The 104,642-nt window shown below is 32.7% G+C and overlaps 5 protein-coding genes across 6 annotated transcripts; 3 read left to right on the forward strand and 2 right to left on the reverse strand.

Moving 5' to 3' along the window:
* The first annotated feature begins 22,435 nt into the window (after nucleotides 1–22,435).
* LOC134715362 (interferon alpha-inducible protein 27-like protein 2) lies at nucleotides 22,436–42,112 on the forward strand. Of its 2 annotated transcripts, none has more exons than XM_063577501.1 (3): nucleotides 22,436–22,526; nucleotides 39,594–39,655; nucleotides 41,571–42,112. In XM_063577501.1, the coding sequence occupies exons 2-3, from the start codon at nucleotides 39,595–39,597 to the stop codon at nucleotides 41,846–41,848; spliced, it is 339 nt and encodes a 112-aa protein (XP_063433571.1). In that variant the 5' UTR covers nucleotides 22,436–22,526; nucleotide 39,594; the 3' UTR covers nucleotides 41,849–42,112. The 2 variants fall into 2 exon arrangements, with proteins under 2 accessions (XP_063433571.1, XP_063433570.1); XM_063577500.1 differs by lacking the exon at nucleotides 22,436–22,526 and adding an exon at nucleotides 34,763–34,924.
* Nucleotides 42,113–51,694: 9,582 nt separating this feature from the next.
* Nucleotides 51,695–66,521, forward strand: LOC134715358 (organic cation transporter protein-like). Its single transcript, XM_063577493.1, has 10 exons — nucleotides 51,695–51,830; nucleotides 54,245–54,456; nucleotides 55,493–55,723; nucleotides 57,083–57,285; nucleotides 60,516–60,800; nucleotides 61,427–61,561; nucleotides 62,607–62,692; nucleotides 63,413–63,533; nucleotides 64,052–64,124; nucleotides 65,629–66,521. Exons 1-10 carry the CDS (start codon nucleotides 51,695–51,697, stop codon nucleotides 65,812–65,814), a joined length of 1,668 nt encoding a protein of 555 aa, XP_063433563.1. The 3' UTR covers nucleotides 65,815–66,521.
* Nucleotides 66,522–68,881: 2,360 nt separating this feature from the next.
* On the reverse strand, nucleotides 68,882–78,909 carry LOC134716646 (uncharacterized). The gene is made up of 5 exons (XM_063579656.1): nucleotides 78,809–78,909; nucleotides 77,599–77,776; nucleotides 73,969–74,117; nucleotides 71,919–72,039; nucleotides 68,882–69,081 (listed from the first exon to the last, which is right to left on the reverse strand). Exons 1-5 carry the CDS (start codon nucleotides 78,846–78,848, stop codon nucleotides 68,913–68,915), a joined length of 657 nt encoding a protein of 218 aa, XP_063435726.1. The 5' UTR covers nucleotides 78,849–78,909; the 3' UTR covers nucleotides 68,882–68,912.
* Nucleotides 78,910–90,509: 11,600 nt separating this feature from the next.
* Nucleotides 90,510–93,175, reverse strand: LOC134716647 (uncharacterized). The gene is made up of 4 exons (XM_063579657.1): nucleotides 93,157–93,175; nucleotides 92,216–92,408; nucleotides 91,610–91,667; nucleotides 90,510–91,126 (listed from the first exon to the last, which is right to left on the reverse strand). Exons 1-4 carry the CDS (start codon nucleotides 93,173–93,175, stop codon nucleotides 90,653–90,655), a joined length of 744 nt encoding a protein of 247 aa, XP_063435727.1. The 3' UTR covers nucleotides 90,510–90,652.
* A 417-nt stretch (nucleotides 93,176–93,592) lies between these two features.
* Nucleotides 93,593–98,245, forward strand: LOC134716648 (uncharacterized). The gene has a single exon (XM_063579658.1). The coding sequence runs from the start codon at nucleotides 93,593–93,595 to the stop codon at nucleotides 98,243–98,245; it is 4,653 nt and encodes a 1,550-aa protein (XP_063435728.1).
* Nucleotides 98,246–104,642: the final 6,397 nt, after the last annotated feature.

Raw genomic sequence — 104,642 nt, forward strand, 5'->3', positions numbered from 1 at the left:
AATTGTAAACAAAATACAAGTACTATAAATCAATACATTTTACATGTCCAATCAAAGTTCATACAAAATTTTCTTATTTTAAACAAAATTCTTTTAATTAAGTTTGTTCTAATTAGATAAATTTTAGCATGTCTGATTAATCTTTTATCTTATATTTTGTCCTACAGCTATACTCAATTGGAAATTGCAATAAAAACAAATCTTAATTGGTTTCCTACCTGTCAATTCAGAGTTGACAAAAATCACAATATTAACAAAATATTATAATTCAGGGTTAAAGAAAAGTATAATATTACTTTAATATAATATTTTTTTTTATCAAATATATATATATTGTGAAAATATGTACCATATCTTTTACTATGGCCAGATACTTGAAATTGTATTATATGTCTCTTCTAAGGCTAATGTTGACTTTTCAATACTGCAACAGTTTATTTTTTTATTGAAGTATACAAATCAATTAACATGCTTTTTAAAGTAAACCTAACTATCTTAACTTGTTAAATATTCATTAAATAAGAATAACAAAAAGGTTCTTTTATTGACCATAAACACAGTTCAAGATTTTTTCATTGTAATCAGAATGTTATCATAAAGTAATCAGGATTACAGGGCATTTTGAAAAGTAATTGATTAAATTAAATAACATGTAATCAGATTTTAGGCTGATTAATGATTACAATGATTACTTGAAAAAATGTGATCAATTACAGCTGATTAACGATTACAATTACAATTACCCCAAGTCTGATTGCCATAGCTACCAGTGTAAATTTTGATTCAATTATCATAAATGCATATAACAATTTTTCCAGATATGGAAAGAATGGAGATACATTCTACTGATTAAATGTTGTTTAAATAATCATATTTACATTCAATGTCATGAAAATACTGTTACGGTCTATTTACATACATTTTGGTGATTTTACTTTTTAAGTTATTAAGTGTACGAATACGTCACCAAAATACCAAAATTGAAAGATGAAAACATAACAAGTTTATAAATTGCATATTCAAAAGTTAAAAAATATAAGTAGACGCCAAAAGAAATGAGAAATAACAAGCACATGAAATTCAAATGGTCACACCATCTTCATTTTTTATTTTTTTTTGTTCTTACCAATGAAGCGAATAAATGATATTTGTATACTGAAATGTTGTGATACAATTCAATATAGTAACAAAAAGTTAAATTAAAAAAAAATGAACTCCGAAGAAAATCCAAAACGGAAATTCCCTTATCAAATCTCTAAACGATACTCGCAGTATAATTGTTTGAACCAGTGCGTCCATCCGTAACCACTTTGTTGTCGCCATGCTACGACCTTCGCTATTTTTCGGATACTAGTACTCTTCAAATAGAGACGAAGGAGTCACCGATTAGAACCATAGATGAGTGAGATAAGGTACACATAGGGGAAAATAATAAAATTGACATTCATAATTTTAACCACCCTCTCTCTTCTGCTTTATTACAAACACAATAACAATCAAAACCAAGGAGAAAACAAAGACTTACAAAACCAAAGGACATTTACATAAAAAGTTATAAATAATATATAAGAAACAACACAAATTCCACTGAAAATCGGGAGTAAAAATAAGATGCTCTGGAAGGGTAAGCATTTCCTGCACCGTATATGGCACCGGTCGTGTTATTTCTTTGTTCAGTTCGGTAATGATGGAGGGCTATAATGACTGAGGAAGAACAAAAATCAATGTACATTGACCTAGATCGAGAGTAACGTATTAATTGAGACACATATACTCCATATGTTTGTGCCGCTAGGATGTTGCTACACAGAAATGGAAAGTTGACTATCGGAAAATTATAACCATCGCGTTTGTCATAAATTTCGTTATTTCAGTAGTCATTTTGAGAAGAAAAAAAGGTCTAAATATGAAGCAGATTAATCTGTGTCGGTAGTATCGGTAATTTCAAATTCGGTTGGATTTATTAAATGTAACATGTGTAAGTGATCACTGAATCTGTTATTATTAAGAGACAGTACATCATCAAATATACCGAAAGGTGAAATAAAAAGATTGTGCTTATTTCTTTTCTCCTTTCTGTTCAAGCGCTGGGATGAATTCTGCTTCAAAGGAATACAAAAACAAATTTGCAAGTAGAGGAGCACAATTCGTACCCATTGGGATATCTTTGTCTAGATATGTAAAACGTCTAAATAAATAGAGACTCGTATTTGTGTTATGTATACGTATGTACACGGACGTATATGTATGGAAACAGAATCTCCAATAGATTTTGTATTTCTAAGATTTGTTCGGGCCTGGATTGTTCGTATTGAAGGTTCAGAGAAGCGCTTCGAACTCATAGAAACCATTTCATTTTCAATATATAGATATAGGAAGATGTGGTGTGAGTGCCATTGAGACAACTCCACATCCAAATAACAATTTATAAAAGTAAACCATTAAAAGAGAGGGTAAGAATTATTAACTGCAACAGAAATAGATGTACAGCTTACAAATAAAGTCAACAATGTCTTAAGATTGTATTAACACTTAGCATAAATACTAGGAGATATGATACACAAAATCAAGGTAAAAAAAAAGAACAATCACAAGAATACTGAACTCCGAGAAATATAAAAAAAAACGGAAAGTCCCTAATCAAAAGGCAAATAAAAAGCTTGAACACATCTAACGGATGGAAACAAACTGTCATATTCCCGACTTGGAACAGGCATTTTTGAGGTATGAGCCTGGTTTTATAGTTAGCAAAACGTCTCACTTGTATAACAGTCGCATCAAATTCCATTATATTGACAACCATGCGTGAACAAAACAAACAGACAGAATATGGAAAAATGCAAAGAATAAGTACAGCAGGCAACATTGTGTTATAATTTTAATCACTATAAAAACAAAGAAGCACAAAAAGGCATTAGACCTTTCTATGATTCGTTTATTTTCATTGTTTTTTTATTAAACGATTGACTGATGTTCAACACGTCACATTCTAAATCTTGTTAAACCTATCAAAAAAAGCACTCAACGATTCGCCTTCAATATGTTTAGAAAAAAATGGATTTCGTAATCAAATTGATAGTTGCCCTTCCAGACGCTTTGAATTGCGTGCCTCTTGTGAATCTTATGTTGGCAAAACGAGTGTTTTCCGTATTGAGCTAGTCTCATTATCTGTGATAAGACATGTAAGTTAGTTTAAGTGAGCGGGTCCATGTCAATAGTTGAAGAGGTATGATTAAATCCATCATTTGAGAAGTAACCTAAAATTACAAAACATGGTAAAATTCCTTAACCGTTTAGAACTGTGATTTTTTTTAGACTTATCAATAATAAAGTTGCCAAATTTACGTGTTACATTTGATGCGCTATGATCATACTTTGAGTCTGCGATAAGTTTGAAAATACTGAATGTCCCTGTCTAAATGGAAATACATTTTTTTTTTATAGAATATGAATATTAAGAATTATATATACCCTAATCATATTGCTGCTTGTCAAAAATATAATAACTCTAAAGATATAAGAAGATGTGGTATGAGAGCCAATGAGACAACTCTCCATCCAAGTAACAATTTATGAAATAAACCATAATAAGTCAATGTATGGTCTTTAACACAGAGCCTTGGCTCACACCAAACAACACGATAAAAAGGGCCTCACACATTAGAAGTGTAAAATCATTCAAACGGGAAGACCAACGGTCTAGTCTATATTAATACCTATATTCAAATGCCAATGTAAACCCGACTACATTTAAGAATTGTTTTTTCTATTTTTCTATGTTTCTCAATTATTAATCAAGATCATGATTATGCTATTTTTCTATTTTCTAGTGATTATTTCTGATTGGGCTACCAGTCTCTAAATTTACAGTTTGGCAGATATCACCGAATACGTAGAAATTTACAATGTTTTCTATCAATAACAAAACAGTTACCTTCCCTATCCTCTGAATGTCTTTCATTGAATACTCCACAAACCACTACTTTCGTAATTGAAATAACGGAAATACTAGCTGATATATTTCACTGATAGTATCGCTGCCGGGTCTCGAAATTTTCATAAGTGGGGGCTTACTAACTGCCTAAGAGTAGGCCCGCTCCAATCATGTTTTAGTGATTCCCTATATAAGCAACCATTTTTTTCCGAGAAAATGGGGGGGGGGGGGAAGGGCGGATGCTCTAGATCCGCCTCTGAGTATATTCCATTTATATTTCAATAGGTTTACTGAATGCTTGATCATTCGGGATGGTTTCAAAGTACTTTTGTAAATGCCAAGTTTAGTAGACAAACAGTTGCAATGCAATAATGTAAGATATTTGTTTGATTCAAACATGCTTTTCGCTTTTACTTTCATATAAACACATTCATACTCGAGATTAATTAATTTAATATGTTAAAGGTATTATAGTTAAAGACAGACGATCCCATTCTGTAGTAGCATGCATGCGAGGTTAGTTGTAGAGTAAGAAATCAACATCAGAACAAATAAAGTTGTGCTTACACAGAATTTGTTTTGTTTACTTTTAGAAAAAAAAGTAAAATCACAAAAATACTGAACTCCGAGAAAAATTCAAAACGGAAAGTCCCTAATCAAATTGTGCATTTATTTTCTTCCTTCTTTTACATTGCAAATGATCCCTTTCAGAACGAAATACATTATATATGATAAACGCATTTCACGAACAATACTATACCAGTCTATATATTTGTTTAAGATTTTAGGTATCCATTTCAGAGATCCAGTAGACTAAGAAATTTCTGCACCAGACATGGCAAAATAAAAGCTACCTTGGTTGATTGGTTAATTGTTATATAGGAAACGTTACCATTGCTATCATTTAATTTTAAAAGATAAAAAAAAATATCTCCGTATAACTTGTGTTAATCACCGAAACTTTGTACAAAATATAACATAAGAATATATTTTGGTTAGAGCAATTTCAGGAATCCAAAGTTGGAACTTGATACTTTTTAGTTTTTAAATTTATCATAGCCAGAAAATAATCCTTTATATTATATAGCAATATAATATTTCCCACAGATAGTAACCAAAAGTTAGCGTGCAATAAAGTCTAATATTGCATTAGTGCAATAAATCTTCAAAATTCATGACGTCATCAACGACAAAATCTTAGTTTAAATCAATTTTTACTCTCAAATATTATATTGCTATACAACAAGTGTGGACACAGATGAGTGTGGATAGTATGTTTGGATGTTTGACAGTGTCTTATGACAATAAAGTTCTATGTTTTTCCTATATGGTGTTAATAACTGTGTTGCACGGTGACAACCGATCTGAGCATTAGAAGTGTTTTTTTTTATTTGATATTTTTTTTATGTTCAATACAGACATGGGGAGACAGTAATTACATTAGTTACCAAATGATTATGATAGAACATGTTCTACATCTTTGGTTTTGGATACATTTTGTAGCTGGGAGAGCAATTGTTAATTTCTGTGTCGATTTGGTCTCTTGTGGAGAATTGTCTCATTGGCAATCATAGCTCATCTTTTTTATATGTATTTGCTTACTATTGGTATGGTTCTATTTACATTACTTTGTGGTGGATCGTCAGTATCATTAGTATTTTTTTTTGTTAAAATGTCGAATTTCTTCCTCAGATTAGAATACATTTATTGGTTTTAAGTAATGACAATGGCTTATGTCTGACATGATTATTGGGGCTAAATGAGATAGGAAGTAAACCTCTGTGCTGATTTATTTCAATTCTTTATATCTCCTCCAAAGCTGGTCGAAGCAAAGACAAGTTTTGACCAATATAAAAATGATTTCACCAAAACAACCTTTGTGAGCATGCTTCAAAGACTCATAACTGCTCCAAAAGTAATCCGATCGAATTTGAAGCATGTCAAGCAGATATCATCAACATCTACTTAATAAGTCTTAATATGTCCAAATACCTACAAAACTATTTAGTACTCAAAAGGTATTGCAAAATTATTCCTTTTCATTTTTTGTTTTGTAATATGGATACAAATATAAGTGATACATGTACCAATACAGTATTTGTTGTGGTATGCAAGTGTAGTAATTAACATTTACTGTAACAATGTTAATTCACACAAATTAAGAAATAACAAATGAATGGAACAGATACTCCGCAGGGTGCTGTTTTATACGACTGCAGAGGTGGAAACCTGAACAGTTGGGGCTAGTATGGACACAACATTCAAGCTGGATACAGCTCTGAATTTGGATTGTGGTTAAATAGTTGACACAACATAGGTTTCTGACACATATTGAATGTGGTCTATTAGAACTTCAACTTAAAAAATTTAAATTGGACATTTACCTATTTTGGTCCAATATCCAAAATCTAAATACATGGTTAAATTCAGAATATCATAGAACCCGAAGAATTCAATTTTTGATGAAATCAAATAATGTTTAATTTTAGACCCTTTAGACCTCCCCTCCATGTGGACCAATTTGATAACCGGTCCCAAATATTAAAAATCTAAATACACGATTAGATTCGGCAAATTGAAGAACCCCATATATTCAATGTTTGTTGAAAAGAAACAAAGTTCAATTTTTGACCCTTTGGATCTTAATGTAGACCAATTTGAAAACGGGACAATACTGTGCAATTGAATATTCCTGGCTATTGGCAATACTGTGCAATTGAAAATTTCTTGCTATTGGGCAATATTTTGCAATTAGATATTTCTTGCTATTGTGCAATTCAGTGCAATTACAAATTTCTTGCTATTGCACAATACTGTGCAATTGGAGATTTCATGCTATTGTGCAATACTGTGCGCAATTGAAAATTTCTTGCTATTGCACAAAACTTACTATTAGTATAATAATTTTTGAACCCGATTGGGACCAACTTGAAAACTGGGCCCATCATCAAAAATCTAAGTACATTTTAAGACTCACCATATCAAAGAACCTCAAAATTTAATTTTTTGTTAAAATCAAGCTAATTTTAATTTTGGACCCTTTGGACCTTAATGTAGATCAATTTAAAAACAGGACCAAAAATTAAGAATCTTAACATGGTTAGATTTGGCATATCAAAGAAGCACAATAATTCATTTTTTTAATGAAAGCAAACAAAGTTTAATTTTGGCCCCTTATTCCTTGGGACCAAAACTCCCAAAAATAATCCAAACCTTCCTTTTGTGGTCATAAACCTTAATGGATTTCTATTAACTTATGCTAAAGGTATTGTTCAAAAAACCAAGAAAAATGCTTATTTGGGACCTGTTTTTGGTTCCTAAATCCTACACTGTTGGGACTAAAACTACCAAAATCTATTCCAACCCTCCTTGTGTGGCCATAGACCTTATGTTAAAATATCATAGATTTCTGTTTACTAATACTTGAGTTATAGAGCAAAAACCAAGAACAATGCTTATTTGGGCCCTTATTCCTAAACTGTCAGTTTAAAACTGTTGAGACCAAAATACCCAAAATCAATCCCAGCCTTCCTTTCATGGTCATAAACCTTGTGTCTAAATTTCATATATTTCTATTGACTTTTACTTAAGTTAGAGTGCGAAAACCAAATGTCTTTGGATGAAGACGATGACGCCAACGTGATACCAATGTACAACCAAAAAGTTTTCAATTTTTGCGGTTGTATAAAATGATCTCAAATCAAATTTCTAATGGAGTTTGCAACAATAATTATTCAACTACTCATTTTAATAAAACATAAAGTATTAAAATATAAATGTCATACAGTCATGGTGATGATGCCCCCGCTAACATATAACGTTAAAAAGGTACATAAAGTGAAGCTGCCAAAAATTGAACTTAAACTGAGTTAAGAGGTAATAAGCATTATATACACATTTCACTAAATTTAGTTGAGACAAACTTGAGGAATTTTTCCATTTGTGAAAGGGCATAACCCTAGAATGATAATCAAAGTGCTTGTAATCACTGAATGGCTATTAAAGACTGCTTAAATTTATCAGTTGGTAGTAAAGTGAATTTTGCATTGTATATTGTATATACATGTATAGCATTATTTTAAGTTGATGCAACTACTATTCTGGACAGAGAAATCTAAACTCCAATTTTTAAAGAAGATTTCATAAAGCATTGGTTTTAGGTAGTTCAACAACCATTCTGGTCAAAGAAATAACTCCAATTTATTGTCTGGAATCTACAAAAATGTTTGTTTTTGGCCCTTAATTCCTAGACTGTTTGCCCCATAACCCACGAAATAGACCTCAACCTTCAACTTATGGTATTCAATATTATGGTACAATTTCAGAACAATTGAAATACTTATACACGACTTTGTGTACGGACACTAGATTAATGTATGTTTTGGTCACCTTTGGAACCCTTATTCCTAAACCTTAGGGACTATATATATACCCCCCCCCCCCCAAAAAAAAACAATTCCAAGCTTCCTTTTATGATTATAAATATTACTGTGGATTCATTATTATTCTTTGGATACCAATTTTCGAGGCTTTCGTGGGTAGAGCCTATCCACGAAATTAAATGTTCAACGATTAACAAATTTTCTATACCGGCTTGTATGCAGACTTCAGCAAAACCACGAAATTTAATATCCACGAAAATGCAAATTTTCTTTAATCCACGAAAATAAATGAATCCACAGTATGTTATAATTTTAAGGCTTCCTTTTTACCTACTGTGGATTCTTTAAATTCGTGGGTACCAATTTTCGGGGTTTGAGGAAAATTGACATATATTCGTGGATATTTAATTTCATGGTTTTGGCAAAGTCTACACTCATTCCTTTAGAAAATTTGTTTTTCGTTGAACATTTAAATTCGTGGTTCTCCTGTACCCACGAAATCCACGAAAATTGGTATCCAACGAATATTAATGAATCCACAGTATACTGAATTTATTATCTGGAAACCATCCGTCTTGGGAGGACGACGACAGGATACCTACATGTATTTCAACTGCAAAAATTTCTGTGGTTGTTTAAAAATTTCAAACATGTACAATGAAATATTGTTTTAGAAATTGATAAGCCTAGATATGCCTTATAATTTCCCCCCGCATAGTTGAAGGACCATTTACACTCAGAACCGAGTCAACAGTAGGCAGCTAGTACAGATGTATTAAAACAACCTAGCATCATATTGCTAGTAGTGGTAGTAGCATTTTCGGGTAAATTTGTTCTTTTTTTTTATAATATGTTTGGTTCAAATCAAAATAGAATGCTTTTATCTCCCTAATACTTACATTGTACGTAAACAGAGGTGATACTACTTTGACAAATCCTTGTACATGAGAGTTTTCTGTCAAATCTTTATTTCACAAAGAATGATTTGCATAACAATGAACTGAGCTCAAAGCAAAGTATTCAATAATACACTTAGACAAAGAGCTAAATTCAGTGATATACTTTGTACTACAGGTCCTTCATTAACATCCATCGACCAAAACCAAAAACATTCCATACTACATGGTTGGTTCAGAAGTTCTGAAAAAGACATGATTTTTTTTATCATATTTTAAGTATATATACGGTTTTTTTCTAAAGTGAACATTGATTGGTTAAATATTTCTCAGTGTGTTTGAATTTATTTGATAGCCTTTTGGTCATGACTGTGTGTCTCTAATATTTAATTAACTGTGCATTTGTATTCAGATATCGCAGATCAAATTTATTCGTTCTTTGTGTAATCATACGTTTTTTGATTGAGTTAAGTCTGCTAATTGATATTTTATCGTATGTTTTTATATGTTGTGATGTTATGCTATTGTTTCAGAAAAAGGGAGAAGGTTTGGGCCCATTAAAACGTTTAATCCCGCTGCAAATGTTTGCACCTGTCCTAAGTCAGGAATCTGATGTACAGTAGTTGTCGTTTGTTTATGTAATATATACGTGTTTCTCGTTTCTCGTTTTGTTTATATAGATTAGACCGTTGGTTTTCCCGTTTGAATGGTTTTACACTAGTAATTTTGGGGCCCTTTATAGCTTGTTGTTCGGTGTGAGCCAAGGCTCCGTGTTGAAGGCCGTACTTTAACCTATAATGGTTTAATTTTTAAATTGTTATTTGGATGGAGAGTTGTCTCATTGGCACTCACACCACATCTTCCTATATCTATACAAAGGTTAAAACTTTCTTGTGGTACAATCATTCCCTATCTACATGTAGCAACTATCAATTTGTTTCATGCACATATTGATATGTGTTGAGTTAACCTCTGTTGGAAATAAGAACACACAAACCTCCACCTAATTTTAGTCAACGGACAAAACATTCAAAACTATAAAATATTATCTAAGACTTGTCAGTGTCTATTTACCATTGCCACTGAATCAGTGATATATGTACATGCAAGACTAAAATTATAAAGTACATATATAAGACTAAAACTGACATTCAGTCTTTATGATATCTTCATTCCCAATCTGACTTCATGGTAAAATAAGATTCCATATCTACAACCAATGAAAAGGAAATATCCCTCTAATAGACTAGCATTTAAATCACAGTTTTCGAAAATGGAAGCTAGGTCACCGTGGAACCTAGAACTAAAAAAATCGAAACAATATATCTTAAATATTTCAAATGCATGTACATGAAATAATATTAATCTCTAAAATTCACCATATTGTTCCCTTTTTTATCTTCTGTTCGATACTGTATATCCAGTGGCGGATCCAGAAATTTTCTAAAGTGGGGGCCCACTGACTGACCTAAGAGAGGGCTCGCTCCAGTCACGATTCAGTGATTCCCTATAGAAGCAACCAATTTTTTTCTCAAAAAGCAGGGCCAACCCCCCCCCCCCCCCCAAATCCACCTCTGATATCAACCTTCAGATGTCTTTCATTTACATTCAGTTTAGTGTGGGTTGATGTTTGATTGTTGTACATTTTACAATGAGCAAAGCCCATACGGCAGTCAGCTATGAAAGGCCCTGATAAGACAATGTAAAACAATGCAAACGAGAAAACTAACATGTCTTTTTAAGGTTACATCATCAAAATATGTAGGGTCGTATAATCTTTTTATTATTTTGTCCATTTTATTTTTTGCGCCATGATTTTGAATTGTGTGGTCCGTCTTGCATGGTCTGAGTTGTCCATGGGGCGAGAGTTCCCCTATTTATAATGATTGGATTATTTCTTACGACGGCAATAAAATGGCTTAGGCTGGGTGCTCAAAATAGGATCGGTCAGGTACCCGTAAACAAACATATTTTTTTTTTGCCTTACCGAGAGCACCATTGAAATATATACAAATCACAGATCGGATACGCATCAACTATGTAAGACCTAATTTCAACACCCCTAAACAGTGAATATTTTTATCGCAACAGTAGAATTTTATTACATAATCTGAAAGATGAAACCTTGAACTTCACAGGAAAAATACTCCCATAGCTGGGAAAAATCATTTAAAAAAGTATCAGTTCAATATGTAAAGCCATTATTATAGCATTTTTTCAACTAAAATAGAATTTTCATGCAGCTAAATGATAGCATCAAAGGCATACACCTTGCTTCTTAATAGTAGCAAAAAGTGTTTTTTTTTTGTTTTTTTTTAAATGTACATGTACTAAATAAAAGATATCATTTAAATCTATTTGTTTTAAGTTTTGAAAAACTACAAAATCCCTATTTGTGACTAAACCTTGCAAATTGAATTTTCTATAAGTAAGTCCCCTGCACGACTGAACATGGCAATTTAAGAGCTGCCATTTTATCACACCAAAACAGACAGATAAACAAAAAAAATGGCAATTGTAGGATACGTTTCTGTAAAATATGATAAAATCATGTTTTTAAATAAATGAATAATACCAAATAGATACACCAAAATTTAAAGCACATTTACAGGAGGGATATATACACAATCATTGCTAAACTATACATTTCATACTCTATGCATTTAATATAAATAAATATTGGTTTAAAAAAAGAAATATTGATGTGTATGACAGTATGACTATCATGCTTATTCCAAATTGATGGTAAATTCCATGTCAGCATTGTATTTTGGGAATTCCCAGGTAAATGCCATGTCTAAATACAGCTGAGGCCATTATAATTTTTTTCTTTGACGCCTTACATCGACGATGTAAAAAAAATTATAATAGCTAGCCTTTGACGCCTTGCATCCACGATGTAAAAAAAATTGTAATAGCCTTTGAAGACCTCATAATTATTTGGACTAAGGCAATTAGTTACCCAGCTGAGTACGGTGTATAAAAATACACTGATAATCCTCCACCAGTATTTACATGCGCACAGTAAATCCGTTAAAGAGTAAAACCCTCCTATCCCCCCTCATTAAATGCACCAAGAATTTTCAGGGCTGTAATGTAGGTCATTTATACACACCATATTTGTACAAACAACTTATGTCATGTTCTGTATACCAAATTATCATGAAATTAAGCTGTTTCCTTCAACATATACAAATATGTAGAAATAATGTACATCGTTTTCATTAAGATACCAGATACGACTAAACATGTAAACAACCCCTGAACTACAATGTTATTTGGAATCGTCCATAATGTAAACCCCTTATTTACAATGTTGTATGAAATCGTTCATCATGTTCATAGCAGGCGAAAAACAAATTCGCGAATACACGGTTTCCGCTGTTAATGCCAGTGTTATCATGACTGACATTAGGGGATGAAATGCATATAGATGTCTATAAACAGCTGATAAAGTCTATTCAATAGTAACTTTTTTGTTCGTTGAAATGTGTGGGATTGTGCAGCACGTGTCATCATGACATGTGTCCCTTCGCGGCCTTCAGTTTAGATTATAGACTAGAGAAGAGACTACATGCGTACAAACCTGATGTCAAATGAAGATATACGGAATTTAAATAACGTTGATCCTTTAAATGTACGAAACACAAACACATATGACAACTGTTCACATAAAATAGATAGTAAAATTTTCCAAATGAACGTCCATTAAAATTAAGTCTCTGATGAATATTTCCCGCGCAAATGTCATGGAATAGACCAAAACGAATTTTAGGTGTGTGTTGTCATTAAAACATTCGGGTCAATGAACACAGTTAGATTAAATATATAAATATGTTAACTATATTTATATTGGTTTATCAGAAAGTGACTTTACCAGTTTTTTTTGTGGCAAACAACGGTAAATAGCATATATCATCTTGACATGACATATGAAAACCCCTTAAGCATAATGGTGTGTGTATTGGAATAGTCCATGGAATTGTCCAAACCGATACAGGTGAAATACGTAGAATAATATTGCTGTGTCTATTGTGGACACAGCAATAAAATCAGATTTAGGATCCTTATGAGCCCGTAGTAAAGTAAAAAAAAACTGTAAAAAGCCTTATTTAATAAAATTTGCTCGATTAACCTTGAAGTGAAGACTAATAACAATATGCGTGTATAGTGAACCCCCTAAATAAAATAATACTGTGTTCTAGACCACTTCCCCTTTCGGTGAACTACAGAAATGATTTTTTACTATATAGTATGTTAATAAAAGGGTTATTGCATGAATATTAGATCTCAGGATGGCGACCTGAACATTTCTTGAGTGATGACATTAATTTGATTGATTCATAGCCCTGTCTTAGAAATTTTTGAGAAAGCAGCATTCCTCGTTCAACAAAATCAACGTACTTTGAGCTAGCTCTAGTGTAACGTATCAATTGACCGTTATGGAATAACCGTTTCACAAATGATATCGGATATGTTCCTTACGTCGTAACTACAATCCCCTTCCCTTTCATGAATTTTACCTACCGAATTAGACTTTTTACCGTATTTGTAATCACATAAGCAACACGACGGGTGCCGCATGTGGAGCAGGATCTGCTTACCCTTCCGGAGCACCTGAGATCACCCCTAGTTTATGGTGGGGTTCGTGTTGTTTATTCTTTAGTTTTCTATGTTGTGTCATGTGTACTATTGTTTTTCTGTTTGTCTTTTTCATTTTTAGCCATGGCATTGTCAGTTTGTTTTAGATTTACGAGTTTGACTGTCCCTTTGGTATCTTTCGTCCCTCTTTTTGAGACACATATACTCCATAAGTTTGTGCCGCTAGGATGATGCTACACAGAAATGGAAAGTTGACTATCGGAAAATTAAAACCATCGCGTTTGTCATAAATTTTGGTATTTAACCTACCATCAGTAGTCATTTTGAGAAAAAAGGTCTAGATGTGAAGCAGATTTATCTGTGTCGGTAGTATCTTTAATTTCAAGTTCACTTGGATATATTAAATGTAAGTGATCACTGAATCTATTATTATTAAGAGACAGTACATCATCAATATACCGTTAGGTGAAATTAAAAGACTGTGCTAATTTCTTTTCTCCTTTCTGTACAAGCCCTTGGGTGAATTCTGCTTCAAAGGAATACAAACTTTAACAAAAATGTTGTAAATTAAAAAGTCCAGCATGGCAGTGATATCTTCGTCTAGATATGTAAAACGTCTTAATAAATAGAGTCTCATGTTTGTGTATTGTATACGTACGTACACGGACGTATATGTATGGAAACAGAATCTCCAATAGATTTTGTATTTCTAAGATTTGTTCGGGCCTGGATTATTCGTATTGAAGGTTCAGAGAAGCGCTTCGAACTCATAGAAACCATTTCAATTTCAATATATAGATATAGAAAGATGTGGTGTGAGTGCCAATGAGACAACTCCCCATCAGGCATAGATGACCTTAGCTGTATTTGGCAAAACTGTTATGAATTTTGGTCCTCAATGCTCTTCAACTTCGTACTTTATTTGGCCTTTTAACTTTTTTGAATTCGAGCTTCACTGATGAGTCTTTTGTAGACGAAACGTGCGTCTGGCGTATATACTAAATTTAGTCCTGGCATCTATGTTGAGTTTATTTATATCGAAATAACAATTTATAAAAGTAAACCATTAAAAGAGAGGATGAGAATTATCAACTGCAACAGAAGAAGATGTACAACTTACAAATAAGTCAACAATGTCTTAAGATTGTATTAACACTTAGCATAAATACTAGGAGATATGATACACAAAATCAAGGTAAAAAAAAAGAACAATCACAAGAATACTGAACTACGAGAAATAAATAAAAACGGAAAGTCCCTAATCAAAAGGCAAATAAAAAGCTTGAACACATCTAACGGATGGTAAACAAACTGTCATATCCCCGACTTGGAACAGGCATTTTCTGATGTATGAACCTGGTTTAATAGTTAGCTAAACCTCTCACTTGTATGACAGTCGCATCAAATTCCATTATATTGACAACAATGCATAAAAAAACCAGACAGATTATGGAAAAATGCCAAGAATAAGAGTACAGCAGTCACCATTGTGTTGTAATCTTAATCACTATAAAAACAAATAGGCACAAAAAGGCATACGACCTTACTATGATTAGTCTATTTTCATTGCTTTTTTATTAAACGATTGACTGATGCTCAACACGTCAAATCCTAAATCTTATTAAACCTATCAAAAAAGCACTCAACGATTTGCCTTAAATATATTAAGAAAAAAACGGATTTCGTAATCAAATTGATAGTTGCCCTTCTAGACGCTTTGAACTGCGTGCTGTAAATCTTATGTTGGCAAAACGAGTGTTTTCCGTATTGAGCTAGTCTCATTATCTGTGATGCGCTATTATCATACTTTGAGTCTGCGATAAGTTTGAAAATACTGTAAGCCCCTGTCTGAATGGAAATAGATTTTTTTTTTGACAGAATATGAATATTAAGAATTATATACACCCTAATCATATTGCTGCTTGTCAAAAATATAATAACTCTAATTTTCATAAGTGGGGGCTCACTAACTGCCTAAGAGTAGGCCCGCTCCAATCATGTTTTAGTGATTCCCTTTATTAGCAACCAAATTTTTCCGAGAAAATGGGGGACGGGCGCTCTAGATCCGCCTCCAAGTATATTCCATTTATATTTCAATAGATTTACTGAATGCTTGATCATTCAGAATGATTTTAAAATATTTTTGTAAATGCCAAAGTTAGTAGACAAACAGTTGCAATGCAATAATGTAAGACATTTTTTTCATAACTTTGATTAAAACATGCTTTTCGGTTTTACTTTCATATAATCCCATTCATGCTCGAGATTCAGGAATTTGATATGGTAAAGGTATTATAGTTAAAGACAGACGATCCCATTCTGTAGTAGCATGCATGCGAGGTTTATAGTAAGACAGACGATCCCATTCTGTAGTAGCATGCATGCGAGGTTAGTTGTAGAGTAAGAAATCAACATCAGAACAAATAAAGTTGTGCTTACACAGAATTTGTTTTGTTTACTTTTAGAAAAAAAAGTAAAATCACAAAAATACTGAACTCCGAGAAAAATTCAAAACGGAAAGTCCCTAATCAAATTGTGCATTTATTTTCTTCCTTCTTTTACATTGCAAATGATCCCTTTCAGAACGAAATACATTATATATGATAAACGCATTTCACGAACAATACTATACCAGTGTATATATTTATCTAAGATTTTAGATATTCATTTCAGAGATCCAGTAGACTAAGAAATTTCTGCACCAGAAATGGCAAAAAAAGCGTCCTTGGTTGATAGGTTAATTGTAATATAGGAAACGTTACCATTGCTATCATTTAATTTTAAAGAGATAAAAAATAATATCACCGTATAACTTGTGTTAATCACCGAAACTTTGTACAAATATAACATTAGAATATATTTTGGTTATAGCAATTTCAGGAATCCAAAGTTGGAACTTGATACTTTTTAGTTTTTAAATTTATCATATTTCTGGCATTGAAACAATAAGACAACAATTACAGTTTGTAAGTGTTATTCTAATCAGGAGGAAAACATAGGAAATAAACAGCAAGAAAATAATCCTTTATGTTCCCGCTTATAAGATATGTCTGACGCAACGTCAGACATTGCTACCATTTAGTGACCTTCGTTGATTTTCAGTTTCAAGAAAACGCAACATCTGTTTCAAAAAGCTTGCAAAATTACCAAATCAATTATTTCAAAAAAGACTACAGTAACTGTTATCAATAATAAAATTTAAATAAAATCATCGTAACTCGCTTACTCATTTCATGAACATATCAATAGCACAACTATGAAATTTAAATTCTTTCGATTGATCACAACAGTTACACGGAACATTATCCAACATAATGTATTCAGAAATAATCCATACTCTCTCGGGGTATAGTTGTTGTGAAGAAGTTATCATTTGGTACAAATTATAATGTGTACAAAAAAAAATACAATTTGTACAAAATTTGGCTAATATTCACTTATAACTTGTACAATAATTAACAGTATAGATCTTTTTATAAAAAAAAATTGCTACACACCAAAGAAGGTGTTTCTGGACTACACAATAAACCTTATTTACAAAATACAAAAATAGTTCTGTATTATATGTTTGAGCTGGGACTACTATTTACTAGCGTTAGTATAATAGTCTCAGGTTTGAGCAAGTAAGGGGAATCGGGCATTGGGAATTGCACAATATCTTTTGCTCTTTACATTTTCCCCCTTCTTTTGCGTTTACAGAAAAGACAGTTCAATCCACCAGTTTTCTCGTAGCGAAAGTTTAAGCTCAGAAACCGTTGCACTGCCAAAAACGATGTGCAAATAAGTCCAAGCGCATTTTTTTTTCTTACCCTGATTTTGGGGAATTGATTAATTCTACTATGATCGTCTTTTTTCACATTTAAAGTGAAGCAAGCACGAATATAATCACTTGTCTAACACCCCATATATAATAAGGCGGAAAATATTACTTGTTGTTATAGACAAATTAGTAACAACTGTTTCAAAATGATTCAATGTTATCAGAGTTTGGATTCTTAAAACAGCCGATATGCGTTAATTAAAAATAATTAGGCCAACAAAAACAGATAAATCAATAGTCGAAAATGATAATTCCATGTCAGAAGACTGTAATTCAGTGGAAGTTGCTGGATTGTTTTAGTGCTTTATTATAAATTAACATATACCATTGTTATTAAACATATTAAGAATAAATCACAATAAGTAGTCCGAAAATTATACCATGATGATGGACGTGTTTAATGACATTGACTGGCTTTTCAACCCTCGCACGGTCGGCAAAATTATACCATAGCAAACTATGGTATACTTTAGTTTTGCAAATGCTTATTTTAGTTACTGTGCTATATAAAATTGACTTTGACCACAAGTATATCATAGTTTTTTTATGGCACAAAAATCTAGATTCTTTTTGAAATATCTTTTTGACCCTTTTCTAACTCATGATCGGCTTTATCTTCTGTTTCGGTGTTGGCAAGATTTGATTTCTTTATGACGACTTCTCCCGACATTCTTCTTTCCTGCTCTACACATTTGCGTACATCGATTCTTGTCAATTGTCAACTTTCAACATCTTTTGTGTCTTTCCTTTTCTATAAACGAGACTTCTAGCATGGAAAAAAAATATTTTAAAGGCTTATTTAATCTATTTATTATTAGGCCTCATAACAAAGTTTTTAAAATTTAAATGTAGACTAGAAATAAATAAGATAAGACTGCAGCTCAAAACTCGACATTTTTTTTAATCTTCTTAAAAAGGTCATTGGTTCGAATCTTGGCGAGGGAAGAACAAAAAGTTTGCGAAAGCAAATTTACAGATCTAACATTGTTGGGTTGATGTTTAGACGAGTTGTATATACATAATGTACACAGCCATGTATCACTATCATTGCTGGTGATCCGATGGATAAATCTGTGGTAGAGTTGTCACTGACTCAGACGTAGTATATATATATTTGATAAGAGTTGCCGTAAACCCCATTGTTCAGCTATCGAGACAGACGAATCCATACCCTTTCCGTTCCTTGCGCTATTCCGACAATTAACACACAAATGCAGACATTTTGAAATATAATTTTGTAAGTATCTCCTATTAACGTGTAGAAGAAAATTGGCAATTATTGATATTAACTACATTATTTTAGGATCTTTGCCAAAAAGATATATTATTTTCAAAAAATAACCGGGGGATCGATATTTTTCCTAATTCTAAAATTGTTTCTTCATAAACATGATAAAAGTATGTCGGATATGTGGTGGTCTGTTCTGAATTAGCAAAGCGCAAGCCTAGAAAAGATAGAATGTTTCGCCCAAAAAAAAAGGCTTTTAAAAATCAAGTGTTTCAATTTCATCGTCAAACACGAAGAACACTATAATAGTGTTACTCTTCACATTGGATGAATTCGTTGGTTAACAGTTAATATCTATAGAATTTCTGTTGTTTTGTAATTAAGATATGGGTTAATTCACTTTCCAGGTAAAACTATTTAGGCACTATGGGGAATGATAAATTATAAGTTAGCTGCATTCAGAGTAGGCATAGTCTTCAAACAAGGACAAATAAGCTCTAGTTAGTTGTTAACCGACATTATAAAATACCATAAAGAAATAAAACAAACTACTTACTACATCGATGAACAAGTGATCAGTATTTGTCAATATTCTTATCGAATTAGGAGCAAGAACTCCGGCATGTTCTCGGAATGTCGTGGGAATCAACATAACACCTCTCCTGACAGATACTTTTCTTATTTTCATATGATAGTAAGTTCCTGTAGATATTTGTAATATAACAAAAGGGAAGCTAGATTATTTGATTTCAAGTACAGGTAAATTTGATTTTATTCTTCCTTTAAAAATTCCGATTTTTTATTTTATCCCATGTTAAAGAAACCATCATTTCTAGATATTTGCCTCAAACAGCAGTCATCTTAGTACCAGAATCTATGACAAACCAGACGATTTCCATTTTTCAAATTATTAATTTTCTTCACCTTAGCTGCGATATATACCAACGTCAGCCTCGTATTGAGCTGTTACTCAGACTTTGTAAAACGTCATCTATGATCCAGTATTTTGTCATAGAACTTCTCGTCTCATTCGAAAGTACCAAGTCTCAATAAATAAACATTCATTGTATACTTCATAAATAATATAAGAGTGCTTGCGTTAAAGGTTGTAGATGTTAGGTGAAAGTGTATCTTTTATTCTACGTTATTTTCCTAGTAGTTGGCTTCGTTCTATATATTTTCTTTTGTTCGGATGACTTTTGACATAACTCAGAATTTATACATCTCGCCATCGGGTTTATTACTTTACGCATTCCTAATGCCGGAGGGTCGGAAGTTGTGATCGTAGACAAATGGTATTAACATATTTTCTATGTTGCGTTTTGTGTACTATTGTCTGTCTGTCTGTCTGGTTTTTTTTAGCAATGGAGTTGTCAGCTTATTTTCGATTTGTTATTTTGAATGTCCATCTCGTAACTTTGCCATTCTTTTTTAAAACTTCACCTTCATTGTTTGGGTCTTTGCTAGATTAATTTAAATGGTTGCTGGATTTTTTTAATTTATATATGTTGTATATATGTGATGCATGTTTACACAGGATCCTGGATCCAAATTATTGTAACATTTACCTAGTACTATGTCTGCTTGGTTTGTTCATCCGACTCTATCAAAATGAAAATAAAAAACTATGAACAATTGTCATGCAAGTGGGATGTTTGGCTAACTACAATTTTTTTTAAATACACGTACCAAGTCAGGAACATGGCAGCTGTTTTCCTTTTGTTCTATTGATTGGTAGCGTTTAATTTATGTCAGTTTGTATGGCTTTCCACCCTTTTGGGTTCGGTCTTTTTGTTATACTCTTTTACTTTAGCTGAACTAATTATGGAATGAAAACAAATTGTATCTTCATCTGTTTACAGTTTAATTCTAAACTAGATGTGTCAAAGCGACACGAAAGGCCCCGTCCCAAAAAGATGAAAAATCTACAATTTCAATATAAACACATGTGGACACAAACATGATGGCAGTCTCATATATCAAACATCAGCTCTGGAGGCGTATAGAAAAAAATCTGTATAACTGTTATCTTCAATAATTTATCAAAATCCAAAGCCCGTAATTTCAGCAAAAAATAGCGGAGCAGAACTAAACTTAAACTTGACCTGTAACTCATCATGGTTAACTCACATATTAGCTTAATATCTGAAGGCGGTTAGAAAAAAAGTCTGTATTACTGTGATTTTCTACAAATTCTCTAAGTCTAAAGCCCGTAATTTCAGCATTAATTAATGGAGCGGAACAAAACTTCAACTTGATTTGTAACTCATCATGGTTATCTTACATACCAAAAATCAGCCCAATATCTGAAGGCATTTAGAAAAAAAAGTCTGTATAACTGTGATTTTCAACAATTTCTCAAAGTCCAAAGCTCGTAATTTCGGCAAAAGTTAGTGGAGCGGATCCAAACTTAAACTTGATCTGTAATTCATCATGGTTAACTCACATATAAAAAATCAGCCTAAAATCTGAAGGCGTTTAGAATAAAAGTCCGTATAACTGTGATTTTCCACGATTTTCAACAAATTCTCAAAGTCCAAAGCCTTTAATTTCCGCAAAAATTAGTGGAGCGGAACGAAACATAAACTTGATCTGTAACTCATCATGGTTAACTCACATATTAAAAATCGGCGCAATATCTGAAGGCGTTTAGAAAAAAACTCCGTATAATGGTTTGTTGCGGAATTACAAAATGACGGAATTTCAGAATTACGGAATTTCAGAATTACGGAAATTTCGGAAATACGGATTTCGGACAAGGGTTAAACTATATGGCACCGACAACTTCGTTGCGAGGCCATAAAAAAACATTATTGTTCTGTATATGAAATTTACACACACAAGGGTAATATCTCACACAGTCACTTTTTCGTCAACATAATAATAAATGTCTGGCCTTTGTTAGTCTTGTATTATTTCTAATTTTAGTTCCTTGTGTACAATTTGGAGTAAGGTATATAAATGTGTTTAGGGGCCAGCAGAAGGACGCCTCCGGGTGCGGGAATTTCACGCCGCATTGAAGACCTGTTGGTGAGCTTCTGGTGTTGTTTGTTCTATGGTTGGGTTGTTGCCTCGTTTTCATTTTCAATTTTATAAATATTTTTCTAAGTTTTTCTCTCTCCATGGTTTTATTGCACTTTATACAATGATTTTCAACTAAATGACATATCGTATAGATTAGATAAAACATTATTATGATTATTCGTTTGTAGATCGTATTCGAAAGAAATACAAATAGACTGATTGAATACATTCTCAACAACAAAAAAATCTTACGAAATCCTTCAGGTTATACAGATTTTATAAACAATATGCACCGTTAGTTTCAATTCTTCAATTAACCTTTAAATCATTTTAATTAAACAAATAACGCTGGAATGTTCTTGGTTTATAATTTGAACAATTAAATTGTCACTCAATGACTTTATTTTTTAAATTTAACTTAAAGACATTTACAAATAAACATTACCAAAAATTATAAATACAAAAATCAACCGAGGTTATGTTTTGTCAATGGTGAATATAATGAGTCTTAGCGTGTTTGCTTTTCATTGGACGCTTAACTACTATATAGTATAGACATTCATTTTTATCGTTCATTGTATGTATTACAGGTGGTGAGACTCTAACAATATTGAATCGGAATCTTCAAAACATATCAAAGGTAAGTTTTGCTTTCGTCATAAAAGAAAACTGGCAGCTTTCTCTAAACATAAATAAAACAAAAAGTATGGTCTTTTCAACAACAAAGCAAAAGCCTGAAACATCTATACTTGTATATACAAACAAAAAAATAGAGAATGTTTCAGAATATCCTTACTTGGGTCTGCTGATTAAATCAAATGGTAATCTCAGTCATAGTACAGCTGAATTAACAAAAAAGGCAAAAAAGGTTTTGTTCTCTATTAAAACATATACTAATTCTCTTGGCAGCCTTCCTTAGTGAGACCTATATTGACTTATAATTCTGAAATAACATATTTGGACTCATATATAACATATTTCAAAGCTAAAAAAAGAGCTTTGGTTTCTGGAAAAATTGTGGACCCATTTAATTTTATTGACAAGACTTCAATAGAAAACTTGCATCTTGGTTATTGCAAGTTTACCCTTGGCACTAACAAGAGTGCCTCAAATTTTGGTACAAGGAACGAATTTGGAAGACAGCCTATTGAATGTCATATAAAAACCCAAACTATTATGTATTTAGCAAGGCTTTTCACCTCAAATTTGAATCCCTTATTACATGAATCTTTTCAAGTAACTAAAACTTTGGATTCTAGTGGCACCTATTCATGGTTCACTTTTGCAAAAGATATTCTTTCTGAATCTAACATTGATATAGATAGACTAAAAACCTGTGATAATTTAAAACAATTAAAAAATATTAAAAGCTATATTAAACCCCAAATAAACTCATACTACAACAACCTGTTGATAAATAAGTTAAAATCTATTGATGATAAAAGTAAATTAAATTTTTATAAAGCACTTGAGTCAAATCTATTGATCAAACCTTACCTCTCTAACCCAAACTTTGAATTTAGAAAATTAATTACAAAACTTAGAATCAGTGACCATTCATTATTAATTGAAAAAGGGAGGCATTTTAAAATTCCTCGCGAAGAGAGACTTTGCAAAAAATGTAAATTACTAGATGATGAGAAACATTTCCTAATAAATTGTTCTCATAATTCAAATATTAGATTAACATATTTTGATTGCATTAATAGAGAAAGTAATTTATTTGCTAATCTCACTGACAATGACAAAGTTATATATATACTTAACCCATCAACACCAACACAAGTGAATAAACTAGGATCCTTTATAAAAAAGTCAATGGAACTGAGGACAGGGGACCCTTTAATATTTACCTGAATTTGTGTATATATATTGAGTCACTTAGTTATTGTCTTTATTGGTTTTTGTTGTTGTTATATGTCACAAACTGTAAAGTTTATATGGCAATAAAACTTTGAATTGAATTGAATTGAATTGAATTAATCTTTTGTTGTCATTCCCGATGTTATCACAAACCACTGAAACCAGTAATAATCTGATTTATAGAGATTTGGTTTGCAATGTTTGGTGTAAATCATATTCATAAATAGTCAGTATCTACGAAATACTTTATAGACCGTGCTTTATATAGATATCGATGAAATGAACATCCCAAGAGTACCAACAAAAATATCTAAGAATAGATGCCACCTCATACGCAATTAATATCCATACTTTAATATTGAAAATTCATTTCATTTACCCTACGCGCTTTATTTGATGATTTTGAAAATCAATATTTTTTTATTTATTGGGTCATTGTGTTACATTTTATCTCTTTTCAAGAGAAATATGATCAAATATAGGCGAGATAAAGGTCCACTTTACCTAAAATTACATTTTGCAGCTTTCTTATACATGTTAAGTACTTTCGAATAAACACAAAAGTCAAACATTTGTAGCTTATATACACCAGATCTGTAAACAGTGATACATGCCTACTAATAAGTTTATGTGCAATTTTACATTTTCGATGTTTGATGATTTTTAATAATTAATCGATAATGATATGATTGAAAAATTTAACCCTAGTACTATGTCTTTTTGGGTTGTTCATCCCATTCTGTCAATATAAAAAAAAAAAATAAACAAATGTCATACAAGTGGGAGGTTTAGCTAACTTCAAAACTAGAAACACAGAAAGACACATTATAAAATATCAATTGAAATGGCTTTACTCAATCAAAAGACATAATATTACAAGTGAACATACACTGAACGAATAGATTTGATATATGACACAATGTAAATAAAAAATCAATAAATTAAGGGATCTATAATTTAAGTATTAAATAGTATTATACCGCTGTGAAATGTTAAACAACTTCAGAAAACAACACCAATAAACCGCCATTGCAATAATATTTTACACAGGTACATGTAAATTAAAAAAACTTTGTTGTTAGGTATACAGTTTATCGGGAGAAAGGAAATATTTTTACAAAAAGCATAATATTGAAAGAATATGTTACTAAATTAAAGTTAGCATGCTTAGGTCGTATGCTATTGATAAATATGCAGCAGGTAAATATATAACTGTTTAAATAATCTTTCAGGTTCATTATTTTCAGAATGGCAAATAAAATTCCCATGTGTGTGTGTATCTTGCTGTTTACTACTCCAGTTTGTCATGGTATGTTTAATAAGATTTTTGATAAAGAAGGCATTGGTATAAAAATGATCGTCATGCAAAGTATTTTTGGTCAAAACTGATTAAACCGTATATAACTCCCTTTCGATTTTACTATCAATTTCCGGCTAGTCGTTGCAGATCTTTGAGTTCAGATATTTAAACGTCATAATTTAGGCAATTCTTATTTTGCGCTCACACGTTTGATTTTGTCATTAGGAAAGGTCCTTAGGGGACTTTCCGTTTTGAATTTTTCCTTTGAGTTTGATATTTTTGTTATTTTTTCTTTTTCACCCAATTATGCCAAGACCGATTACTTGAAAGTTGACAATGTTTTTTAATATGTAGAAGGCCTGTCAGTCTTGTGCAGCTATACTTTAATTTTATTATTATTAGTTTTGAAATCTATTTCATTATATAATATTTTTTGGAATAACTCAAAATGCGGTATATGGATTTGTGAATTTCACGGCCTATTAAGCTCATAAATGGAGATACATGTATACAATTGGATGATGAAATATAAAACCGAATTTCAGATAAAGTATTTTCAGTATAACCTTCAGCAGATAATATCGAGACTAAAATTATGGAAAGCTTGATCATCAACGTTTGAAGGCATAAAAAGAACAGCCGGAACTTATCACAATACAATTGCATTAATATTTGGTCTTCGGTCGAAATGTTATTTTTTGTTACAATAAGCCTAAATACATTTACTGTAAACCAACTTATTTTCGCGGATACTTTATTTCGCGTTTACCCCTTATGATACCATTTGCGATTTTTGTTTGTTTGAAGTCGTTAAAAAGGAAAGGTCCACGTTTTAAATAATTTTATTCGCGACGATATATATAAATTTGCATAATTTTTCTGATAGTTGGTTGACAGTATATCAAATTTAAAAGACGATGTTTGTAAAAAATTATGTCACATTTAGCAAAGACGTATGTTCTATACACCGATGTATCAGGGTGTGTCTGTTCCCCATATAAACAACTCAAACAGTTATATAAATGTAACTACTACTCACACTAAAAAAAGATTTGTCAGATTTTAAACTTGTTCAATCACTTCTTTTTCCAAATTAATTTGTAGGATACTCACTAAGAAAACAATAACAACATGATGATATCATTTTTTACATTGTAGCTTTGACCTTTGGAGAATTTCTAGCAGGAGCGGCTGGTGTTGTAGCTGCACCGTTGGGAGCAGCTCCGATGTCAGCCTCTGCACCTGTCGCTACCGGGAGCGTTGTTGCAATTGGGGCTATTGGATTTACAAGGAAGGCCTTCGGTGGTGCGGAAGGTTACACTGTCTATTGTTATATATCTGTATGTTGAATCCGTACTTTCCGGAACCGTTGTATTGCCTTAATCATGATTGTTGTGATGATTACATGTATCAGCCTCTTTTGGCGTTTGAATCCAAAGTAAAAGGATCATAATTTGAAAGTTTTTCTTTTTATTTACAATCTATATACTTCGTCTTTAGTCCCCCAAACCTAAGTCAGGTATATCACATGGTGGAGGAACCTAAAATCGAACAATTGGTACCATATATATATACAAAATGAACATATGAATATTAAAAAATGAAGATATTGTCAACAGTGCAAAATACGTGGTTTGACTCGCAAGGGCAGACAATGGCTGTATATTTGAATAAAACTGTTTATTTATTTATGTGAGATTTATCTCATTACATTTGAATTTTCTATGACAAGAAGCGTTACTCGTGAACCGATATGATATGCCACGAAATTACGAATCTGAAGATGCCGAATTCAACGAATTGCTATCTTTAATTCCTTAAATAAACATTCCCAATACTTCTGTGTCATTGGCAAATCAACAAGGTAGTTTCATTTGAGATTCAGATGCAATAATGGAAAAATAGGCTGCTTGTCGCAAATTTGGGGGGGGGGGGGGGTATCCCCACGAAAATGCGTCGGTGTTTATGAAAGAATTTACTTTATTTGCAACTCTTCACAAAAGTGACAATGTCGATGATCAGAGAATGATTGCCGCTTTTCACCTTAATTTAACAGGACCTGCATTAACATGGTTTAATTCACTAGATTCGGGAAGCAAACGTACATGGAGTCCGACTGTGTTCCTTGAGAGCAAACATTTTCAAAATATGAAATTAAGTAGGGGTCAAATTTTGGAAGATTTTTATGGACAGATTGTTGAGAAAGCTCAAATTTTGAAAAAGAAGGACCATGGAATTCTCTCTCATTTCATCAAGGGTTTACCGGAACAGCTTGCGTTTTTTGTTAGGGCTGGTACACATAAAGACAGTGTTAGTGCGTTGTCCGCAGCTAAAATGGGCGAAGCCTATGGGTATAGGAAGGACGATGTAGTTTGTGTTGCAGCTGCTAGTCCAATAGTTGCTAATGATAATAATCCGGTTCAAGAGTTACAAAACCAAGTTAAAGAGCCCACAAAAGCATTATCAGAATTAAAACCACAAAGTACCGATATCAAACCAGAAATGCCTCCAAAATATCAAAAACCTCGTTACAACAACCCTCGTTACAACAATAACGTTTCAAGTTTGGTAGGAAATAACCGACCAAAACATGCTTTAATTGTCAGGCTCCTGGTCATTATCGAGCATATTGCAACTGGAATGGTCACGGTGAAATAAGTCAAACTATGCAGTGTCAACTTTGTCAGCAATTCGGTCATGGTGCTTTTCAGTGTTACCATTATAGTAATAAGGGCAACCAGTCGAACCCGGGGGTCATAGGGCACGCTCCCATGAGCGTTCATCCATAGGTGCCAGAAAAATGAGTCCGCCTCAAAGTCGTCAACGTGAATAAAATAAACTATGCTAATTATTGCACTGATACTGAAGACTGCGAATTTACTGATGAAAATTTAACTAGTTTCAAATCTCAATTTATTCATATGCCCGTCAAGGTTAATCACATTTCTTTTGCTGCACTTGTAGAGTCTGGAAAGTCAATAAATATTATTTCTAAAAGTTTTTATGATTCTTTGCCGGACACTTGTAAAACGTCAATATGTTCAGTATCAGAGAAAATAGATTCACTGAAAATTTTCAGAAATTTTGATTTCAGTCCGAAAAGCTTAAAACAGTTACAAGTTAATGACCCGCAATTTGGCAATATTTTCCGATATTTAGAAAATTGTGATTTACCACAATCACAAAAACTAGCTCGTAAAGTTCTACTTGAATCAGGAGATTTTTCTTTATTCGATGACTTGCTTTTTCACACTAGAGTCGCAAGATCTAAACGAACACAACAATTTTGTCAGTATCAGCTTGCATTACCTGAAATAGCCGAAAAAACAATTATTTCGCTTTACCACGATTCACCAATTGGAGGCCATGGCGGGATTCAGCATACAGTAGATTTGATAAGGGAACATTATTTTTTTTCAAATTTAGCAGGAAAAGTGTCCGACTTCATAAAATCGTGTCATGCTTGCCAGTGTCATAAGATGACTACCAGAAAGACTAAAGCCGGCATTGTTGCTTTTCAAACTCCACTTCGTCCTTTCCAAGTTTGGGAAATTGACCTCTTTGGTCCTGTTCCAGTGTCTAAGTCAGGCAACAGTTACGTGTGTACTGCAGTCGATATGTTTAGCAAGTTTATTTTTGCAGAGCCTTTACCAAATTCCGACCAAATTACTGGTTCGCATGCACTTTTAGATATCAAACAACAATTAACACCAAGTTTTACACATCACTGTTTGGGAACTTGCGAACGCTCACATAGAACCTTAGCAGAGCGAATTACACCGTATTTGTTGAACAATACAAATTGGGAGGATTTTTATTCCAAGCATCGTCTTTTCTATGAACAACTCCGTGAATGAAGGAACAAAATATTCACCATTTGAGATTATCTATGGACAAAGGCCATTATTTCCCTTATCGTGTGTATCAAAAACCGCATTTTCAGAAATTCCCAAAGATTATCACAATGATATTCGAGAGTTTCCTGACAAACTTGAATTCATTCGAAAACAAGTGCGTGAAAATTCAGAAAAATCTAAAATATCAATGATTGAACGGGCTAATCAGAAAGCTCATAATTTGTCTCTAGAAAAAAGGGATTATGTGTACTTAGGAAAAGATCCCAGAGGGGCTGGTCAGAAATTTAAGCTAAAACATGCATGACCGTATTTCATTCATCAAATAGATAGTCCTCATCTTTATTCATTAATGGACCTAAAAAAAAAAAATATTTCACATTAACTGTTTAAAGCCAGCATATATTCGTGTACCAAATCCATGTGAGTATTTTATGGATCGTGTCATAAGCAAACAAGATACTATAGCTACTGCGACAACAAGGAGTGATAATTCTATAAGTGACAAACCTAGGACAAACACCGACGAAGCGCCAAAAGTGCCAAATCTCCGGAGATGACAGAGACAAAAACCTATTCGCTTCAGAGACGATAATTTTGTTACATCAGGTACCGAAACAAGCTCTGCGTCAGACGGGACATTATTAAAAGTGAAAAGATTTTTAGCAAAGAAAAATCACGTTGGAAATACTCGTTACCTTGCACATTTAATAGGGGAACCGGTGCAAAACGCAATCTGGATCGAAGACAATCAGTTAGGACCAAAGGCGCGTGCCTTATTGAAGTCGAGACCACCTCCGATTATTCCGTAAACGCATGTCTGTGAGATTTATTTCATGACAACGCAATCAGAAGGCTGAATATGACATATTTTGCTGTGAGATTTATCTCATGCATATCGAAAGTTACAGAACAAGATACAATTTACTTGAACTGTTTTGAAGATACATTTTATTGATACATTTTCTTTGTATACACTTTTATGATTAGTATATACCATTTATTGCAAACATATGTTGAAAGATGATTTTTTTTGTCACAGAACTGTTACTTTTTTTTCTTCTTATTCGAATATTACGACATACAAAGTTTTGAGAAAAGCATTTTCTTTTAAAAAAAAATCCATTTGAAAAGACTCATGTTTTGGCTCACTTAAGACAGTTAATTGTTTTATTGTTAAAAGATTTAAATGGATCAGTTAATTGGTTTTTTAAATACACTGAGTGCGAAAATACCGTCAAAGTTCACTGTGTTGAATGATTTTTGTTTTTGTTGGTCCAAATGTACATATGTTGATTAGACTAGATAGGCCAGCTATCTTATTGGATTTATTGTTGTATTTTTGAGTAGTTAATTGCTAATGGTTAGTTTTTGTTTATATACCTCAACCTGTGAAATATTTAAAAAGTCATAGAGGTATAACATGTAGAAGTTTTGAAAAGAAGTACTGAGATACTTAAATTTACTTGTTAGTAAAGATAAAGGCAGACTTGATTTTGGTATTATAACGAACATTATGTATGACTGATTTGATGGAAATCCTAGCATTTAAATTTTTAATCTGTCTGTGCACAGTAAGAAAAGAAAATCTGATTTGTGTGTTAGTGGTGCATTAGAGATGACTCAGAAATAAACCCTGGTTGATAGTTTTGTTCTGGTGAAATCTATTTGTATTACTTTATTGTTTTATTTAATCGCGAGAATGTGTGTATGATAGGGATGATCATAAAAGTTGGCACAATAGTAGATTATTATTTTTTTAAATTTTTTCTCATAGTGTAACCTATAAATTTTATTCATTATAAGGTGTATCTAACCATTAGCAGGAGTAGGGACTCCACTGAATCTAATCTCGTACTGTATATCAATCACCTTTAAGCAAACACACTAAATTCAGTAAATAATAATATGCTATATTTTATAAGATTTCGCCGCATCATATTTATGTTGAAGTTAAAGAGTAACTAGCATTTGGTCATATGTATGTGTATATTACTGTGTATTTACATGTCTGTGAAACATGAGAAATTAATAGATGATGAAGTTTAAAGGTGCCTGTTATTTTGTATTTTGTATTGATATATATTAATGAAAATTTTGAATCTTTTTCTTTTTGGAGTACGAATTCAACATTTTCGAAAAACATGGGAATTTTTCATTTTGGGGTGGGGATGTTATATATCTGTATGTTGAATTCGTACTTTCCGGAACCGTTGTATTGTCTTTACCATGATTGTTGTGATGATTACATGTATCAGCCTCTTTTGGCGTTTGAATCCAAAGTAAAAGGATCATAATTTGAAAGTTCTTCTTTTTATTTACAATCTATATACTTCGTCTTTAGTCCCCCAAACCTAAGTCAGGTATATCACACTATCGCTCCACAAAGGATCGTGATGAACTTTTATTATACTTTCCAATGAACCAATTTATATTATTGATTTGTATATAAAGTGTAGTTATCACTCTTTCGATCAGTGTTATTGTGAAGGATTTATGAAGTAACTTTTACGGCTGATTTTTTTTTTATGTTTGTAATTCATTTATTTGGTAACTTGAATTTCTTCTGTCACTGATTTGTATCGGTGTAGTTGAGTAGCATATATAGTGACCGTTGATTCAGATTGAATGGTTGTGGTTGATTTGTATACGTAGCTTCCACTGAATCAGTCTACAAATAACAGAATTGAAAAATCTGTTTACCTATTAATAAACGAAAGCATTTTTTTTTTCATTCTTTGTTATCATTATAATTGTTCATCCTCTTGATTTTTTTTTTCAAAACGCCATCTGATTTGTGGTTGCCTATATATAGCTACCAGTGTATAGTAAATTTTGATTCAGTTTCATGAAAATACCGTAACGGTCTAGTTAAATTCAGTTATGTAGTGTACGAATGCGTCACTTCAATCAGATTTGTATATTGAGCATACCAAAATTAACAGATGAAAACATACCAAGTTTATAAATTGCATATTCAAAAGTTAAAAAATATTAGTAAACAACAAAAGGAATGAGAAATAACAAGCACATGAATTTCAAATAGGCACACCATCTTCAATTTTTTTATTATATTGAATATGTACTAAATGGCCTATCTCTGTTATTCATTATATCTGTAGTTTTGATACAATTGAGGTTTGAAAAATTCGTTCAAAAATGGCTACAGAAGGGTACATAAACCTTAACGTTTACAATGCTCCGTATAAATAGGGACTCTGTTGGAACGTCATGTTAGAAAAAAGACTATATCTGCCGCAATGTATCTTTTGTGATTGCAAATAAAACAAATTTTTCCTCACTGTTTAAAAAAATTAGCTTGAAAACCTACAGTGTTTGCGCTTTTAATTTCAGTAATAATCTTATATTTAAACACAGGCAACAGTAGTATACCGCTGTTCAAAATGCATAAATCGATTGAGAAAACAAAAACAAATCCGGGGTACAAACTAACACTGAGAGAAACGCATCAAATATAAGAGGATATTTACCGTAACGACACAACATAAACACAACATTAAAATGTAACACACACAGAAACAAACTATAATATAACAATGGCCATTTTCTCGACTTGGTACAGGACATTTTAGGAAAAACATGGTGCGTTGAACCTGGTTTTGTAACATACCAAACCTCATAATCTAATGACAAACGAGACGATGCCCATTTTTCAAATTATAAATTTTCCTCACCTTAGCTGCGATATATACCAACTTCAGCCTCGTATTGAGCTGTTACTCAGACTTAGTAAAACATCATCGGTGATTTAGGATTTTGTCAACTAACGTCTCGTCTTAAAAAGTTCACCCGAAAGTGCCAAGACACAATCATTAAACTTTCAGTGCATGTATACTTCATAAAAAATATTAGAGTGTTTGCGTTAAAGGTTGTAGATGTCAGGTTAAAGTGTGTATCTTTTATTCTATGTTAGTTATCTAGAGGTTGTCTTCGTTCTATATATTTCTTTTGTTCGGATGACTTTTTACATAACTCAGAATTTATACACCTCGCTATTGGATGTATAACTTTACGCATTCCTGGTGCCGGAGGGTCGGAAGTTGCAATCGTACACAAATGATATATAGTATTGTTTCTTTCGTGTCACTTTAGCTTTTATATATACTTATTATTTTACTTTATTGAGATAGATACACATTACATACGGAATGTACTTTCAACAGAAAAACCTTTTTTGTTGACGTCATTGTTTAATTTTAAACATGGTATTTGCAATCTCGAATTTGTTGCCCCCTTTTTTAAAACTTCACCTTCATTGTTTGAGTCTTTGTTAGATGAATTTAAAAGTTTGCTGGAATTGTTTTTAGCTATATATGGGATGCATGTTTACACAGTTTTGGATGCTGCATCCCAATTATTGCAACATTTACCAAGTACTATATATGTTTGGGTTATTCATCCAATTCTGTTAATTTAAAAAAAAAATTATCAATTGTCATGCAAGTGGGAAGTTTAGCTAACAACAAAACTAGGTTTATTCTCACAATGTCTTTACACAAATACACGAACCAAGTCAGGATCATGGCAGTTGTTCTCCTTTTTATATATATAGAAGTGTTTATTTACAACCTTGACTGGCTTTTCAGTCCTCGCACTGTCGGCTCGGTGCCGGAAGGCGTTGTGAGCTTTAACAAATTTTGATGCCGTGGGTCAGGAACAAGTAGTGGAGGAAACCATATGTTGGCCGCCGTCTTGGTTTTGGTGATTAGATTTTGGTTTGTTGAATATTTTGTTGTTATTTCTTCACTAACGGCTGCTTTCAGCGCAAGTTTGGTCAGCTTGGCAGCCCGCTAACCTCGACGATGGAGTATTGGTAGATGAGTCTCAGACGAAGTATTATAGATGACAGGAAGTGTCATCAGGACCAAAGTCGTGAGGCAGTGAAATGTAGGTCAGTCACCGTACATCTAGGATACAGCCCTCGGAGTCCGACGTTAATCGGCATAACCTCCCCATGATACAATGGTTTTGGAGTGCATGTTAACGCGGGTACGCCAACTACTACGTCTACTGTACGACTTGGATTGGTTGCTGTCATCTAAAGTAGTAAGTCGTTGATCATCTAACTGTAAACCATCATCGAAGATAGCGGGTAAAGGAGAGCTGGCCCAGCACGCCCGTTCAGCTGTAATGACCGAGACGTGACTGGATTCCTTTGTTCCATTGATTGATAACGTTTTATTTCGTCAGTTTTTATGGCATTTTGTTGTTGCCATTATTTATAGCTTTCTACTTTTTGAGTTTGCCTTTGAGTTCGGTTGTTCTGTTTTACTTTTTTACGTAAGCTGAATCTAATAATGAAATTTAAAAAAATATAATAATATCTGTTTCCAGTTTAATTCAAAAAACATTGTTCTGTTATGCAACTTACACACCAAAGGGCAATATCTCACACAGCCATTTTAACGTCAAAATAATAATACATATTATAATTATCTTTCTCTCTCCATTGTTTTATTGCAAACTAAATAACATATCGTATAGATAAGATATAAAATTATTATGATTTTTCGTTTGTAGACCGTAGTAGGAAGAAATAAAAATGGATTGATTGAATACATTCTCAACCAAAAAAAATCTTATGAATTCATTTAGATATTGCAGGTTTTAAAAACAATATGTACCGTTTTTAAATTCTTTAATTTACTTTTTAAAACATTTTTATTAAAAAAATACGCTGGAATGTTCTTTGTTTATTATGTTTGAAACAATTAAATTGTCACTCACTGGGTTCATATTTAATTTAACTGAAAGACATTTATAAATAAACATTACCACACAATATAAATACAAATATCAACCGAGGTTATGTTTTGTCAATTTTAAATATAATGAGTCTTAACGTGTTTGCTTTTCATTGGTCGCTTAACTGCTATATAGTCTTTACTGGCCTTTCTCTGATTGATACTTCGACATACACATAGATAAGAGCGGAACAACTACAGGTGCCCAGTAAACTCAATAGTGTGATACTTCATTTTGTACATTCAAACATCAAAGGTAAGTTTTGATATCTTCATCTAAATTTTGTTATCATTCCCGAATCTAATTTGTAGGGATTTGGTATACAATGCTATCCATAAAGATTCGGTATCTACGAAATACATTATATTAATATTAACCGTGTTTTGTATAGATATTGATGACAACATCTTTAAAATCGAATATGTACAATTGATCATAAAAACATACGTTTATATTTATATACAATTTGCCGTAATAGTCTCTTACGGTTTCTCTCTGCTAAAGTGAAAGTAGATTTCCAGAAAATTCTCTCATCGTTTTTATAGAAAGTTGACTAAGTGAATCAACAGCTGACGGGACTTTCCTTTAGGTCGTAGGTCGTTTTCGTCTTCTTCAAATCAAACAATTGCCATGTGTAAGAAGGTTTAGTTTTTCTTAAAACCATAAAAACCTTAACACTAAATTATAAAGACATCAGGACAGCTAAAATCCGACTGATATTGCAGGTATGAGAATAAATCTGAGAATAATTTTAAAGTTCTTATATATAAGGAAGTGTTTAACGACCTTGACTGGCTTTTTAGTCCTCGCACGGTCGGCTCGATGCCGGAAGGCGTTTGGTGAGCTTTAACATATTTTGATGCCATGGGTCAGGAACAAGTATTGGAGGACGAAATATGTAGGCCTCCATCTTGTTGAATATTTTGTTGTTAATTCTCCACTAACGGCTTCTAATGTTCGTTTCGTCAACCTTCTATTTATAATTACCGGTCAATGGATCGACCAATCCAAACGTTTGTTATGTTCACAGGCAATCTCGTGTTTAAGGCCACCAATACACAAATAATTAGAGCTCCTTTTGTAAATAAACTATGGCACATCTACATCTACATCTATACTACTGATCTGCAGTGGAAATTCATAACGCAGATACTGCTGTGCAAACGTCAAGTTGCGTTATCAGTATTTACACGTGCAATTAAAATTGGATAAAATCAGGTGGTTTCTGTTTACAGCTGTAGTCTCCGAATCTGTCCTTGAAGCATTTCAGAGATGTAGCTAGGAAGGGGTCAGGAGGCAGACTGTTCCAGTCGGTGATGGTGCGTGGTATAAATCTGTATTTGTAGGCATCTGTGGAGGTCCTGATCTGAGAATTTTTTTTCTGGATGGTATTGTCTAGTTGATGTAGATGGTCTTCTCACGTATGATGGTATGTTGACTGCCGCCTTTCCGTGTGTGGCTTTGTAGAACATGCTCAGTCTACTAGATTTCCGTCTAGATTCTAGCGTTTGCCATTCTAGGGTTGTCATGTCGCAAATCTGGCAGCTCTTTTTTGGACCATTTCTAGTGAGTCTAGTGAGTTTCAATGTGGTGTTTTCGATATGGGTCCCAACCTGTGGAGGCGTACTCATGATGTGGGCGCACTAGCGATGTATAGGCCTGCGCTTTGATGTCTTGTGGACACTTCCAGATGTTGCGTCTTAGGAATCCTAGTTCTCGGTTGGATTTTGTGGTGACTTTTTTTATGTGAGGATCCCAATTGAGATCTTCTGATAATTCGACTCCGAGGTATAGATATTGGTGGACTGTGGAAAGTTGATGTCCCATCATTCCATACTCTTCTATTGTTGGGTTTTTCTTTCTCGATACTCTAAGTGTGTAGCATTTAGCTGGATGAAATGTCATCTGCCATCTCTCCGCCCATTTGGTTAGTTCGGTCAGATAGTGTTGAAGTTGTAAACTGTCCTCACTACCCTGGATGGATCTATATAGTAGTAAGTCGTCAGCGAATAGACGTAGGGTTGATTTTGATGAAATTGTTTCTCCCATATCGTTTATATATATAAGGAAACAGAGTGGTCCCAATACTGTACCCTGTAGAACTCCTGATCGTACTGGTTTGTTCTCACTGGCTCCTCCATCTAGACATACTCTCTGATGTCGCTGAGTGAGCCATGCCGAAATCCATAGAAAGGTGTTGGATGTTATCCCATAGTGTGACATTTTTATTAGGAGTCTTTGGTGAGGAACTGTATCAAACGTTTTCGAGAAATCAAGGATTAGCATGTCTATTTGTCCTCGAATGTCCAGTTCTCTTGCAACTGTTTCGATGGTGTTGATAAGATGTGTTTCACAAGATCGATTACATCTGAATCGGTGTTGGATGTCGGATAAGATTTGATCTTCTTCAAGATGTTCCAGGATATGCTTATAGATTATGTGTTTCATGACTTTGCAACATATTGTGGTTAACGATACAAGGCGATAGTTCACTGCTTGACTTCTGTCCCCCTTTTTGTAGATGGATGTGATATTTGCTTGACGCCAATCTTCTGGAACTTCTCCTCTGTTATAGGACTGTTCATAGATTTTTGTGAGGAACGGCGCAATCTCGCAGTGTGCTTCTTTCAGGATTCTTGTTGGTATTTCATCTGGACCGTTTGCTTTTGTTGGGTCTAGGATTTTCACCTGTTTCTCAACCCCTTCCCACCTGATATGCAACTTCTTGATGTTTGGAGTTGTACTGGTTCCCATATTTGGCATATTTTTGGTATCCTCTGTCGTAAATACTATCGTATTGAGTGTTTATTATTTCTGATTTTCCTTTGCTGTCGATAACATGTTTTCGGAGGTTGTTCTGGAGTGGTGATATTCCCATCATGTCTTTTTTCCTTGATTTTATGTATTTCCAGAATTTTTTGCCATGGTTTGGTTTAGTGTTTTCTTCGTCCTCTTGATTTAGGATTTCTTGAACGTAGTTGTCGTGGGCCTCGTTCATTGTCTTCTTTACAAGGTCTCTCATCTGTTTATATTTGTTCCAATTTTTCTTAGTGTTGTGTTTTTTTAGCAGCATTGTATCTTCGCTGTCTGCGTCGTATCAGTCTTTTGATATGTGTGGATATCCATGGCACATGTTGTTTACTACCTATGGTTTTCTGTGGGATGAATTCTTTAGTTGCTTGTAGTATGTTGTTTTTGAAGTATGTCCAGTTTTCTTCTGCAGTGTTTTCTTCCATGTTGTTCATTCTGTTTTCAAAGTTGTTTCGGATGTTTTATTTGAGTCCATTCATATCGCCCTTTTTAAAGAGGTGTACCATTTTTGGTTTCTTTTTTGATGTTTTGGCTTTCATATCTATATGTGCTATGACTACCTGGTGGTCACTCATTCCAGGATGTACTTCGAATTTACTTACAAGTCTTGGATTGGTTGTCATGAGTAGGTCTATAGATATAGGAAGATGTGGTGTGAGTGCCAATGAGACAACTCTCCATCCAAATAACAATTCAAAAAGTAAACCATTATAGGTTAAAGTACGGCCTTCAACACAGAGCCTTGGCTCACACCGAACAACAAGCTATAAAGGGCCCCAAAATTACTAGTGTAAAACCATTTAAACGGGAAAACCAACGGTCTAATCTATATAAACAAAACTAGAAACACGTATATATTACATAAACAAACGACAACTACTGTACATCAGGTTCCTGACTTAGGACAGGTGCAAACATTTGCAGTGGGATTAAACGTTTTAATGGATCCAAACCTTCTCCCTTTTTCTGAAACAATAGCATAACATCACAACATAGAAAAACATACGATAAAATATCAATTGGCAGACTTAATTCAATCAAAAAACGTATGATTACTAGTATGTTTTGTCTTCTAGTTGGTTCATTTACCATTTGGTTCATGTCGTTGTTATTCGAGATTTCATATAGCTCCATACTGTGGGTTAGGATTTACAGTGGTTGGCACTGCTGGGATTTAGATGATTACGGCTAAAAAACAAGTTATTACATTAAAAAAATAAATAAGCTAATAAGGTAAACACATTACCACATCATGAATCATAAAAATATATGCCAACCAACCGTGAATATTCTGTACGAGGTGACATTCCATCGTAAAAATAGCGTTGCAAAAACGTAAACAAAAACAGCTGACTCGTAAAATTACTACTGTTCCATTAATTTGATAATACGATCACTAAATCGTAACAGTACTTTCAAATAAACACAAAAGTCAAACATTTGTAGCTTATAAACTAGTACACCAGATCTGTAAACAGTGATACATGCCTACTAATCACTCTATGTGCATTTCTATATCTTTCGATGATTGATGATTTTCAATAATTAATCGATAATGTTATAATTGAAAAAAATAACCTATTACTGTGTCTGTTTGGTTTGTTCATCCCATTCAGTCAAAATCGAAAAAAATAATGATCAACTGTCATACAAGTTAGAGGTTAAGCTTACTACAAAACTAGAAACACAGAAAGTCACACTATAAAATATCAATTGAAATGGCTTTACTCAATCAAATAACATATTATTACAAGTGAACATACACTGAACGAATAGATTTGATATATGACACAATCTAAATAAAAAACACAATAAATTAAGGAATGAATAATTTAAGTATTGGTATTATACCGCTGTGAAATGTTAAACAATTTCAGAAAAAAAAACAATAAACCGTCATTGCAATAATATTTTTCACAGGTACATTCAAATGAAAATATTTTTGGTGTTAGGTAGACAGTTTATCAGGAGAAAGGAAATATTTTTACAAAAATAATGATATTGAAAGAATATGTTACTGAAAGTTATCTTGCATAGGTTGTACGCACTTGATAAATATGCAGAAGGTAAATATATAACTGCTTAAATAATCTTTCATGTTCTTTATTTTTAGAATGGAAAAGAAAATTACCATGTTTGTGTGCATCTTGCTGTTAACTACTCCAATTTGTCATGGTATATTAAATTAGATTTTTTGAAAAGAAAGCTTTGGGAATATGAATGATCGTCATAAAAAGTATTCTTGGTCAAATCTGATTAAACCTGTATATGATGTTTGAATTGATCAAAGAAAACTCCTTTTCGATTTTACTATCAGTTTTCCGGCTTGCAGTTACAATGTAAAACAATTCAAAAAGAAACCTAACGGCCTTATTTATATATAAAAAATGAACGAAAAACAAATATGTAACACATAAACAAACAACAACCACTAAATTTCAGGCTCCTGACTTGAGACAGGCACTTATTAATTTCATTATTTAAAAAAATTATGATTTTTAAAAATGAATATAATATCAAAAACTAAACTTAATTATAATAGATAATAATAGAAAATAAGGTTACATAATGATGAATTTACTCCAGTCGAGTATGAAGATGCTGCTTCTCATTTCTTGCACATTGATTATTCTCTTATATGTTATAATTATGTGAGTGTTATAAATAAATTAAAATCTAAATCAAAATATAAATTTAGTATACTTTTGGTGCTTTGTTAACTGTAACTGAACATGATATTATTTACTTGTATATATTATTGTAAATAATTGGATTTACTTGTGTATGCAATTATAGCTATGAATTCATATTGTGCATTTGAATATTATTTACATAAACTGTGCCGTTGAAATTATTAAATGAAATATAAGATTGTGATATAAATTATTCTTTTTCTTTATTTACTACAAGAATTACCTGCATTTACCTTGATTCATTAGATCTCATTAGTTTAATGTTGTTACAATAAAATCCTACATAATCCCATTGTTTACACAAGATTCTGGGAACTCCTACATAACATTTTACTATTTTACCTATAAATTTCAAAATGTATGAATAGCCAGAATGAACCATTAAAAGTCAGGTTTCAGGCAATTCTTATTTTCCGCACTCACGTTGGATTTTGTCATTAGGAAGGGGACTTTCCATTTAGAATTTCCTTGAGTTCGGTATTGTTGTTATTTTACGTTTATTATGCCAAGATCGATTACTTGAAAGTTGACCTTGTTTTTTTATATGTAGAAGGTCTGTCAGTCTTGTGCAGCTCTCCCCCTTTTTTTTTTTTTTTTTTTTATTATTGATAGTTTTTAATTCGATTTAATTATAATATAACATCTTTTGGAATAACTCAAAACACGGTATATGGGTTGTGAATTTAATGCCCATTATGGACAAACTCATAAATTAAGATATACAATTGGATGATGAAATATAAAACCCGATTTTCAGAAGAAGATTTTTAGTATAACCTTCAGAAGATACTATCGAGACCAAAATTATTGAAGGCTTCATCAACATTTTTGATAGCTCAAAAACAAACAGCCGAAATTATTCAATGTTAATTTGCTTTAGTCAGAAGCAACCTTTTCACAGTACAGTTATAATATTCTTTGATCGATTTTTTTTCTGTCGCAATAAGCATGAATATATTTACTGTAAACCAACTTATTTTCGCGGATACCTTATTTTGCGTTTACCCCTTATGAGTCCATTTTACATTTTTTTGTTCGGTGTAGATCAAAAGGAAAAGTCTACTTTTTACATAATTTTTGTCGCGACTATATATAAGTTTGCGTTATTTTTCTGATAAAATGATCGCCAAATTTGGGTTGTTTGCAGTATATTAAATTTGAAAGAAGCTATTAATAAAAAAATGATGTCACATTAAGCAAAGACGTATTTTCTATACACCAATATATGTGAGTTTGTCTGTTCCCGATAGAAACAACACTAATAGTAATACCACTACTTTCACTATTATAAAGGGATTTGTCAGATTTTAAACTTGTCCAGTCGCATCTTTTCAAAAATTAGTGTGTAGGATACTCATTGATAAAAACAATATGATAATATAATTTTTACATTGTAGCTTTGACCTTTGGAGAATTTTTAGCAGGAGCGGTTGGTGTGGCAGCTGCACCGTTTGTTATACCAGCGGCACTTGGAGCAGCAGGTTTTACTGCTGGAGGAATTGTAGCGGGTTCATTGGGAGCAGCTGCGATGTCAGCCTCTGCACCGGTCGCTGCCGGGAGCATTGTTGCAATGGCTCAGTCCATAGGGGCAACGGGGGCTATAGGAATGGCAGGAAAGGCCATCGGTGGTGGGGTAGGTTACGCTGCATATCGCGCAACAAAGGATGATGATTAACTTTAATATACTTCATTATCACTCAATTGTTCAGTGTTATTGTGAATGATTTATGAGGAAACTTTTACGACTGAAATTTTTTTTTGTGTTTGTAATTCATTTATTTTGTAACTTCTGCATCAGCGAGGTTGATAATCGTAGTGACCGTTTATTCAGATTGTAATGTTTTGGTTGATTTGTTACGCAGTTTCCATTGATTCAGTCGACAAAAAAACAGAATTGAAAAATATATTAATCTATTAATAAACGAAAACAAAATTTTCATTTTTTGTTATCATTATTATGGTTCATCCTCTTGATTTTTTTCAAAACGCATCTGGTTTAAGGTTGCATTGCCATAGCTACCAGTGTAAATTTTGATTCAATTATCATAAATGCATATGACAATTTTTCCAGATATGGAAAGAATGGAGTTACATTCTACTTATTAAATGTTGTTTAAATAATCATATTTATATCCAATGTCATGAAAATACTGTAACGGTCTAGTTACATACATTTTGGTGATTTTACTTTTTTTTAAGTTATTAAGTGTACGAATACGTCACCAAAATACCAAAATTGAAAGATGAAAACATAACAAGTTTATAAATTGCATATTCAAAAGTTAAAAAATATAAGTAGACGCCAAAAGAAATGAGAAATAACATGAAATTCAAATGGTCACACCATCTTCATTTTTTTTTGTCCTTACCAATGAAGCGAATAAATGATATATGTATACTGAAATGTTGTGATACAATTCAATATAGTAACAAAAAGTAAAATAAAAAAATACTGAACTCCAAAACGGAAATTCCCTTATCAAATCTCTAAATGATACTCGCAGTATAAATGTTTGAACCAATGCGTCCATCCGTAACCACTTTGTTGTCGCCATGCTAGGACCTTCGCTAATTTTCGGATACTAGTACTCTTCAAATAGAGACGAAGGAGTCACCGATTAGAACTAGGATGAGTTAGATAAGGTACACATAGGGGAAAAAATAAAATTGACATTCAGAATTTTAACCACCCTCTCTCTTTTGCTTTCTTACAAAAACAATAACAATCAAAACCAAGGAGTAAACAAAGACTTACAAAACCAAAGGACATTTACATAAACAGTTATAAATAATATAACAGAAACAACACCACTGAAAACCGGGAGTAAAATAAGATGCTCTGGAAGGGTAAGCATTTCCTGCACCGTATACGGCACCCGTCGTGTTATTTCTTTGTTCAGTTCGGTAATAATGGAAGGTTATAATGAATGAGGAAGAATATCAGATATGATTTCTGACAATCTAATTAAAATATTGATCTCTGATTACGTTATACTGCATATGCAGTATAACGTAATCAGAGATCAATATTTTGATTAGATTGGATTTCTGACACACTTTTGTCAAAATGGCCAATCAGCTCATGATGGCGACTGTTAAATTTCTTGAGTGATGACATTAATTTGATTGATTCATAGCCTGGTCTTGGCAATTTTTGGGAAAGCAGTATTTCTCGTTCAACAAAATTCACGTACTTTGAGCTAGCTCTAGAGTAACGTATCAATTGAGACACATATACTTCATATGTTTGTGCCGCTAGGATGTTGCTACAAAGAAATGGAAAGTCGAATATCGGAAAATTAAAACCATCGCGTTTGTCATAAATTTTGGTATTTAACCTACCATTTGTAATCATTTCGAAAATAAGGTCTAAATATGAAGCAGATTTATCTGTGTCGGTAGAATCTTTAATTTCAAGTTCACTTGGATATATTAAATGTAAGTGATCACTGAATCTATTATTATTAAGAGACAGTACATCATCAATATACCGAAAGGTGAAATTAAAAGACTTTTTTAATTTCTTTTCTCGTTTCTGTACAAGCCCTTGTGTGAATTCTGCTTCAAAGGAATACAAAAACAAATCTGCTAGTAGAGGATCACAATTGTTACTCATTGGGATTCCAATAGTATGTTGAAAGACAAAACCTCCAACTTTAACAAATATGTTGTAAATTAAAAAGTCCAGCATGGCAGTAATATCTTCGTCTAGATATGTAAAACGTCTAAATAAATTAGGTCTCGTGTTTGTGTTATGTATACGTATGTACACGGACGTATATGTATGGAAACAGAATCTTCAATAGATTTTGTATTTCTACGATTTGTTCGGCCTGGATTGTTCGTATTGAAGGTTCAGAGAAGTGCTTCGAACTCATAGAAACCATTTCATTTTCAATATATAGATATAGGAAGATGTGGTATGAGTGCCAATGAGACAAATCTAAATCCAAATAAGAAGTAACCTAAAAATACAAAACATAGTGAAATTCCTTAACCGTTTAGAACTGTGGTTTATTTTTAGACCTATCATTGATAAGTTGCAAAATGTACGCGTTACATTTGATGCGCTATTATAATACTTTGAGTCTGCAATAAGTTTGAAAATACTGTAAGCCCCTTTCTGAATTGAAGAAATTTTCTTTTTACAGAATATGAATATTAAGAATTATATATACCCTAATCATATTGCTGCTTGTAAAAAATATAATAACTCTAAAGATATAGGAAGATGTGGTATGAGAGCCAATGACACAACTCTCCATCCAAGTAACAATTTATAAATGTAAACCATTATATGTAATGTAATTATGGTCTTTAACACAGCACGGCCGACACTCGGCTAACCGAGAGATAGGTCTGTTAATCTATATTGAGTATGCGGCTATATCGGCGGTGGGTCTGTTAATCGGGTTGGCTAAAGTCTGTTAATCGGGTGTTATCGTGAAAATCAGTGCAAGGTCATTATGTTTCATTGTATAACTTTTTAATTATATTTATATCATAAAAACTATTCATGTCTGACAAAATGATTTGGAGTACTGAACCCAGTGGTGTAATTCTATTTTTTCTAGCTTCAATAAACGATCTATAAAATGAAAAGGCGAGTTACTCATCAGTAAATTTATACACATTTTACACACACAAAATGTAAAAAAAAATGACAAGTTGGTTGAGTTTACTTGCATGCAATCTTTTGAACATCGAAAAAAGACTGGCATTATGTTTGTTTACCATATTAACATCAATATGTGAAAAATCTACACGAAAAACTGTATTTTCGTGACATAAATCAATTTTTGATAAAAATATGTTCTGTTAATGGGTCGGATGTATAAAACTCGGTCTGTTAATTGGTCTGTTAAGAGTTATGAATGACATTACAAGTATAATTTAATTGCTATATGGGGTTTTATCTGAATAAAGAGATAGGCTCAGGTTAGTGGCTAGAATAAATGGTAACAAAACATGAACAATGAAACATAAGTTTAGACAATGGAATCTGAAAATTTGTCATTTACATAGTAAAAATTAAAACATTAATCAGAGAAAAACTTCGTAATGTTTAGATTTTTTTATCAAATGAACTGAAATAGGTTTATAATGCAAACAAATATAGACAAACCTTTCAACATCAACCTTTCTCTACACCACCTTGAATGTCACGCAATAGAAAAACAAGCACGTTTGCGGACTGCGAGTCGGCTAAATGACTTACGATATCATAGGAATACATCATTACTCGAAAAATAAAATTCATGTTATACATTTATTGTGATTTACAGGAATATAAAATTGTCTTGTTGTTACACATTAAATCAGCACCCAACACTAATATAAAAAAAATACTAATGTCTATTTCTTGTTTAGAACCACGGTTTTGAACTTGATTGGTACAGACATTTCCTTAGGCGGCAGAAAATGAGAATGATGACTCGGTACAAAGGAAAATACATACCGGAAATAAACTCCTCATAGATACCAGGATTGAAATTTGATATTTGCGCCTTATATTTACGCCAGACACGCGTTTCGTCTACGAAAAACTCATCTGTGACGCTCGAAAAAAAAAGTGTAAAAGACCAAAAACTAAGTTGAAAGACATTGAGGAAATGCAACTAATACCTGCGTCACACATCAGCCGTATAGCTCCGGCGTGTTAAAACTCATTTACGCAGCCAATATGCTTTAAGTATGTGTTGGGCGTACTAGAAGCGTACCTAAGGCTAAGCGTTTCTCCGGCGTTCAAAAAACGTATGTTGGCGTATGTTGTATGCTTTTTATGCTGCATAAAAATTTCCTCGGGTTGTAGCGTTCATCAAGCGTATTTACTTTCCTTCAGTGGCTAGAGGTTTAGGGGGAGGGTTGATATCTCATACACATGTTTATCCCCTCCGCAATTTTGCGCCTGTCCCAAGTCAGGAGCCTCTGGCCTTTGTTAGTCTTATATGATTTTTAATTTTAGTTTCTTGTATATAATTCGGAGTTTATTATGACGTCCATTACCACTGTACTAGTATACATATTTTTTAAGGGGCCAGCTGAAGGACGCCTACGGGTGCGGGAGTTTTTCTCAACATTGAAGACCCATAAGTGGCCTTTGTCTGTTGCCTGTTCTATGGTCGGGTTGTTGTCGCTTTGACACATTCCCCATTTCCTTTCTCAATTTTACCTTTGTATTTCGACGTACTTCAAACTTATGCAGTGCGCTTTGAACGATTGCTAAGCGTTCTTATGGCGTTCAACTAACGTATGCCGACTTTGTCAGTTTTCTCTGTACGTTTGGTGCACGCCGGTCTATCCGCCAATGTGTGACGCCGGCATAAGGTAATCTATCCCTGATGTAGAAAAGCTTTAGTATTCCAAAGAAAACGCATGGAATTTAACCAGCTGCATTGCAACACACAAAAAAATAAGGCTGATTGATAACTTGGCGTAAATAATTAAATTCATGCGAATTCGAGCGGTCAATCAGTCCATATAACGCTAATTTAAAGTGACACACCCTTTTAATGAATTGCAGAGAAAAAAAATAAAATAAAAGTGCTCTTTCTATAAAGATACTGTTGCGCCGTATTGTATTTTTTTCGTCACAAGTACATCTCATTTTTTCAATGTGAAAATATAAACTCAAGGTAGTAAGACTATTGTCGTGGCTAAATAACTCTTAACTGACACGATTTAAATTGTCCAACCCATTAACAGACTGTATTCCCCTAATATTCATTAAAATGTGGTATAACTCAACTTATATAACAATTATGAAATATTTATCAACGACAATTGATTTTTTAGAACCAAAGTACTATTTTGTGTCCTTTTAATCATATCGAAAAATGGTTTTTGGCCTTTTATCTAAAATATTGCTATGCGTACAAGCATAAAAACCACATACTTGCGCGACGTCTTTTCGTTTTACTTAAAATTGCGCAGGCTATTCATTTTTTTTAATGGTGGAAAATGTTCTATGATAGATATTATTTTGTCAGACACTTTTCTTTTTTTGATATGATTCTCATAATATGCCAAAAAAATCTGTATATTTAACAGAGTTTAATATTAAAATGTGAGTTTTACTCTTAACAGACGTATAACCAACCCGATTAACAGACCCACCGCCGATATAGCCGCATACTCAATATAGATTAACCGACCTATCTCTCGGTTAGCCGAGTGTCGGCCGTGCACAGAGCCTTGGCTCATACCAAACAACAAGATGAAAAGGGCCCCACAAATTACAAGTGAAAAACCATTCACCCGGGGAAACCAACGGTCTAATATATATGAAAGCCTATATTCAAATGACAATGTAAACCCGTCTAGATTTAAGCTGAAGCTAATGTTCAAGAATTGTCTTTCTATTTTTCTATGTTTCTCAATTATTAATCAAGATCATGATTATGCTATTTTTCTATTTCCTAGTGATTATTTCTGATTGGGCTACCAGTCTCTAAATTGACAGATTGGCAGATATCACCGAATACGTTGAAGTTTACAATGTTTTCTATCAATAACAAAACAGTTACCTTCCCTGTCCTCTGAATGTCTTCCATTGAATACTTCACACACCACTACTTTCGTAATTGAAATAATGGAAATACTAGCTGATATATTTCACTTTTAGTATCACTGACGGATCCATAAATTCTCAGAAGTGGGAGCCCACTAACTGACTAATAAAGTAGGCCCGTTCGAGTCATGTTTCAGTGATTACCTCTATAAGCAACCAAGTTTTTCCGAGAAAATGGGAGGGGGCGGCCCCCTGACTCCTTTTGATCCAACTGTGCGTATATTCCATTTATATTTCAATTGGTTAACTGAATGCTTGTGATACATTGTTGAATGAAACACATTCGTAAATCCCTTCATATTTATACAGGGGAGAGTTGATGTGGATACTAAAACTATATCATTGAAAAAAATCCTTTCATTGTAGGAAAACAAAAAGGTTATTAGATGATTATTAACGTAAATGCAGTAGACTCATCTCATCTAAAAATCACTTAAGGGCCACTTAGATAAATTTTCGCTCGTGAAAAATTGCTTAACATTATGTAAAGTTGCACTGATTTTTAGAACAAATACACACAATAGATACAAAGATACATTCATAATTATTGATTGTTAATTGACAACATATCTGTCTTTTTTGTTGGTTTAGTATTGGCTTGAATATTTATTGTGCGCCCCTAAGAGCAAACTTTGTAATCACATGAAATTAAACACAGTTCCGATGATACGAAACATCTCAAAGATAAAATGAATTAAATGATTCATCAATAAAAGGGGAGTAAAACTTTTACGTAAGTTTTCTTTATTGTTTTACTTTTTAACAAGTCATCTCTTAAAAGATAATTATGTTTTACTGTAGGAATTTGTTGAAATTTAAGATTTCTATATGAGTTTTTAAATTATCATAATGCTTCCTGAAAAACTCAGGTAAGTACAAATACCCTTCTGTTAGTCAAGTACGCTGTTCACCAACTTCTCAATCCATATTTCTTCTGAATTGCTCCATGAAGTAATTATGTTTTCTCTTTTTCACTTCTACTAACTACTGCTTCTGTGTCAATAGATATAAAAAGTTGTGCTATGAGCGCCTATGAGACAACTCTCCGTCTAATTCACAATTCATATTTTATAAATTTTGTATAGTAATCTATTCATAACATGGAATGGTAGAAATTAAAAATGAATTCATTTGATACATAAAAAAAAAGAAAAAGAAAAAGATGTCCGTTCGTAAGTACTTGACGTTAATTTTTTCGAAAAACTAAGGATTTTCTTATCCAAGGCATAGATTACCTTAGCCGTGTTTCGCACAATTTTTTGGAATTTTGTATCCTCAATGCTCTTCAACTTTGTACTTGTTTAGCTTTATAAATAATTTGATATGAGCGTCACTGATGAGTCTGGTGTAGGAAAACGCGCGTCGGGCGCACTAAATTATAATCCGGGTACCTCTAATAACTATCAACCAACTGGTGAAAGCGTCCGTAAAATTTACGAAGGGATGATTTCAACTTCACCATTTGGAACTCTTGGTTTAATAGCTTCCATGTGATCAGTAACCCTCTGTCAAGGAAATCATTATAGAAAACACAAGCTCGGGAATATCATACCAATAGGGAGATATATACTCCATATGCAGGCACTGCTGGAAATACACTCATCATAGATACCAGGACTAAATCTAGTATATACACCAGACGCGCGTTTCGTCTACAAAAGACTCATCAGTGCAGTCGAATCCAAAAAAAGTTAAAAAGGCCAAATAAAGTACGAAGTTGAAGAGCCTTGAGGACCAAAATTCATAAAAGTTTTGCCAAATACAGCTAAGGTAATCTATGCCTGAGGTAGAAAATCCTTAGTATTTCAAAAAATTCAAAAATTTGTAAATAGTAAATTTATAAATATAACCATATCAATGACAATTCATGTCAGCACAAAAAGTGCTGACTACTTGGCTTGTGAATGTTGCTCTATAGAAACGAAAAGTTCACAATTGAAACCATCTCTTTTGTTCTAAAGTTTTGTTTTCAACCGAACCTCATTGTCAATTTCTAGATGAAAGTCAAGATATGAGGCAGAATTTACTGTAACTGTATCTGGTGTATTCTTTATCTCTAGTTCAATGGGATAGATGCGTTCAACATAGTCACCAAATTTTTAATTATTTAGTTAGAGAACATCTTTATAGCGGAAAGTAAAGATAAAGGATATTGCTAACTTCTTATATAGCAACATTAGAAGTTCCTGTATGACGCCAGCCTTATAATAATAAAGAAACAAGTCGGCAATGAGAGGGGCACAACTGGTTTAGATAGGAATGCCAACAGTCTGTTGAAAACACGTCCTCCAAACGAAACAAATATGTTGTCAATCAAGAAATCAAGCCTTTTTCTATTGTCTGTTTCAGAGAATTTTTTGTTTGAATCAGAGTGATCCTATACATAGTACGATTTATTCCTCCCTAAGACAAGATACTTGTACCTACGTTGACATTATTTTTACTGACTCAAAGCAATACCAACTCTTTCCACTTGTCTTTAAGTTTGAAATGAGGAATACTAGTGTAAAGGTTAGACAACTCAAATGTTTTGATACTATTGCTCTATAAAGAAGTCTTAGATTGTATGTGCTAGTATCTACAATAACTTTGAAAACCGAATTTGATTGCTGATAGATTAGATGTTAATAATCCAGAAAGAGAGTTCGTGGAGAACTTGGAAGACCCAGCAGTATACCGTTGTTCGTAAGGACACTGGTGTATTTTAGGCATCTAATACAGTGATGGAAGATCCAGTTCGTCATATTTGGCTGACATTCCAAGATTAAGGGAACATATAACAGACGTATGATTATCAGGGTTTCCTCTTTAGTAAGTGTCGTGAGAGTATATGTTGAGTTTCCAAGTGAGTTGTCAATACTTTATTCATTATTAAGTAGTTTATGTTATGAGTTTTACATACAACAACGATGTTGTTTGGGGCTTTAATAACGTGGACAACAGCATATTTTTCATGGATGTATGGCAATGTTTTGCAACATTTGGGTCTTCAAAGATTGGCGTAGCATGGGTATTGATAGACCCATTTAGTTTCTTAATTATGATTTGACAGCCTTAATCCATTCGGAAAGAGTGTCTACGTCTTCTTTCTCGTGCTTAGCCCATTTCCTAGCATAATCCTTGATTGAATCCATCAATATTTTGAAGTTGTAGTTTCAATTGATGGATTAAGGCTCACGGTATTTCGGACCTTTGGATAACACCATTCGCAGGGAATTGTTATTGACAATGCTGATGTCATCGGTAATAATGTGACCAGCCAGATTATATGTGAATTGGTAACTTGCACAAGTGCAATCAGGAGGTTTACACTTGAAGTCGTCAATATTGAGATCTTGCAAAACGTGTTTGTAATTGATTCTTAGTTGCAATTAGATTGATATAGGTATAGGAAATGATTGGCACAGGCTGATCTTTGAAATAAGAAGGTATTTTCGACTGAACTAATTTATGATAAAAAAAAATATTGGCTAAGTTGACGCCATCGAGACCTTTGTTGGCAGAGGAAAGTTAAAGAAAATTTCTTTTCTCTTTTTCATCTTTTCCAATATAAACGGATTTGAAAAGTCGGTGACTTGCAATATCAAAAAGGATAACTGTAATTTGTATTTATTAGTTTGAATGAGGTTTGTAACAGTGGTTTTCAAATATATATTGAACATATTTTCCGCGGCGACATCCAGATTATGCGCCGAGATATATATGTTTTTGTGTCTTTAACCACTGAATTAATCATAACATGTGATAATCAAATCACTTTATTTACTACTTTAATGAGGCCGCATCACAACGCATAAAATGAACAGTTTGAGAACGGAGGAATATTTTAAAATGATAATGAAAGCTCACGCTATAAGTAATTCATAATTTAGTTATTCACATACGTGACATTTCATATACACAAGATAATGAATTGAAAGTTATGTAAGGGACATATAAGATAAACAAAAAATGGACCCTGGAGTTCAGGTTGATAAAGTGTTATATGCTCTAGGAAGTTCGGGAAAATATCAAAGAATCCAATTAGCATTATGTTTTCTTTTTACTTTGGAAAACTCATTTCATCTTATTGCAGCTGTTTATATTGGTGAGTGAAACCGAATTTTCGTTTAAAGATGATAATAAGTATTAATAATATAAAGATGGGAGTTTCTTCTTAGTAAATGAGTAAGTACAGAGGATAGAATATACAAAGCCAATAATGATGACATAACCAGATGACTACCAACCAAACAAAAATATGCCAATTAGTAAAACAATTAAGACTAAACTCATGAGAAAACTATCATAATCAAAGTACTAAAGTACTGTACATCGGATGAACGCAAGTACTTGTGGATGGTTAAAAGCACAAGTCACAGAAAAGATCACATCTGACACTGAAACTGAGGTTAACCAGTCGGAAACCAGGTTGAAATAGAACAAAAGAATCGAAGCTCTTTGTTAGAGAAGGCGATAGTTTACTGTATTGTTTACTATAGTTACAAAAGTTTTAAAAGTTAATAGAAACAAACAAAATTGCATATTTCTTCTCAATAACGATGTGTTTTATTTTAAAAACACCATTTGCATAAATTTTCAATTTATCTACTACATAGTTCATTAGATATCAAGTCGACGACATGGGTACCTTTCAAGTTGGATGAAGAAAATGCATATCCTCCGATTTCTTTGAAAAAATTACCACGGACGGAAAACATATCAATCCATTAGTTCAGTAATTTTCGAGTCTGCCCTTCAATTATGTGACTGAGGAAAAAATTCCAAAAAATGAGTAACAATTGTATCGAAAAGGGAAAATCGAGTGCACCTTTTAATGTTAGGGGGTGTTTGAGTTGAGTATTTTGTCTTGATATCGTACAAAGTAAGAATATTTCATACATCGTCTCGCTTCAGATTCTATCATTTTTATATATAAAAGTCACAGGTTGACTTTATAACACAAAAACAATCACAGTACTAAAAGATGAAATATATAGGTTAAGTGAAATCTATGAGTCACGAAAACTGAGAAGGTGTGTTCGAATAGCTTTTTTTTTTACTGAAAGTACTTCACGACAGTCTTTCAGGTTGGATGATGAAAATGCATATCTTCGAAAAATTCAAATTTTTTGTGTGTGATAACTAGGCTTTATAGTCTTCATACACTAAAAATAATCTAGTCTGCTCTTCCACGAAATATTTAATTAGAATTTTTTTAAATGTATATGAACTTTCGAAAATTCCACCTGACAACCGAACAGACAATAGCAATGCAGACATGATTATTAACTGATGCTCATTAGCTAGTTGATACATTTGTCTTTAAAAATACAACTGACATATAAGGATCGTAATAGTGCAATGTGGATAAATTAATCGGTTTCCAAGAGCAAAATTGATAGCGCGTCATCCCTACAATGGCTTCCGTTTCTACGATTGTGAAAATGAACTGGCGTAATGGGGAGATAATTTTGGCGAAGTAGGATCCTGACTGTAACGTACAGAGATATGTATTAATTTGTGTTTAAAAATTATTTTTTTAGGAGTATCAATTGAAAAAATGAATATAAAACAAGCGATTAGTAATATTATTTTGCCCTAGATAATGTCCGCGGATCTATAATTTGTATAAATCGGTTGAAAACCCAAAACTAATTTGCATAATAGAAATTTGGGCGATAGCAAAACATCGGAATGACCTCACGGTCATCTCGTTGTAAAAATCAAAAGCTCGAACATATTAAGTAAATGGAAAACAAATGTTATATTCCTGACTTAGTACAAATACATAACTTTTACTTTGAAATTTACTGGATCGACTATGGCACAGTTGATCTGTACCCGTTCATAATTGTGTCAATCAAACTTTTGTATAAATGACTCCAATTATTTCACGAATAAAGGCAACAGTAGTATATCGCTGTTCGAAATTTATGAATCGATTGAGAGAAAACAAATCAATGTTACAAACTACAACTGAGGGAAACACATCAAATATAATGATAAACAGGTTATTTTAGAAAACAACACTCTATTTTATCATAAAGTTTATTCTCATCCTATTTTCAAGTCGTGTAAAAAGGTTTTATGACATCCTAATTTGCAAAACTAAAACGATATTTTTATCTATGTATATCGGTTGTACAACAAAAGAGTATCAGAAGATCAAAACAAACAAGCAAACAAATTGATGAATAGTGTTTTTTTTTTTTTATTAAGGAATAAAAGTACTTTAATTTTAATTTGAAATAAAATAAAAGTCCGCGAAACTTTAAAACTTTAAAACTTAGGGTTATTGCGCTTTACTTGGATAAAATAACATCAAAACGGCGGTAGTCGTCATTTCTTTTCGATAATATTGTAGTAATCGAATATCAAAATTGCGAGTCCCTAATTAGTTACGACACGTCAACTTTTTGATTTGATGGTAACTTTTAGCCATTGAAAATAAAACTGCTACATACAATTTCATTAGAATATTCTTTCATGTTAAACAGTTGCATCCTTATTTAAATTCAGGATATAGACCATCATACCAATGTCAAGACATCAATACCACAGCATATTTACAGAGATATGACCATAACAACATTTCGGATATAAACGTCCAGTATGATAAATGTAATATCAATATTTTTGTTAATTCATCGGACTATGAATACCAATACACCGAGGGTTGTCTTAATGGCTACAGCTACAATATTCCCGAGGATCGATCCACAGTAACAGAAGTAGGTACTTCATAACGGACTTTATACAGTAATCCCCGATTATAGCTCCAAATATTAATAGTTATCAAAGGTACCGGGATTATAATTCAATACGTCAGACGCGCGTTTCGTCTACATACGACTCATCAATAACGCTCAGATCAAAATTGCTATAAAGTCAAACAAGTACAGTGTAAGAGAGCATTGAGTACCAAAAATGTTGTGCCAAATACGGCTAAGGTAATCTATTCCTGGGATAAGAAAATCCGATTTTTTTCCGAAAAATTCAAAGTTTTGTAACGGAAAATTAATAAAGATGCCGATATAATTGACATTCATGTTAACACAGAAGTGCTAACTACTGGGCTGGTACCCTCGGTACGAAACGTCCACCAGCAGAAGCAACGACCAAATGGTGTAAGTAGTTGTCAAAGGATAAGAGGTTTATAATTTAAAACGCCAATCGCGCATTTCGTCTACATAAGACTCAGTAAACAAGTATCATTTGTTATAGTTAATATAGTCAATTTGAGATAACAACTAGATATTTTAGCATATAATTATGAATAATACAAATAATGAATACACGGATTGGCTTAGCTAACTTATATGATGAAGTAAAAAACCTAGTAACATCCGAAAATCAAATAAAAAAATACTTACACCAAGACAAAAATAAAAGGTCATATAACCAGCACAAAACCAATCTTAAACCGTGGTTTAATACATGTGTTTCAATTGATAACAAGAACGAGTGGTTGATTATGACGGAACAAAAAGAAAAATCTTATAATTTATCAAACGTAATGTTTTACTTTATAACTTGATGGCTAAGACAATACACTCACATAATGTAGAAATATTTTTCTTCAATTTTTGCTTTCAACTAACAAATGGAAGTTTTTAGCGACATTGACTAGCTATACAACTCTTGCATGGTCGGTACAGTTCCAATTAAAATTGTACAGGTTCAGTACATTTTTATCAATTAAGTATGATTTCACTTTTGTTTTCAAATAATGATCACTTCTATAATTTAAAATGTTATTTGTTTTAGTGGAATCTTGTTTGTTCTGGAGCAGAGAGATCTGAACTTGCTAAAACAATGATCATGCTTGGACAAGCTGTCGGTGCCGTTATTTTTTCACCTATAGCAGACAGGTTTGGTAGAAAAACTGGAAGTGTCATATCAAGAATTCTTTACTTCTTAACAGCTTTAGCAACAGTTTTCACACCCAACATTGAAGTGTTCTTACTATTCAGGTTTTTGCAGGGGACATTTCAAGGGGTATGTATAGTCAAGACATAAATTCATGGTAAACAAAGGCAACAGTAGTATACCACTGTTCGAAATTAATAATTCGATAGAGAAAAAAACAAATCCAATTTACAAACCGAAACCGATGGAACGCATCAAGTATAAGAGAACTACAACACACCAGAAACACAACATTAAAATGTAACGCACACAGAAACTAACGATAATATAACAATGGCCATTTCCCTGACTTGGTACAGGGCATTTTAAGATAAAAATGGTGGGTTGAACCTGGTTGAACCTGGTTTTGTGGCATGCCAAACCTCCCGGTTTTAAAATGTGTCCGGGTGGACACAAATCGCTAGTATAAAAAGTCCATGGTTACATGGTTTACTGCTATTTTTATTCTAATGTCGGTAATTTAGGTTCACATATTAATTGTCCATGGTATTCATGTCCATGTTCTTGACATCCCTATTTAAAAATCATTGTCTTATATTTATCTAAAACCTTAGATGGATTTTACTATTTTCTTATGTTTTTTTGGTCACATAGCTATCCGACTGTTTTGATTCTTATACATCATTGATAGTATAGTACTGGTAGTCGTTAAATATACAAATAACGCAAATTTTAAAACAAGTATTACAATAAACGTATGAAGATTTGTAAAACGATCTTATAAAATAAACTCATCATAGATCGATATCAAGACTAAATTTTGTATATACGCCAGACGCGCGTTTCGTCTACAAAAGATTCATCAGTAACGCTCGAATAAAAAAAAAATTGAAAAGACTAAATGTATATATTCGACGACAATACAATTATATCGTTTATGAGCGTCCCTGATGAGTCTTATGTAGACGAAACGCGCGTCTGGCGTACTAAATTATAATCCTGGTACCTTTGATAACTATTATGAAAACAAATATTTCGCCACAACGAATGACGTCAGTGTCAATTTTTTTTTTATCAAAACAAAATAATACATTATTTGTTTAGTACTCAAACATGTATACATACCAGGCAGAAGAGCATCTCTACTGAATGATCATAGCGATAACATATTATTTGTAAACGATGTTTTCCTGTTCTAATTTCAGGCACCCGCAGTTTACAATGACCACAAAAAATATAATTCGGTTTTTACAGATCTGATTCAAGTCTCTTTAGTGATTTCATTATATTTAGAAAATTTACATTTTGTCAAGTAGGTGGTTGCCTAATCTAAAATGTGTAAGGTTAGATAAAGTATACTCTGTGCATACCCGCTCAAAAATATTTTAAGTTTGTAATTTTCAAATTTCTTAATCAGTTTTTGTCTATGTGTTTCGAATGCAAGAAAAAGTTGAAACATCACTATTTTTTATCAATGTTTCTTTCCAGGGAAGTGTTATGACGAATACGATAATGTATATTGAAATTATGCCAAAGGAGTTACGCCATCGCTCAGAAGGTCTTATGTTAACTGCATGGACAACAGGTCTTGTTCTCACAACTATGATTGGATACTTATGTAGGAATATGTCATGGCGTTATATGCAGTTGATCTTGTCACTTCTAACATGTCATACACTTTTTAATTGGCTGTAAGTATAACATAATAAACATCCATTATCCAAAAAAAAATCATACCATTAATGGTGCAGAATAAGTATTTAAAAAAGCAGAAAGGTTGAAAAAATGATTTACGAATGTTATCAGTTCCAATGACAATTTCTTCCTACAACATAATGGACACGAACTGTGGTTCACAATAAATGACAAGTTATATCAACATTGATCCATATGGGGAGTGTTACAGCCTTTTGTTTTATTCAAAGCGTTGGAAGTGCTTGGGCAGTTATGTAAGTAATGTCTAAGAATATTTATATATATATATATATATAAACGAGTCTAAATTGAAAACTACGTTCAAACCTATGACTGCGTTGGATAAAAACCGCAATTTTTATACGTGTGCATGTCAAACAAATTTCGTTGTAGAAGGGTCTAAAAACAGCACAAACAACATTTTCCAAAAGACCAAAAGCGTGAAAAAGTATATTTAAACAAAACGCATTTGACTAACAGGTCGAACAACTGATGTTCTTTAACCCTGCTGACTGCCATTGACGATTGCCAAATAAAATTGATCACAAGATGTTAATATAAATTTAATACGTCACAGAAAAAAAAAAAAAAAAAATTGTTAACTTGTGGACAGGATGATGTGCCACAAACATTCGGTGTCAATATTTCTTTAGTACACCATATCCGGATTTCGACAATAAATGTCTCTTCAGTGATGTTAGGGATCGAAACGGTATTTGGAAGGCCATATAAAAAGTACCCTCATTTTTTTAGAGAAAGTACCCTCATTTTTAGATTAACTCTTGAATTTTAAGAGTCAATATATAGGATGAACGGATCATATAAACCGGAGGGAAAATATGATACATGCCCAAACAAAAAATATAAACGAGTCTAAATTGAAAACTACGTTCAAACCTATGACTGCGTTGGATAAAAACCGCAATTTTTATACGTGTGCATGTCAAACAAATTTCGTTGTAGAAGGGTCTAAAAACAGCACAAACAACATTTTCCAAAAGACCAAAAGCGTGAAAAAGTATATTTAAACAAAACGCATTTGACTAACAGGTCGAACAACTGATGTTCTTTAACCCTGCTGACTGCCATTGACGATTGCCAAATAAAATTGATCACAAGATGTTAATATAAATTTAATACGTCACAGAAAAAAAAAAAAAAAAAAATTGTTAACTTGTGGACAGGATGATGTGCCACAAACATTCGGTGTCAATATTTCTTTAGTACACCATATCCGGATTTCGACAATAAATGTCTCTTCAGTGATGTTAGGGATCGAAACGGTATTTGGAAGGCCATATAAAAAGTACCCTCATTTTTTTAGAGAAAGTACCCTCATTTTTAGATTAACTCTTGAATTTTAAGAGTCAATATATAGGATGAACGGATCATATAAACCGGAGGGAAAATATGATACATGCCCAAACAAAAAATATAAACGAGTCTAAATTGAAAACTACGTTCAAACCTATGACTGCGTTGGATAAAAACCGCAATTTTTATACGTGTGCATGTCAAACAAATTTCGTTGTAGAAGGGTCTAAAAACAGCACAAACAACATTTTCCAAAAGACCAAAAGCGTGAAAAAGTATATTTAAACAAAACGCATTTGACTAACAGGTCGAACAACTGATGTTCTTTAACCCTGCTGACTGCCATTGACGATTGCCAAATAAAATTGATCACAAGATGTTAATATAAATTTAATACGTCACAGAAAAAAAAAAAAATTGTTAACTTGTGGACAGGATGATGTGCCACAAACATTCGGTGTCAATATTTCTTTAGTACACCATATCCGGATTTCGACAATAAATGTCTCTTCAGTGATGTTAGGGATCGAAACGGTATTTGGAAGGCCATATAAAAAGTACCCTCATTTTTTTAGAGAAAGTACCCTCATTTTTAGATTAACTCTTGAATTTTAAGAGTCAATATATAGGATGAACGGATCATATAAACCGGAGGGAAAATATGATACATGCCCAAACAAAAAATATAAACGAGTCTAAATTGAAAACTACGTTCAAACCTATGACTGCGTTGGATAAAAACCGCAATTTTTATACGTGTGCATGTCAAACAAATTTCGTTGTAGAAGGGTCTAAAAACAGCACAAACAACATTTTCCAAAAGACCAAAAGCGTGAAAAAGTATATTTAAACAAAACGCATTTGACTAACAGGTCGAACAACTGATGTTCTTTAACCCTGCTGACTGCCATTGACGATTGCCAAATAAAATTGATCACAAGATGTTAATATAAATTTAATACGTCACAGAAAAAAAAAAATTGTTAACTTGTGGACAGGATGATGTGCCACAAACATTCGGTGTCAATATTTCTTTAGTACACCATATCCGGATTTCGACAATAAATGTCTCTTCAGTGATGTTAGGGATCGAAACGGTATTTGGAAGGCCATATAAAAAGTACCCTCATTTTTTTAGAGAAAGTACCCTCATTTTTAGATTAACTCTTGAATTTTAAGAGTCAATATATAGGATGAACGGATCATATAAACCGGAGGGAAAATATGATACATGCCCAAACAAAAAATATAAACGAGTCTAAATTGAAAACTACGTTCAAACCTATGACTGCGTTGGATAAAAACCGCAATTTTTTATATATATATATATATATGCATTCTGATATGTGTCGGATAGACAAATGTGTTGTGTTATTTCATAGATTGATATCACTTTTTAGATTTGAATTAAAGGAACTCAAATTTTTAATGATTGGTTTCCTTTAAAATATCATAAAGTACTGACAAAAAATGCCTACACCAGGTCAGGAATGAGACAGTTGTTTTCCATTCGTTCCATTGGTCAATAGAAGTCAAATAATATCCGCTTTGCCTGATGAGCTACTTTTTGAATTGCCTTGGCCCCAAAAAGACTTTTATGACACAGTCATACAAGCGAGAGGTAAAGATAGCTATGATATCAGGTTTCATTCATTATTTTCTACATAACGAAGTACCTGTACCAAGTCAGGAATATGAACGTTGTTTTCTATTCATTTGATGTATATGTGAGCTTTTGCTTTTGCTATTTGATATGAATTGTTCTTGAAGCTGGTATTTTTTTGTTATTTTACTTCTTGTTACATAAAGTACGAATATTCACTATTTTCGGCGAATTCCTTTATCTTATAAGCAGAAATTGTAATGCCAATAACACAGTTTAATAGCATTATAATTTACATACTTTCCTCAGTTTTTTAGATGAATCACTCAGATGGCTTATAGCAAACGGGAAAAGAGACCAAACCGAAAAAGTATTGAAGAAAGCATGCAGAATGAACAATGTTTCTTACGAAAGTGTAACAGAAAACGTTCTTTTATCGAAGGAAACTAACATTATTGCTCTTGAGGAGACACACGAACTGAACCATGGAAAAGGGAATGGATTAAAAAAGGAAAAAGTCGAGAGATATACAGTTTTTACACTCTTAAAACATAAAAGAATCCTTCTCGGATCCGTAGTATTATGGATAGCATGGTAAGTCATCTCATTCCTCTACTAGTCAGAAGGATTGTCATTCTTTTTTTAATCGTGTTTTTGTGTCATATTGATCTAGTGGTATTCTTTTAATCATATTTTGAGATTATTCGTAATATGATTTATAGTAATATCTTTTAAATTCGTTCATAACTATTGAATTATATCATTTGTTATCATCAATTAGAAAATTAGGCATTACATATGTGCATTTTTTTTTAATTCTTCATTATATATAGCGGCCATCCTTCTGGTAGCTCTTCTTTGGTAGTTTTTTTTGTGTTTTAGTTTGACTACATATGGGAGGTGAACGTAAACCGGTTTTAAGTTTCCCATTCTTTGTCTCTGCACCAAGCAGTGCACTCGTCCCGTAGAAATTCGAAACATTAGACTAACTTTTAGATATGTCCATTCCATATCATATTGTTCGTTGGTTAACATAGTTTAGATATAATATGATTTTGTCAGTTATTGTGAAATTCTCCGTTTAAGATATGCCAAGGATTTCTGTATTTTCCCCTACTTTTTTCATATGTAAAGTATTTGATTGTTCTTCATTTGTTTTCAAAGAATATTTTTAATCATGCAGATTATTCAAATCTATTATTTATGATCTTTTCTTGCAGGATAACGAATACACTTACTTACTATGGTTTAATGCTGACAACATCAAAACTTTCTGGAGATAGATTTTTGAACAATGTTATATCAAGTCTAGCAGAGTATCCTGCTGTTATATTACAGCAGATTCTTATTAACCGGTATGTTTTGTAGAAATAAAAATTGATTTCTGTACCTATTTTAACCCACTAGCACATAGTAAAATTTAAAAAAGGACACTTACAAATAGTTAGTTCCATGTCATTATTTCAGTCCCAATACCCAACGCGTTTGTTTATAACATTGGAATGTGGACTAGTTGGATTGAGTGCCATAGGCCTTCTACCTCAGGCATATATTACCTTAGCTGTTTTTGGCAAAACTTTTAGGAATTTTGGTCCTCAATGCTCTCCAACTTCGTACTTTATTTGGCCTTTGTAATTGTTTTTTTATTCGAGCGTCACTGACGAGTCTTTTGAATACGAAACGCGCGTCTGGCGTATATACACAATTTGGTCCTGGTATCTCTGATGAGTTTATTAATCATTGATAATCATGTTGCTGTAAATTTATTATTTATAATAAATTGGATTATAAACATATGCTAATCTTCAACATATAGGTGTCCTAGGAAGATTTGACACAACTTTCCGCAATTTTAAGTTTACAACTACCTATTTAGTTTGTTTTTTATTCTAGCGAAATTGATCAATTTTTGTTCTCGTTTGGCACTAAATAACCAGCCGGATTTCTTTTGGGATGATGTTCTAAATATCAAAAAGGACATTGGTAACCGTAAAAGGAAGAAAGACTAAAACTAGAACATCGACAAAAATTGACAAAAGACAGGACGAATTTATTCATTTGCAATCAAATGTTAAAAAAAAAAGTAGGGTTAAGAAACATTTTGCGTTATTTTATTAATGGACGAATAGGAATACTGTGTAGCTAATTATTCCAGATCAAACACGATTAAGCCATCAGTATAAATAAAAGTCTGACAAAAATATATTACTTCAGACTAAATCCATTTATGTAGTCCTATACTATACATGATATATTGCATGCATGATGTGAGCCCAAATTAAATTTGTTTTTTTTAAAGAGGAACAATTATTCACAATGCAAGTTATTTGTTTTATTTAATCTAGTGATCGCCCAAATGTTTTATGGCGATAAAAATAAAAAATGCCAAACTGTTTTCAGGATTGGACGAAAATCTACATTAGTTATTTTTCATGGAATTGCTGGTGTATCCTTAGTGCTAGCCACCGTTTGCACAACGTACGGAAGTGAGTAATTAAGGCAACAGTTGAAGTTCAAATCTTATAAAACGATTAGTAAAAAACAAATTAAGGTAGCAAACAGAAAGTAAGGGAATTTCATATTCGATAAATATGCCATCGAAATAGGAAAGTTAGATTGTGCACGTTGTTCCTGCACTGCTGTTATTACACCCACTTCAATCATCACTATAAAATTATTTTTTTCATTTTTGAAAATTATCAAAAGACATGCGATAGTATACAACACACAACATAGAAAAATGTAAAAACTGACATGAATTCAGTTGCTTCGGAAGGGTAAACAGATAATTCTCTACATGACGGACTGAGTTTCAATATATACTCTGGTATTCTTAAAGCTTCACATCTAAAGTCGCGTTCGTACTTCATATAAAAACATAGACGAAAGAATTTTTTTTAGAATATGTGTGAAGGGATCTCTTCCTTGTTCCCTATACAAATTACCAATTTCTTTCAAAATCAAGGTGATGAAGGCATTTCCTTTTAGGTCGGTGATTTCTTCGTAGTTAAGATATCCGAAACAATAGTAGATGGTAAAATGAAGAGTGATCTGATCCTTTGAAGACCATTATTCTAAATAGGAGATTCGCATCAGATTTATTGTATGAGTGGGATTTTTTTTCCAAATCATACATCGATTTGGCATTTTGAATCATTGACGTTTAAAGTATTGTTAATATTTAATTGTGATTTCCGACATTGCAGGTGAATACTCGTGGCTTCCAATACTAGGTACTGTATTCTCCTTTGTCGGGAGATTTGCTATCACTGGATCTTTTAGTACAGTATTTCTATATACACCTGAATTGTATCCAACAAATTTAAGGTATTTAACAAAGTAATTTGAGTTTGGGAAAAGGGAGTAAAATATATCATTTGATTTTCCTAGATACTACGCAATTTTCTGGAAAAACACTCAAGCAGTTTGGAAAAGAAAAAAAAATGGGCATGAACACAACAAATAAACCGTATGTGTTGTCTATTGTCAAATCTCTCTGAGTTGAAACCGTAGCTCTAAACGTTTACATGTGCATGTGATTAGGCAAATTTCTTTCAAAGTTTCAATATCAAAATACTGGCAGTAAAATCTTTTTCGGTTTAAGCAATTATGTCTCTGATTTATTTCTTTGATATGTACATATAATCATGATATGTCACCGCCAACACTGACCCTTATATTAGCAAAAATTACATTAATGAGTCATGTTATCATGTATACTCTCATGTATGTCCAGTCATAAAGCCAGTGTGAGGATTCGTTTTGGATTATATCATTTTCAATACTATAGTATCATTTCGAATTTCAAAACATCACTTGAAGAAACAATTGACCATATGTTGTAGAAATGTTGGATTGGGTATGGCTTCAACTGTTGCTAGAGCTGGATCAATGATGTCACCCTTTGCTATAACATTGGTAAGTATTTACAACATGAATAGAACGAAATGCCTAGTATACGTTAATGCGATAACAAACCAATAATTAATAAACACAAATAAAAGACATTAAGAGGGTAACATAGTCTTTATCTGTTAGAATAGAACTTGAATATCAAGCATTCGGCAATCCTTAGTAGAATCTGGTCCTCTCCTTCTATCCACTTAGATGAGGGTAAAGAATCAACCGAGTTGTGACGAAAGGAATATCAAGCTCTAGATCGTCCTGAAAATTTTGCATAAATCTCATTGTTGCTGATGGGATGCAAATGGGATGACACCTGCATACTTATATGAGTTAGTCCAGCCATATCTTCTCAGACAAACCCCTTATACTTTGAGGAATGAAAATAACGCTTTTTATCCGCCTCTTGCTAGAACTAGCTCTTATTTTAATAGTTTCATTCCTTCCACTATAAGACTTTGGAATGGTCTTCCTTTGAGTTTACAACAATCCCCAAGTTTGGGCATATGTAGAAGTGGACTTGAAAAGTTTTATAGGACTGTTGATATATTTAAACCTTTCAACTATGGGATAAGGAAACTTGATATAAGTCATTGTCAACTCAGAAATAATGCTAGCAACCTAAAATCTCATCTGTTTAATCAGTTCTTATCAGAGAACACTGTTTGTGTAAACTGTAATCACCCTGTTGAGGATAACAGACATTTCTTTTTCATTTGCCCTAAGTACAATGATGTAAGACAGATCCTTCTTGATTCCATTAACTCCATTGCTGACAATGTTGATATACATATTGAATTATTACTTTTTGAAAACAGATTATTTTCATATGATATGAATATTGCTATTTTTAAATCTGTTCATAAATATATCAATGACACTCATCGTTTTGTTTAAAACTTACTTATTTTTTGCTTCATTTAGTTTTATTTTTATTTCTTCTCCACTTGAACATTAATTCATGTTATCCACTAAGCAAGCTTAGTGTCTCTTTCAAGCCATATATATATATATATATATATTTCTAATGACTTATAAAGGATATTTGCATGTTTCAAGGTTCTTGAATATATGATGAGTAATTGCCTATATATACTTAAATATACTTTACATTTAGTAAGTAACACTGTAAACATTTATTTTCTCGTGTGTGCTCATAAGTAGCATGCATGTTCCACTATATTGCATTTTTTTAAATACAGTTGTTATAATTGAATTATACCTTGAACATGTAATATGGAGAGAGCTTTTACAGGCTGTGCCTGTTGAACTTGTTGCTCAATCCGTTTCATATCCTAATGAATAAAATATGTTTAAAATCAAAAATCTCATTGTTGTTTGTAATGTAAACTTTATATAACTTTTTTTTTTACTCAAATGCAAGTTTCACAGATAACCATGCATGCAAAATGGTCATAATGTACTTTTTTTTCAAAAACAAGTGAAATCCGTTCCAGACAGTACATATGGATAGGTAAAATGAGAACACAAATATTTTATTATAAGTTTTATGTTTTAGGCAGAATATGTATCTTGGGGACCAGCTGCAGTGTTCGCTACAATGAATGTTATTGTAACCGTTTCTTTACTGACATTACCAGAGACAATGGGTCGAGAACTTCCCACAACTATAACTGAACTGAAAGATTGGTATAAAGACAAGGGTGGCCATGGAACCAAATCCAAACAAACACTGACATCTTAAATGATCTCAATTTAACTGATAAAAAATTGTAATCAGAAGTGCGCGTCATATTTTGCACAGAGAGAGAGTTTTGTATGTGTGTCCTTATGTACAGTATTAATTCAAAAGGATTCTACAGCTTTCAAATTGCTACTCTAATGTTTAAATTTCAGATCAGTGACAAACTGGCTTCTAGCCTACTAATCATCTATATGAATATTTATTACATTGGTTGCAATTAAATTACATTGATTTCCCAGTTAAATAAAAACCGATAATTTCACATGTGAAATAATTGTGGTTATTTCACTCTCTGACGTCATACAATTAAAGTCGTTGTCAAGACGTCGATAACGTCGTATCAAAACAAATTGTAAATGCGTAGGACAAACATAATAATTATAGTCCCTTACATTTTCTACATTAATATCAGAAAAAAAAGCCATTTGATAATGTAATAAAAAGGATAACTAATCGCCTTATTTGATTGGCAGAAATAAGACAACTTGTGACCGAACGCCGCTATGGATTAAACTCCCTTTGTTAATTGTGAATTATCTCCCTTTAGATAAATTTTCATATGTATAATGTTTGAATGAGTTTCCAATGGGTACATAAAGGTAGGCTAGCTAAAAATGTACAATGGCACTCGTTCAAACCATGCGTCATTCGGTAACGCGTTGTCTTATTTTTTTATAATCAAATAAGGCGATTAGTTATACTATAAATAATTGGGTCTTGCACATTCATGGAATGATTAAACCTTTTATTAAAAGTTTAACGCTTCTACTCTCTTTATATTTTCTTTCAATTCACCATATCTGTTAGTTTGTATATTTTATGTTCTTTAAGAGAGGCGAAAAATATTTAAGGGAAAACTCACAAGTCGAAACTAAACGGACAACGCCATTACAACAAATAAATTCTAAGACAAACAACAAAACACATAACACAACACACAATACAAAAGAGTGAACAATTTAGGAATGGACATTTGAACAAATGATCAATTAACAGATTGGTTACCTTTATCAAATGTTTCTACTATGGCCGGTCACTTGGTTAATAATTAAAAAAAACATTAAAAAAATGAGGGATTTTTATTGGCCATCCGTCTGTTGGCATTATAATCTTATGTTAATCTCGGTGTTATTAATATGGTACAGTTGTGTCGTTCCACGTGGCAACTTGTTGTAATCCGATAACATCTTTTGCATTTGTTTCTGACTTTTTATGGATCGTCACAACACTGTGTTCCCCTTTCAAATGAGATTTGCTACTGAGGTTGTGTTAATTCATAATATTTAGTATATGTCCTTTTTGTATAATTGCATCGCAGTTTTGTTGTTGTTTCTATTCTTTTCTTGAAATGGCCTAACTATTTAATGTTTGAGAAGAATGGATGTGAGTTTATACACCTGCCGAAAATATTACATCTTGTTATTTATCATCATCCGAAGTATTAATTGGAACAAAACGTTTAAACAAACTTATTCACTAGGGATATAGTTAAGAGACTGTTTTCAAGCCGTTAAATAAGGCAATTTGATTCACTCATAGGATCTTTGCATCGGAACACATTTAATAACTAGTATATGTTTCGGAGTATCGTGTCCCGTCCATTTCGCTGAACTAGCATACATGATATTTTTTAGTGCCAACTGTCAGCGCCAGTGTGTGGGGATTTCTCGCTTCTTAATAAGCCATTTTTGGCCTTTGGCTGTCTTCTTCTCTTTGGTTGGTAAGACATTTAAATTACGGCATGTAAAAATCCAGCTAGAAATAAATATCGTTTTTAAAGAAGTGTCATGTTACCTATCATATTATTAAGACGAGTGGCATTGTGTCACTCAGAAATCATCGCCCTCATTTGAAACAAGCATTCATAGATATCTTATGTTGCTAGAGGTCGACTCAAGGGAAAAAACAGAAACCTGATTGGGAGTCAGTCTGAAATAAACTGTCGTCTATGAACAGAACTGACATTAAAACAGTAAGTTACTATTCAACTGTCATGTTAAGAAGCAAACATTTAATGTCTATGTATTTGTTTTAGTTCATAACTGCATTTGTACATTATCTTTAATGGAGTTTAAGTTAATAGACTTGTGTTTCATTTTTTAGCTTTACCAATATGAGTGACGTAATATTCTGTGACGTAATTAAGTCTTTTACAGAAATTCAAACGAAGCAAGCTGCATATTGTAAATTGTTAGCGGAAAATTTGTAAAAAAGCTATCTTTAATTCTGAAGTAGGGTTAGTAAGGTATTGTTTGACTTGTTTCATGCATCCAATATCGTTAAGCATTCTGTTTTTTTACCAATTTTGGATATTCCAAAGTATCGCCAAGTGGCGAACACATGCGACTAAAGCATGATATAAATCTATTCTTCGTCTTACATTGTTGTTTTAGCAATAGAACTTACGAGTCATGATATTGTTTAAAGTTTTCAGATGAATAATAATAATATCGTCCTTATTTCATAGTTATTTAAATTAGATTTCATGTAGTTAGACTGGCATGGTACCGTGTGAACGTGTTATACATTTTTGACGATGAGTTAACACTATTGTTTTTAAATTATGTTTAGCTTATAAAGAACGGCTGTGTGATTTAATACGCTGTCACAGATCAGATGAAAAGAGTGTCCGAAGATTAAAAAGAGATATCTCATCAACTGACAATGTCATAGCAAACCATGATAAACGAACAAAAGACAAACAATAATCTCAAAAACACCTCATGGAAAACTTTAGACCTGAACACCACCAAAACATGGGCGAAATTTGTATTCAAAATAAAAGTACAAAACGAAATAAAAATGTTTAAGTGTCATGCATTTGTTTTTGGTATGTTCAAAGATATGCATTTTAATCACTTTATGAAAAGTCTTGGTTTTGGTTTCGACTTATGGCGAAAGTCTATTAAAAAGCAAAACATTATTCCCCAAATTCTGGCACGCAAACTCTTCGTTCCTCAGGATAATATTCCTCCAAACATATATTACTTGTTCTGTTTCAACTCGGACAAGGAACCGGTTAAAAAATTAGAGAGAGAATAGAGACAGAACATGTTGTTGACTGGAACCAATCTGATTAAATCCGAGATTGTGATACGCTACTCTCCCAGTACCGCATTTTTAACAATTACACATGCGTCATCTAGATGACCTGTAACCATTTCTTTTATAGACTTTGTACTTTCTGGTGCGCACGAATCAAACTGACAACTACATGACTTTATACTGTTGACTACGGTTGTGAACCAGGTTTTAGGATCGTCTTCTCTGCAAAAAATAAAACACACAACAAACATATTTATTAATCTAGTTTAAATATCAGACAATTTCAACTTTCTCATATATGTGTATAGTCGCCGTCACGTAAAATTGGCACCATGATTTTTGTCAAAATTTTCTTAAATATCGATCGTGTTTACTCGAGATTATGTTTTTCAATTAGCGGAATAAAAATCCAATCCAAATATATACTACTGTCCTACCTTTTATTGTGTTTGCAGTGTATAATCCTGACCTTCACAAAATCCAGGATTATTTTGTATGGTGGAATCCTACATTGTTATTACCGGAAGTGTTGCCGTGGAGTCCACGTGCTCTCAATTTTCTTGTGTCACTCGGAGCTGTGCGTCATCTTTATGTAAAAAGCGCGGGAAATCGTATCATCAATGACAATGATATTACCGGAGAGTAACGAATGTTATGTAGTAAGGGATCCTCATAGAAACCAAGATGGCGGTTTTACAATGAAAACAATCTTGAAAAATGTGAAGGTCAGGATTATACAGTGCAAACACAATAAAAGGTAGGACAGTAGTATATATTTGGATTGGATTTTTATTCCGCTAATTGAAAAACATAATCTCGAGTAAACGCGATCGATATTAAAGAAAATTTTGACAAAAATCATGGTGCCAATTTTACGTGACGGCGAGTACTATTTTCTCATTGCAGTGTTTGCTTTTTCATTTCTTTCTTCTCACAAATATAACGGGAACAGTCGGAAAACTCTTTTAGACTCTTTATTTATTTTTTTAAAACTGGCATAAACAATATACTTTGACATGCCTTTTTTGTTGCATTACTTTTCACTTAGAAATTCAAGTTCTATAGACAGACGCTGTTACATCTGCAAAGTCCCACATCAAGTATTAGTCAAATAGAAAAGCTTAAATTGCGTTTACTGTTTATTGTTTTACTAGACTGATTATTTAAATTTTACACAAATTTATGTAGTATGAACAAATGTTGATTCGTTGAAGTAGCGTACATGTTTTCTGTATAACAAAAAACCTTATCGTTCGAATTCAAAGTTACATTTGCTTTGATATTTTGGCGTATTAATAGTTATCAAAGGTACCAGGATAATAATTGAGTACGCCAGACGCGCGTTTCGTCTACATAAGACTCATCAGTGACGCTCATATCGAAATATTCATAAAGCCACACAAGAACAAAGTTGAAGAATTAAGCAATGATTTTTTTTATGCACAAAAGAATACTTATATATAAATCTTAGTACCAATTTAAGTGATACCTAAATACAATAAATTCATTTCCCTTATCAATCTTATCATTATCCAAAGATTGATAAGATAGACAGCATCATTTAAAATTGATAATTCACAATCTCAAAATATGACAGCCAGAAGAAAGTTAAGTGGTGGGGACGGGATGGTATCCCGACAAGTTGAACATAAGTCGCAGTCATATTTGACATAGATATAGATATTCAAAAAAGTCAATAAAACCATGAATGCGTCCTTATAACTTTCGACTATCTTAACGAACTATAGATTAAAAAAAAGTCAACAAAACCATGAAGGCGTCCTTATAACTTTCGACTATCTTAACGAACTATAGATTAAAAAAAGTCAACAAATCCATGAAGGCGTCCTTATAACTTTCGACTATCTTAACGAACTATAGATTAAAAAAAGTCAACAAAACAATGAAGGCGTCCTTATAACTTTCGACTATCTTAACGAACTATAGATTAAAAAAAGTCAACAAAACAATGAAGGCGTCCTTATAACTTTCGACTATCTTAACGAATTATAGATTAAAAAAAGTCAACAAAACAATGAAGGCGTCCTTATAACTTTCGACTATCTTAACGAACTATAGATTAAAAAAAGTCAACAAAACAATGAAGGCGTCCTTATAACTTTCGACTATCTTAACGAATTATAGATTAAAAAAAGTCAACAAAACAATGAAGGCGTCCTTATAACTTTCGACTATATTAACGAACTATAGATTAAAAAAAGTCAACAAAACAATGAAGGCGTCCTTATAACTTTCGACTATCTTAACGAACTATAGATTAAAAAAAGTCAACAAAACAATGAAGGCGTCCTTATAACTGTCGACTATCTTAACGAACTATAGATTAAAAATAGTCAACAAAACAATGAAGGCGTCCTTATAACTTTCGACTATCTTAACGAACTATAGATTAAAAAAGTCAACAAAACCATGAAGGCGTCCTTATAACTTTCGAATATATTAACGAATTATAGATTAAAAAATTCAACAAAACCATGAAGGCGTCTTTATAACTTTCGAATATATTAACAAACTATAGATTCAAAATTGAAAAGATAAATACATAATTCATATTAATATTAAATAACCGAAATGCCGAACTCAAAGTTTCTCGTCAAATGTCAAAAGCAGAACCTCAAAAACATCAATATATCAAATGAATGGATAACAATAATTATTGTCTTATTCTTGACTGGGTACTGTCATTTTCTTATCAAGAATTGGTGGATTAAAGCAGGATTGATAGTTAGCTAAACCTCAAATTTGTATGACGGTTGCATAAAGTCCTATTGCATTGACAACAATGTGTTCACAAACAGACATAGTATACACCAGTCAATATTGTGTTTTCTCTTTCAAGAATGTGTACACATGAAGCTGGAAATAAGTAGATTATTAAAGTTAGACATATTATGTCATTACTTTCCGCAGTTGTGGAAATAGTTTATCTGGATTTTTACAAGCAGCAATTCGTGTTTGTTCAATTGATTAAAATCCATTCCTTGTGTTTGGTGGAGATCTGATTATATACTTCAATTAGAAATGACAAAAATACTTACGCACAACTGGGCGAATCAGGTCTACTATAAACTAAACCACGTACAGCACCTTGAATACAACCTGCAAATCCTTGCTGTGCTATAAGGTTGTTATTAGAACATGTCAGAAGGGCTTTTATATCTGAAATGCATACACAAGAATGAAGGATATTTATTTGTTTCACATGAATCAGTACAGGTGCTAGATCATTGATAAATCGTATAAATAGTAACTGTTATCATTGGTGTAAATGGGAAACAGTTATACCATGTTATAATTCTAATATATCTTTTCTACCTTAAATGTGATAAAAAAAATCCATAAAAGGATTTCAAAATATTAATCTTCAAAAAGAAGTTATCTAAGTCAGCATTTACTGTTGTCAATGGCCATTTGAAAATAAAAGTCATATTTTTTTTTCGAGGTTATGTCAATTTACCAAAGTTATGAAGACTAAATTTAAACAAACATACGAGATATCATGTGTCATAATAAATTAATATTTCGGCAAGCAATTTAAAACTATCAAAGAGTTTTTATAAAGATTTCTTAAACAACTTTGGTTATCTCGCACGGATATGTCCAATATTCTTAAACATGACAAAAGTTTGGGAAAAGTGTATATAAACTGACAGAGACTTGTGTTAAACGTAAAAAGAAGTATGGGAAGCAATGTTTATATAAACGGAAAGAGACTTCTTGTGTTAAGGTGGTATGGGAGTCTAAAATAAAAATGATAGAATTTGTTCATACTTTGCCAAAACATAGTATCTATCGATTATGTTGAAAAATATAATAAAAATGATAGGTCACCGCGCATTTTCTCGAGCTTCAGGACGTGACAAAATGACACATTTTGTATGGATTAAACAGGAAAAAAACCATTTTGGGATTAGAAACTAAACAAAATGATAGAATTGTAAAATACTTAAGGAAAAGATAGCTTTCAGACAATGCTTTGAGAATATCAAAAGAAAAGATAGGGTCACTGTACGTTTTTTCCGGCTAAAATACAAAATAGAAAAATTTCATGACGATTCCTTCAGAAAATGCACTGTTTAAGAGTTACTCCCCCTTAAAATGCCAATTTAAAAAAATTTAAAAACAACTAAAATTAATCAACATTTGCAAAAATATTAATACTTTTAAGTTATTTTTTACAATCCAAGATGGAGGAAGACACCCATACCACCTTAAACGTAAAAAAAGGATGGGAAGCAACCTTCATATAAATGGAAAGATACTTATGTTAGACGTGAAAAAAAATTGGGAAGCAACGTTTATATAAACTGAAAGAAGCTTGTGTTAAACCTTGAAAAGTATGGGAAGTACTGTATATATAAACGTATAAAGGCTTGTGTTAAACGTAAAAAAGAATGGGAAGCAACGTTTATATAAACGGATAGAAGCTTGTGTTAAACCTGAAAAGTATGGAAAGCAACGTTTATATAAACGGAAAGAGACTTGTGTTAAACGTCAACAAAGAACCAAATGATTAATGTTGCAGATATTTGACTAAAAAGTGTTTCTTTTATGAGTCTCGGCTATGAAAATCAAATTCATCGTTTTAACTATGTATAAGTATGAAAACCAATCTGCGCGCACTAAAACCAGTTTACCGTTCCTGTAATTCGAAGAAGAATTATTGTTCAATAAAACTAAAGACAAAAACAAAAAGCGTGCACTTTTGGAGTGACACAATTGATTCTGTATAACAACATAAGACTCATTGCTCCACTGACAGCTATCTCAGTAACAGAACTGGTGCATTACATATCAAATATGTATCTCAATATACAATCCTCAAATAAAACATGTTGATCCCTTTAAAATAATGGTTAATCTGTAACCATCGATTGAGAAAAACAACAATTATGCAGTCGATCGTCAGTTACTTGAAACGTAAACAGCTAGGTTCATTTCCTCTAACATCGTTCACAATAATTTAGTTCTAATTCCTATTGTTTACAGTTATTACAAAAATAGAATCTATTTAGCGTAAAATATTGTGATTTCTTCTCTCAATCCATTGAAAATAATTAACATTTTTTTATTTAGTCGTTACGTTACCTTGCATTTTCTCGTCTTCACAAAATGACATGGCAACGTTCTTTATATGCGCCATTACATCTAAATAACGTCTTGGTTGTCCAGTGTTACACAAAATTCTCAAAGCTGCAATGTTGTTTTCGTAAAATGGAACAATCCTGCGAAACAAGCTAAACAGAAAAACTTAAAATTGTAGTAAATGTCCAGTAATTTACAAGAGTGCACACGTTGAATGTCTCGCCTTCTTTACTAATCATTGACATCATTTTGATAATCCTAAATATTAAGCTTCCATTCAACTATCACATTAACTTAACATGATTCAAGAAAATGAAGTCAAGGTCATATAAACAAAACAAAAAATACTTGTACACCTTTCAATCATTCAATACACAAAGTATAGTTGACCTATTGCTTATAGTTAAGAAACAAACTTAAACAAGAAAACTAAACACTAACTAATGAAACATGAAATTAGAATCAGGTCAAATGAACCATGCTAAGCAGACAGGAGCAACTTACCACTCTTCCATGCAATAAATATTGTTTACCTTTTGCTTATAGTTTAAAAAAAAACCAGGCCAAAACACAGTTGCTTAACGCTGACCAATGTGCCGTAAGAATGAGGTCAAGGTGAAATAAAACCTGCCAGACTGACATGTACAAAAAACAAAAACTTAACTATAACCACTGAACCATGAAAATGAGGTCAAGTCAGATGACACCTACCAGTTGAACATGTACACCTTACAATCATTCCATGCACCGAATATACTAGACCTATTTCTTATGGCATGTGAGATATGACTTGACCACCAAAAAATATCCTTGTACATAGATAAAATGAAATGAGTTTGAGGTCAAGTGAAAACTTTCTTGCAACTGACGGACATAAGGACCTTTCAAGCTACACGTTTACCAAATATAATTATCCTATTATTCCTTTACTTTTTTTCAAGTTTTATTACTGGAAATGAGGTTAAGGACAATGCGCATGTGACAGACGGAAACCTCGTATCATGAGTTATCTATATATAAAGTATGAAGCATCCAGGTTTTTCACTTTCTAAAATTTTAAGCTATAAAGCAATTATCTAACGCAATCGCCATCGTTGCCGCCGCCGGACCACTACCCTACGTCGAGTTTTCTGCGACAACATTCGCAGGCTCGACAATAAACGACGTTGTAATTTAACTTCTAAAAAGTGAATTTCGTGATATGGAAGTGTAATATGCCTTAATCAACAAGATATGACTATCTGATAAATTCAGCTGAAATGAGTAAAATAAATATAGGTGCAAGATAAATACATTGGCACCAGGTTAACAATTAATTGATTTTTTTCTCTTTGAATTCAGTTTGTCTTTTTTTAAAATTGCCTCACAAACAGACAAATTCCCTTTCTTTTAATCAACTTTAACATTTCTTTCAAATGCATATTTAAACGTTCGAAAATAGACGATCAAATGTTTGTTTAAGGTCAATAGTGGAAGACAAAATGACAATTCCTTAGTCGACGAAAATACAAACAAGAGTCCACAAAACCTACATGTTAAACAACATATAAACAAAAATGAGTGATCTTGATTGACAATCATATCCTAAGCGGCACACGTCGAAAAGGAACAATTTTGATCAGGAATATTTATGCCTAGGTCATATTATTAATCGTAAAACAATCTTTCTTCTTACAAGCCTGAAGGCACTTATAACAGTAACTGAAAGGTGAAGTGTGAGGTGATTTGTTTTTCTAGAGCTTTACGGACGTTATAATTTATTTTGTTGACTGGTTACCGTTCTTTATTACAGATATCGGCGAGTAATTTGTTGTGGACTCGGTTAATTATAGAGACAATTCAAAAACAAAAATTTAAACCCAGAAAGGAACCAGCCTAGTTGCTGCAACAGAGTAACCCTTTCCTACTATGCATGCATCAACTGACATGCGAATTCACGCCTCAGTTAAAATGTCAAAATTGAGAATAGGAAGCATTCGTAAAATAACCGATCAGACGACTGTTAAAGATCAAGGACATGAAAACATTTCTCTAGTGATAATGAAGTTAAAACCAATCAATTGAAAGCAATCCAACAACTCATCGTCTACCCAAAACACTAATTGCATATAGATTGACCGAGTTGGTAAGTTACTTAACTATAAAACAACAAAATGGGCTCGAATTCTGTTGATGACATCATAAAAAGTTGCTCCTGCTAACATTGCTGGGACACAGTATATGCAATTTTGGATCCGCAATGCTTTTTAATAAAATTAACGGTACAAATTGTCTTGCATCAGATGCGCATTTACTTGTTTGGCTTTATAAATATTTTCATATGAGCGCCACTGATGAGTCTTATGTAGACGAAACGCGCGTCTAGCGTACTGAATTATAATCCTAGTACCTTTGATAACAATTAGTGAATTCAGTACTGTGTAACATAATGTATGCGATTTAGAACGTCTGTCGTATATACGATTATCTATTGTCATATTGAAGTGCGATTGTGGTATTGTGATGCTATCTTCTAGACCGAAGTAGGATGGTAGTAATGCTGCAGTGCGATAGACTAAACAATCTATTTTTTCTATACTTTTCATTTTATTTCCAGTCCTATTTGTAACATATAGTGTTACTTTAAACATATTCTATTTCAAAAAATCATGTACATGACATACACATATAAATACAGTGATAACATATTACAAAAGGATTCGGAAACAAGGTTTCCCTTATATTAATCCGTCTCCCTGTAAAAAAAATAGATAAAGGGAAATATTTTTTTCCTATATATATATATATATATGTACCGGCAGCGGAGTGTGTTTACAGGACTTTGTCAAGACTGTATCGCCCAATTACGATCCTTATCATGCACGAAGGACGCTATTAGCCAAAACGATTCGAGTCTACCAAAAATTGTTGCACTTGTTTAAACACGAGTACATTTTCCTCTTGATTGAGGTTATTGCAGCCAAATAGGAGTGTTTCTATATTGTATGGGAAGGGAATTTTTTCTATCGTGAGTTTTCGGACATATAGTGTTGATAGTAAATAGCTTAGAAAAAAAAAGCTATCATTCGTACGATCCTTCAGAAATTATAGAAGCTCCATACGAAGGTTATTTTCCTACACAATCTTAGCAATGACTGAAAAACATTTAAGATGTTTGAAATGCAACTATTTTTTAATAACTCAGAGTGAAACAAAATAAGGGCCACATCTAAACGGCTGCTGTGAATGAGAACAAGACATTAGATAGATCATCTGGAGATGGGGTTTTTGCTGTAGCTGGAGAAAATATTGAATGTTTGGTAATTATACATACTTACTTTAAAATTTGTTTAACTCTCATAATAATTGGACATCTGTAGATTTTAAACTAGGAATCGAATAACGCGTCATATAGGCCATCGTAAATTAGCGAAAAGACCATTGCACTTCGGCACATATTATTGCATTTTAGCGACCATATGTTAAGAACAGAAGTTTTCGTATGTACGTTATACGAATTTGTACTATGCATGCATTTTTAAATCGATTTGTGACGTCAAAATGCATTCGAAACAGCACGAACATTTATGAGACGAGGCTGTATTCTGAAAATATTTGACAATTACAGAATACTTAATTCTAGTAAATTCTCACCCACAATAATCATCTACCATTCTTGGATCAAAATTAAGCCCTCTCGTCAATCTGTCTTCTTGTACATAACTTTCAAAATCTGGTATTGTCTCTTGTAAAGTGAATTCTTCTACTAAATCATCAAGTCTATCTGTACATTTTTGTGAAGGAATGGGTGGCGGTACTGCTTGTGCAAAACCTAAAATGAGAATGACATACAGGGGTAGACGTCATCCAATAACTTTATAAATAAAAAGAGTAACACCTCAATTTAATAAACGTTATCAAACTTACCAAACAAATTCAGTAACATGCTTAACCTATAGTTGTTAATGTTTGTGTCATTTTGGTATGTTGTGGATAGTTGTCTCATTGGCAAGCATACCACATCTTCTTTTTTATATTAACTTGCTTTCATTTCATACTCTTTTTATAATATCAAGTTTACTGACAAGTACTCACTGCATTGGGGGTTATTTAATGGCAGGTTACCATCAATATATATGAAAGTGCAATTAAAAAACTTTGCAAAATATTTTTGTCTTATCTTTGTATGAATTCTGACTCATATGAGTACACATACAAGACGTTAAATAGGGATGTACAATTAGTACCCATTGAAATAATAATTTGTGTTACAAAACAATCGATAAAATAGCATTATGAGAGAAAAGTCTTCAATGTATTTGTTATTTGATGCCACTTTCAGCTCTAATTGCGGCCCGACGGTATCAACAGCCCAGTAGTCAGCTCTTCGGTTTTGACATGAATATCAATTATTTTGTCATTTAATTTTTATTTTTTAATTTCCGTTTACAAAACTTTTATTTTTCAAAAAAAACTAATAATTTTCTTATCCAAGGAATGGATAACCCTAGCAGTATTTGGTTCAATTTGTTGGAACTTTGTGTTTTCATGTCTCTTCAACTTTGTAATTGTTTGGCTTGATAACCATTTTGATCTGAGCGTCACTGATGAGTCTTGTGTAGACAAACGTGCGTCTTACGTATTAATGTATAATCCTGGTATCTTTGATAACTATTGATAGCTGAATTTAAACAAAAGGATGAAATTCAGCTACCACATAACAAATAAGAGTTTTAGTAAGATTAAGTAAGACTTCTTTAACTCAAATGAACAATAAACGTATATATTATGCCTTTTAATTCAAATAAAGAAACATAAATAAAAACAAACAACAATAAAAAAAAATCAAATTGAAATAACTTACATGCTAACATCAAAATCAAGATTTTAACAAAATACGTCATCTTTGAACAGTCTAATGCCTATCTTTTTTAGGATCCTCTTCTAAGAGGGTGTATATATACTATTAACCATAATAATAAACTCCAATTAAAAACGACATAAAGTAGGTTTTTAAATATAATAGCACTTATAATAATCATAATAATTGTGAAATGTCTGTGACATTTGAAAATAGTTTATTGTCCTCCAGTTTTAATATTGATAATATTTTGTTGTTATTTAGGATAAAATGTGTGTCATCTGAAACAACATTCCACGTATGCTGTATCGATATAAATTTAAAAGTTTGCAAAAGTATGAAATATTCGAAATACTAAAGATTTTCATATTCCAGGCAAAAATAACCTAAGCCGTATTTGGCATCACTTTTCGGAATTTTGGGACATCAATGCTCTTCAACTTTGTACTTTTTTGGCTTTCTTACTACTTTGATCTAAGCGTCACTGACGAGTCTTATGCAGACGTAACGGCGTCTGGCGTATTAAATTATAAGCCGCGTACATTTTGATAACTATTTACAAATGATTTGTTTACAATCTTAACCATTATTCAGAAAAAACTCGGAAGTTATGATATATAACCTACATAAAATCATTTAACTGCAGGCGACTTAGCCTGATAAAAAAAGAAAACTATGAAAAAATAACAAAAGAAATTATGAGTTGTGATCATAATATTCAGAATGTAAAACAAGAATTAGATCATAATTGCAATCTATTGCAAAAGTATAACAATGATCTATACATCAGGAGATCATATTCTTAATGCCTAAAAATGAAAGAAAAATGAGAACATTCAAGAATTATTTTGTTATTAAGTAAATAAGTAAGATAATCTTCAAATTAAAAAAAAATTTATTTCAGAATAGAAAACTCATTTGTAAAGAGCAAATTGGATTTAAACGTGGATGCTGTACATCTGATCATATACTTGAAATAAATACTCTCATACAAAAAGGCATAAGAAATAAGTCCCAACAATTAGATGCAAGTTTTGTAGATTTTAAACGTATATTTTGGCTCCTGTACCAAGTCAGGAAAATGGCCATTGTTACATTATAGTTCGTTTCTGTGTTTGTTACATTTCGGTGTTGTGTCTCTGTTGTGTCGTAGTTCTCTTATATTTGATACGTTTTCATCAGTTTTAGTTGGTGACCCGGATTTGTTTTTTTCTCTGTCGATTTATTAATTTTGAACATCGGTATACTACTGTTGCCTATATTTATCAATATTCAAAATTGTATAATGTACTTAAGTCAATGTTTAAAAAAAAGTAAAATCACAAAAATATGAAATCCGAGGAAAATTCAAAACAACAAGTCCCTTATTAATGGCAAAATCAAAAGCATAAACACATCAAACGAATGGATAACAACTTTCATATTCCTGATTTGGTTCAAACACTGAATTATGAGTTTTTCAAGTCCAATATTTGTATGAGAAAAGGAGAAAGCTCACACATTTATCTAATTTGTAATGAATTGATTTATCAATTTATTTTGATTCTACGTGTAACCCTGAACGCAAAGTCCATCAATTTCCATATGTGTTGTTAACAAAGCAGGTCAATTAAAGAATATATGAATAATTTATTTAATGTTTTAAAAAATACACATATTTACTTAAGGGGTAATATTTAGTGCATTAGGTACATTTTCCTATTTCAAAATTATGTGCCCTTGTGTTGATGCAATGCTAAATATATGGAAATTTTACAGATAATCCACAGACTTTCCCTTTGTACTCTCATATTTGAAACATCAGTGCTTAGTATGTAGAGGATTGATTCTTGCATACATTGCTCGGAATGATTTCCTTTTTACAAGGTAATAAGTTTAGATTTTGGTTAAAATAAATATAAATATTGATCAATTCGAGTAACCCTCCTAGAGTGCGCTCGACTTTATTGACTCAGTACGAGGTTTTTGGAAATTTCGGGGTTATTTAGGACCCTTTTGTAAACAATAAACGCTAGCACATCATAGAAAAACACGTGAGTATTAAATCTATGTTTAAAAACGGGATAAACTCTGTTCAGTAGTTCTCTCTTTATGTTGCTATAGACACGAGTTCTGTCATTGATATTGCCTTTGATTGAAACTATTGTCTGCAGATCTCTGGTACAGCCCTGGTAACGGGATTTATAGAGGATACAATGAATTAACAAGTTGAAATTGAATTTGATACAGCTTTTGTACCTTAAATCGGATTGTAGGCGATTCTAATCCCAATACCTTTGAAAACTACTGAAACCACTGTTTCATTATTTTCAACAAATGTAATTTAGAGAAGTTTTATAATCTGATAAACACATTAAATCCATGGATTAAGCTTACCATCAAGCAAAGATAGGTTGCCATTTCTGAATAATTGAATATCAAAGAATGGAACAACCTTAACCACAGATATATATCATACTCTAATGCTTAGTTCGTTTCTGTGTGTGTTACATTTTTATGGTGTGTCGTTGTTCTCCTCTTATATTTAATGCGTTTGCCTCAGTTTTAGTTCGTCACCAGGATTTGTTTTTGTCTATCGATTTATGAGTTTCAAACAGCGGTATACTACTGTTGCCTTTATTTATAAGAAGACAGGCTCATATTAATACACGAATCTTCATTCATATGATCACACACGATCCACAGGACCACAGCACATATTAAACATGAAAAGAAATAGGTGTAGGTCCGTTTAGGGTCGATTTAGGCCTCAAATGTGAGGTTCATCTAACGAAAGATGTTGAATACCTTTCAAACACTTAAGCATCTATTTCAGTTGATTCAATTAGTTTATGTGAAAGATTTAAAATTATTTGCTTATTAAAAACGCTCCGTTTCAAGCTCAAATATATCAAAAATATCACTTTTCAGATTTTTGTTGGTCAAAAATGAAAGTGGCCGCATCCGTGTTCATTCTCAACATTTATATATGTTGTGTATTATCATCAAGTACAACTTACATTTCAATATCAAAAATGAACACAATTGCGACCACTTTCAGTTAAGACGGAAACCGTCTAGAAATACTAAAATGCTGAAATTTTGAAGATTTCAGTATTTTAGCATGACTGAATGATGCTAGTACCCGATATATGTGAATTGTATTGTCAAAAGCGGTCATTAGGTATGCAGCAGAAGCATTCTACTTTCCAAAAAATTACTAAAACTTTACATTTCAAAAAATTTGTAAAACCGCTATATTTTGGAGTCAAAAAGGGCATATTCCATTTCCCGGTTTTGCAAAAAAACAAAAATATTAAAAATCTTTTCTCTGCAGATATTCCTGGAAAGGAAAAGACAGCCCCGAAATCCATTTTTTTTTTTACCAAGGGCTATTATTGTCGTTCATGTAATGTTTCTATAATTGTATTATGAGTACTGTTAATAAGTAGAAATATCACGGTTCAGGTCACTAAATATAAGTAAATCCAGATTCTCTAGATTTGAAAATTGGTATATAGTTAAATCATGACAAGTTACAATTCGAGTTTGATTTTTGTTCCCGTCTGATGATTTTGTGAGAAGATGTGGTATGATTGCCAATGAAACAAATCTCCACAAGAGACCAAATGACACAGATATTAAAATTTAAAGGTCACCTTACGGCCTTCAACAATGATCACATACCTCACTTTCAGCTATAAAAGGCCCAGAAATGACAATGTATATCAATGTTTATTTAGGAACGCATACATTAGATGCGAGTTTATTTTGTATCTGTATAAAATGCTCCACTGTGAGATGAGGAACATCGTTGAACATCAATGTTATATTAACAAGATTGTTGTTCCTTTTCTTTTTTTGTTGATTTTTTGGCTCCACATTTACTCGTTTGTGTAATGTATTGATACATCATATCATTTCTTTTCTATTATTCATGTACTTGTTTTAATGTAATTTGTAGCATTCTCTCAACATGCGGTTGTTAATATCTGCAGAATAGAACGCGCAATGTCCAGAACTTGTTTTACCACGTGATTCATATTTACAAATACTTAGTCGATACTTCTCGGCGTTGTTTTCCAACTACAGAATTCATAGGAAGTCAAACTCGATCATATTGCGTTTGTCAAAAAAACATTGCCTAAAATATTTCCAATGTTTAGGATGAGCTATAAGTCATACAAATCATATATTTTTACAACCTTTTAATCGCCTATTTTAATATACATAAAAAAAAATATGTGGGTAATTTTAGTCGGATGCAACATCACAATTTAGTATAATCTTCAGGACAAAAAATAGAATATGACCGACTTACTACAGCAGTTTAATTTTAAATTGTTAAATTATCAAAGAAGGTGGTGAACATTTATTTCTAATGTCATCAATTACTCATATCCGTTCAGTAAACTCTCATAAGCATCCATTATATGGTAGTAACCTATGTCACAAATTTTGTAAAATGTTGTCAAGAACAGATATATGCCAACTTCAAAATAGGTCTTTAATACTAGAATTATATAACAAGTTATGACATTTCTCTCACATGAATGTCTTCCAAAGAAAACATGTGCTAATAATGTAGGGAGAGGTAATAATATTAGTGGCCGTATGGAACAATATGTAGTGCTTTAGTTGTGTAAAAGAAATGATTTTGGGAATAAAATCTATTAAAAAGATAGGGAGATGAAAAGATTTAAACTTCCCTTTTTGATAGCCCTGATGAAAGAACTGGTAGTTTTGACAGCTTTATAACATAAACAATGAAAACAGGACAGAAAACGCAAGTCCTTAACAAATCTTGAAAAAAATAACAAATGCCGGTGCTACAGGAATGGAATGCCTCTAAATGAAAAAGACGGACCATTGGAAAGTTAAAGTCATCTCTTTTATCTGAAAGTTTGATTCTTAATTTGATATAAAAACACACACACACACACATTTCATCAACTCAGATCTTAAAACACCTTGTTCTACTTTCTGATCTTGTTATTAAGGAGGAAATACAGAAAGCAGCATGGAAGCATGTAATGCTTTATAGGGGATTTCCATATTTAAGGTTTTGTGACTCTTGATCAAATTTATTCCATTAAAATTTAGATAAGAGATACCATAATCACATTTATAAATATGTTATACTAGTAGATATTAATTTCAGGATATGTAGTTTCTGCGTTACCTTAAATGACCAAGACAATGTCCTATATATTGATTGGTTGTTGGTTGCTTAACGTCCAGTGGCAAATAGTTCATGCATGTTCAGGACGAATGTTTAGGATGAATGTCCTAGGCTACATTAACATATAGTTTTTGTCTAAAATATAATAATAAGTTCAGATGGAAAATGTTTATGCCCGCGTCACACTGTCCCGATTTTTATATACGATGGACACCCGAATGCGAAAATTGTAAGTTCGTACGAAGTTGGTCCCGATCTCGTTAAAATACCAAAAAAGTGACCGAAGCAAGTACGATGAATAACGAAGTCTATACGATGGTGCCGAAAATATATACGATAGCAAAAGATGGACATACGAAGGTTAACCGAAGACGGGTATTTAAGCTTCATATCTCAGCCGAAGCTTACACGTTGGATCACGAAGGCTACATGATGGATAACGATGATAGCGCGAAGGCCATACGATGTCTAACAGACGTCGTGTACAGCATGTTTTGGTTGATTTCTAAAAAAATAGTTTATGAATCAAATATGCATATTCAATTTACCATTTTCTGCATGTGTCATATACAAATATAGTGTCCATATTTGTCCCCAATATGTTACATAGGAGGGGATGCAACGCTCGGCATTGCCTTGTTTGAACTGTAAAAGGTGTGCACTAGTCTGAATAATCCCCCATAATTATGCCCATGTTTACTGATCTTTCTTAAAGGTAAGGTAATGGGTTCGTTGATCCCTTTTATTAAAAAAAGAGCTCTTTCCAGGAGAATATCATAATAATATAGACAAAATGAAGGATGTTGGGAAAGCAACAAATGTGGCAAAATATGACATATAGAAAACAAAATGGCTATGGAGTAAACATTCGTGTGACAACAACTCAGACGATACATAAAAAATCAGAATAATGAAGAAAAAGTTGGTTTCCCTATATACGTGTTTCTCTAGTGTTGGTGTACGAGGCGCGTTTATAATTTTCGTTATGTTACTAGATATGAAAAATTTTAAAAAAAATATTTTACTTGTAAAAGTAAATCCTGAGCCTGTAATATATAGCTGCTCTTCTTGTTTCATTTGAATTAATAGAAACAACGCTGTCGCCTTTCTTATTCTCATAGAATTATTTGATATGAGCTCCATGTTTTGTGAACGTCTTTCTTAACTGTCGTATTAGACTGACCAGTGCATATCGCGCATGACACTTAATGTATTTTAACGCGAAAATTAACTTACATTTAGCTGGATTTATTGCCGTCGTAGTTCCATCTTGTCGCCTTCGTACTTTTATTCGATGCCAATACAACGGGATTACGAGGTCTTTACGAAGTTGTGTTACCATCGTAAGACGTTCGGGTAGCTGCATGATTCATTCGTGTAGACATCGTAATGTTAAAACTGCCCGATGGAAACGATGGAAACACGAATGCAATACGATGTTCAAAGATGCATTCCCGGTGATATTACGATGGTGAGGATGGTGATACGAACTCAATACGAACCCTCAACATCGGACGCACCTTCAGGGATTTTATAACATGTTAAAAAATTAAGAACCCTTCCCGAAGTTGTCCCCGAAGGCTAGAAAAAGTGGCCGATGGTTCTACGATGGTCAAAGATGGCACTACGAATAGCCCGATCTGGAAACGATCAGTCCAGATTTTGAAAATTTCCATAATCGTGTTGCCATCGGCGTAAAAATCGGGACAGTGTGACGCGGGCACTAGGGAATGATCGTTTTAATAAATTTCGTCACCGTATGACATTTTTTTTAAATCGCGAGTTAAGTACCGTGTGTTATATAAAGGTATCATATACTAGGGGAAAAACATCTGAGACGAGTGCCTGTGATTTCACAGTACATTGTTATATAATTATCATTATTCGTTAATATAAAATCTGAATAATAGCCGTTTACAACGACAAAAAATACAAAATTTTGAAAAGAATGATGAATTTTTAAAATTAGACGCATTGTTTTGAAGAACTCCCAGTTGTAAAGAAAGTCACTGACTCACATAAATTATGATATGAAAGCTTTATATAATATTTTACTATGTCATAAATCGATTGAGAGAAAATAAATCCAGGTTACAAACTAAAACTGAGGGAATCACATGAAATATAAGAGGAAAACAACAAAACAACAGAAACACTGAAGTGCAACAAAAACAAACGGCAATGCAACACACACAGAAACTAACAGATACTAACTAGTATCAGATAACAATTGCCATTTTCATGATTTGGTACAGGACATTTAAAGAAAAAAAAATAGTGGGTTGAACCTGGTTGTTTGGCTAGCCAAACCTTCCGCTTCTATTGCAACATATGTAAACTCGGATATATGTATGTTTGCTTGTTTCGAAACTGAGCCATAAAACCAGGTGATCGTTCTATATACAATAACCAGGCAATATATGCATTCCAGTTTTTCATGGAAAATGACAAAATCAGATCTGATGTGATAAATTTTCGGAGAAAGAAGTAATACATATTGTTTCACAAAATTGGAAACCTAGAAAGGCCTATGATGTTATCAGTAAAGCAGTTTGAGCTGAGTTTTTTTTTTAAATGTGTTCTATGTTCCAATGAACGAACAAGGAATTCAAACAAAGCTAGACTAACCGCTTCAAAATGTACAGAAAAAAACAGAAATTAATCGTGAAAATGGAGATCCTTAAATTAAAAGGGTATTTTTTTTATGAAAAACTGGAAATATTGCCTAATTTATTTTCTCTCAATCGATTTAAGACACGAAAACAGCGGTATACTATTGTTGCCTTTATTTTACAATATGTCAGAAGAATGTCCCGTACCTGAAATGCATGAATTGCTTGTATTGACCCATGTGCACGTCGAAACTACCAATCAATCGAAAATGTTGGTATTATTTCTTTTAATTTTAAACACCTTTTTTCGTTTATAAGTTAGATACCATATCACTGGGGAAACTGTTCATTTAATATTTAATAAATGAACAGGGAATGTTCCTTAAAATATAAAAAAGAAAGATGATTTATATATTACTGCCAATGCCGATAAACATTTGTGAATAACAATGTCGAAAATAAAGAGAAAACGTCATGGCTAAACAAAATCAAGTAACATACAATAGTACACAAAACAGAAAATAGAAAACTAAGACTGAGCAACACTAACCCAAACAAAAGCAGGGGGTTATCTGGATGGATAGTTCATCAGTGTTCAACACGTGGCATCCGCCGAAGGATCGGTCGATTCTCTCTAATCACAACGGTTCCTTCAACAATCCGGAAAAACTATGAGTAACCGCCACAACTATGATCACTATGCAGTAATAGTGAAATCGGAGTTAAACATCAACCAATCAATTAATCAAACAATCAATCCATCAATTACTCATACAATCGTTTACAATTGGTTGTAATTAAACAAATGAGTGATAAATTATAGTTAATTATAATAAATTTTAAGACATACTAAACATAAACAATTTATAAATTAACATATATATCAAGAGCCACTCTTAAAAAAGATTTATGAACTACTACGGATATTTTAAACAATATTTGAGAAAAACAAAATTTAATGAATCAATATATTAATATAGATTATATATCCGCGTCAAACGAGACGACGTGGGAGCCCCATCATGCGTGACCGTATATTTAACTATAAAAGGTTCCACATGACAAAATGATCCAAAATGCGAACTTTCCAACGGAAAAAACAACGACGAACAAACAAAAAACACAACTTACAAAGACAAAGGACTCAAAATTGAAAATTATATTATAGTGGGTTTCCTTACATCATGTTTCCTATGTTGTTATTTTGTAACAAGATGTCTTTGTTTCCGAGACGAAGACGCTGCATTTCTTCCGTATACTTGTAATTTATGCAAGTTTTACGAATAAAATATTGTTTAAACTAAAAGACACAAAGTACCAAGAGCACTCACAGTTACCGAAAGCTAGTTTGAATCACATACTAACTATCAAATAAATGTTCTCCCATGCATTTTTTCATTTGCGCCGATTTTATATTTTTCCTAATTGGATTTACAGGTATGTTAAAGGTAAGTTCATACTTTTACATTGGCTGAGCAGAGAGTATAAAGACAAAGCAAGTGACATTGCAATTGGTAAATGGCTATCCCAATGTTTCGGGTTACCATTCCTTTCCCTAAATGAAATCGATGACTGCTTCACGTTTGACATTGCCTGACGCTCCGCTCCTTCTGATGACAAATGTCATACATTCTTAGACAACGTACAAGTACACATTCGGAATGAACGGTCAACCAATTCGTAATGGCGTCCATAAAATTAACGAAGGGATGAATTCAACTTCACCATTTGGAACTCTTGGTTTAATAGTTTCCTTGTGAGAAAATGCGATCTCTAGAAATGCCCCCCACCAGTACATGTACGTATGTCAGACAAAGAAAAGGTGGCCTTCGTTATCGACAATGACGCCAAATTAGAAGAGACGAAATCATAAGAAAGATGTGTTGCCTATGAATACTCGAAAAGAACAGATATATGATTTGAATGTATTCCGTTTTTATGGATTTGAATGCTGTACATATATTTTTAATTCGTCATTTTAGTATGAATAGTATGAAACAAAGTGCTTTTATCTTAGGTTTTTACTTCTTGATTTTAAGCAGGAGACAACAGTTATATACATGTTATGATTGACAATTCATAACATATTTACAACTGGCTAACGGAATAGGTCTTTAATGATAAATGAAAAAAGCATTTCTGGGATGGAGAGTTGTCTCATTGGCACTCATACCACATCTTCTTATAAAATTTCACCTGTAATTTACCTGTTATTTACCTGTAAAACAATCGGCGCAAATGAAAAAAAAATCGGCGCAAATGCAAAACGGCGCATTTTTCATATCGCATGTATTATCAGCCCTAGGTTTACTATCAGCCCAAGAGCCGCATGGCTCGAGGGCTGATATTGACCGAGGGCTGATAATACATGCGATATGAAAAATGACATGTTATGATCTTTTTATCATATGCTTCAACAGTAAAGAAAAATAACAGATTAATGTATTGATTCTTTTACGTGGTTCCCGAAGTTTAAAGAGTTAAATCGTTCACGGACGTCGGACCCAAAATTTGATGCATTCAATATTAATTTTTTTCTATCATATGCCTCACACACAACAGAGAGAAAAAAAACCCAACAGTTTAATATAAACGAATCGAAAAAAAAATAATTCAACGATATACATAATTATCAACATTGTTTGGAAAAGTCTTTTTTTTAAAGAAACTTTCTAAATTATGTTTCAGAAAAAATCAAAAAATGCATTTATTTAATAATGTGTTTGTTTTTTATTATTTTTATCATTTTACACGATAAACTATCCATTATAATTGTTTTGTACACTACTTTGTAATGTTTTTCACTGAAAACGTAACATTGGAGTGTATTTTCCGGAATTGGCCGAGTATCACCGGAATGCCATGTGATAACGTTACGGAAAGGCATGTGATAACAATCGAAGCATGTGATAAACTACTCATATATCAGCCCGCTAAGCACCAATTCGAAAAATATGAAATTAACGTCAATTTAATGCTATTATCATACGGTAAAATTTATATGTTATTTAGTCTAAGTATATGATAATATTTAATATGTCATAAATGTACATGGTCTGAGATATAACATTATCTTGTGCAATGTCAAATTAAAAATATATGACAGAATGCAGGAACATAAGTTTACATAACTGTATAGCAATTTGTTTTAATCAATGATTAATGAAAACAGTCCTTTCTGCTATTCTTCTATTATCTCAACACTTTTATCTAGCCTCTAACTTGTACGTCCTTCTGTCCATTAATTTTAGTTTTAACAGAGTTGATCATTTCACAAACGGTGTTCCAATTTATATTTGCCTTAAAAAGTTCTGATTGACCCAAACGTGACATTTAAGAGGACATTAAAACCAAGGTTAAATCCATCATGTTCTACATGCATGAATGCCTTTACCAAGTCAGAAATATGCCAGTTGTTATCCATTCGTTTAATGTTTTACAGCTTTTTTTTCTAAATTTGGAATTTTTTGAATGGTTGGTTATAGATTCCATCTCATTTCATCTTAACTTAACCAAATATCAAAATCAGAACTTTCCGTATATTATTTACGCACTGATGTCATATGAAATGAAAAAGTTCCCATTACAAAACTTAGTTTCATCATTCAATCTCGATTCTAATCATCAACAAGCATTATAAAAAAATAATTATTTCTTGAAGACTAAGCAAAGGATATTTCTATTGTTGTCTCGACAGAGCAAGTATTTAAAAAAAAAAGCAATCAATGATGGTCGGGATTTTAAATTCATTCTACAATAAAACATTTTTCAAATACTTCAAGTCTAGGTATACATAAAAAAAAATGAGATGATGGCCTAAACTCCAAACTCAGTTGGACTTGGTGCCGATTAAAGCATCTCATATAAAACATTCGTTGTTTTTCACAGATTCACCCGTTATAAACGCAAAAGATTTATATGTCTTTTTTATTAAACAAAAATCTCATATGAAATACAAATTCATAAATAAATAAAGGCAGGAAATAAATTTTCATAAATAAACAAACACACACAGAGAAACTACGAATGCAACTGTTCAACAAACTTGATCGGAGCAGGGTTTGACTTCAGGTTTTAATGTCTGTTCCGAATACATCCAACAAGGCTTCTGACAAAATCCATCAGCTTAGGTGTTTTCTGCTTAGATTCGCTAACCTCCGATTGATGTTTTTTCTGTGATGATTTAAATTCTTCTTTTCTTTTCTGTGTTTCTCCCTTTGCTATACATTTTTCATATTTCTTCTGGTTCTCAGCTTTCTTTTTATCAATCTTTCTTTTCTTCTTAATTTTTTTTTCTTCTCGTGCTTTTTTCTCCTTAGATTCCTGAGCCTCCATTTTCCTTTCAATCTCCCGGGCCTCCATTTTTCCTTTCTTTTTTGATTCGTTTTCTTTCAGTTTTCTTTTCTTCTCAGATTCCTTTGCTTCCATTTTTTCCCTTTTCTTTGCTGCTTTGAAGAGTTCTTTGATTCCAACCTTGTAATCATTGATCTTTTCAGCAGATACTTTTTTGTTATCCGTTTCATTTATTTCAAGTTTGTCTTCTGTCATCTGAAATTAAAAAAGGTATAAAAAGGTATAAGGCTTCAATCACTGATTTGTTGCCAACTTAATGCATACAGTATCAAGCATAAAGCATACTGCCGTAACATGCATAAAGCATACCGCAGTATCAAGCATAAGGCATACTGCAAAACCAAGCATAAATTAATAAGCATAATTTTCTTTAGCTTGAGTACATATACTGGACACTTCTACGGTATTTTGTGTGTTTTGGACAAGTCTTTGGTGGTCTGTTTAGATTTTTTATTGAAAATTTCCCTCCATACGTTGCTTCTTTTAAAAGAACAAGGAGATGTAGCATGATTGCATATGAGACAACTATCCATCAGTTACAAGAGAGCAAAGTTGCTAACAATCATGAGGCACTGTATTGCCTTCAGTAATGAGCAACCTATTAGTTTGTTTTATACTGTTTTGGGTTTGATGCCTCATTCACCTATGGAACTTATCTTTTACCAACATAGTACGTACCTGTAAAGCTCTCAGTTCATTGTCATCTTCGTTTTCAAATGAATTCAGGGATTCACCTCTTAAAAAAATATATAAGAAAGATGCTACTAGAACTACATGGATTTTGTTTTATTTTGGTTCGATCTTTTAGATATTTCAGTATCGATAACACAATGGAAAAGGGTGAAGCGGTAAGATTGCCAAGTTAACAACTACTAGTTTCCATCAGCGACAATCAAAACTTTGACGTTACCAACTACAGGCCCAAGGCGTAAGACGTTTTTAAACTACAAACATTAAAATATTTTCTGAAACAACACATTACAGTTGCTGTATCTTAAGATATTAAAGTCAAATCCATGATTAAATGTGAACAAATAAAAAAGGGTAAACAAACAATATGCTAAAAGATGAACAAATCAAATATGGCAAACGGAGAAAATATCAAGATGCATATGGAAAAATTAACAGTTAAAATTATCACTTGAAATCATGACATTGTTTTACATTGAGATAGAATGGTGTTCACGCGCTCTACAAATTGTTTTGATAATGTTTGTTATACCTGATATTAACTCTGTAAGAATCACATACATTGTTACTGGGTTTTTTTTTCTCAATAACTTACTAGTAGCGTTATGATTGAAGTCATGCTCCATGCCATCATTTTGGAATATAAAATCCTTTTTATGTACAGGTGTATCATCCCCTGCTCCATGTTCCTTCTTAGGTATGTGGAATGTAACTGTATGTTCTTTTTTTAAACCCTTTTCTTCGTCTGCATTTTCTCCAGCAGCTGACTTCTTTTGAGTTATTTCTTCTTATATATATATAAAAAAAAAGTATGTGAAATTATTGTAATCATAAAACACAAAAAAACCTGTTCATCAGTAATAGTATAGTTATTTGTAGACTAACTCTCCGTAGTTTTGTTATTTTTTAAATGGTTTTGTTGGATTGTCATTCAATTAAATGAATTCGTGTTGTCACTGTTCGTTTCTTCAGACTCATATTTAAGAATAAACAAGACTTTTTAGTGATGGAAGAAAATCGTTTAAAAAAAAAAAAAAAAAAAAAAAAAAAAAAATTAAACAGACCAACATTTTAAAAAACGACATTGTATATGACAATACACCTCAACTGGTCATTCATTCAAGCCTCTCCATGCATGTACTGTACATTTGTCGGAAAATACGCGAAGTACTAACATTACGTTATGGTAACGTTGTAGATAAGGTACCAGATACAGCTTCAGATAATGGTATGTATAAAATTATTCATTAAGAGTAATGTATGTGCGAGTTATGTTAACAAAAATATTTAAAATTTTCAGAGGAAGAGCGGCAATAATGGCGTTTTGTTTATGCTTTTAATATGTACATGTAGTAATTTTGTGTCCTGAATTTATACATCATATCTCTTCTTTTCGATAATGTTGTTGAATAATCTAAGTAAATCGTGCGTTGTGTTTTCTATACGTTTAATCGTTGTGATAGCTAATGCATATAATATAACGTCACACAGTATAGCGTTATGGTAACAACGTTACCATAACGTAATGTTAGTACTTCGCGTATTTTCCGACATTCTGGGGGCCGACAAAAGTGAAATTTTTATATGAAAATATTAAAAAATGTAAATTCACAATATAGATAAATAAATATTTAAAATTAATGTCCATCTCAAATAAAATAATCTACTTCCTTAACCTTAAATAAACACAATTAAAGTTTATTTCTTGGTCCATTCGTGGATGTTTCTCCTGGCACACACGGCGGCTTCACGAAACGGTAATCGTCTTTGTATGTTACTAGTTCCCGGTTGTTGAGTTTCACGTGTTTCCTTTGGGTGGATATTGTCACATATCTCTAAGGGATATAATTTGACGATGTAACAGTAGAGGGATTCGCTTTGACAAATGGTAACTACGAAACCGCAGTCAACCTTCTCAGAGATCGGTTCGGACAACCTAGCAAACTGATACATGCTTACATGAAAGCACTCATGAATTTACCCGCACCGACGAATGATGCTTTTAGTTTAAGGTCTTACGGAGACAGATTAGAATCATACGTACGAGGATTAGAGTCACTTGGTCAAACATCAGAGATGTATGGTTCGCTTTTGGTACCTGTAGTTTTGGACAAGTTACCGATTGACGTAAGAAAATCTATTGCAAGAGAACACGGGAGAGATAATTTGATGTTGCAAAATCTACGAAAATCAATAACTAAAGAGATTGAAATACTTGAGGCAGGACAGGGAGTCATGGAACCGGACAAATTGCACACCACAGCATTTTTCACAGGTACACAACCAAGATCACACAATAAAGGTAAATTAACTGACACACGGAAGAAGGTAAATACGCATACATGTATTTTTTGTTCAGGTCAGCACTATCCAACGGAGTGCTCTGAAGTAACAGACGCAAACGCTAGAAATCAAATAGTAAAACAGAAACAACTATGTTTTAACTGTTTAGGGTCACACCGGGTGGCCGCATGTAAGTCTACAAAACGGTGTAAAAATTGTAATGGAATGCATCATACAAGCATATGTAAAGGGAAAGAGGTCATTACAGATACGAAGCAGGAGCCGAAAATACAGCAGACAGCTATCAACGTGGTTGAAACATCAGACACAACTAGTGTATTGCATGCATCACAAGTAAGTCCCGACATTCTCCTAAAAACAGCAACTGCACCAGTTATATATAATGACGTAAAAACAGAATGTAACATCTTATTTGACGAAGGAGCGCAACGTTCCTTTATCACTCAGAAATTAGCCGATAAACTTGAAATTAAAACAACGGGGAAAGTCAGCATTCAACTGTCTGCGTTCGGAGATTTATCTCAGAAAGTTCGTAACTTGGAAACTGCAACAATACAATTACAGACCGACACGGGAGAAAATGTGCGTATAAACACACTCATTGTGCCGGAAATTGCCGTCCCGATTCATAACAGTATTTCACATACTACAAAGAGCTTGCCACATTTGAGAGGACTTAAACTTGCAAATTCTGTACACAGTGGAGAGCGTTTTGAGATCGACCTACTAATAGGCGCGGATTATTACTGGGAAATTATTGAGGACAAAATCATAAGAGGAAAAGGACCCACCGCTGTACAGTCAAAGATAGGATATCTGTTATCAGGACCAACTATTGGAAATATCAGCCAGCATTCAAGATCTACAGTTCTTTTAAACGTCATTTCATCCCATCAATTGGAGGAGACAGAGATTGAAAAGTTTTGGACACTTGAGTCAATAGGAATCAATACATGTGAAAACAAGGAGAACAACAACTATTTACAGACATACCAGAACACAGCTATTGATTACGAGAATGGAAAATACACAGCAAAGTTGCCTTGGAAAGTTGACCACCCAGATTTGCCTTCAAATATGGCCATTGCTAAAGGTAGGACCGATAATATAATTAGACGTCTAAACCGGGAACCGGACTTGCTACAAAAATACAGTGAAATAATCAATGAACAAGAAAAGAGAGGATTTATAGAGAGGGTTCCAGATATGGAAGATGATAACAACAATCATATGATTCACTACATTCCTCACCATCCTGTTAAAAAAGATTCCGAGACTACCCCTATTCGTATAGTGTACGACTGTAGTTGTAAACCACAGCAAGATTTAGCAAGCTTAAATGATTGCTTAATGTCAACACCACCAAATCTAAATGACTTGACGAAAATATTAATGCGATTCAGAATCGGAAAATATGGTATCAGTACAGATATTGAAAAGGCATTTTTACAGATAGGACTTGACAAGAAGGATCGTGACGCTACACGTTTCTTTTGGCTAGCTGACCCCGACGACCCACGTAGCAATCTTACAACTTACAGGTTTAAATCGATATTGTTTGGCGCAACATGCTCACCATTTATTTTAAATGCCACTCTACTTAAGCACTTGGACGAAAATGAAAATAGTATAACACAAACGATGAAAAGGGACTTATATGTAGACAATATTCTGTCAAGCGTTGAGACTTATGACGAAGCCATTGCATATTTCAAGGATGCGAGAAATGTCATGTCAAAGGGAGGATTCAATTTGCGATCTTGGAGCTCAAACTGCAGTGATTTAACTGAAATTGCAAAAAACGAAAATTTAGCCGAAAAGAACATAACGGTAAAAATACTAGGAATGATATGGAACACTGAAAAAGATACAATTTCTTTTCATAAAGTTAATGTAACGGATATTAAGGAACCAAACATAACAAAACGTGAAATACTGAGTCAATCATCTCGAATCTACGATCCTATGGGATTACTTTCGCCAGTGTCCGTTAGGGCCAAAATCTTAATGCAAGACCTCTGGAAAGACAAACTTGAGTGGGATGAACCACTACCGTTAAACGTACAACAACAGTGGATGGAATTAGCTAGAGACTTAGAATTTTCAACAAACACAGAGTTACCGAGACAGATTTTAACTAAGAGTACAGATGAACCAAAACAGTTACATGTTTTCGTTGATGCCAGCCAGAAAGCCTACGGATCAGCTGTTTATATTACAAATGGACAGCAGTCAACATTAGTATTTGCTAAGAGCCGTGTTGCACCTATAAAGACGTTGACATTACCACAATTAGAACTAATGGCCGCTGTGATAGGAGCTAGAATTGCAACACACGTAAAATCAGCTTTATCAATAAACAAAGTCACGTATTGGTCGGACAGTCAAATAGTTTTACACTGGTTAACAACGACTAAACATTTGAAAAAATTCCTTCACAACAGAATTACAGAAATTAAATCTTTAACACAGGATTCAGAGTGGAAATATTGTCCAACGAATGACAACCCTGCAGACCTATTGACAAGAGGAATCAGCGCTTCACAACTAGCAGATGCTAAACTGTGGTTTAATGGACCGGAATGGATCAATTGTTCAAAATCTTGGCCGCAGTGGACACCTAACACATGCATTCTTTTAACGAATATAGATCAAGAGGAGAACGTTACAAATACAATTGAAGGGAATAATACACATGGCATTCATTGCATACTGGATATTATGAGATACAGTACATTAACAAAGATACTACGTGTTAGTTCGTGGATTTACCGATTCATAGCGAATTGCCGCAAATCACGCTCACAGAGAATACAGAGCAAATTCATCACATGCGAGGAACTACAAGCTGCAACAGAAAAATGGATAATAAGTGCTCAGAGGATTTCATTTGATAAAGAAATCAGGACTTTGAAGTCGCAATCGAACACACCCAATACTTTAATTCGACAATTACGACTATATATAGACGAGAAAGAAATTATTCGTTGCCGCGGGAGAATTCATAATGCTCCAATTAGTGAAAATTCAAGATTTCCGTGTTTATTACCAAATAATTATCATTTCACTGAATTGCTTATATCGGAAGTTCATAAGAATTTAAAACATTCAGGAGTATTAGCCACAGTCACCGAGATTCGCCAAAATTATTGGATACCTAAAATACGTCAACAAGTGAAAAAAGTTCTTCGTAAATGCGTCACTTGTCGTAAAGTAACCGGAAAACCGTACAGTGCGCCAGATCCTCCACCTCTACCAAAGACAAGATTAATGGAAGCACCACCGTTTACCGTCACAGGTGTTGATTTTACTGGAGCGTTATATGTTAAAGACAATAACGGACAAGGGAGCAAAGTATTCATATGCTTATTTACATGTGCGTCAACGCGCGCAGTGCATTTAGAGGTCGTCACAGATCTTAAAGAAAGATCTTTTTTACAAGCGTTCAGAAGATTTACGAGCCGCAAGTCTTTGCCGAGAGTGATGATATCTGACAATGCGTCAACATACATGGCCGCATCCGAGACTTTAGAGAGACTAACCAAATCTGAAACCTTAAATGATGCGTTATCCGTCTGTGGAACGACTTGGAAATTCATAATAAAACGAGCTCCCTGGTATGGTGGTTGGTGGGAGCGCTTAATAGGACTAACAAAAATGTGCTTACGAAAAGTTCTTGGAAGATCGTACATTACATTGGAGGATTTACAAACAATAGTCACCGAAATTGAAGCCGTGTTGAACGATCGGCCTTTAACGTATGTGTCCACCGACATCGAGGATCAGGAACCTTTGACACCATCGCACCTGCTTTATGGGAGAAGGATTACAACTACACCGTATCCACGACAAGACATCGACGAAAATACAAGTTTCATAGAAAGAAGCGACATTTCTAAACGTGCTGAACTACAAAATTTCGTAATTGACCAATTTTGGTCACGATGGAAATCAGAATATCTTACGTCGCTACGTGAATACCACACCAGAACAGGAGATAACGACCAGACAATTAAAGTGGGAGATGTTGTTCAAATCCATGAAGACAAGTATCCAAGAAACAAATGGACAATTGGAGTCGTTGATTCTTTAATAACTGGAAATGATGGACTTACAAGAGCAGCCGAAGTGAGAACAAAATCCGGACGCTTTTCACGACCGATCGTCAAATTATATCCCTTAGAGATATGTGACAATATCCACCCAAAGGAAACACGTGAAACTCAACAACCGGGAACTAGTAACATACAAAGACGATTACCGTTTCGTGAAGCCGCCGTGTGTGCCAGGAGAAACATCCACGAATGGACCAAGAAATAAACTTTAATTGTGTTTATTTAAGGTTAAGGAAGTAGATTATTTTATTTGAGATGGACATTAATTTTAAATATTTATTTATCTATATTGTGAATTTACATTTTTTAATATTTTCATATAAAAATTTCACTTTTGTCGGCCCCCAGAATGTCGGAAAATACGCGAAGTACTAACATTACGTTATGGTAACGTTGTTACCATAACGCTATACTGTGTGACGTTATATTATATGCATTAGCTATCACAACGATTAAACGTATAGAAAACACAACGCACGATTTACTTAGATTATTCAACAACATTATCGAAAAGAAGAGATATGATGTATAAATTCAGGACACAAAATTACTACATGTACATATTAAAAGCATAAACAAAACGCCATTATTGCCGCTCTTCCTCTGAAAATTTTAAATATTTTTGTTAACATAACTCGCACATACATTACTCTTAATGAATAATTTTATACATACCATTATCTGAAGCTGTATCTGGTACCTTATCATCTGTTTTCTTGTCTTTATTCAGATTCTCTCCTTCGTCTGTTGAAATTTTTAATATTACAATAAAAAGTTTATTTAATACCTACTTATCTGTGCGTCTAGATGAATATTAGTTTCATTTAAAAAAAAAAACTATATTATAATTTAAAAACAAAAGATGGAAATACAAATAGTTCTGGTACAAGCATGACTAAACAGACGAGTACGCCTTTAATTTTGTAGTTAACGGTTGTAAATTGCCCGGTTTTTTTTTTTATTTCATTCATGAAGATAATATGAAAATTTTTAAAAAAAGTGGTATAATTATCCTTATCCTTCAAAGACTTTTAAAAAAACGTATGCTCATTAACAAAGACCTCTCCTCCATGTACTATTGTGTATTTACTCACCTGTCGTATCTCCAAATGAACTATCCTCTTGTAAATGTGTATAATTATCTCTTACAATTTCCATTCTTGTCCAAAATTCTAATTCTTGAGCGGACTTTGCATTTTCCTTAAATTCAATGATAAGCTGCTTTTTTGCAGCCTCTAACTGCTGGAACCGAGGCTGGAACGGATTATCTATGTCATCCATATCTAAAATAAAGGTTTAACATGTGTGAATTAAATAAAAGGAGGTGATGAAAAATATATAGACAACTGGAACAGGATTCCTACCTTTTACACTATTGTTTTTAAGTTCCGTATTGGTTATTGTGTTGGGAATCGTGTAAAGGCTTTATACAACGAATGCGCACGCTGCATGGATAACGTATTATAAAGCGCAATGCACAACGCTGAAATCAATTCGTGTGATTTCCCCGACTGTTTAACAATTATTGCTTTCATGGCTTTACTTTCTTATAATGCAATTAAATATTGACTAATTTTGCGTTAAAAAAGATCTATTAATCTTGTACGGACAACACTAAAATGTTGACAGTACAAATACACTAAAATATTAACAGAACAAAAAAACAACAACTATAAGCTCAATCTTTTTGTGCAGTTTACTTTAAGCACACAATTTGTTTTCAAAGTAAAATCATATTAAAATCAGAATTTCGTAAATTCTCCTTTCCGTCGCATTTATACAGAACCATGAGAATGCTTAATGTGATGAAAATATTTTTTTCAAGAATAAATTAATATCCATAAACTTTAACTTATTTACATATTTCATACAGTAAAATCGAGAGAGAAAATAATTTTCATTTGTTTTCTTACCTTACCGTCGGATAATTTCTCTCTCTTTAATTCTATTTTATAAACAAGAATGAACGCTTCTTCGATTGTCTAAAAAATAGCTGTGTATCGATGAGATTTTTTCCTCAACGACGATCTGTAGTTAGCGATCCTAACTGTGACGTCTTCATCAGCGATACCTTGACTTCCGTTTTATATTCCAAATAACGAATAACTGCGCGCCATGGACAGTTATAATAAGGGATAAAAAAAAAACCTGTTTAATACCTAGATGTATTTCAAAATGTAAAAATTAATAAATAAAGATGCAGAGTAAACGACAGTGAGACAGCATCTCAACAACAAAAATACCCCTAACACACCGAAAACCTACAATAAGCAAATGTCTATACATTTCATTTTACAAATACAGTTAATATATATATTTTTTGTAAAAATTATTCTAAACAAAAAGGGACGTTATTTCAAACGTATTTGGCGATGTACAAAAAAAAACACGACAAAGCCATACCAGGCTTATAATTGTGTATGCCGCGCGTTTCGTCTTCATAAGACTCATCAGTGATTCTCATTTAAAATCAGTAGGTAAAGTTGTGTAATATTGAACTGAGGAGGTATGGTATGGTTGTCAATAATACAACAATCTTCAAAAGATTTAGGAAAGCATATGTTAACCAATTTAGGAAAGTGTATTGCCTCAACAGTAAGGAAGAAATAGATATAGGAAGATGTGGTGTGAGTGCCAATGAGACAACTCTCCATCCAAATAACAATTTAAAAATTAAACCATTATAGGTTAAAATACACACATGTAGTAAGCAATGAAAAAACAGTACGACAAAATGTGAAACAATTCTCTAAAGAGAGAAATTAAAAAAAAAATAAAGACACACAACAACAAACGACAACCACTGACTACAGACTAGAGACAAGAGTATGCATAATGTAGTGGTTTAACATGTGTGTTAGCGCATGGAACAGTGGTGTAAAAGGGCGACAGAAGAACAACAATAAATATATAATTACCCAGACGAGGCACCCTCTTTATCAATACAAGATTAAAATATATATATATATATATATCTTTATTCTGACAAACCTTCGTAAATACAATGGTATACAGAAGTTACATGATTGTAATAAATAACACAGTTATAAATTAATAACACAGTTATAAATTAGAGAAAACATAATATGTACACTATTTACAAATACATGTATAAGTTGAGTTTAGCCAGGAGAACACACACATGAATTAATATGCCTTATAAATGTACATAGCTTTTTTAAATATGATTGTTTTTTCATATTCATTATTTCCTTAAATTTAATTATATTTGGATAATCAATATACTTTTTAGCGATATACTTTTGTCTTTCTATAGCCATAAATTTACACTTCATTACATAGTGGAATTCATCTCCAAGATCTTTTAAGTCACATAGTTCGCATATTCTTTTATCTCTCTGAATTTTTTTCCATCTTCCACTTTCAATAGGTAATCTGTGGTTAATGAGTCTAAATTGACACAAAGTATAAATATCACGGGGTTCCAAAATGTCTAAATACTTTTCGAATCCGAAAAGTTCCTTAAAAAGGCGATAATTTAATGTTTTTGAGCTCGTTTGAATATCTGGGTACCATGTTTGTTTAAATTAGAGATGTTCTTACAACAGTCTTTAACCAAATTTCATTTACACAAGTTTGAGATAACCATACATAAGATAAACCAGTTTCATTAAGGATAAATTCTATACATTTCATCCAATAAAGTTTAACATTATTTCCATGATATAAACTAAACATTAATTTGTATGCAATTGCTGATAATTTACTGGGTTTGCTAAAAATCAGTTTCGCCCAGTATGAAATCATGCGAACCTTGATATCTAAACTAATAGGATAACGTCCTAATTCTCCATATATAACACAATTCGGGGTAGAAGATTTAAGATGTAGTAGAAGTTTACAAAATTTCAAATGAACCCTTTCTAATATATCATTATTTCCAAATCCCAAAAATTCACAGCCATAAAGTAAAACAGGTTTTACCAATTTATCAAATAAATCTAATTGACAGCTTATGGATAAGCCATGCTTTCTCCCCTTTTTGATAACTTCATACATGGCTCTCGTCGCCTTTTCTGCGAGATGCTTCTTGTTTGCTTTAAATGAGCCATTTTTTGAAAAATAAATCCCAAGATAATTAAACTCATTTACAATTTCTAAATCAGTATTACCATAATTAAATTTAAGATCAGCAGGTTGTCTACCATTGCAAAAAAATCATGATTTTAGTCTTATCTACATTGACTTTCATTTTCCAAACATCACAATATGATTCGAATTTTTCTAATAACAAATTAAGTTCTGTGGCTGATTCAGCCATTAATACAGTATCGTCTGCGTAAAGAATTGCAAACAGTTTAACATATTGTAACGGCCGCGGCCTGTCCCGTGGGGAGATTCAAGTTTAGGAGGGATATTTTTATTTTAAAATATTTTCATTATCAAGTACAAAAATACTGAATGTGATCACCGGTGAAATGGCACAGGACCCACCACTTCTTTTTCACGTTATTACAGTTATAAACATATTGAATTATTATTAAATGTGCTTCTTACCTTTACTCAATACTAGTTGGCATTTTCGTGGTAGTTTAACATATATTTTTAGGGGTTTATAAGGTATTGTGCAGCGTTAATGTTGCACGACACAGTCTGTTATGTTATATTGTCGTCAGCCATTATTGTTGACGTTATTGTATTGCATCTTGGGACAGCGCAGGTGGCATGACGTCACAGACGTTACCATGCTATTGGCGTTATGTCTTTAATGAACTTTGTGTCGCACCGTGTCGTACTCATTATAAATACGGAAGTTCGCATCTCTCGGGTTCAGTCTTGTCTTTTCTGGGCACCATATCCAAATAATATAAAGTCACCATTTGCACAATAATATTGTCGTATTGTCGTTAAGGTGGGCACAATTAACATTAGTGTCGAAAGTAATTTCGATTCATTTTATCTATAACAATTCATTTATCCTCCTAAAGAAAACAGTTAGCTTTTATTAAAGATAATATATTGTTTTAACTGTGTCTCGACACGACACGGTCCCGACACTGCTAGAGTATAATTTCTAGGAAATAGATGAAATCCCTTTGAGAAGAATAGTAAAGATACACGAAATTTATTATCGAGTTACACAATTGAAATTAAGTCTCAACTACAAGATAATATTTATTATCATTTATTGAAGGCCAACGGGGTTTTTCATTGACACATATAGAATCAATTCAAAGTACGACACGCTAGTGACACAATTTAGAGCTATCATTTTGAATATTTATTACTGAATCAGTATAAAGTAGATTGACACTCACAGAGACAATAAACTGTTAATTATACGAACAATCATAATATCAAACATTGTTTATTGAAGAATATAATTTTATTGTTAGAATTATTGTGTACTATTTGTGCTAATACCCTTGTGTCTATCATATTTTGATACCAGAGCTAACTACCACGAATGCCAGTAATACCCATATATTAATTCCCCTTTTTCTCACTTGAGTTTTAGGTGCACCACATATTACTAGAGCAGCCAATAGTGTTTTAATTGTATATAATATACTTATTTATATAGATATTGTTCAGCCTGTATAAACCATAATTATTTTGGTTAATAAATCATTAACTTTATTCAGTATCATTCTATAAAAGCCATACAAGACTCAAACTCGGTACTGATTACAGATTCGTAGGTTGCTACGCAAACACATACAAATATAGTAGCAATCCTCTGAGTACGTAACCTACGACCTGTTTTCAGGTATATAAAATTACCAGACACACAACGTTTATAAGAAAGTCGTCCGTCACCGGAAGTTGGAACCCTCAGCCCGCTACAATATATATCTAGTTCGTCTTCTAGGGCATCTGATATAGTTTTTAAGCCTATCAAATTCCCTTTACAAAAGTAAAATCTTCCAAATCGTTCAAAAAAAGCGAAAAAAGAAAAGGGGATAAATTCTCCCCTTGGCGTAGAACAATGTTACTTGGAAAATAATCAGATTTTTCACCATTGTATGACAGGCATGATTTTATATCAGCATACATGTTATGAATAATCTTATACATATAACCATTAATATCATTTACTAACATCTTATACCATAAAGCATCTCTAGTCACTGTGTCAAATGCTTTCTCAAAATCGACAAAAGCACAGAACATTTTTTTCTTTTTTAATTTCAAAATTTCAAAAAAAGAGTGTAATGTAAAGATACAATCACAAGTTGAGTAACCATTTCGAAATCCACACTGATTTTCATTGAGTAGTAAAACTTCATCAGAGAATTTTGCAAGTCTATTACTTAAAATAGCTGTAAATAATTTACCCATACAACTTACAATAGTAATGGGTCTATAGTTTTTAGGATCAAACTTATTGCCTTTGTTTTTATAAAATGGCTTAATCGTTCCAATCACCCAAGATACTGGTACTATTCCAGTTCTAAAAATCAGGTTAAACAATGCAGCATAAACATCAATAAAAAAATCACCAGAAGTCTTAATATATTCGTTAATAATCATATCATCACCACAAGCTTTGTTATTTTTTAAATTCTTAATACATTTTAATATTTCTTCTTTCGTAATTGGACTATTCAAATTATCATTCAGTTCACTCATCAAATTTG

The sequence above is a fragment of the Mytilus trossulus genome, chromosome 4 (assembly GCF_036588685.1).
Source record: "Mytilus trossulus isolate FHL-02 chromosome 4, PNRI_Mtr1.1.1.hap1, whole genome shotgun sequence".
NCBI classification, from domain to species: domain Eukaryota; kingdom Metazoa; phylum Mollusca; class Bivalvia; order Mytilida; family Mytilidae; genus Mytilus; species Mytilus trossulus.

Excerpts from the sequence above, each read along its gene's own strand:
- LOC134715362 (XM_063577501.1), top strand. The coding sequence starts at position 39,595 with ATGGAAAAGAAAATTACCATGTTTGTGTGCATCTTGCTGTTAACTACT. Across the intron at positions 39,656-41,570 it reads AACTACTCCAATTTGTCATG|CTTTGACCTTTGGAGAATTT; the intron begins GTATATTAAATT and ends TTTACATTGTAG.
- LOC134715358 (XM_063577493.1), top strand. The coding sequence starts at position 51,695 with ATGGACCCTGGAGTTCAGGTTGATAAAGTGTTATATGCTCTAGGAAGT. Across the intron at positions 55,724-57,082 it reads TGCAGGGGACATTTCAAGGG|GGAAGTGTTATGACGAATAC; the intron begins GTATGTATAGTC and ends GTTTCTTTCCAG. Across the intron at positions 62,693-63,412 it reads CGTTTGCACAACGTACGGAA|GTGAATACTCGTGGCTTCCA; the intron begins GTGAGTAATTAA and ends CCGACATTGCAG.
- LOC134716646 (XM_063579656.1), bottom strand. The coding sequence starts at position 78,848 with ATGACGTATTTTGTTAAAATCTTGATTTTGATGTTAGCAT. Across the intron at positions 77,777-78,808 it reads CTTGATTTTGATGTTAGCAT|GTTTTGCACAAGCAGTACCG; the intron begins GTAAGTTATTTC and ends TTCTCATTTTAG. Across the intron at positions 74,118-77,598 it reads ATGGTAGATGATTATTGTGG|CTTGTTTCGCAGGATTGTTC; the intron begins GTGAGAATTTAC and ends TTTTCTGTTTAG.
- LOC134716647 (XM_063579657.1), bottom strand. Across the intron at positions 91,668-92,215 it reads TTCAATCATAACGCTACTAG|AGGTGAATCCCTGAATTCAT; the intron begins TAAGTTATTGAG and ends TATTTTTTTAAG. Across the intron at positions 91,127-91,609 it reads ATGAACTGAGAGCTTTACAG|ATGACAGAAGACAAACTTGA; the intron begins GTACGTACTATG and ends TTTTAATTTCAG.
- LOC134716648 (XM_063579658.1), top strand. The coding sequence starts at position 93,593 with ATGAATTTACCCGCACCGACGAATGATGCTTTTAGTTTAAGGTCTTAC.